The 114096-nt window shown below is 32.9% G+C and overlaps 4 protein-coding genes and 1 non-coding gene across 5 annotated transcripts in view; 3 read left to right on the forward strand and 2 right to left on the reverse strand.

Annotated features, from left to right (window-relative positions):
• Positions 1-1441: 1441 nt before the first annotated feature.
• Positions 1442-50591, forward strand: Smp_181350 (huntingtin interacting protein-related; the record flags this gene model as incomplete). The annotated part of the gene is made up of 13 exons (XM_018799216.1): positions 1442-1527; positions 12089-12149; positions 13357-13449; positions 19019-19147; positions 25785-25949; positions 31526-31886; positions 33249-33338; positions 38815-39125; positions 39744-39887; positions 42423-42523; positions 44075-44307; positions 46084-46238; positions 49882-50591. The coding sequence occupies 13 exons, from the start codon at positions 1442-1444 to the stop codon at positions 49897-49899; spliced, it is 1947 nt and encodes a 648-aa protein (XP_018651027.1). The 3' UTR covers positions 49900-50591.
• A 3514-nt stretch (positions 50592-54105) lies between these two features.
• Positions 54106-56161, reverse strand: Smp_105860 (putative nuclear protein SkiP; the record flags this gene model as incomplete). The annotated part of the gene is made up of 5 exons (XM_018799217.1): positions 54106-54666; positions 54702-55354; positions 55390-55601; positions 55633-56029; positions 56148-56161. 5 exons carry the CDS (start codon positions 56159-56161, stop codon positions 54320-54322), a joined length of 1623 nt encoding a protein of 540 aa, XP_018651028.1. The 3' UTR covers positions 54106-54319.
• An 8665-nt stretch (positions 56162-64826) lies between these two features.
• Positions 64827-101895, forward strand: Smp_181340 (family M14 non-peptidase homologue (M14 family); the record flags this gene model as incomplete). Its single annotated transcript, XM_018799218.1, has 14 exons — positions 64827-64905; positions 64996-65254; positions 68325-68536; positions 68771-68958; positions 69916-70369; positions 75513-75727; positions 77243-77441; positions 81197-81462; positions 83952-84562; positions 86659-86686; positions 87261-87779; positions 97390-97445; positions 97988-98098; positions 101562-101895. 14 exons carry the CDS (start codon positions 64827-64829, stop codon positions 101893-101895), a joined length of 3531 nt encoding a protein of 1176 aa, XP_018651029.1.
• Positions 74928-74998, forward strand: Smp_tRNA_02089_Pseudo_TTG.1.1. The gene has a single exon. It is a non-coding gene (tRNA).
• Positions 101896-109484: 7589 nt separating the features above from the next.
• Positions 109485-114096, reverse strand: part of Smp_181330 (hypothetical protein) — a gene marked incomplete at both ends in the record, with an annotated part of 68025 nt that continues 63413 nt past the window's right edge. Inside the window, 3 exons of the mRNA XM_018799219.1 lie at positions 109485-109693; positions 110863-111100; positions 113328-113452. Of these exons, the coding sequence (XP_018651030.1) occupies positions 109485-109693; positions 110863-111100; positions 113328-113452 (572 nt within the window). The remainder of the gene's footprint in view (positions 109694-110862; positions 111101-113327; positions 113453-114096) is intronic.

Raw genomic sequence — 114096 nt, forward strand, 5'->3', positions numbered from 1 at the left:
ATCCAGCGATAGAATACATCAATTTGAACCGAATTAGTGGGTAGGTCGTATTATATTGTCCTTCATTGCTACTGGTACGGGTTTGTCCTTATCACTAAAAGTGGACACTAATTTAGTCTGTAGTAAGGCGTCCAGAAGTCATTTGCTATGTAGATTCATAAGTGGGCCTACTGTTCCTTACTTTCAAGGCATGTAACAGTCGATTAGGTAATCCTTACCATTGTATTGCCTTAATTAATCGACCATTTATCTAGGTTTCATCAAACTATCTAGTCTTTCCTTATTGCTAACAGTACGTATTTTGACTTACTTGGTTCAAAATGTTATAAAAATAATCTTTAAGTCATCTTAAGTAAAATGTTCTCTGCTTTGAACTGACTGGTTACAATAGCTGGTGAATAATAAATTAGAATACGCTTAGTAGCTCTACGGTACCTTATGATTTAAGAAGTTACGAAAATGTAGAAAATGCATGACCTTTTTTTACGATTTGTACACTCTTTAGCTTCATGAACAAAACATAATTTCAGATAAACTTCCTTAATTGATTAAATGAATGAAAAATTATCATGCAGTTTATCAGTCGGTGTTAGATAACAAAATTTTCGTTGTCTGCTGTTAACAACTACAAGTGTTGGTTTTCATTTGAACCAATCTGTCCAAGATCATATGAAAAGTTATATTTATTTCTTAAAGTTGTTTATAGATGATAAGCGTCTACATTCTAGGGTAGGATGCAACCATTAAGTTCAGTTTTTGCCTTTTTTATGTTATAAGCTATAAATTTACAACAAAATATTGATTTTACGTACACAAATAATTCGTCCGTTGATTTCTTTACGAATTGGGGAATCATACAATTATACCGGAACGTGTAGTGAGTCCTTAGCATAAAAGATAGTAGTTATCAGTATTTATTGACGAATAATTAATGTTTAACTTGGTTATTTGTATATAATTTATTGGAATGAGATGTCTGATTTAAAGGTACTTTACATCATAGACTAGTTTTAACTAAATGAACATAAAAAACCAGATAACACTGAACAGCTACTTCGTTCTGATACCGACCTTACCAACAATAAGCTTCAGCTATCAAATGGGAGAGCTTGCAGTTCACGCGTTCCCTTTAGATAACTGAGGTGGAATCCACTGTCCTATAATTGCAATGCCAACCAACTTACTACAGACTACGATCTTTAGTCAGCGTCCTCAGTGAGTGAATTCTGAAGAGCCCCATACTAGAAAGAAACAGCCATCTAGTACTTCTCGGTTTTCAGTAATTTCCTAACTAAGCTCGACCTGATAGATTAACTATATACAACTTATAATTTTAATAAATCTTTACTTTTATATTAATGTTCAGGATCCAAGTGTCAATGATAAACATCGTCATATTAATATTAATAATAGTAATATTGATGATAATAATAATTCGAAAATGAATTGGAACCCATTTTTGGATAATTCGATTCAATTAAATAACCATGTGCTATCATCCTACCAGACTCATGTAGCGGATGAAAAGTAAGTGAATATTATCATTTTTTCTTGAAGTAATTATTTGGCCTCACAAGTTTCCGTTTAATTTACAGGAAATGATATTAATAAAGCCAAAACAACAATTAAGGCAGAATAGTATGAATTTGTTTTGTTTCGTAGTTTCGCCTCAGCTGCCTACACCTGCATTGGTATTAAAATGTAGCATTGAGTTGTAATATGAAATTATAGATACTGGTGACAGAAAGAACTAAAACAACGATTGTCAGTAATAAATGAATATATATATATATATATATATATATATATATATATCTGAATAAACATGTTTGATAAACATGTTTGAGGTCATTTTAACATGGAACTCAAAAAATAGAGATGAGGTAGTAAATATGTGGAATCCGGAAGCTAAAATACGAATTGTGTAGTAAATATAGAAGATTTGAAGAGTTGACATAAGTTTTGAAAATTCGACTGGTGAAAGACGCAGATATGAATGAGAAGATAAATTTAGCATAAATGAAGTAGTAATTAGTTTACCAAAGATTGAATATCGAAGTAAACACAATAATAATGATAATAATTAATGGTAGTTTTAACCAAAAATATGAATTTACCGAGGCAAGTATAAATTAATAACTATCTTTTTCTGGACAGATAAATACAGTTTGAGTTCTTTAATTGGTACTGTTTAGGCGAAACTTAAAGAAACTGGGTCATTTTAAAGGTTTGAAAAACATCAATTACATGCCTGTTGTCAATTAAGTACCTGGCTGTTGCATGTTCTAGTCTCAAACTATCTGGAACGTGCTTGGAAATGCGAACATGTGTTCTTCGCTCTGTTCTTCCAACCTATGTGCTTTAAGACATATGTTAACTAACAAATACAGTTAGGGGAGCTGAGAAAAGAGGACTTGTTGGTTTACGCATCTTTTAGGTAAGAGTTGGTTTCACATGAAGTAGTTAGCCTTTAGGGTGTATAAGTAATCTTCAATGTAGCGTTTATTCTGTGGTCAGTTATTCACAGTGGCTAGAGACGTTATCAGATATGGCTCAGAATAGAAGCCAGTAGCGAACCTGCTGTAACCTTCTTTTACTTTCTTCATAAAGAGTGGTTCTAACTTTCTTAGCTGAAAGAGTTTTCCGGTTGTACATTTTAGTCCCCCTCATCTTTCCATCCTTTCTCTTCCTATTTTCATTATTTTGTGTGGCGCATATGTATCTGGTGCCCTTTTGTATCAATATGTATGTGTTTAAATAAATAAATAAAAACAGTTATTCAAATAGTTTCCTCTTCTTTTAGGCGAAGATGAACGGAGCAAGTTTTCTTTTCTATTGTATCATGATTAGCACGTTCGTTAGTTTTAGCATACTTCTCGACGGTTATCTGTGTGTATAAATTTAAATATCGACTATTTTTAATGACCGCAAACTCTTCTTTTAGTCTTTTGTTGGCTCAAAGTTTATGAACACAGTCAAAAAGGGTCCGTACATTCTCTCCTTTATAACTTGTTGAAGTGAAGCTTCTGTGTCTAATATAAAATTCAATTCATGTGCCTTTCCGATAGGTGAGGCTATATGGATCATTCTCATTTGAACTTCGTTAAATTTCAAGATCTAAGAAATTGATGTTCCCCTTATGCTCTTGCTCCATAGTAAATTCTATTTCCTGGTGTTGTTTGTCAGGAGGATTAAAGTAGGCGTGCAGAATACTTCAGATCATTACAAACACGAAATGTATCCTCAACTAATTTTGTTAGTCAGTTAAGCAACCATGGGAAACCATGAGGCGCTATATAATCTGTTCCTGTGATTTCCTGATCAGATACGCTAATGTACTTTGTTAGAATTGAACCCAACCACTAACCTAATCAGTCACTAATCACACTAAACCTGTTTGGAATTTTTATTGTTTCAAAATCTATTTGCAGAAAGTAACGAATCATTTATGAGTTTTTGGAAGATCTTGATCAGTGGACGCGTTTCAGGTTTCACCTTTTCACTGGGTTATATTGTTTATTCGTAGAACGTTAGATGGAACTGGAAGCGTGGATTTATTTATGAAGCTGCACATATTCCTTTTTTATTTTATGGTCTCTCTAGATTACTTGGTATAGACTTGTTAACGTATCTGTGATTGATTTATATCTAGATCAAACCATGAACTACATCTGTTGCGTGAGTAGGCGACAACATTTGTCTGTTTTAGCCTAAACAGGTAAGAGAGGAAGTTCAAACCTGTGTCCCACTGATTTGCAGTCCAATACATAAACCAGTGAATTTCAGTTTCACATGTTTTTATTAAATACTTAAATACATATCTCATCACATCGCATGTTTTGCCCTGGTGCTTAGATAAACTGTCTGCAAATGTTTTGTAAATTCACATGATGTGCAAGCATTTTTGTTTAGTAGCTATTATCCCCCTGTGTATTAGCAAATCGATTTAAAAAAGTATGTTGCGTACACAAATAATATGATATTTTACTTAAGTGTCTGACACATAAGCAACATGTTAATATTTTCATAAATATACAGCAGTTATATGATTATGACAGTAAGAAAAGCAACTGACTGAACGTCAGTTAACTTGGCTACGTACAACAGTTATTTGTTTATTAAACTCTAACATGTTCTAGAGTCAGCTGATTGACAACTACTAATTTCAATTAAAAAGCGGATAAAATTATTTTAAATCAGTATCAGAGTCTTCTTTATCTTTGTATGTAGTAAATTTACAGCGATATTATGACTTAGTTAAAAAACTTAAATTAAAATAATTGTATTAGTTATCAATATATAAATAAGACATGCTCTATAAATATGTAATCACTAACTATCTGGATGTACAATATTTGAAATAATCGAACATTGTATTATTATCTTAACTCAACTTGAAGTTAAGCTGGTTGGTAAATAGTATAAATAGTATAGATGCTATTGAACTCCGAACTGTTCAGTCATCGACTAAACTCGTATTTATCTTATTAAAAATGGTCAGCACTTTTTCAGACACATTAAGCATGATATACGTACATCTATTCATTGTCTAATACAAAAATGTGGATGCCAATGATGAGTTGAATGTTATATGAAAGAGGGTTAATATATAATGAAATAGTTAAAACCGTTAACTTATAAATATTGAGTTGTTTAGGCAGTGTAGTGTTATGACTAATCTTGAGACTGAAAGTGGGACTCAAAACCGAATGCAACAATATTTAATTGATTACTGAGTGATAAAAAATCATATCGAATAATTAAATGGTTTGGAACGAAAGAAGAATTTTATTTAATATCTCATCAACTAATAACTTTGTAGACTTAGTGATATTCAAATGAATAAGATGTTTTAGTGCTTCTGATAATGAAACAGTTACAAGCTTGTTTTATTAATTAGAATCTTGTCATCGCTCAAGCCAATGACCATATGACCAATCAGTTTTTTTTACAAGACTAGTTTATTTTCCATTTCATTTCTCACCTAGTGTAATAACATTACATATTGATATGAAATTGTTTGGACCGTACGGTTATTATACTTGTTAACTTCATTATCGACCTACTGTTGGAAATAACACTTGTCGACTGAATTTTCAGGAATTGATCTCCTACCGGGAGGTCCACTTATCAACTTAGAATACGCAGATGACATAGTCCTGTTTGGTGAGGACGCTGACAAAATTCAGAGTCTTCTGTTAGAACTAAGTAACAATGCCAGGATATTTAGAATGAGTTTCTCCCCCTCTAAATGTAAATTGTTACTCCAGGACTGACCTGCGTCAACACTTGAACTAAGGATAGGAAGTGAAGTAGTCGAGCGCGTCGACATCTCCACTTATCTTGGAAATCTAATCAGCCTAATGGGTTGGTGTCTGACGAAATCTCAGCACGGATTCAAGAAGCTCGTTTGACTGTCGCCAAATTACGTGACCTATGGCGAAGACGAGATATCCGTCTAACAATTAAGGGACGAGTATACTGCTCAGCAGTTCGTTCTGTTCTACTTGACAGCTGCAAAACGTGGCCATTAAGAGGAAGAGACACTTGTAAGGTACTAGTATTTGACCACAGATGCCTTAGAAATATTGCTCGCATCTACTGAGATCACCGGGTAAGTAATAGTGAGGTTAGATGCAGAGTATTAGGGGATGATGGTAAATCAGTTGATAAGGTTGTAAATTTTCATCGACTGAGATTGTTGGGCCACGTGTTACGTATGCCTGAACACCGATTACCACGGCGTGCAATGCTGACTAGTGTTGGGGATGATTGGAAGAGAGTTAGGGGTGGTCAAACCAAAACGTGGCATCAGAGCTTGAAGTCACTAACTTCTAGTCTGAGCCATGTTGGCAGATGCAGACTACTTGTTTGGGGTCCGCTTGACTATCGTAACCAATGGTTGGAGACTCTGGGTGACATGGTTCAGAATCTATCACAATGGCTTAGGTGTATACACTCTTTATCTTCCCTTAAACCTTGAGATTGAAATTGCTTCATATCTGTCTTTCTTGCTGTACTATATCCTTATATACAACCTATCTTTTATATATTACCACCACTAAATTAACTACTTCTATGAATCCGGTGTTCATCTTGTTGTGCCGATGAGTGAGGTATGGCAACTTGGACCGATGGATATATGTGCCTGGTCCTACGTTTTAGCTGAATGACTGTCACTTAGTCATAAACAACGTACGGTCTGTCACAAATGTGCGTTGTTTCAAGTTGCCATTACTATTATAGCATGATAAGATAAAATTAACAAAATGAATAGCAGACTAATTAAAATGATGTGGTAGCAGTGATGTTAGAAAGGGTAAACGTTGGTAGTGTTGTTCAGAAAGACAGACCTTAAAAGCTTGTACGAAGTAGTATTGGAAATTAAGTTCTAGAATACGATAAAGAATAAATGCATCTGGACAATTACGACCTTCATCTACTTTTCACTATAACCTCGAAAAGAATGAGTAATGAGCATAATAGCATTATCAGTATAAGGATGATAAGTTTGTAGATTTCGTTCAGTTCACTGCTAAAGATTATTTACTGAAAAGTGTAAACTTCAACTGAGTTATTCGTAAACTATCAATTTACTTTTTATTTTTAAAGATATTTCAATCAGTGTTTGAATATTAGTGTTTTTCTCATTCTCCAACTCTCAAGTTGTTCACATTTTTTTTACTTCTGTTAGTATTGTAAATCTAAAATCTATGTACTTCATTATTTAATAAGCTTCGGAAAATCCCATTCAATCCATTTGCCACTTTCATGAGGGGCCAAATACTTTAATTGTACATGTATATTTCATAGGTCGTGAAATCGACAAAAATGCTTTCTTTGGTGATCATAACAAATACAAGCAGATATGGATTAGGCTAATATTTCATGTTGATTAATCTAAACATTGTCACCTGTGTGTTTGATGGAACCAGGTTTTGCCTACTTAGAAGCCGAAAAGTGGTAATTTCAACCTCCATATCCGTTATGCTTGAATGCTCGGCATATTGAGAGAAGTGTTGGGTTTGTATCAAATCTTTAGAAGTTGTCTGTTTGATATTTCAAAGGCCCTGATCAGATTACCGACTTACGTAAATTTGTTACCCCTAGAAAGGCATAAACCGTTGACCGGGTTTCTTCAACAAACTATGTTATGGGCTCTCCTTTCTAGTTGTTTCCAAACGCTACATTATTTTAGATTTTCATTCTTGTTTTATACTAAACTACGAAATTGTCTCAAAATATTGTGATACAGATTTGCTAATGTTTCACGAGACATGCTTCAATTATTTTCGAACTGGAAAATTTTTTCACCATTTCCTTATTTAGAAGGTATATGGGAAAATCGATGATCTTAGGTCAATAAAATAGTCTTAGCATATTCAGATGTCATGTATTGTCTGTAGATCCTTAAATGATTAGTATTTACAGTTCATTGCTCAATAGTAACGACAACGATTAGTTAGTATATGTTAACTTTTAAGACCACTATGTCACGTTAAAGATTTTGGTTATATTATTTATTTTAACTGTTGATAGCTATCAAAGTTTGTGGAATATTTTTGACTTGTATTAAGAAGTGCGTTAAGTTAAAATATACGCATCCTTGATCATTGGGATATTTTTTGTGTACCATTATCGTACATCAAAACGGATTAGGCCAGTAGCAATGAAGGAAAATTTACCCATTCAATAATAACTAATGGGAAACCATATATAGAAATAGATCTTTGTACCAATAATTTTGAGGAATGGTAAGTTACTTGGCACCTGGTACAGTAACGTGCTCTTAAAAATCATGTCATTTTATGATACTAAAAAGAAAAGAAAACTAAATTCGGTCTATCGGTTAAATGCTCTGGCGCGAGACTGGTAGGTCCTGGGTTCGAATCTCGCGAGTGCGGGATCGTGGATGCGCACTGCTGAGGAGTCCCATAATAGGACGAAACGGCCGTCTAGTGCTTCCAGGTTTTCGATGGTGGTCTAGCTTCAATTGGCTCATGATCTCAACTCTATAAAATTACTAAAATCTCCACCAAACCGCTTCTGATAAAACCGTGCAATCTTGTATGTATTAAGGACTGAAGAACATAAACTCAAATAAAATGATTCAAAAAAAGGAGTATCGATGAAAATTTGGGATTAAATCTAAGATCTGACCTTGACAAATAACCTTGAATTGCATTGATAACAATCTATTTTGAATAATTCCCATTATTATCGATATTTCTACTATTTGTTTACATTTCTTTTAACGATTTATTTATTAGCTAATAGTTTCATGAATTGTCACCAGATTTTGATTTAATTGAATTCAAATACTTTGATTTCTTTATGTAATATAGTTATTAAAGATTTTTAAGGTGTTCGTTTGATAAAAATAAACAGAATATTACCCTAAATAATAATCTGTATAAGTTTATTAATATATCAATATCCTTAGGTTACTGATATCAGATTGTGTTCCTGTTAGATATCAGTCGTATATTAATTTGTTATGTCTTTCATTCATAATGAGCATTTAATTAACTTCATAATAAAAGAGTAATCATAATCAAACTATGTGTTTTTGCTTATATGGAAAATTTTTAAGGGGTTAACAAATACCAGTCAAATTTTCATTATTTATCATATGATTTCACTATTCACTAAATTGATAAGTGTATATGCATGGAAATTAATAAACAGTTTCTGTCACTTAACTTTCTTTAATTAGATTAGAATTGAGTTAACTAATTCCAATTGCTTAACATCCTTTTCTCATATTGTATACAATATTCAATGGTTAATACTTAGTACTCTTCAAGGATTTCATTTCAATAATATTGTACTTAATAATTTCTTTATTTTTTAAGTTCAACCATTTATTCTTAGGGTTCAATGTTATTTTCTAAGTGAATAATTTTAATAAAAAAAATAAAGTTATTTTCGGTAGTATTGTATTTTCTTAGTTGAATAATCTAAATGATAAAGATTTTTTCCTATTTGGGACTCGTCAGCTGAATGTACTTGCATCTCAGAGTTGATGTCCACTCTGCTTGTGCAATGGGGCTATATCGAGGCAATACGCACAGTATGCAATATGCCAATTAGAGACTGACCAGTTGCAGTCCAAAAAACATCAGTGGGAAGATTCAAACAAACAATACTAAGTGAAAATAAAGATTTCTATTCTTAATGTAGATTGATGTTATCCAAAACGGGGATAAATGATTTACAGTTGAATTATCCAGTTCATTGAACTGAACAACTTTAAATACATTCATTCTTTACGGTTATTAATAGTAGGACTGTAGAGAATCATAATCGTTTGGTTTTCGGAAAATATTTGTTCCACAAACGCTTTTATCCTACTGTTTTGTTTGAATATGTAATCAAATCAAACTACTTGGTTTTGATCATTTTCTATATTTGACTGAATATTCGGAGATAAATGTGAAGTAGTTCTGATTTTCAACTGCCATTGAATTTCGATATTACATGACTTATTTTATGTTATCGTTAAGTTGAAAACAACCATTAACATTAATATATATATATATATATATATATATATATATATATATACTTTTAAAAAGCTAATTCAATTTAGTACATAGATTATCATTGTTTAATTAAAATAATAATTTAGATCACATGTTGCTTTCATGTACTATATTGGCAATTCATTTGATACTACAAAGAATATATCTAATCCAATGTATTTCATTACTATGATTTCGAATTAATTAATCCAAAATAAACTCTCTGTTGTCCTTTCATGCAATCAGCTCAATCCAAAAATTTCAATAAAGCAAGGATTGCGTAAATCCCAAAATACGGTGAATTGATTGTTTTTTTCGTTATTTTCTACTTCCAGCCTAGAATACATTGCCGGGACTATTTCAATTCAATTTTCACTGTATTATCTACTAATGATAACTGGTTCTTTTCGTCTTGGAATGAATAAATCACTAGATTTGACTGGATTTTCATAATGATTTACCTTTTTTGTGTTTACATCATCGCTTCTTTTTCCAGACATGTGATACTACTATCTCTGTATTCTGTGACGTTAGCCAAGGTTTGGAAGAGAAATTAAGTCAACAGTGACATTGAATGAGAATCGCAATGTGTCGAAAACTGATTGAAACTGAAAATCGGCGTCATTGGATCCTGACTCAATATCTTAAATATATTGTGATCATTGAAGGGATTTGAAGATCATAAATTGATCATAGGTGTGTACACTGTTGTATAGTTCCAAGATTGCTTAGTACTCTCTAGCTTCACTCATCATCTACCTGACATCAGTTTACGATGAAATTGACCTTTGAAATATATAAAAGCTTTCCATTAAACCCAATCTATTTGATAGTCAACTTTTATTAGTTTATAATCTTTCAGTTTTTTATTTCTTATATAAGCTAAAGTCTTGATTGTAATATTTCATTATATAAAATAATAATTAAGGTAGCATGAGTTTATTTTATTTTACTAAAGAGGATTATCATCTGAACATAAATAAAATATGTAAATTTCCATCATCATAACAGAATTATAAATTCCTTAAATAGGATTACTTGTTTGTCAGCAGTTATGTTGCCATTATTCAGTTAAGTAATCATTATATATATATATATATATATATATATATATATATATATATATATATATATATAATCTCAACTTCTAATCACATGTCTACTTTAGGGAGGTATATTTATGCATGGTCTCAGCATTGAAAGTATTCTCTTCAACTTTTCGAACAAATAGTGTGTACAGGTTTATTATTATTAATCTGGAATATTCTTGTTCAATTGTACTCCTACCTTTCTCTCTGTGGATATATCTAGTGTACTTACTTACTTGCTTACTTACTTACTTACATTTTACATTAGTTCACTAGTAATCATTAGTGGTGTAGTATATAGAGGAGAGCTTTTAGAGACATTATGTATTATCTTATCATTTACTTAATTATATCTGTGTGTATGTGTACGTCTTTTCGGTAATTCTATTGTATATTTTAACTTTTCACTATTCTTCTAAACTATTTTAAAACACCGTCTTACTGATTTACAGCACAGATTAATATTTCGTTATTTTTTAAATTAATACTGTATAGTAAATACATAGCTTCATTGATAAATATCTAAACTGTAATTGAATTCTCAAGATCAGTATTTCAATTGTTTATATTGGTTGACCGTAATTCAACTATTATCCTTTGATAAACAAATTATTTTGTAACTTTGATCTAAAATTAATTGGTACAGTCACTTTAAAATCTGACGATCTATCTACATAGATATATGTGAAATTTTCTATGCATTGAGTCAATTGAGCAATTCAGTTTGAAGTTTATTTTCATGTTGATACATTGTGTTTATCAAATTTTGAACTTAATTTACCTTGCGAAAATGAAGAATGTAATGATTATTAAGTCATATGGAATGCAATTGCGTAATTAAACGCAATAGTTTGAGTCATAAGTATTTGTGTGAAAACCAGTATATGATTGCATAACTGTCAAAACTTTGGTTGATGAGAGTATAGTGACAGATTGAATTGCTTAGCAACAACTCCATAAGTTTGTGTATTCTAATTTTATGCGCTATCACCCTCCATCTCATAGTTCATTTATCAGATAGGCTTCATGAGGAATCCAAAACCATACGCTGTACACTGAAGATCTAATATGATTAAACATGCATTATGATGTGGTTTAATTCCATATTGAATGTATTATAAAAGAATGCTAAACAGTATTACAGATTAACTGTGACATTATAAATACAAAGTTCATAGATGATTGCATAAACTACTCAAAGTTACAAAACGTTTGTGTTAAATTAATGATGGCAGTATTGTAATGAAGTGAAACACCGTTTCACTATCTAATTGCGTATTTTCTCACATTCGAATAAATAATCTTTTTTTTTCAGATCTCAAAATGCTCGATGTTTTTGTTTTTCTTTTTATAACTTAACTTATTCACGACTTTATCTGATGTGAAAATTAAATATTCAGAAATTTCTATCTTTTTTCCACAATTAATTTAATAAGGTAGTGATTCATTGTTTTCTTGATAAAAATAAATTTTTAGACATGAAGTCCTCATTGAAGTGGAGTTGTTGAAGTCTGAAATAGAAAGATTAAAAGCAGAGGTAAGCAAAATTTATACATTGATTTGTGAAAACTTCTCTGAAAACTATAGTGTTAGGATATGGAATGGTTTCATTCATAAGAGATTCTGAAAGTGAACAGGTGAAAAAAGGTAGTTGTACGTTAATCATTTGGTTTGTAGTCAGCAAGATTTTAACGACCGACAAAATTATGGACAATTTAGCTGAAGAATATACTGTAGATTATTTAAAGAGTAAGGGATGACTGAAAACATTCAGTACTCGTCAGTGTCGTTATGGTTACTTTTCTTTAAAGGTAAAAAAGATGAACTATCATTTATGTGTGTATTAATTATGAAGTAGAAAATCTATCACCAAAACAATGTTTTCTTCGTGTTACTCGACTGTAAAATAAATGATGTATGAGTATTCGATTGGTTTATTGGTTTATATGTAACAACTGCGGTTTCATTGATAGATTAGGTATAGTTGTCATGTCATATTTGAGGTATTAACAAATCGTTAAAACGGATTCTGAAGTTCCAAATAGAAAATCAAGGTTATGTAGACAATATTAAACAGTTATCTACAAATAATCCGTGTTTTCATGCTGAAAATATCGGACGAAGAGAGTTTTTAGAGTCCGGATAATTTCATATCCCATATAAAGTCTCTGTGTAGAGTTTGAAACGTTTCGTTTAGTTTTTTATAAAACAGTATATCTAAGTGCTTAACAGTGAGACATTTCAACCTGAAGTGACTACTGATTCTACGCTAAGTAAAAGAGATAGCCAGGATGGAAGTTCTCTGTTGTATGGAATTATTCGAATCGATGTACGTGAATTTGAGCTTTATTGATTCTGTCAAGCTTCGAACCCTGTCCTTATCTCTGTGGATCCGATGTTATATATATATATATAGGGCGACGATTATCTAACGCCACTGATGACGACTATTCCGCTCTCGAAATGTTTGAAGGTCCTCGGTTCTCTCCCTGATGGAGTAATGGGTATACACTGGTGTGGATTTCCGTACGAGAACAAAACACTTCTAATGCTTACTGGTTTTCAGTGGTACGTAATGTTAAAAAATTAGCGAACAAAAATTTTATACTACTTCGTAGTAACGGTCAACTCAAGAATTTTGTTCTCATGTTGAATTTTTTCGTAATATTTTTCTAGTAAGAAAATCTCTTAAGTATAAATGTTGGATCATTTACAACTTTTTATTTCTTCTTGTTTTCGTTCAGCATCATGAACAGTCTTTTTCACTTTTGAATCGTATACGAATATTAGAAGATGAAATCAAAGAACTTGTACAATATAAGTCTAATCATGAAGAGGTAAATATTTTTGAAAATATACTATATCGATTAAACGTTTGTGGAAATCTTTTTTTATTCAACGACCATTCACAGCATAGATTAACTTTGCCTAGATAACACTTATACAATGCCTTTTGGTTTTCTGTGGTTATCGATCTGATACCGATTTCTGTCGTACCGTATCTTCAAACCAAACAATCTTAAGTCTCTCAGCAAAATAATTATACTCAGTTGCTCACTAATAACTAAGTCCAAAAATAATTCCCGAAGTTCTGTTGAGAAGCCTTCAGCGGTGGACTATAGCCGTGTTGAAAGTGAGACAGTCATCACCAAAAGCAATAGATAAGTGCCTCTGAATAAACTAGAGTAGGTTATGTAGATCACTGGTTACCGATTGACTGATATAAACGTAAGTCGTTCGATAGGAGATTTGATAGTCATGTGTTCGATACCTGGCAGAATCATGGGTGTACAGTGCTAAGGAGCCCTAGTACCAATTTCCTCACGAGTAATAAAAAATGAGTAACAACGGAGAATGAAAAAAACCCGAAGATTTGGTAGAAGACTAGATAAGAATGTAACTACTCCACTTCAACTCATTCTTTCTCATATCTTCTGATTAGTTCAACCACCAATTACGATTATCTCTAATATCAACAATTGGATTCAAATTGCTTGAAATGGTTCAAACCTGAAATCAGTGTTGGTTGGTTTCGATTATTAAATTTATGTCTCTTTAATGTTAATTACTTGAATGAATTTTACTATCTGATTAATAGAATTTGATAAGCATTAAATGATGATTCCTAATCGTCCAGTTATTCATATAATCTTGTCTTGTATATAACCCATTAAAGTCTATGTATGTTACAAATTTCTATCAATGGCGATGAAATATGTTCATCTGATTATCAAAATATGTATAAGTTCGAAATTGAACGTTAGATCTATTTGTCTTATTGTTTATTTCTAACTGTCAAACTGAAGAATTAACGTGTGCGTTTTATTGTATACATAAAAAATAGCATCATCTGACTAATTTTAATGAAGAAGGTTGTAGCCATAAAAAAAAACAGTAAATTTTCTCCAAATTTGCATGTGAATCAAAATTTCGTCATAAAAAATATAAAATCAACTCTGAAGGGAATAAATGCTTCGTTTTAGGAAAAATTGAATTGATTTTTTTTCTGACATATATATTGGTCACTTGATTTAAGATAAATAAAATGTGTCCTCTTGTATAGTCGTCCATTTGTATATTCACTGATCTGCGATTGAACAAAGTATGTTAAACATAGATAACGTGTAGAAGAACATCCTGGAACATTTTTAAACAGATGCATGGTGGCCAGGATTGGAATTCAGGACTCGCGTTTCTTTTTATTTCAGACTCGTCAGCTGTATATACCTGCACCCTAGAGTTGATGTTCACTAAGGAGCTCGAATCCATTAACGTTCACTTTAAATGGCATCCCTACCGAGTCCAGATAGTTACTAGCTTGTATGATGGGTGAATTTAAATTTATATGAATTGATTGGTTGAATCCTTCTATTAATATTTAGGACTAGAACTGATCAGTCTCATTTAGCATATGTGGCTCCTGTGCGGATTACCTCGATAATGCCACTAAGTCATAAGCATTTTAAAGTTGAGATTAGTGGCGAGATCGAAACATAGAAGCACGAGATCCACATTTGCTAAAAGAGATTGACCAGTCACAGTACTAAACATTATGAGAAGATTTAAACAACTGATAGATATAAATTCTGGAACATGAATAATAGCAAAAGACAAAAAGCTTAAAAATAAATGGTCACGTAATAAAGAAACGCTAATAATAAGTAAAAATAAAATGAGTAAAGCTCAAGTTATTTGGCGATAAAATTATTAAAATAGAAGAGAGTCGAGGAAATCGTATAACGAAGTAACCAAATGAGTGGAGTAGTTGAAAACCTCCGATCAAATAACAGTTTCCAAGACAAAAAAGATTGAAAAATATTTCCTTTTTAACTCAGATCAACTTTCAGACGCTTCAGAGCTTCAGTAAAGATTCTTTGGTGCCTACTTGCTTTTCTATTCCCAAATTTTGTATACAAATTGCGATACTCAATGTTTGTATTCCTCTTAAACGAAGGTTTTAGGAAGCATTTCTGGAAAAATCAAGGGTATTCCATTCTTTTTCATTTGGCAGCTAAACCTACGTTTATACAAAAATGGCCGTAACATGAAAGTTGTATCTAGTGTCCTTTGATCGACTTAATAAACATGTTATTTTATGCAAGATTATTGGTTTGGATTCAGATTAGTTTCTCATTGGTGCAATATTAAGTCTTGTACTAATTGTTCTTAATGGGTATTTTAATTACTGTGGCTACTTTATTGTCCTTAGTTTTTCTACATTTATCAATAAATACTTGTAGATATCAATTACCTCTTAGTTTTCAACATTTATCAGTTCTCACAAAATGAATTGATAAAAGGAGGTTAAGGTCTCTATTTAACTGGATGGTTTGTAGAATCAGTCATTTTCCCTGGTGCTCTACAGTATGAAGTAGTTTATTGTGTTGAGATATTAGTGAATATTTGTGGTTTACGACAATGTTAATGTTGAAATTGAATTATTTGCTCTGGGTGGTTTAACTATAAAGTGTTGTCTAAAAAGGCAATGAAAAATTAATAATCAAACCATCTAGCTTAAGAATACAATTCTTACAAAATTTCAGTGCGTAAATTTCATTGTGTAGGGTAATTGGAAAACAAAAACTGATTAATTTTCCTCTCTTATTTTTTCTGCATTAATTCATTTAAAGATTTTTCTTCCTAGTTTTCTACAGAAGAAACTTTTTATTTATTCTCTCATTTTTAAACAAAATTTTTATTTGTTCTTTCTATTCATTTGTTTGTTTACTCGTGTCTGTGTGTACTTGCTTATTGTTTGTTTACTATTCAGCTTTCTACTGTTTTTTTTTGGTGCCTTTTTATGTTTCCGGAAGAGCTGAAATAATATACATCATTTTTTTCAAAGTTCAATGTCCATCTGTATATTATTATTCTTAGTATCATTGGTAGTATCAGTATTAGAATTACGTCGTTATTTTCTATCAGAACTTGGATTAGCCAGTTGTTAAGGTTTATTAAGAAAGGAGGTGTGTTAAGATTATTGACTAACACATCACCCTGGAAACCTAAAAGATGCCTTGTTACACCTGGTTTTCAATCAACAATATTCGCACTCCCACTTTCCCAGAAATAATTAGATTTCTACTAGTGACTAGTTTTGAGGTAAATTCACAAATTTTTATCGAAAACCCGATGACGAGTTGGGTATGTATGTATCGGGATCCGTATATTCAGAGCATTTGACGATTGTAAAATACCATTTCGGAATTCAATGAGGCTAGAAATTATAACCCATTGAATTTGATCTCCATGATATGAAGGTATTGTACTCGTCGTAATACTTAAATTTCCGAAACGCAATCATCAGTGAGCACTTTTGAGAGTTCTCAAACCAGGCTGAAACACGTATTTAGTGCTTCATAACATTCAGTAATTTTCCATCTGTTGTCAGTTTGTGATGAAAACTTACAACCATCTTGTCGTCCTTAGTTTTACAATATTAAGATTAGGTGGATATTTTCTCTTTCTTCCCGTAGTTTTGTCTGTTCAGGAAAAACTCTTATCAACCAAACTATCCATTGTCAGTTCGAACTTTTGATTTGAAAGAAGTTAAATTTAGAAATTAGTGTTCACATAAGATGAATTTTAGATTTCAAAGATTTGTTAGTATTTTTCGAATTAAATTTTCGTGCTAGTACGGTTGTCCAATACTATTTCAATATAAATTACCGATCAATACTATTAAACTAAAAATACACATTGGGATATCTCGTAAGAAGACTAATAGAACTAATATATATATATATATATATATATATATATATATATATATAATTACTTTTTAAATTCGTGAATGTATAAGCACCAAGTAATGTATATTAGTGTAAAGCAGTGATGAGAAACCGATTGATGGTAGTCACTGTCAAGACGCTGAAAGTGTTTTAAGAATATTAAACTACCACTTATTTCAACTTACTGCATTAGTTGAAGAAAGAATTATGTAGAAGACTTTCCAGGAGTTTATTTCTAAAGTATACTTCTCCGAACTCATAAGTTATTTAGATATTAAAGCTTATCATATTTTGTGACTAGTAAATAGTCCCTACGTAGAATTCAACTAAACGCAGAATTAATTGATGCCAAGTGGTGTTGGATAGCATTGTTTAAGGCTGTTCCAGTTAATTTGGATTGAATTTCACTTGTAGTCGTGTCTATAAATCTATATTAGACGCACCTATCATTTCATCTGTTAATCAATTCATAAATTATCCACATTTTTTCTTAATTTGATGAAATACTCATGGATTAGTATAATCTGGTGATAATAATGTAATCTAGTGTGGACAGTAAACGACTTTTTTACACCATTGTTGTACACGTTGAAAACTGCTGGTTGACTTGAACCATAAAAATGTAAGTATCGCATAAAAAGTTGAGTTTCTCCATTTACGTTAGTTTTTAGTGGACTACAATCATGAGCTAATATCTATCTTTAAGTATCCACTTGTCTTACCTTGAGACCTTTATTTAATAAACTAGATAAACATAAAAATATATAGAACCTCACAAAAATTCATTGATTACTGTCATTTCTCTGTACAACAGTACAGAAAGAAAATAGGAGACAACTGGAAAAATCATTACGAATAAAACAGACATGTATGTAGGAAGAGATAGATACAAAGTATTCAAAACGTAAGGAAAAGATAAATTGTGGATGCATCTCCATCATTATAATCAATTTTGCTGTATGGAATTTGAAGCTTGTAAACGATGAGTTCTATCATCCTAAATATCTCATTCAGTGGAGCTAATCCATGTCAGGTAGAGACAAGTATCTACCTCAGTACAATGGGAGTTAGTCGCTCAATTTTGTGGATCGGTTGAGGTTAGACATTAACACCTTTGGATACCGGCTCAGTGGTCTATCGTTTAAGTGCTCTGGCGCGAGACTGTTAGGTCCTGAGTTCGAATCCCACGAGGCGGGATCGTGGATGCGCACTACTGAGGAGTTGCGTAACAGGTGGTCTAGCTTCAATTGGCTCATGGTCTCAACCATATAAGGTGACTTTATCAACATGGAAAATTAACATTACTTATCAGAAGTATCTATTAGCAAAATTAAAATTGCATTTAATCTTAGTAACTAAGGTATTGAACGTTTTAGAAATTAAGTTACACATTTGAACCTCTTCTCATCTATCTTGGTCTCAAAATGAATTCAATAAGTCTGTAATTAATCATTGAGTTGTACCGTAAAATTATGATTATTATTTTAAATATTATTACTTTTTAAAAATTATTTAATTATAACCAAGTTACTCAGTCATGATTAAATGTGGATTTCATTGAAATTTTCTCGTATACATTAATATAGTTCGTGATTAAAGCGAACTAATTGTTTTCGGACAATCTTATTTCAGTATAGTTATTTTTGCTTCTTTTTCACGTGTTTTCTTCTCGTAGCAACAAGTGAACTATGAGACAAAATTAACTGAAAAAGTTTGTCAAGCTCAAATGTTTGAAGAGAAATTTTTAAAATTAAAAGAAGTTTATACTAAACTACGTGAAGAACACGTTGTTCTATTGAAAAATGTATGTTTATCACTTTTTTTGTAAACTGCATATTAAATTCCATTCACTGGATGTATAATATTCGATGAGTGATAAAACATTAATAAATCATAATTGTATTCACCTATTAGAAATGGATTGCTTGAAGTTCCAATGGAAAACTGTGGTCTACGTGATCAGATAAGTAAGAATTAAGATAGTAATTCATCACCAAAATTGAATGAGTATTATGCTTTACTACTATTATCTGGAGTCGAGAAGCTTTAAATTAAAAAATATTGACTTGAAAAAATAATGCTTTTTGCAATATTTAAAGGTCGAGTTACAGATTTCTTGTGGAATCTTGGTACACATTTTTGAAGAGTCTAAAATCAGGACGAAAAGACTGTGAAAAACATTTTTACAAAATTTGTGTGCTGAGCAAAAGAATGAAATCCTAATTGTGAAAAATCTAGTCGCTGAAATTTTCGCAAATGTAAATGCCTTTGAGATATCCACTTTTTCTGTTCAAGTCCCTATTAATCGAACAACCTTCAACTTAATTAGATTTCTTTTCTGACCATTTCTCTGTGAGTGGAGATTATGTTATCCTCTACACGACCTGTATATATATATATATATATATATATATATATATATATATATATATATATATATATATATATAGTGGATTGTGTTTGAGTAATTCCGAAGCTTTCGTGAGATTGTTGTGGAATACAACACCGACATTAGCCACTTTGCTCTAAGTAGCTATATTGTCATTTTTATGTTTATTTTCCTTTGATACATGGTTGTCACTCATTCCTACGATTGTTTTCAGTTATTTCATTCTATTCATAGTGAACGTGTATCCCGCATTATTTTTTGAGTTATGAACTTGTAATTGTGAGAACATGGTTTCCCTATCTAATAGAACTATACTTCCACTCGCTTAACTTCTCAATTATTGCTACTTTGTTAGCTTACCTTTCGTTAATGAATCTGTACAAACTGTTTAGCGATGATTTTTTTATCATTACAATATGAATAGATTTGGTTTTTCAAATAATTCGAAATGGAGATTACTGATATTACGGTCTGTTATCATTGGTTTTTATAGCTAACAATTCTAGAATTTCTACCCTTTTATACATTTTAAAAAGCATTGAACTGTGCAAGTAGATTAGATATCATGTAATGTGTCATTAACTAACGATTGAAGTTCTTTAAAAAGTACGCCAACATTGTCAAAATGAAAGTTCTGTTGATAATGGTTCCTTTATTGTTGTAAAATAATTAGTAGATACTTTTCTATTTAGTAATTACACCTGTTACTCCATACGGGGGAACATAGGCTGCCAATCTGCATTCTTCATCGAACTCTGTCATGGTCAATCCTTTGCAGTTCTTTCCAGTCTCTATCGATATTTTACTGATATCATTTTTTTGCTTGTCATTTTCTTTTTTTGCAAACGATGAATTAAAAATGTAAAATTTTATCAAAATCTTCAGAAAAAGCCTCGGATATATCATGATAATCAATTTCTTTTTCTAATTTATCAGTCAGTATCCCAATTCAACTTTCTGTTCTTGAGCTTTGATAACTTTTTTCAAAATAACTTCAACAACTGTTCTTTGAGAATCCTGTTTGGTTTGTGATTCTGATCCACATTAACTGATCATCAATTAGTTACCAATATCATACTTCATAGTCTTTATGGGTAATCCAATTCTTGATATATGAGATCACGGTATAGTCATTGGTCTAAATGATTCGATTTTTCTGGGCAGTATATTTGATGTTATTTGACTAGAGACAATAGCCCGGGAAATCTTGTTTTAAGTTCTCTGCTATCTGACATCCTGAAGCGGCCCGTATTATCAGTCTCTAGGAAAATGATACCACTCGTATGATTTGGATCCAAGCTACCGACTGTTACTGCAACTGATTTTCACACTGAACGATTCAGCCAACACTGCTTCTCTGCATGATAAATTAACATTTTATTTTAAAAGTTCGCAAAATATCTCAAGAGAACTGAATCATTTTCTGGCAATTTCTCAAGGTTATTCCTGTTCTTCATAATACTTCTGAATTATCTGAATGTTCACACTACTACCGTTGAATTAACTACTTCACTAACTTCACTATCTTACAAATATTATTGTACATAGTTCTCATATTATGTAGCTTACTTTATTATCTATTCATTTATATACTATAATTTTTAACTTTAAACAATATTTCATCTTATATATTTGTTTTTTTATTTTTTATTTATCTTATTATCCTTTTAGTATGGCAATATACAGCAAAACCTACAGCAAGAAACTCAAAAGAATCAAGATTTAGTAAAAATGATTGAAGTAAGTATGTTAGCAATATTGTTTTATTATTTCAAGATATAAATTCATTCTTTGCAATTATTATCCATGGATTAATTTGGTGTGTTTCTAAATAATCTATCTGATGTCGAATTGAGTAAGAGTTTTGAGCGAATTCTTAAACTGCTCCTTTTTTGTGACCATTATGATCTTTTAGTTAGAACTAATATTATTAATGAAATTACTTATCATCATAATGTTTTGTAAATATGGGAATAAGTCTTATTTAGACTTTGATACCTGACTAGCATAACACTCTTTACGTTCTAATCCCCCAGACACTTCAAAAATCAATTTTGCAAGTAAGATTTATTGAGATCAGAGATGATTAGTTTAAGCAGACAATTAGTGCGTATAAGCACGTTTATAATAATGATTTTTGACATATGGCAAGAAATTAGTATGCCCGATAGCCCAAGAAACAGTAATGACGTGAGATCATTTTATTGCATTAAAAACGAAGGTTGTTTACTGTAAGTAGATGGATTACACGAGGAAAAAAACAGAACTCCAAATATATTTTACAAAAATAACAGCACAATCCGTCAGCAAGTAATTTGTTGATATTGTAGCATTTTTAGCATATGGAATATTGATATTTTAACAAGCGATTAAACCTAGAATTTATATTTAGCAAATTATTGTTGATGGTAAACGGCATCATATTTAGGTAAATAAAATGATATGCCTTTAGAGACTCTCTGTGTTTGTTTAACCCTTCTTTCTATCCTCCAATCTCTCTCTCTCTCACATTTGTATACATTTGGACTAAATCGCCTCATGGCATTATTCTTCTTAATATACATCATGTCTGAAATGATTTCGTATAATCTAATTTTCAATTCAATTATGTCCTATTCTCTGTATAATAAATAAAAGTTTATTATTACAATCTCGGTCTAAATTGTTTATTTGATTTTATCGGTAAAATATATTTTCATTTTGTTTTATTATTTGGTATATATTTAGTATTTATTATACATTTTGTTCAGTTATAAACAATCTAGTTAATGATAAACACATAAAGATGCAAACTATAATAATTTTTATTTATATATGCATTCAGCTAAGATATATATGTACTGTCTGGTTAACATTACGAACTTGGACAAACATAATGTAATAAGAATAAATGTAACGTAACATAAATATTCTGTTAAATGAATATTTAGAAATACGTTGTTTATCAGTACCTAAGATCATCTGTTAAAACATCGTTTTTCATTTCATCGTGGTCCTTAACACATCTGTGATTATTGCGCTATTCAGCTCAACACTTGTTGAATTACAATTTAAAAGTACTGTCACTTACTTTCGTTTATGTCACGATTACTAAGTGATGTTCAGGGACGTCCTCATACGCGATTCCGTTTCGGAGAGAAAACGAGACTCAGACATAACACACTACTTGCAATACTTGTATTTGGTTCCCTATAGAATCTAGGGTACTTTGTACTAAAAGATTTTATGACTGGGTTTCTCTAAATTAAAAAAACTTACTTAACTACTCATCGGAGGAGAAGCATAGGCTGCCCACCAGCATTCTCCACCGAACTCTGTCACGGTCAATCCTTTCCAGTTCTTTCCAGTCACTATTCATCCTTCTGATGTATGCTTCCGATTCCCGACTAACTGTGTTTCTTAGTTTTTCTGTTTCTCTATGGCCTTCAGGATTGCAAGTTCGCGTTTGCCTCATGATTCAGTTTGATTATTTCCACAATGTATGTTCTATCTACCTCCAACGTCTTTTCCTAATTTCCTCTTCGACTGGAAGCTGGTTTGCTCTCTCCCACAAAAGGTTGTTGCTGATGGTATCTGGCTATTAGGCATTGAGTATCTTGCATAGACGATTGTTTATCAATACCTGTAAATTTGTGATGATGGTTGTAATGGTTAACGACGTTTCAGCTGCGTACAGTGGAACTGTCTTGATTTTCGTGTTGATGATTCTTACTTTGATATTGGTTAACAGTTGTTTTGAGTTGTAGATGTTCTTCAATTGTAGGAATGCAGCCATTACTTCTTTTATTCTCGCCTTTACGTCTGCAAAGGATCCTCCTTGTTCATCGATGATGCTTCTCAGGTACGTGAGAGATTCCACCTGTTCGAGAGTTTCTCCATCAAGTATGATGTTTGCGTTGTATTTGAGGATCCTACATTTTTTGTTGTGTATGTTGAGGTCTACTGCTGTAGTGGTTTCTGCTACACTGTCTGTCTTGACCTGCATCCGTTTGAGTGTATGGGATAGTAGTGCCAGGTCGTCTGCGAAGTCTTAATCGTCTAATTGCATCCCAACTATATTCTGTGCATCTCCTCAGACATGGAGGTTATGATAATCCAGTCAACCACCACAAGAAAAAGACAGCATGAGAGTGAGCAGCTTTGTCTGACACCTGTCTCTACTTGGGATGTATTTGTGAGCAGTCTTCCATACACGACTTTGCAATTTAGTCCATCGTATGAATTCCGTATGATGTTGACTATTTTCTCAGGTACATCATAGTGTCGAGGTAGGATTCCTGACATTCTCCGCTGCACACGGTCATACACTTTCTCTCGTAGTCAAGGAAGTTGATACATAGTGACAAGTTCCATTTAATTGATTGTTTAACGATGATCTGTATTGTCGCGACCATTCTTTACGGAATACAGCTTGTTTATCTCAAAGTTAGTCATCTTCTGAACCTTGATTCAGTTCAATGTCACTGTTGAAATCCTTTCTTGATCCCAATATTAGTTTGATACTTCTTTAGTTCTCACACTTGCTGAGATCTTTTTTATTCAGTATCTTGACGAGGTGTCGTTCTTTCCAGTCTGTCTGTAGCACTTGTTCTTCATTCCAAATCTTCTTGAATAGAATGTGGATCACCTTTCCAGTTATATCTACGTCTGACCGTAGTACTTCATCTGGTATATTGTCAGGTCCTACTGCTTTCCCATTTTCGATTTACCTGATGGCCATTCTGGTTTCTTCGATCGTTGTTGGAGTGATAATTATGGGGAGATGTGTGTATGTGGTGCCTGGATATCTGATGGGTTGAGTATGACTGGTCTACTTAAGAGTTCTTCAAAGCGCTCTACCCACCTGTTCCTTTGTTATTGAATGTCATTGATTGGTTTGCGTTTTTTATGCTTGACTGGTCAATCTGTTTTACCATATTTCACTGCTAGTTTCTTCGTTGTTTCATATAGTTGTATGATATTTCATTTTTTTTGTTGCGTTTTCAGCTGTGATTGTTAGGTCTTCCGAGTATTTTTGCTTGTCAGTTGTAATGCTTCTCTTCGTGTACTTGTGTGTTTCTGTGTATTTGGCGTGTGCGTCGCCTTCTATGTTGTTGTTCGACTGTTGTTAATTGTTTCCTCCATTACTCCCGTGTATTGTGATCGAGTGATACCCACATAGCTTTGTGTATGCGTTTGTGTGGGAATGTAGTGTTACCTGTAAACATTTTGCTTGAGAAACAAAATATTGCAAACCTGTTACCATTCTCGTTCCTTTTTCCCAGTCAGTCGATGTTATCCCATGATAATTTTATACTCGATGTTGTCCATTCCAACTTTAGTGTTTAGATCTCTTATTGGGTTTGTGAGGTCACTTCCTGAGCACTTCGGTTTGGTCGATTTCAGCCTTTCATAAAAGCGATCTTTATCGTGTTCATTGCTATCATTGGTGGGTGCATAACACTGGATAAAATTGATTGTGATCCCCTTCATCGTTTTGATGTATGCTTTGTTGATACCGATTCTGTGAGTGGTTTTCGTGGTTCGTTTAACAGTCTCGGTGCATCTCCGTGTATGTGAAGGATTTTCTTGTTCATGACCAGAATAAAACAGCATCTTTTCTAGACTCTAACCTTTTCTGTCCATATAGAGTATAATGTGTTCCAGTTATTTCGAACAGAGCCAAGTTGGATCTCCTCACTTCTGCATCTATTTGACTTGTCTTCTCAGTCTTCCACATTGTCCGGACATTCCATGTACCCATATATTAATTGTTGCTCTGATTGTTAGAAAGAGAATCGACCTTGTAATTACCAGAGAATCTCGACTTTCTTTATGAGGAATCATAGTTTTTCTGAATTAATATCCTTCAACTCGTAGGTCAGAGTTTAAATGATTTAAATTGTTTAATGTGGTTGTATTTTTTAATAAGTTTTTTTCTGCCAGATGGTGTTTCGGACCTCATTCTGAATCCTCTTTTTTTGCCCGGTCTTGGAACCACCAGTTACCCTGATATGGCTACAGGCGCAGTTAAAATAAATGAAATTTACTAATTTTTGCTTTTCTACTTTAGAATCTCCGTCACCACCAAACGTCCTCATCACTAGGTGAAGTTGAATCTTCGTCTACACCCGGAAATCAACTTGAGGAATCGGTTGATCAATGTTTAAAATTACAGTATCAATTGAATGCCTATGAATCGAAATTCGAATCTATAAACACTCAACTTGCTGTAGAGGTTTGTGCCGTTTTCAGTTTTAGTAATCAATTATAAAGTGAATCACTTATTTGTTCACTATAAAACTTATTTACTTTACTACTGATTACAATATAATGTTTACTAAATTGATTATTCGTTGTTCATGTTATTATTTTTGCTTGCAGTGTTATTTTAGCGAATTAACCATCTCTCAATTAGAAATAGAAAGATGACATTCTTATTTTGTTATTCGTTTACATCCTGAGGTCATCGTTTACTATTTATCCATAAAATCTCGCTAAAATTTAGTTTAAAATGAATTGATTAGTGAATGAATAATGACTGTGTTTATGCTTTATATAAGGGCAAAGGAGTATTCATAAATATGTATAAATGTTATTTCAGTACATAAAATGACAACTGTGGTTTTAAGACAAATGTTCCATTAGTTGGCCACTGATTCACTTTGATTATTTCGATCATTTGTGTAATCTAATGACGTAAGCTGTGCCGTTTTATCTCTTTAATGAAACCATCGCGACAGTCAAAAACTCATTGACTTGAAAAGATTAATCAGTCTTCATCAATGTGAGACACTGGAATCAGAGATAAAATGAATGCTTTCCGATCATTTTTTTAATTAGTAGTTAAAATAATGCTTCCAAAAAGACATGACTAGTCATAATTCAATTTGAAATAGATTGTACAATTCCATTGTAGATATTTTTGATTGAAATTTGATCAGTCTTAGTTGGCATATGTGTATCCCGTGTGAAATGCCTTGATATAGTCATTATGACAAAAATTAGTATTGAATAAATTGATGAAATTTCAATCGAAAATATTAACATTGGGTTATTCCAATCTGAAGATTAGAACGTTCAACAATCTAGCGAAAACTAGAAGACGAAGGTTCTATACAAATATAACAGAAAGATCATTAATCGAACTGTTGAATTAAAAGTCAAAGAAAGTTGAATTTTCTGTCTACAACTTGAGAGAAAATAGCTGAGATTGTCCATAGCCAGTAAGTCTATTCATTACAGCCAAGTGTATCAGAATACCCAATACGTAACTTTGCGTATATTCAGCGTTATTTCGTAATCCTATCAAATGTTTTATATGATTATTTATAACTCAATCAAGTTAGTAGCCAATGAACTCAATCTATTTTAGAAGCTTGATCAAACTTTTTTATTGTAAACTTAAGGGTACAGAATACACAACTACGTTACTTATATCTATAAATCATGAAACTCTAATCACGTAAATGAGAAGTAAATGGATAGAGGTCAAAAACTTTAGATGGAAATGTGTATATCTAGATGTTTTATTGAAGTTCTTTTTGTCTAAATAAGCTGACATTTCTTTCTTTATGATTATCCAGAAAATAGGTTTCATACACGTTTGTGATTATTAGGAATATTTATCTGAAGTCACAATACAATACATACTATAAAAACAACTCGGTATCCTAATCAGAGCCTCGTCCTACCGCTTTGTCTATGTCTTTACTTGCTTTTTGTTAATTAAGTCAACCAACCTTAATATAAATAGAATTTTATCAAGTATTGACCTCCTGAATGGTTCGTTTAAATATAACATAGTTAATTACAGCACTGGCAAAATTCTCAAAGACATTTGTTTGAGTCAACTAACTATTGATTCAAATCTTGTATTTCTTAACAATAATAATATGAACTAAATAACCAATTGTAGATTGTTTTTAACATGTTAGTGTTATGGTACATATCGTCTGAACTGACTTTTTTTTCTTTCATTGATTCAGCTAGATATCATGAAGTACTTGAATGTATTAAATTACCATCTAATATCTATCTCTAGCTCTTGTATTATTTATGTATTATTGTTTTTTATTTGTATTTTTTGCCAATGTATACATGCCAATTTATGCATTAAAATGATCAGTTTCTAAATTGTAATTTATTCATATTGCGCTTACATCCATATATCTACATATATCTGTTACATATAATGCTTATTCAATATTTTTTTCCATATTTACGAACAATTCTTTGTGTTTCTCATTGTAGCCTTATAAGCTCATTGAAGTCGTTTCATGTTTTTGTTAAACTACTAGTTTCTATTAATTTATGCCATTGAGTTGCTCTTGTCAATATAAGTTTGTATGGAAACTGTAGTTTCTTTTAAACTTAGATTAATGTTTAGCTTTAAGATAATTAGTCTGGCGTTTCACTTGTAAATACACGCTCTCTAGGTAATATCAAATATCGGAATTTCAATTTCGCTCAGATTTCCATGTGAATTGATTTGTTAATATATTTTAAAATCAGTCAAGGAACTGACCATGTTGTAATCATCTTTAAGTTTTTTTTTCTGAGACCAATTCTTCTAAGATTAAACTAAATTTAAGCAGAATAAGAGACGGTGTTTAACAAACTGACTTCAAATACTTACTGATTTAGCCAGATAATATATTCATTTTTGAAAAGAAATAATCATGAATACAGATGATAATCTAGTGGTTCAGTGCATGTGTGAAGTAGAATTTTTAATGTTCCAGTGTATACTGTTTATTTATGGCATAAGTAGCAAGATAACACTTTTTAATTTTTTTCACCGATTTGACTTCTAATCAAGGAAACAAACTAGACAAAGGAATTTTAACTTTTACCTCTTTACTACACAATAGTTCGCCTTTAAATATTGACGTGGTCTGAATCTCATTCGCTTTTTGTAAAGATTGTGTTGTGAAAATCAAATTATGAATTATATATTCCCATGACTATTCTTTATAACGGCTAGTTTTTAAAATGATTCTTTATTGCTTATATTTATTTATTTTATTTATTTAAACGCATAAATATTGGTACAAAGGGACACCAGATACATATCCGGCACACAAGTTTCATTTGATTTGTGTGAGGGCTGTGATACTGCCCGGGTTCCCAAACCGAAGCAGGTGGTTTTCTTAGGGGGGCCACACCCGTAGCTTTTATCCTAAAGGCCTAATCCACAAGGCAGTGGAGCATCATAAGGAGATGCAGTCCCATGGTAGCCGGTGACCAACAATTGATTCATACGCCATTTGTTCCTTCAGGATACTGGAGTCAGCCCATGTGCACCATTAGTTTGGAATTAGGGTTTTTCAACTCCCCTAGGTGGACTTTCCGCGTCCACCAATCTGGTTAAAGCGCCGGACATTCACTTTTCGTCCTCTCGATTTCGTAAACAACACCCCTGCCACGAGAAGGCAATGAGTAAGACTTCCCTGGCAGAGACTATATATATATATATATATATTCTTGATTAGGGATGATATGTCAATATAGTGGATTGTCAGATGAAATTTGATAGATTTTAAATATTTTTAACTACATTTGAGTGTGGAATATATTTTGAAGAAATCTCTGTACAATCAAACCAAGACATAACATTCATCAGTTTATTGTTATTTTAGTTTGAGACATTCTAGAAACTAGTAGATCTTCTGTCTGAAAAGCATAGAATGATTTAAAGGAATAGCTGGCAAACTAATATGTTGTATTTTATGTTAATCAACATGACTCATATAATTTAGTCATTTCATTTTATGTTATTAAGATCTGACTTGCCATCATCTTTTGCTTCTATTTTCTTATATTATTCCTTGCATTTGGTTTAATGTTTTTGAATTTTCGTCACATAATTCTATAAATACTATTGTTTTAATATACATCATACAAATGTCCATAAACTAATCATTACACAACAATTGTGTTTTTTGTGTTCATTAAATTTGGCTGTATGAAAATCATTTATTTTACGTGTATGCCATAACAAAATGTTACTTGTCGAAACTTGGTTGGCAGTTATTGTTCAATATCAAGGATATGATTGATGTTATTGAAATCATTTATAACTTTTCTCATAATTGAGGTTGTTTGTGGAGATTTTTAGTAATTTATATATAGTTAAAATCATGAGTCAATTGAAGCTAGACCACCATTGAAAACCTGGAAGTACTGAACGGCCGTTTCATATACTTACTAGTGACTGGCTCCATGAAGTATTTTCTGGAGTTCTAGTGCGAAGCAGTAACCAATGGAGTTCAACCAGGTCTGTTGGAAGATATCAACTCACTGAAGGCATTGGTGAAATGGTTGCTCAACTTCGTGGATTGGTTGAAGTTGAACATTAACACCGTTGAATACCTGCCCAGTGGTCTACCGGTTAAGTGCTCGGGCGCGAGACTGGTAGGCCCTGGGTTCGAATCTCGCGAGTTGGGATCGTGAATGCGCACTGCTGAGGAGTCACACAGTAGGACGAAACGGCCGTCCAGTGCTTCAAGGTTTTCTCGTAATTTTTTATCACTTTTTTCTTCTCTATCATTCTGAATAATACATAAGTGATGATACACAATAAAAGTCATATGATTCTAATTTCTAGTATGTATATGGTTACTATTGAAATTATATAAAATATTTATGATTATCATATTTGTTTAATTAATTAAACCTTTACTGTTGAAAAAAGGAACTCTTACAAACATAATGAATTTAAGAAATAATCTAATTGAATGATAACCTACTGAATTAGGTAATATGATGATAATGATGCTATACAAAAAGAGATACATGGTTTTCTCATTACAAGACCTCATTTCAAAAGTAAAACACTCTGTAGTTTGACCGAAAACTTGACATCTTGTCAATGAAATCTGTAAAATGTAGATCGATTGATTACTATTTTTATCATTTTTATTTCTATATGTTCCATTCTCTATCTTTGTAATTTTATTTGTGTTTTTCAATCGAACATTACGTAACAGAATTTAAAATTGGTAACAGATTTATTTTGTCTTTCCTCTTAAGTGTATATCTTTCTTTTTTCTTTAATATATTTACTTGAAATTTGTTTATTCCTTTTAACCATTAAATTAAAGTGATGAATGTAACAACTAATGCGAATTCACGTCAAAAGTGTATTATTTGTTCAAATCTTTTGTCAACTTCACTCATATTTATCTTGTAAACAATGTCTTGATTTATTTCCAAGAGATTTTTACCAGAAAGTAAAAGATAACCGATAGAAAAATGCTGAAGCGATCGAACCAATATGAGATATCAACGTATAAAGTCATTAAATATAGGTTAATGAAGACCTCTTGGTTGTGATTAGCGTGGTACTCTTGGTCAGTATTTGGATATCGTAATTCAAGGGTCTTGAAATTGATTGCAATACCTGACTTGCTTTCGTTCTCGTTGTTTTAGATGCTGAGCTTCAATATTATTTCATACCTTTTCGTTTATTATTTAATTCCTTCTTTTTATATCATACTTTCCCTGATTAGTGCTTTTTGACAACCATAGGAGTTGGTATTACTTTGATTCCTTCACTAATAAAATGTTTAGTTTCATCACACTGTGATGACTTGATGTAATGACTTTAGGGGGTGAACTTTTTTACCAAGCCGTGATTTGTTTATACTAATTAACGAAAAACTAAGCAGTATAACATTTGTGGTTATTTAGTTAATAGTTAATGCATTTAGAATAGCATTTTGCTCGTTACAGAAACAAAGGTCTATTATTTCATCATTTCATCGATAAAACCTAACTTAAGTAATCTGATTAATTGTTTGTTAATTTCAGCTTTCTCTAATCAAACAAAAATCTTCTTTAAATGAAGAGAAGCTTTCAGAAAGTCAACAATTAATAAAGGATTATGAAATGAAAATTTCTAAATTGACTAGTGAATTGCAAATTTTAAATGATCAAATTAACCAGGAGAAGTTATTTGCAGTCAAGGGAAATGATACATGCAACGAAAATACTTTCACACATATTATTGATGACAAAGATTGTAAGAATGGCGAATTAACAGTGCATTTAGATAAATTTAAACAAATGCTTTTAAAAAATACCATTGAGCAGATATTATCTATATTACAAAGTAATCAAACTATTGGACAATCACCTGAATTTATAGAAGTATATATACATTGTTCTCCAAGTGAGTTTTATCCTATCTTTTATTTCTCCTCTATATCTATACGATCCCATGAATTTAATCAGTAGTTTTATTCTTTACCGTTTTGCAGAAATTATATGTCAGAAAATCTTAGTTTTTATAATGCTGATAGTTTAAATTCGTTGTTGCATATTAAGAAAATTATCTATGCATGATTCTATTCATTTTATGGAGAGCGCATGGTTTACTCAGAGAATTATCCACTATGTTCTCCATCCAGAATTTATATTTATAAAGAAGGGCAATAATGGCAGATGAGGCATTAATATATTGTTTAATAAATAAACGAGGTTTATATTGTATTAGTTTTTCGAGGCACTAAAAATCGTGTGAACCACTGTTTTGAAAGTAAGGTTTTCCTCTCCTTAACGTTGAGACTTCTCACTTGCCTATTCGACTTAATAATTGTACTCACCATCTCAAGATTTTTGGAAACACTATCTCAACATGATAATACGAAGACATTTTCCACCTTCTACTGTATAAGACTTTGGAGGCTAGATTTCACTAAGCCTTCAAATAGCATACCTCTGAAGATATTAAAGTACACCTCTATGTTCCCATCAATTTTGAACAGTTAATTGCACTGTATCTATTTTCTTCGTAATATTGATGCCTCTGTTTTCATTTTATCACTAATGTTTATAGTTACTTCGATTTCTTGTTATGTTAACAAATTACTAGTTCATCAGTAAATTCAAGTGTATTTCGAAGGCTGACATATTTGCTTTTAATTTCAATGATTTTTGACTATTTAATCCATTTAAAAAGGATATAAATTATTCTTATCAAAATATCTTCACAATAGGATAGTAAATTTGTTCAACGAGTTAAAATCAAAATATTATTTAATTTTAATAATAAATAAATATTTTATAGAGTTGAGATCATGAGTCAATTGAGGCTAGACCACCATGGAAAACCTGGAAGCACTGGACGGCGGCTTCGACCAATGCTTCCAGGTTTTCCATGTTGGTTCAGCTTTAAATGACTCATGATCTTAACTCTATAAAATTACTAAAATCTGCACAAATCCCCCTTTTGAAAATAAAATATTTATTTAATGACCGAATCAGTCAGTCATGTCAGTCAGTCAGCTACAACATAGGACCAGGCACATATATGCATCGGTCCAAGTTTCCATACCTTGTTAGCACAACAAGATGAACACCGGATTCATAAAAGTAGTTAACTTGATGGTGGTAGTATATAAAAGATAGGTTGTATATAAGGATATAGTATAGGAAGGAAGCTATATACATACTTCTAATTATTATTACGATTATCATTACTATATACTACTTAACATACATTTTCTTGTTTTATTGTTTATTTTCATTCTAGCATACCTTTTAAATCATTTATCACAAGTTATTAATGATTTTAATTCATTTGAATCTGCATTAACTGACTACTTGTCCGATAGTGAAAAAGGTAATCATTGTAAAGCTATTTGTTTTTATTTTTAAAATTGAATATTGAAATTCGTTTGATGGATCACAACTGAAAACAATATTTAGCGTTGATTTTAAAGATGTACACAATTATAACAACATGTAGTTTCAAATTAAATGAAATTCCTCCCCTTACGTTAAACCTATCGTTAGATAAATCTTTGTGTTTTACTTCATTAGTCACTTAGTGTTTTTTCACTTGACGAATATTCTAGAATAAACGAAGCCTAAGATAGAAGAAATATCAGAATGTTAAAAGGAAAATGGAAAATTACTTGGTAGATATTTGGTCTGGTGACTCAGTGTTTTTGTAGTTCATCCCCTAACCACTAATTCTTGGAAACTAATCCCTCTCCACCCACTTCAGTTTGGGTACTTTTGTAGTATTAAAGGTCCTCATACTTACTGTGGCTCGAAGCTAGGCACAGAAATATGTTCTTCGTAAATAAGTTGAATCAATTAATTCATCTTTGTCTCATTCGTAGTTATAACATTGGTTTATTTATTAAGTTCTAAACAAATTTAAAAAGTTGGTTACATGAAGTTTGTTAATAAAAGAATTTGGATGTCATAAATGCAAATAACTAATGAAATGATACGCAAAAGATTCACCTATTTCTATATTTACATATTTGAGATGTACGTTTAACTCAAGCGTAATCGATACGATTTCATGATTTCATCATGTATTACGAACCATTTAACATTTATCATTCATTTGAAGTATATGCAACGAAATCTTTTAAAGTTTATGATTCCGGCAATTTAATTTAATTTAACATCTCTTGAAACGAATTCGATATTAGTTAGCGATCTAGTTCTAAAAACAAACCCTGAATCTACCACTCTCTGTAGTTATAGCCTCACATTTACTTCACATCAAATGAAATACTCTGTGATAATAAATTACTTAAACTGCTGGTGGTCACATTACAACTTGACTAGTGAAATTTCACCAAACACTAATAAATTACTAATACAACAGTTACTCTTCAATGGCATACTTTGCTGACAGGTAACGATTAGCATGGAACATATGTTTGGAGTTTCCTGATATCTGTGTACTATGAAACAAAACATGCAACTGTATCGAGTCATTTCATTTGTTTCAGTAAGAATTGATCAATATTGTTTGACCATCATTACATTCTAAACAAACGTGTTCAGTCGACCATAAGTGTAAAACATATCACCCAAACTGGATTTGGGGATGCGACATATTTCTCCTTAGTTCATGATTGTTTTGAGTTTGTATAACAGTGTACTAGACGTGTAACAAAAAAATCTTTAAGTTACTATCCATTATATATAAATTTGTACATTTTGACAGGATTGATTCAAACTTCATATTACATTGGTCAGCTAAACTCTCAGTTATCCTTATTATCTCTCTTCTCTAAATCGATACGCCAATCAAATGTTGCAAGTGATTCCTCAAACAGTAAGTGATTGCATTCATATTATTTCTGGTATTTTATCTCATCCAATTTTGTTTGTGTCTAACTTAGTATGTTTTTAGATTCTGAAAAGTGTGGATTAATCCAATTCTCCTTGCTAAAGCATAAATATACACCTTAATTAGATTTCTCCACGTCTTTGAAAATTAAGCGCATTTTAGTCGTTCAAAAAAGTCATCTGAGTTTCCTTTTTTCTGTTTTTCAAGAAATTTACGTGATTTATTATACATGTTAGAATAGTAGTAATGACTGTCTATCATCTTGGATACCTGAGCTACCTGTTCCTGCCATCTACATATTTCAACAAGTTATCTGTTTTTGGTTGTTTTAACACATCATTCTGTCCATTAATTGCATAACCTATTCAGGTGCGTTTATGAAAAGCTAACAACCTTTGGCTGTAAAATTTACAAAAAAGTACAATCAGAGACATTGTGGTGCCTGGCAATATGAATTGTAAAGAATGAACATTATTCAGATGTTGATTCCTGAACTGCTATCATCTAACTGGCGATCACTAATTGACAGGGTGGAATGTCTTCAATTCCTACTACGCCTAAATATGTATCGTAATTGTGGTGTAATTACGATTCAAGAATCCTGGTTAAACGATTTACAAGACGACTGCTCAGTATCACGACATGATTTTCATATTTGTAATCAGAATCTATCAAAAAATATGAAAAGGAAACTTGTTGAAATACCTTGTGCTGAGAATTCAATATTGTACCAAAAATATAATATTGAATAAAGCCATTAATGACATCAATAATAATAATAATAAATGGCTCTGTAGGTTACACTACATAACGAAAACTGAATTACTTTGATAGTGCTGTTTATACTGCTATTTCATAACAAAATATTTAATAGTGAAATATGAATAATATATAAGGCCCCCAAATGTCCTGGTACGGCCGAGAGTCCGCTCTCCCTCTCCAAATGCTCTCACATGGCCACGCGTACATAGCCTCTGCCAGGGAAGTCCTACTCACTGCCTTCTCGTGGCGGGGGTGTTGTTTACGAACTCGAGAGGACGAAAAGCGAATGTCCGGCGCTGTAACCGGGTTGGTGGACACTGCGAGTCCACTTAGGGAAGTTGGAAAACCCTGATTCCAAACCAATGGTGCACATTGGCTCCAGTATCCTGAGGGAACAAATGGCGTATGAATCAACCGTTGGTCACCGACTACCATGGGACTGCATCTCCTTACAATGCTTCATTGCCTTGTGGATCAGACCTTTAGGTGGAAGGCTCGGGGTTTGGCCCCAGTTTGGGCACCTAGGCAGTATCATAGCCCTCACACAAATCGAATGAGATTTGTGCGGTGCATATGTATCTGGTGCTTCCTTGTACCAATATTTATGTGTTTAAATAATAATAATAAATTTAGAAGTTTGTATTGATATTCTTTTGACAACAAAAATAAATAGTTTCATTGAACCATGAAGTGAAAGTGGTGTAATTTTAATATTTTGTAAACTTTTAAAAAAGATTTTCACAATCCTATTCAAGAATCAATAGTTATCACCAGAATGATTCGTTCAAAAAAGTCTTTGAAATAATTTAGTTTATAATGGTTTGGATCATCTCTTTGTTAATACTTTGACTGGATTTTGATTAGTTTCAGTTGTCAAATATACATTCTATGTACATTGCCTTAATATGGCTATTATAACACAAGTTTATATAAAATAGATAGCATATGATTAGCAGTGGAATCCAATTCAATTAACGTGTTTCTTCTCATGAAATAGACTTATAAAGCTAACTTTATACTAGTAGAGTTATAACCATAACTTATGACAATTCAGTTAATAATGAACTGTTGAACTTTTGGTTTATCGAACCTATTTTACTAGTGTATGGTAGCACCTTGACTGTAAGGCCATTCTATTTTAAACCATGGTGTATTTGATTCAAATTCCATTCTATCTACTTTTCTTAATTCATTTGAGTAGTACTATCGGTAGGCTTCAGATATAATGACATTATTATCCAAAATCGACTTCCTAAATCTGTATTTGGTGCATGATTTACACTATTTTATTGATTTATATCACTGTATTGGTAAAGTTACTTAAATAACTAAGCTTCTTTTTCTGATTAAAATAATATACTACTTTAGTATGATGATTGCTTAGTTGTAAATTTTTAGTATGAGGTTTTGGGGCTTGTTGAATTTCATTGAAACCATGACCTGATCTAAGATCGACCACCATTAAAAATTTGCAATCCAGCGCGAACTCTTAACATGTAGACCACTAAGCTGGATTCTAACGGTGTTATAAGATTGTTTTCATTTATTCTACCATCTGATTCTGTTGTTTTGTTTTTCCTTGTGGAACAAACTTGTTTATTGGTATAATTTTTTATTCTTACTATTCAATTTAATTATGTGATTTATTTATTTCATCTTTTTAATGTGTTCGGTGATTGGTTGCAAATTTTGTTTTATTGATTATCATAGGAAAATAATTCGGCACAGTTTACTGGTCGACATTACAAGATATTGAAAAAGTAATCTGTTGTTTTGACTTTTTGGCCATTCAAAACCTTTATTTCTTAAATATTTTCACACTCACTGTGGTCTAGTATATATGACTCCATTTTCTTTTTTGTCGTAACTTCTAATATTACTTTTTTTCAAGTCACAATTGCGTTCTTTAGTGAACTTGTACACAAGCACCCTATTTGCACTTAATAATGACTTAATGGGTGAATCTTGACAGCTTACACATTGACTGCGAGTAGATTACAGTGGGTGACAATGTGTTAGAGAAACTTAACTTCATTTTCGATGTCGTTAGCTATCTTTGGTTAAGTTTGTTTTGTTCCCACTAAAGTACTATATTCATTTGTGTTTTAGCACTCTAGCGAACGAACACCCAATTGGAAAAAACCAACTTATTGTTTAGTGCAAGGTTACTGAGTTCTTTTGTAAAATGTGAAAACCATACATTCAATACTTCATTTGAAAATCCTCCATCAGTTGTTTATGATTCTTGCAATTCTTAATTCCTTTGTGTTTCCCTTTCTTTTTTCCTTAGTTCAATCTTCTCAACTTTCTACTGCCAGACATTCCATTTATGATTTATGTTACTTAATACTTATGTCTGTTGACATAAGTAGCATACACCACAGTACTACCTATAATACATAGTTTTATTTTACCCTAGTTAAAAGGACTTGTTTTGACCATAGATATCTTCAAAGCTTATCGACCGCGCATACTCTGATCACCCAGTGAGCTATGTTCAGGCTAGGCGTAAGGTAATCAGCAATTATTTCAAATAGGTTGGTTAAGTCTTTATCTTCATCATCTGAAATGGTTGGGACATATATTATATATTCCCGACCACTGTCATCGTTAGCGCGCAATGTTGTCTAGATTAGAAATGATTTTAAATAACTACTTAGTTCAGTTGTGGCTCTAAAAATATGGTTTTTCATTTTTTGGTTAGCAAAAGATCTATATTAGAGCTATCATTTGTTACCCTTCGATAACTGGCTATTTTATTTTATTACTTAACAATGATAAATAGTGGTTTATTTCAAACAAAAGTATTGAAATTAGATGTCCTAAGTAGTTTTTCGGTAACATCTTTGATTCCAACACTACCCGACATGTATTCGCTACTGTAGAGGAACATCAGCATTACACAATCCTGATAAATTCATTGACAGCTGACTAGTAAATTATTCACATTTTCTTTTTTTCATATTAACATTTTGAAAGAGATTGAACTTCTCTAACGTGTCGGAATATATATAGAAAATTGTCCATTTATTTTTGCTTCATAAAATTCCCTTTATAGATATTTGGAGACGATTGAATGGTACTGACAATAATAATTACGCAAAAATGTATTAATCGACGCTATATATCAGTTGTCACCATACAATTTGTTTCCTTGATAATTTAGTTTTGGATGTTTTGTTTAAGTGAAAGTTTATCATAATTTATACTTCTTTCCAAACTTTTTTTTACATTATAGACTGTCTACATAATTTAGACTTAATTCAAAGTGAATTTATGGAATTGCTTAATGTTCTGCTACAAATCAACAGTATTGATCAGGATCATATAAATTGTAATCACGATAACGATAATTATTTCAATCAAATCAAAGAGTATTTATCTATGATTCATAGTCATTTAAAATCTATGTCTATTGAATTAAAAAATTTACCAAACTGTCTGTCGAATGATAACAATAATGATGACATTATGTCGTCGACTGATGTGATACAGAAAGAAATGGAAACCACTTTTGAGGCTATCACAGTTGCAGAACAGAAATTTCAGGTAATCATTTCTTTTTCATAAATTTATGAACTACGGATAGAAATGAGATCCAGATCGCTTGTTACATCTTGTTCGGGATTCTGCAACTAAGTATGTTTGGATCCCAATGTTGACATTCACACCGATATTCAAACCCAGTAACTCGCTTTCAAAGACAATACTTTATCGAAAAATATACGTTTCTTGTTTTCGTACTAATTACAATGTTGAATTCAATCATTATTTAGCCATGTACCTCATTTATTTCCATACTTTTTGATGCTCATCAATGAGACATGTCTATAATCCCTAAGATACTCGTTGTTTATTATTTGAGACTAGAATTGAAACTGTTCATTAAATGTGAATTTATTCTTCGATTCAATATGAATATAACTTTATGAAAGACATAATTTCACTAACTAAAATAAATAATATATTGATGTTGAACAATGTCACGTAGAGACTCTAGCTATTAATTTCTGACATTCCAATCAGTTGGACATTAGTCCAGTTTAATTATCCTTGATTTCGTTTACTTTGTATGTATATCATGGAATTTATTACTATTAATCATTAAAATTAGTTGAGATTTTCCAAAACTTCAATTTGATCTGTTAACATATTCTTTTATTTTAGGGATTAATTGCGGAATCTAAAAAAAATTCAATGAACAATGAAAATCTCCAAGTGAATTCACTCATATTAGACTGTTGTTCTGAATTGTTACTTTGTGTTAGTGATCTAGTGAAACAATCTAAATTGATTCAACAGGAGTTTGACGTATGTATATCTGTGTATACTTTTATGAATTGATTACTTTTACACTTTTGTTTTATATATGAGGATTGTTATAGTTTGATGTAAATGGTTTATCCTACAGATACTTTCATTTTAAATGTTTGTTTGTTAGTTGTTGATTGATATGAGTTGACATATTTTAGGCTGATTTGAATACTATTTCAAACACTGAGGTGTATTGTATTATCCTAATATTATGGTTTTCACCTTATGAGTGATTTGGAAAACACTGAGGAAAATGATATGTCTAAAGATTTCCCATTTAGAAGGTTTTAGAGAAGAAAAGCAAAAGAAACTAGGATATGTTGTAAAGTTAGTTTTTCTACTGTAGACGGGTTGATTGGAAAGCTTTCATTTTCATTCTCTAAGCATCATCTGCTTCTATTGTGATATGAAGTAACTGACAGGATACAACATCACTAAAACATCTAGCAGAGCTACAAATCCCTACCATCTGGTTCTTCTACTATTAAGTCATTTGGATAGTTAAATTATAAGTCACCGGCGATCGAAGTGTTTAGAAATTAACTTTTGATGGCGTAAGTTTTAGAGCTTACTAGTAATAATTTCCGTAGGTCCTTGGATGAATGTATACCTTTTCGAGTTACTATTGAGACAGTACGACAGAAAATTAACTAGATGTAAGACGACAATATTAACCAAATAACAGGTAAAAACAAATGTCTTACGATAGCGATCAATATTCGTCTTATTTTACTGCGGATCAAGTAAAATTGTAAATTCAGGCTATTAAAATCCAGTTCGATAGTTGAATGATTATGTATTTCTATGAGAAATAAACGACGTGTCATAAGTCTTGCGTAATGCGCTTGTGGTAAGAAGTTTAGCGTTATGATAAACTAGTTATCCTGTTACATCCGAACGATGAATAAATGAATGGTAACTTCTAGGGGTTATTCATGAACTATTATTACATATGTTTCTATTGGACAGCCATAAAGTAACCAGATTATATGTATATTCATATTCTTTTATCATAAGCTTTCATTTGACTTATTGGCTACTGTTATACAATTTACCATTCTTAAATGATTATTTACAGTCTCCTATACTCACAGCCACTTCTAGTTTGATCTTGTATAATTATTATTTTTCATTGTATAGTATGATCTGATCTGATTGTATATAAATCACGTACGTCTAAAACACAATTTATACAGTGGAGGCTAATATTTGGGTTCTGGACTGAACGGGCTGGGTTGAGCAAGAGGCTGCTATACAGAGGATCGACAAGGGCCCAGGGTTGACACAAAGCTGTTAGTCCTGGCCGACGTGTCATCGGTTTAGCACAGGGATAAGATTATATAAGTCGGTGTTCTGATTGACAGTTTGTCAGGTGATATTTGACAGGGTCAGAGGTCATAACATAACCGTTACGTTACGGGTTTTGTAATCTTTAATTTAACTGATCTTATTTTCTTACGTGTTTAAAAATACACTGATCAATTAATAAAAGACTAGCTTATTCGAACCATGATCTGTTGTAATGTTGCTAAACAGTTTAGGAGTTTATTTTTCAACCATTCTCATTTAAAGCGTTATCTGTTATCGTTTAACCCCGTAAAACTCATTGTTTTGTATATTCATGATTTTTCTGTACACAAATAAATTCCAAGTTGATCCACAAGAATATTTATCCAACAATCAGGTGAAAGAATATTTTTATGTAGCATTATCAATATTAATTGATCAAATAAAATACTTTGGGATATTATATCAGTTAATATACTCTTCAATCATGAGTAAACTTTCTCGTTCACTTTTCAGAATGTGGGTCATTTACCTTTTGTTTGGTAATGCAAATTTCCCGATAAGTCCCTTAAGAATTTTCCAAAGTAAACATTCTAATCGTCATTTTCAACTGTTAAAACCATGAGTGTCAAGTTAGATCTCTTGTTCTTTAGCTCTCATTCTCAGTAGCCTGTTTTCTAGAATATCTCAAGAGATTTTAAAAATTCTTTGGCATTTCACATTAGATCAGCGTTAGTTTGAGCTACAGCAAACTTTCCATGTTTTTCTTGTCTCCTTAGCTATTCAGGTTTCTTGGCTAGACAGTTATTAGTAATAGTTAGGACGTCTGTTGTGGACCATTTTTATTGTATTAGGATTTTGAGTTGTATCATGCGTAATACATCTTGAGATATATTTGTAAGTAATAATAGTTTATTGGACTGTTTGGTAACATTCAACAATAAATGGAGACTAGACTTTCAATGATAAACGACGCAGTTGAATTACAGCTAAACACATGTCAAATTGAGAGTCATTAACCGTGAAAATGACTTTGTAAATGTGTCATATGTTTTTCTTAGGCTATTTCTGTTATCTAAGTTAATTGAATTGTCCTGTGTAGGTATATTTCAATTAATTTAATATCTGATTATATATCTGTTCTGCAGTTGAAGCAAATACGCTTAACGATAAATTCAAGAGACTTGTACTTGCTCTTTTTAACGTAGTTTTTTTCTGCCTATTATATGAATTATTCTTTCTTAGGATTCGCCAACGTCCGTTGAGTTTTATAAACCTTATAATCGTTGGACCAAGGGTCTTTTATCGGCTGCTAAGTTTGTCGGTGCTAGTGCTAATGTCATGGTGTAAGTTGCTCTATTATACTGTATAATTCTTTTTTTCTCACTCATAATCAGACTAAACGAAATCTCGTTATTTATGCCTCTAATCTATATTCACTTTGATTATTATCTAATGAAATTGTGCGAATAAATTTTGCTGATTAGTTGACATTTTTTAAATAGATCCAAAATCTGTATATCCAGTAAGAAGTGTATTATATTTAAGACATTTGGGATAGATCTAAATAGTCTCTAGTTTTCTGACGATAGCCCGTTGGCAACCTAAAGTAGTCACTGAAATTATTGTCCAACTCCAACTCGATTAACTAAGCTTTGAAATCATAACTTTCCAATACAGCATTTGAAAATAAACCTTTTCAAAATCCGTCATAGATTAGCTGTGTATTATACGTTATATTGAAAACGTAGTGAATGGTTTTTCTCTGTAACCAGTAACATGTTATTTTTAGTTGAAATGAAAATTATGAGTAATCAAAATTAACGTAGATATAAGGGAACTTCATGAAGCTAACAACTTGAAATTTCCAAAGCAGAAAGATTTCTGAACTCCATGAATTTAATTTGGGTACGCAGACTGTTCAGTTCGTATTATTCAATGTCATATTGTCTAGTCCTTAATCCCAATTGAATTCTGTCGGTTACCCTTTAGTGCATCTGCTATGGTAATTAACTCGACAAGATGATTTACGTATTTTTTGGTTTCGGGAAATTATCAGTATGTCGTGAACCAGCGTTTCGTTCCAGAAAACGCTCATCAGCAAGGTATGTTCGGAACTTTTAGGGAGCTGGCGATCCCTATGAGATTCTAGCGTAATCACTAGTTGCCACAATTCAAAGCTTTACCATTGGATGGTTAAAGATGTTTCTGACCTCGTACAAGATTAAAAATCTTATACAATGAATGATCAATTAGTAACATTCAATATCTTATTTATTCGTTAGTGATAATCGAGTTCTACGTTATAAATTTGATTATGTTTTCAACTTACGTTCACCAAAACTAAACTAATATTGTAACTAACACTACTTTTAGTCTGTTTCAGGATCGAACTGTTAAATAATGTAGACATCTGTTTTGAAACCATTTTACGTGATCTAATCTAGACTTTTGAAACCCGTATCAAGAAAAATTCAGGAAACATGGGTTACTGTTATTTTTTCACTACTATGGGAACTTTACCAGAATCAATAAAATTATTATTGAAAATTGTGAATTCTCTAAAAAAAAATAATTTGTCGTTATTATGAGAGATTATCGAATCTCTATCTACAATTTTGTAATCAGTACTTTCGTCTACATCAGTCACACTTCAATGATGGTGATGTCAATCTCATAATACCCGACCTCCACTGAATCAAACTATTTCCTCCATGGTGTAGAATGCTCACTCATAATGATTTCCGAATTTCCTGTGGCACTTGTACTAAAATAGTAATTTCTCACTGCTCACTTTCTTAGTATTTCTCATGAAACATCTTCATCGTCATACTAGTTACTTTCTATGAAAATATTTAACTGTCGTTTTTTTACCATAAAAAAATGTTTTTAAACAGTGAAATAGCTGATTCCATAGTTTGTGGAAAAGACGTAAAATTAGAGCGCTTAATCGTAATTTCACAAGAGATAGCTGCTAGTACAACTCAATTGGTTTATGCTACTCGTGTAAAAACTACTTCACAATCTGAAATGTTCAATAAATTACAATTAACTAGTAAAGAAGTATGCAAGTGTACTGGAAATTTAATTGCATGTGTAAAAAAGGCAATTGAAGCAAAACATATAGAAGGTATATTTTTTTGAGTATTTTTTTCAATATCCCACTAATATATATCGTATTATAGTTTTTGACAATTATACGAAGAAAATTAGATTATGTGAGGATATTGCTGAAAACAGACACTAGAATTACATTCAGTGTTCAGATCATCAATGATAGATGTTTTGATTGTTTGAAAATAAGTTCACAAGCATCTTCTATTTGTGATCATCTCACAATAACGTTAGTGACTATACAACTTATCCAGTTCCACTAGTCATGAATTCTCGCTAATCATAACGCTGAATACAAATAATGACAATGCAACCCGGTAATCAGGTACCATTTCTTGTTCTCAACTTTACGTCAGTTAGCATAGCTGGCTGAACATATTGTAAAATCCCAACCTAAAATCCAGATATCGTGTCCTTTAATCATTGAGTCATAAGTCTGTTGTTCCCTTGAATCAAATGTTAGATGAGGTGAGAAAACAAAATATCTTTCAAAGTTGTAGATACGCATTTTTGTAGGATAGGATTGGTGAAAATTTTTAAATACACACAACTCACAACTAACTCATCCCAACCCTTTGAAACACTGAACTGAGAAACCACCTTTTAGGCTGAATTGTTATCAGAGCAACAAATGCTCACTAGTCCTGGATATAATATTTCTTATAGTTAGATATTTTAATGCACACAAGGGGAATATTGCATTAGACTTCATTTTATATTTGAAATAATACTGCATACATTTAAAACAGTTTCGTTGATAAATTTAGATAAGATAATGACAAGACGTTTATTAGAACTGTGTGGTATATTACCACATATATTGTCTGTTGTCAGTTTTTATTAACAGTCCGCAGTTGTAGCTTTTTAACAGTTCAACGAGACACAAGCAAGCACATTGTTAAGGAATCTCTATCTACCATTGAAATGGTATTACAATGTATATTTATAGATGATCAGAATGATACGGATAACAGATAAGTAATGTAGGGTTGATCAGTATTTTACTCATTCATTGTAGATCACCTGTGTTTGTATTTAACTTATCATAAAAGCTTGGTGCATTGTATCTGAACAATTCTTAGCTACTTATTCGACGTCCTGATATCAGATTGGCATATTTTGCATGGATTTAAGGAACGAGAAGTTAGATAAACTAATCATCTGTCTTATCAGAAACTTGGATTTCCTAGTAATATTGACTCTAAATAAATGAATGAATGATTACTCTAGGTTTTAACCTATTGAAGTAAATTCTAGTTCCTAATGTAATTCATAAAAATTAACTTATGGTATAGTTTGAATGAATACTAAATATCCTACCTGTTGTAGTGAACGAAGACTGAATGGGGATGACAAATTTATTGTTTGATGCGAAATTGCAGAGTGCATTCGCAAAATATGAAAACTATACATTAAGTACATTATTTGCAAATCTTCTTTCGATTGTCCCTTACGTGTTTCATGATTCTTTCAATTCTTTTGTTATTACAATTACTCTCTGTTTACATTTCTATTCTCTTCAATTCGATTTTCTCAGTCTTACGCTGCCAGGCATTTTATTTCTGATTGATGTTACATACTACTTGTATCTGTCAACATAAGTAGCATACATCACATTAATACTATAATTATAGCTTATACCCTAAATTCATTTGTTTTCAGATTACTCATTGAAAATTGTTTTCATGATAGATTTGAATTTTTCCTGAAATTTAAATAATCATTCTTTTCTTGATTTTATTACCATATTCTGCCCATACTGTTTTTTTTTTCTCTTTTAAAAATACTATAGAACTTGATTTTAGTAGTCTTACATTAACTCAAGCAAAACGTATGGAAGTTGAACTACAAGTGAAAATTATTGAATTAGAAACATCGTTAACAAATGAACGACAACGTTTAGCTCAATTAAGAAGAGATAATTATCAGTTATCAGCTGAAGTAGAGGTAAATTGTTGATATATTGTATTATCTTAATAAGTATTCTATAAATATGGTTAAATTTAAAAATGTACTTAAAAGTGCAAATTGAGAGTATAATTTTAAAGTACTTAGTTGTAGTAAGAGGATGGCTGCATCATTTATTATTGTTTACTTATCAAATGTTGTTTATTTCATCGCAGAGCATTTGTTTAAGTCATTCCAGATCAACTACATTGAATCGAAAATTGATTCAAATAAACATCTTATTTATGAAGAAAGTATAGTACAATCTAATCACATAATTATATTTTTCCTTATTATCTTTTTTCTTGTATTACTGTCTGTCTGATATGATTTTCCAGTACTATAAATATCTTAGCAAGATTATTCACTATGTACCGGACTAATATATATCACACCGTTATCCTAACCTCATTATTATTGGATTATCTACAAAAAGAATAATTTTACCTAGTAGGTTTTTATGTACTTAAGGTCATCTAAATTACCGATCAAACACTTTTAGACATGTTTGGATCTCAGCATTCCTAAACTTTATTTAGAAACTAACCAGTCATATGAAAAGAAATAGTTAAAGAAAGTAAAAGGTGTTAGGTCAAAATATGGTTTAGAACATCAGTGTTCTTTAATTTTTCAGTGATATTTATGATTTCAAAGCTATGCAAAAACATTTGGGTTTCATTTCTCTCCATCTACAAATGATACAATTCGTCATCTGTGATACCACCTTACAGTAAGTTGGGTATTTTTAAAAAAAATAAAGTACTTGTTAAATTAACACTCATAAGCTTTGTAACTGGTCCTTTTTCTGTTGAATAATCTCTCAGATATCTTTTCTTTCAACATTCAAATGACGCTATGGGATGTCACACAATCGCTTACATCTTGTTCGGGTTTTCGGTGAAACATGGACCTTGACTTTTCGATGATGATAAGTTGGGCTGCATAAAATGTTCTGTTGATAGCTAATTTTAGCGTTCGTTTCAACATGAGACTATTTGAGTCATCTAGAATGATAAAGCAATATAGACTCGTTTCTTGGGTGCCAAAAATGCCATAGGTTTCATCATATTGCTACCTTTCCAACGGTTTATAAACTTCAATGAATAACCGTTATTCATTTACATGTCAGTTAAGAGCTTCGTGTCTCCTTCAATAATACCACTGGTACAAATACGTTTGATCTTACTGAATAAACCCTTTTTAATCCACGTTTGTAATGGATTGGAAAATGACTATTGAAATTAAGATATTGCCCTGTCCATGTCGGCTTTCTACATACAAAACGTTTGGTAGAATCATCGTCTCTCCTACTAATTAGTATGTCTAGAAAAGGAAGCTGGTTATTCATCTCTTCTTCTCAAGTAAGATAAATATGCTTTGAATTTTTGTTGAATTCACATCTTCAAGCTTAACACCTATAATTGTGATGTCATCCACGTACCGCTTATATAGATACATCTTTTGAATTGAGTCTTCAACTAGTTTATCCACATATCCCAGAAACACATCAGCGAGTAATTGTTCTAAAGGACTACTCATAGTTACGCTGTCAATCTGTCGAAAATGTTCACCCTAAAAAGTGAATTTCACATTGTCGGTACATAATAATAATAATAATAATAATAATAAATCTTTAAAAGCTTTTACAAAAAATGGCAATGAAAGGTTATTTAATAAGATATAGTCACACAAAATACTAATAATTCTTCCTAAGAGGTACATTTTTAAACAAAGCGTTTTCATCAAAGGAGCACATTGTTTTAGTTTTAATACTAATACCCATTAAGTAATTAATTAATGTAAATGAACCTTTCAAAGAATATTCACAAAATTGATTTTGGATAATGTTTAATACTTTTTTCAGTCATTTTGCGAGATTATGTGTTGATGACCGATACGTTGATAAAATTGGACGTAAGGGGGTACTGGGTTTATGAATTTTCGGTAATCCATATAAATTAAGATACACCTAACCCATAGGCTTTAATAAATTGTATTTCTCTTTGCTAATAGCATTCATGTTAATCATTTTCATTAGGTTCAGGTTGCCTTTCCTTTCTAATTTACGTAACCCCCAAAAGTCAACATCAGCCATAAATTTGCTTTCATCACTGTTAATGAATTCCATTTTATTTTTGTAATCGGACTTATTATAATGACATCTGACCCTTTATCAGGTTTAACCATGATAATATCAGCATTATATGTGTAATCAGAATGTTCTAAATGTATCATGCAAATATATCACGTAATTCTGATTACCTTTATCTTCTCACTACATTATCGAAATATATCAAAGGGACTAATTGTTTTATACTTCACATATATTCATTGCTTTATTTCTAAACAAAGTACATAATTATATCTTGAAAGCATACAATGTTATTTATTTAGTTGTGAAAAAGCGATAACTTTGTTTTAAATGGTTCTGAAGACTGTTATAAACTCTCAGCAATGAAATTATGAAATAATTTGCTATACCACACAAATTAGATATTTATTTGTTTATTTGTTCAAAGATAAGTGCTTTAACATTAGCTGGAAAATTAATGTCAGTGAAGCTCCACGAGGAAGTGAATTTGATCTATTTCCATCAGTAGGTATAGAACCCAACTATATATATATATATATATATATATATATATATATATATACACATATTCATTCAAGATGGTTATCCTATTAACATAAAAATGCTTAGCTAGTATTGTTATTCCCTGACATAGGAGGGATTCGCATCATCATCATCAACCCAGCCGGAGTATTATTAATTTATATAAATTTCTCACTTCCTTTCTGTTTTGTAAATTTACTTCACTGCATCTCCATTCTTTTAATTATCTTCATATTTTCTGTAATTATTTTATTTCTCAATCCATCAATCTACTTACGTGGTAGGATTTCTCGTTTGAAGAAACTACATCCATGAATGTGAATGACTAACTTATTTTTCTGAAGATTTAACTGTTATTACGTACGAATGGGGGTAAATAAAAGCTTTTATTTAATGATACCAAGTGAATTACATAGACTGGTAAATTGTTTTTAGTGTGTTCACCTTGGTTATCACTTTTTTGAAAAGAGATCCATTAATTTTCTTGCCAGAAAGTATGGGCATTGTTTTCATCACCATCACTCGTGATAATGTGCTTATTTGATGTTTGTTGAAAGCATGATTTATTTGTTAGTTCACTTTGGACATTACAGTAATGCATGCCTTATATCGGCTCTCTGTTAGTATAATTAGTTGATGGACGATTTTTGTAGCCTAAAGATTACCCTAAATATATTTTTACACCTGGAAACCGATACGTCATTTGTAAAGCAACTTGAGACAAGCATGATGTAATCCACTTCTCAAAATCTCTGTTGACGTATATTCCTAATCCTATCTGAGATTAAAACCAGAATCCCTCAGAATTTTCAGAAAACACATTAGTTTTAACTATCTTCTTACAGAAATGTTGTCGCAAAGTAATTTGTTTATGCAAACGTCTTATCAATATATGTGTATGCACTAACCCATTTGTAAATAATTAACAAATCCAGTTATAGAATATATAAAATTCTTAATCATGTTTTTATTTTCATTTTATTCTGTCCAAATAAATTCTTTACATGGATACGTGTCTGCCATTATCAGTTGATCAACGAGAGATAATGAGAAACTCCCAATGAACGTTTAACAAATAAAGCAGTCTACAAATCTCAAATCTACCTTCCAAATTAAATGTAAATAGATTTATTTCAACAGCTTATCTACCTACGTTATTCTCACCAAAATTTGTTATCTTGCTACTATTACCACAATCGTTACTACCACTCCAGTAATCAGTTAGTATGCATACCTAAGTCTTTCATTATTCAAAATAACTCTCCCTATTATTGTGTGCATCAGCGGCACAAGGAAGAGTGACACAAAATCATATATTCAACTTTATACTTGATTTTCATCATTTTGTTCTTGCATGATCTCATATTGATTATTTAGTGATATGACGTTTGTTTTCTTTCTACCTAGAGAATGGAACATTGCTTTTTATTTCGACTTCGTTCCGTTATTCTCTCTTCCTTTCCTCTAGAAAAATAAAATAAAGAAATAACTCCCTCTACCTTCTTACTTGTCTGTTCATATTTGTTGTGCCCTTAATCCCCAAGCTTATTTGACAATATTGATTTTTCACCCGTTATAACACGTCTTGCGGGACTGCTGAACTTTCCCGGTTATTTTACAGCATGAGTTTCATCTCTTTAGCAATTCATAATTATTTGGATCGACAATATAGTATTGTGTGATTTCTTTCTGAATGAATACTTATTATTAATATGTTAAACAATAATATAATTGCACTGACTAAATTGTTTTAACAGCGCACCTTGTCTATACCTTCACTCATAGATATGGATAATTCAAAGATTAGGATTAGCAATTAAAGAACATATTCCCTGGAATGTTTTGGATACTAATCTCTCTAGTTATATTTGGATATTGGTTTTGAAACAAAGATGGATCTGGTTATATATTTTATAGCGCATCGGTAAATGATGTTAAGACTGATACAATAGAAACAGAATGAATTTAAATGGGTTTTGTTTGTACCGCTTGCTCTATAACCTACATGTTTCTAATATTAACTGTATATTCCCCAATGGCTTTTTACAAGTGTAATCATCAACCATATCAAACAATTTGACACAGTGCTAGTCCTTTTTTAACAAATAGTACGAATTTTTCCTGACATCACTCTTCGCTTTTTCTCCCCCTTGGAAAATGGCTTTTTATTTTGCCAGATAAAAAAGCACGCCTTGCTGACATGAAATGAGGCTGGGTTCTGCTAAACAAGAACTAAAGCTATTAAATTTGAACGTCGTCTAAACATCAATTAATTAATGGAGTCTCGACCCCCTTATTTATTGAAAGCGATGACAAACTGGTGGAGGGTTTGACTATATTTCCTTGAAAAAGCTTGGACCAGATTGCCAGGCGAAACGTTGGATTTACTTCAAATCCATTCGCTAAGATTTTACAAATATATTATTCCTATTTAATATCTTACATCAACTCAGTGTTCAAATACTGTGAAACTATTCGCTCTAACTTATACGAAAGTTCTTATATGGTGGAGGGTTCTTTCGATGCAGTTTTATTCTACTAACTAGCGACCTATCACCGTATGAAACTTAAAATTGTTCAAACTATCATCAATCAGTAACTTAAAACTGTTCAATTTCGACAAAACTAATTATAACGATCTATCGTAGGAAATGAATCTCTTGTGTAGGGGAATATGGACGTCTGGAACAATGACCCACCAAAATGTTGGTCTATAAAGAATAGTGTAAGCATGTCATCACAACTTAAGTTTATCATTTAAGTAAAAAGTACTTGTCTGACCAAGTCATTAGGAAATAGGTGTGGATAAACCAGTATTGAAGGTTGTACATCTTCGGTATTTTTTTCAATGCAACAAATATGAATGGTTCTAAAAACATCGTTCTTCACTGTCAAAGGTGAATACTACATTTTTACTACTTTCAATTCAACAAAATTTAACTATCGATGAGTATCGCATTGTTCGGAAACCAAACTTAATCGTTTTCAGTAACAAGTACTGTACAAAATACCAAATATATAGGAGACAGCATCAACTTAAGTACACTCTCAGTGAACAACAGTTACGTATTATTATTACAAGGTATTTTAAGGACTCAGTGAGCGATCTGTCAAACAAAAAGACCGATTCAATGAGTCGTAGCATCAGTCGTTAAAGCTAGATAGGGTAGGTAAACAGGTACGCTCGCAGGATACAGTAAGTATCACAGAAGTATTTTAACAACGTACGACAGTATTATAGAACATGATATGAGACAACAGTAAACAGTAGAAAGTATGTGCTTTACGTGCATTTATCGGTGGCCAAAATAGACTTAGTTGGTTGGAGATTAAACGAAAAGGTCCATTTTTTGTAAATTCACACATATCTAGTCTCAGACAGTAAGGCCACCATATTGATGTTTTTCTCCTGTGACTGTTTTCAGTCTAACAAACAATCAAAATCAGCAGCAATAAGATGAATACACGCATGATTACCATGTATCCCAGAATATTAGTTTTTTATGTGCCTCATCTTGCACTTTGGACATAACAGTGGTCGTTCAAAATATGTTGATTTGAGTCGGCTGAGTACTACACTAATCTAATATTGATACAATCTAATTTAAGGAATCTGTAATAACTTGAAGAAATGGTGATATGATTATTTGTTGACTGAAGAAACAACTGCTTTTACTTGCCCTGTATAACTTTAACATGGGCTGATACTGTTTGATATATGGCACGGCTGTAAACAAGTTTATGTACCGACCGTAAATCCAACACTGATCTAGAAACTACGTCAAAATGTACCGAATTAAATGAGATTTGTATATTTTGACAATAAGCGCATTTGACAAAATTGGACTAGACAGTAGTTGTTATAAACTATTCAACTAAATGCATGCGTACAGTTTGTAGTGTTAATAGATTTAACTGCATTAACCAATATAATAAATCGCTGAGTTATATATTTTTCCCGACACACACGGCTATTTGCAACTGTAATCGGCATCAAACAAAAAACTGGGTTACTATGGATTTCGTTTAACTTCACAATACTTTTCGGTTTATCCCAGTGTAAAACGAGGAAAATACCCATCATAAACGATTCCACAAAGCTTATAGACAAAATTTACATCTGCAATTTATCAAGCCTAAAGCTCCTTTGATTCTGATGTGTGGGCGAGAATGACAATGATTGGTTGTCTTGATGAGTCAGACATTAGATAGGATGACAGGTGTTATATGTGTTATATATATTCCCCTATCCTTATTACGTATTGACTGTTCCTTGTTGATGGACACTTATTGATTGACTGTTCTTTGTGTCGGATTTTGGTGTGGAAATATATTGACGTTATAGTCAGGCTAATCTCGTGTTCTTGATCTGAGTTGTGTTGAAGTCCTGTAGAATAGACACTGGGTGGGGATCTAGTGTAGATATTCATCTAAGGTAAATTAACGTCCCACATACGTGTAAAAAGTGAAAGGACTGTTATAACCAGAAACCGCCAGCGTTATAACAAGCATCCTCTTCTACGTTTATAACATATTCAAACTATGTAAAAAGCATAGTATCACTAAGACAGTGTGTACCGATCAATCGTCAGAAGCAAAAATCCTAAAGGAAGCTCAACTGACCAACAGCAACGAAAAATCTGATAACTTTCCCCACTGTTCGGTCTGTTAATACCTTAGTTTATTTTTATCATAATCCGCAGTTTACATTTTATTCGGGATCAGAATATATGGCAATATTTCTGTACTTCACCTGAGTATCTAGAGGAAACAGTGAAAGACCCTCAAGTGCATCATACGCAATTCTAATTATCTTTCCATCATTTGTACATCTCTTTAGTTATTTTAATACCGTTTGTATGGTGCATCCACTGATGCCCATGCTGTGTCAAGCTAATATTTTAATAAGCTGTTGATACAAATCATTTTAATGAAATCGAACAACAAGCATCACATTCGATATAACAAGTGGATTGGCGTAACAAATAATCTCAAAAACCAAGCAAAATAATAAATACCAACTTAAAAAGTTGGAGAGAGCGAGGGGGAATCCACTGAGGAACACGTTTTTTGCAAATAAGTTTCAACGGTCCAAACAGTATTCACGTTCTCTTAAGTGGACATAGTTTGAGGGAATAACACCCGGCACCCAAAATCTGACCATTAAAACAACTATGAAACATTGTTGCAAACGACGGTCGTAATAAAAAGTTAGTCGATAAACACTTTTCCATGATGACAGAGTACGACACACATTTAACAATTATATATTCACTAGTAATAGGTACTGTAACAAATCCAATTTAATTTAATTTGGCTTTACATACACAGAGAGGTATATTAACCTCAGTGAAAGCGTAACAAATTCACATAATTTGCAGCTGAAGTTCATCAATAAAGTCAAAAAAATACTTTGAGTATTTTTTCACCATAAATAATATATACAAAGTATAAAAGTTAGAGCGGTTTAATCCTTTCGATCTCTTTTACGATGAGTAGTGTCACGATTACTGATGTCTGTTCCCGAGGTACCTTCACCTGGGCGTTTTTCGGCCTTCTTGACTTTGGATAAGAATTTACTAAGATTAAAGGGATCTTCTTCGTCTCTTTCAAATTGAACTGGACCATCCAAACGACGAGAATGATCAGTTCCAGAAAATTCACGGTCAGGAACAAAGCGTTTAGTCTTCTTAAGTGCATCAAGGTCTGTCCCATATGCATCAGTATCTTTTTGGCGTGGGCGGTATATATGATTTACCAATTCAGAATCACCTCTCCATGGCTTATCATAAATGTTATATAAATCATCCGCACCTAAAAAAAACCAGATAGTTAAAATGATTACTTACCTCCCTCAAAACCTGAGTCTAGACCCTTAGATTGATTGAAAAGTCTTTGATCGAATAGGCTTTCGTTTGTTGAGTTAAACCGTGGATTCGGAAGTCCAAGTGCGATTTGTTCGCTGATGTCTCGCTCTTTGTCTTTTTCAATCTTAGCCTTGGCTTCATTATTAGAACGAGCAAGATTTCTTTCTCTAGCACGGTCTCGTGCACGATCACGTCTTAATTCTTCTCGGTCCATTAGTTCCGGATCATTGTCTCCGCCTTCAGTTGCGCCAGGACGACGAAGACCTGCTCGAGATTCGCGAGCCTGCTGAGCGATCCTCTGGAGTTGCTCCTCCTTTCGTTCCTTTTCTTTCTGAGCAACTTTTCTTTCGATTTGTGCTCTCATTTCTACGGCCTCACGAGCCTTTCTGTCAGCCGTATAAAGTGCTTCTGCTAGTTTCGCAAAGTTCTCATTAATATGAACTGTTTGGAGACCACGACCATCTGCAGCAACTCGTTTGTCTAACGGTATAGTATATCCCCTGGGGTTCTTCCAGTTTGAAATACATGGGGGGATTTTCCAGTCTTGTTGTTCTTTAACTGTAACTTTCCGTGCCGGAGAATGCATCAGAGGTGGTGGGGGAGAAGGGGGCCCGCGAGGGATCTTCTGGTTAATTCTGAAAGAATAAAAATTTAGATCAGTGAAACTTACTTGAACTTAGGGGGTTCCATGGGATCTTTCTGCATTTCCACCATTCTGACGAGGCGTTGTTTAGCTCCACTATTAAAAGCAGCACCTTGTTGTGATGGTGTATAACGGATATATTCAGCAGGATTTGTTTTCTCAGCTCGGCGTACAGGTGCAGCAGCAGCAACTTTCATTTCGACCAGTGATTCTAGAGCTTTACGTGTTTTTTCTGTTGTCTAGCAAAATCAACAAAAATAGAACATCTACCTCTTCGATAGTTTCTTGACTTGGTTTGTTGAATTCTGGATCGTCATCATCAATCGGTTTAGGTAGTAAGTCTGAAAACTTTGAATAGATGATCCTGTCTTTGCTGTGCCCTTGACGAACAAGTTCATCATATCTGATTCTCCCATCTTTATCAGTCTTTATAACCAAAGCATTCGAAATATTTTTCTCCTGCCCCATCCCGAGAGGATATTGGGGAACATGTATTTCTGGGAATGCTCCTCCATCTAAAAAATCCTCCTGATTGCGTGGTACCCAGTTTTTCCGGTGTCCGTACGGTGGGATGGTTGATTTTGCAACGAGGACTCTCGAACCCACATTCAAGTTTAAAGCAGTTCCATAATCATCTGAACCCTTTTGAATTGGAGCTGGGAGTTGTCTAAAAACACATCGAATGGAGTTCCAAAAACATGATTATCCTACGGTTAAGCTTTTCCAACTCCTTAGCAAACAGATCAGTTTACGCGAGCATTTCTTGGAAGTATTTATGTACTTACAAACTACCTGGCATTGATGACTGAATCCGTAAGATTTATAAGCAAAGCTTTTAAACATAACGGACACAATATGATTGTAATGCAAGCACCATTGGGTAGTTATTTGCTTGTTGAGGAGTGTAAAAGCACTGTGCAACTATTAATATCAAGCATTTCATACTTACACATATAAAACTTCACTGCATATACTGAAATTACACAAAATTTCCGTTCTAGATGGTAAGGGATATTCTTTGAAGAAACACTAGGTTTAACCCTGCAGGCTTAGCAATCGAATAGCACATTCGTGATATTTAAACTGGAACAAGATAACAATCCACAAAAATACATTTTATTGATGGTAACGCTCACAGGTACTTGCTTTGTTTAAGTCGATTTTCGAACTGTCCGAAGAGATATTTCTGCAGCTGAATTGGTTCAGCAATTGCTATTTATAAGGATCTTGACATACTAGACATCTGACATATTACGCCAGTATAGCCCCAGTGACTGGAACGCCAATAACGTCGATATTTTGAGAGGTGAAACAACTGACCAATAGTTATCAACGCTGACTCTAAAGTCTGCTTAGTAATTTATGATGTAAATCACTAAATTTTAAGCCAGCATGACTAGGATTTGAACGAAACAAAGATACTACTACCACAAGCATAATATATTAGCGTTGCCTTACTTTCAGGACTACAAAGATCTCGGTCTCTCACAAGCTTCTGATTTAATAATTGTATAACACTTTGTGCATGCTTTTTTAGTTGGAGAGTTAGACCAAAACCCCGACTTAATCCAAACCCTCGATACGACGAAGCTAGGTGGCACCTGAGCAAAATCAGTATATTAATTCAGGACGAAATAATCGTGACTAAAGAAATTCAGAACGACTAAAATGTTATAGTATTAAGCAAGTACATATTTGCATGATGTGAACTGCTTCTTGTAAATAAAATGAGAGAATGCTAGGCACTACAAAAAACTACAGCTCTGAATATCTTATGAGGTGAAGCATATTTGCGAAATCTGGCAAGCAAACTTCTGGGATATTACTTATGTTGTCGGACGTCGTAATAACCCCTCGTGGAATAAACTCTTTATGAGGCTGTATGGAGTAATATTTAGGCAATTATACCTCCTAAAGGGGATTTTAGTTATGTGGAGAGGTAAGAATTTATCGAAAACAGGGCATACCCAAGCAACGACATTATAATCAAACAGGGCGGTCACTAATTGCCAACGAGACTTAACAAGAGTTTTGTCATCCAATTTTCATAAGCAAGATAGTGGATAACTCGGTTTATTTTCGTTCTTTTAGTTGACAGTAACGGATGATATAACATTGTTTCAGGACTATAGGTTTCTTGATCTCACCAGTGTATTTTTTTAATGTTCTCAAATTATTCTGGATGGAATAGAAGCTTTCACTTAACAGGCTTCCGTATCTAGTAACGATGGAACACTGATACCTTCAGGCAAGAACCTAGGTATATTAACAATGAAACAGAAAAAAGAAAAATAGTTGGCAAAACATGGTAGGATACTGGCCTTAGTACTTAAGAATATATCAAGTTTTCTCTTAAAGAACTACTGAAAAGTCGCTTGAACTATCTCATTCTGGGGCGACTTTCAGCATTTGGCTACTCCTAAGGAATAGGTGTGTCTACAGTCCTTTCTGTTGTGTTGTGTCTACAGTTTTTGGATGTTATCTCTAAGGTTCGTGTTGAGATTAAGCATAAGTACGTGTTTAAGAGGATTCCCTGAAATGTTAAGGATACTGTATGTCATTAGGTCACCTCTAAGATGTCTATACTCTAATTTGTTAAGATCCAATGGTTAAAGTCACCCTTCATAAGAGTCCCTGGACTGATTTCGTGGCTCACCGTTAAATATATTGCAGAGTGCCTTTATCATTTTGGAGTGAATATCACGTTTCCGTGCTCTAAATGAGGACGAATAAAACTGTTGTAGACTATGTGGAAAATTCTTACGTTAAACTGGCCAAAAATGCGCTTCGACGTTACCAGTACAAGGTTTGCTCGAAAGTCTTTTTTTGTCGCAATTAGTGTGAAACATCAGACAACAGTTCCAACACTCCTAAATCGTTTTCAACTTGGGATACCTCTAGAGGGGAGTTACCCAAGTTGTAGCCGTAGTCTGTAACATGTCTCAGGTGGACTACTTTACACTTTGAAGTGTTAAAGATAAGCCTGTTGTCATCCGTCCAAAATTGAAGTTAATTCAGATCATGCTGAAGTGACAGCTTATTATCTTGGTTGTGAACTTCTCTTCAGGGTTTCACATCAGAGTAAAGTGATAAATCTGACGATACTTACTGTGGAAGATCGTTTATATAAATCAAGAAAAGAAGAGGTCCTAGTACCGGCCCCCAGCAGACCCCACTAGGACATATCATAGCCTGAAAAAAGTGAAGTTAACCTTAACCTTAAAATGTCGATTTTTTTAAGATATGAAGTTAGCCCATTAATTAAGGGTGATTTGGTGCTTCATCATTTGGGCTTGTTGGTAAGACATATATGGTTGACCCCATCAAAGCATTTGAGTAGTCAAGGTTTATGATATCAACCATCCCTTTGAGATCAAGAGTGTTTGTCTATCTGTCCACCGCAGTCAGCAGGTTGATATGCCTGAACTAAACAAACTGAAGGACTCGGTGTGGATTTTTTAAAGCCATCAAATTCCATTATCTTACTGTTCGGCTGTGTCTACCGTCAACCTAATGCGTCAACAGGTGAAATAGCAGTATTATCAGAGGTATTCACACTAGCATCATCCCTCTCATTCACAGGCAAGCTCATTTGTGGTGACTTCAACACGCCTGAAATTTCTTGGTTTCCAGTCAAGGCTCCGAAACGTTACGAATCATTTATTGAATGTCCAGAACTAGGAAAGTGGACTCAATATGTTAGTAGCCCTACCAGACATCAAAATATCTTGGACTTAGTCTTTACCAGTGGCCTGACCCCCGATACTGTGTATGTTGGAAAAAAGTTTCCAGGTAGTGATCATAATATTGTCGTATATAGCCTTAATATAAAAAACACAACCGGTAGACTTAAAAATGTAATCCTTCGTAGAAACTATCGCAAGGTAGATTGGATTAATTTTCACCATTACCTAAGAAGCACTGACTGGGGAACATTCTTTACTGCAAACAATACCGACACACTAACCAATATATTTTATCACAACATCGAAAGTATCATCAACAAAATCGCACCTTCAGAGTACTGGAGACCTAAGTTTTCTGAAGACCTGTATATACCGGTCGGTACACGAAGACGTCTGCAAAGACATTCTACTTACTTCCACAACTTTAATGATTTTTCGTCTTTAGTTACGATGATAGAAATACTTGCCCGGATAGACGCAATAAGTACACAAAAAGCAGTCGAACAGGAAAAACATGCTGTCGAACTTAACAATAACTCCTCTGCACCCACCGTACTCTTTCAAAATAAACTTAAACGTTCTAAGTCGAGAGGAAACATATTTATTCAAGACAAGTATACGAAGATCCTAAACTTGTTACGGAACTATTTAATGAACACTTTTGTTCCTCATTAACTGATGAAAAACCACTAAATGATTCAGAATCTGTCACAGCATCTGCATGTGAGATTACTAACGTAGACTTTGATGTACAGAATATCTCTAAGGCAATTAGTACATTGAAACACTCCTACACTGATGGACCAGATGGTATTCCAACTAGCAAGCTAAGAATTGGAGGCGATGATATGTATGTTTCATTACTCAAACTATTTGCGGTATCACTCTCTACGGCACGTTACCCTACTGCCTGGAAAACTACACGCATCATTCGCAAAATTGAAACAGGACCTGAAGCAAATGTTGAAAATTACCGACTCATAAACATAACTTCAGTGGTGTCCAGAGTGATGGGAAAAGTATTTAAGGCGGCGTTAGTCCAATATCTAGTTACTAATAATCTCATCTCGGTCTCCCAGCATGGATTTCTTAGGTCCAGATCATGTGATACATGCCTAGTGGACTACATGAATGATATAACTCTGAAACGAGACAATGAACTCCTAGTATCAGTCATATTTTTAGACTTTAGGAAAGCTTTTGATAAGGTTCCACACAAAAGTAATCAACAACCCACTCTATTCATGGTTTTTTTCATTCTTAAAGGGACGTAAACAAATGATAAAGTACAACGACTATCTCTCATTACCTAGAACAATGACTAGTGGCGTCATCCAGGGAAGTGTATTAGGCCCGATTTTGTTTCTCATGTATATAAACGATATATGTAGCATCATAAAATCTGGAAAACCATACTTATATACTGAGGATCTCAAAATAGTATACAGCTATAACCCCGAGGCTCTAAGTGAAAGTGTACACCTGATTCAAGATGATCTCAATAACTTAACTATCTAAGGCGAAAGTGACTTTACAAAAGTGACCTTTCTTGAAACCATGTAGTTGGTGTTGAAAGTTTGTGAATAGTAGGTAGTTGTGTATGCGGCCGCACATCAGGGACTCAGAATTTTCAAGGGTATAGAGAGAAGTGTTATCTGTCGGTAGCTTGAAGGTTGGCTGTATCGACCTCCTTTAAAAATTGGTGTGATATGGGCCAGCTTCCAATTTTCTGGTGATGTGCCTCGGCTTAGCGAATGTGATAACATCATGCTAAGTGGTGTTGCCAATATTAAAGCTACTTCCCTCAGTAAGTAGAATGGACCATATATAGGTCAGGAGAAATGTCTTTTTTGGGTGCTGCATTTCCCGTTACACCAAGTCAGAGCTCAGGTTTACTTCCGAAAGTCCTGTGGAGGTTCAGGTGAAGCTTTCATAATATTAGTATGGGTCGGTGTAAGTACTTGATAGTACTGTTCTGCCAGAAAGTCAGTGGCGTTACCGTCGTTGTTGGTTTGGCCATTAGAACCTAGCCGTTGGGAAACTCCTGTCTTAGCATGTTGAAGGGAGACTGCATAACGGAATAAGCTTTTCGGGTTGTAGATAAATTTGTCGATAAGCTTTGCCTGATACTGAAACCTGTCTTCTCCTATTGCCTTTATGCGTATGTTCCTTATTAGTTTGAACTGCATAGATGCGCTGTTTTTACCAGTTCGTAGGTATTCCACCTGGAAGTTCCTTTTGGGGATTAACAAACAAAGAGTACGATTGTCGATGATCGTAGGTTGTTTGTAGATTTCGGGGACCGTTTTTGGAACAGAATGCTTTGTAGCACATAAGATCGTGTGCTGTAAGAGATTCTCATGAGTATCCACATCAAGTTGAAGGTGAACTTCTCAGCCCACCTGCTGTAGATTGTCCTATAAGGCTGACACGTCCAACCATTTGAAATTTGAGCGCCTGTTGTCGGTATGATGTCTTGGTTCAGTTATGCTGATGAGACTGAATTTAAATCAATCTGCCATTCTGAACCAAATTTGGCTCAAATGGACTTACAAACACTGGACCCGGAATTCCAGTACAAGCAGATGAAAATAATGGTCTCAGTTATGCACTTGCGTCAACAGGTATGTGATTTTGTTTCCTGTCTCATCACTTGTATTTTCTAAGGATATATCATATGTTAGTTTAACAGTTCTATATAATATGACAGTAAATACTACTTAATCAATCCTAATAAAAACCCTTGTCTCAACGTCACGGATCTCAACTTGACTTATGTCTGCTTTTCTGTGGCACACTTCTGGTAGGGCATAATGACAGGCTCATCCGCCCTGTATCGAGCTACCGACAGGCTATCACAGCATGTTCTAAGCAGCTGCTCTATACTAATTTCATCCTCGAATCGTATGAACCTTTTAACCTACCAAGGATGTTCTCTGGATCACCTTTATACATATCCTACGTTCACCAAATGATTGAAGGCTGTCTGAAACTCTGTGGGAGATTAGGAACTAATTATTGGCATAAATTCCATCGTCATGTTAAATTTGCCGAACAAAAAACCTTACCACTGAATGTTTCTAATACTTGTTGGTCACTCACCAGTATTCGTATAAATTTTGCACAAAATTATTTTGAGGCATAAAATTTGCATCTAGGAGGTTGCTTTGGGAAAATGCCCTTGGTTGCTCCAGAGACGACATTTTGTCATGGCCTAGATGTTCTCCTACTTGAATTAATCCGTCCTTATTCGTTGGACTTTAGTCTTCGTATTCGTTCTAAGATTTTCAAGCAGTCCTGATTGCCGACTGAGTTCAGTTTTCCCTGGGGTCCACAACGTGACAAAGAGTTGGCAGAAAGATGTCTTTGTATTACCGGCCCCAAATCCAACCTACCGTTATATTTGCACCCATTTTCCGTGAATAGTTGACACGCACCATAGTCTCAAGCTATTTCTGAGTAAAGGTTTATGTAAAGGAAGTCGATGTAGAGACGTTATAAGTAGTAGTTCTTATCACTATTGTTGTAGTCTTATTATAAATAGTTAGATGTTTCCGTGGACCTAACACCACGTCTTCTTTTTGTTCATGTTCGCTGATGCCATGTACCTTGACTTAAATACGGAGCTTTATCTCACTGATTACGGGGAATCACTTCTGCATTAGTTGTGAACCTAACCCACAATAAATAAATCATACATCAAAGCAAACATTTCCACGGTTCTTAAAGGTGTAGAGATCCATCGCATAACAATAACCTAGTTATATGAGTCAAAAGCCTTGTGTTCCTCGAAAGTAAGCTGCATAACCAACGATACTCTCCATTCCTTCCTGAAACAACTAAGCATGCTGGTTTCTCAACCCCTTTCTAAACCCACCCACCTCGTTTTTCAAGCCATGCCAGTTTATACTACACTATTGTAGACAAGTGTAGTTCTTTTAAAGAAGACTAAAGGATGTGAGACGAAAATTGGTCTTGAACTCGAAGAACAAGCTATGAAATGACAAGACTTCATAAACCAGATTTTCGTTGTATAACTGTCAACAAAAAATTGGCAAAGCCTTGGCTGTTTTCAAAGTAATGGTAGTACAGGTCACTGTACGGTGTTTTGTGAGTAATAGGTCGAGGGTTCACACTAGTGCGGGACAATAATGTATTCATTTGGATTTTGTCCCAACTTTTTGCAGTATTGCCTGTGTTCTCCATAGCAACCCGTCGACTAGGATAGCTGGCCAATTTGGTAGACAGACTTGTTGACAGGCTTGGAAGTTACACATGAACATATTCACTATCGACCGCCAGCTTGACCGCTAAGTGAATTAGCAAAAAAAGGTGCCATGACACCCATTGGTTTCCTTTTTTACCTTTTTTCTACATTTTTTTGGGTTCTAAATTTTTGTATTTTATTCTATAATTTCATTACGCTTAATTTGCCTTCTTTTAGAAAATGAATATAGCCAATAAAGTGACTTCGATAACATAAAGACATCCAGTTCCATCACTCCCATTACTTTAGGGTATTCTAGCATGACGTCAAAGTATATTGACATCAGCTCTGGTGAAGCGACTCAAAAACTGCATAATATGTTGTCCACAGAAGCAAGAATACATCCCAAATGCTTGTCATGGAGACCAGCTCTCAATGTTGTACCACATTGCTACGTTTCAAGCTATTTACGTCTTATACTTGAAGAGAATGAACTTTTACGTACTGTTAAGTCTCCAGTACTTCTTACGCTGACAACGTTAAAATTAAAGAAAAGTGCCTGTACAAGTCCACTCCAGATTAACCGGAACCTTCTTCCAAATCGGTCTTCATCATGATTAGTGATTAACAAAGTGGACAGGCATGCATATATCCACACTGAATACACAAATCTCAATATTCACAACAACAGTGAAGCATCGATGCCTTTGTTCTTGTCCAAAATGATCTATGGATGACGGCTATTCATGCAACATAAATGTAGGCTGACTTCCATCAGTTTGTAGTCACACCGACCTTAGAACTGCACAGGCTTTAAGGTATTTGTTTGCGCAATGAGGCATGAAGATGATCACAATCTACAACACTAGTGTGGTTTAACTAGAACTTTGCAAAGGCCACAAGAGGCCTCCCAGAAAATGAACGGCATCTCCTGCTTTCACTATTCCAGAGCTATGTAACAACCATACGCATCAAGGCTTGAAAAGCTAGACCATTTTACTTTCTCCTGCTGAAAATGATGTGTTTCGATTTCGATGTGTAGGATACTAGGAAGTGACGGCGGACCTAATATACCTCTTTACTTTAAAATAGGTCATGAAAACATAAAGGATACATAAGTGAGTTCAAAAACCACGAACGAGCAAAATCCTTTGGGGAGACAGGTTTTCTAACCAAGTAACTAACTCATGGAACATACTATTAACTTTAGTGTTACTTTATTAAACCAACCCATACTAAAAAAGACTAAGTAAGCGTATGAGGTTGCTAGAAAAGGACTAACACAGACTTTGAACCAGTCAACCTCAATGAAATTTTGTAAAATCTAAAATAATTCTTAAGGTATCCAGAACAATAGTGAAAGGTTGGAAAGACCAATAGTATCGACCTTTATCAAGGTATAAAGCCTTTCTGTAACATCCAGATATAGATTTAAATCAGTGAGTCGATATGTAACAGAAATATTAAAAGAAGCCTACTGTATATATATTGAAAATTTAAGGTAGCGGTTTCCATAGCTTTCAGCAACGAGTGCATTTCTTGATTGATGTGAATGTTCCCCTTTACGAATTATGGACTGTCGCATAGGCAGCATTCTTTTTTCATCAAATTTCGACTCGGGGAATCTAGCTCGTGTCGAGAAAGTTTTGCGTGACCCAGATGAACCGCCATCATTATCACTTCAATCGAACTCAAAACAACAACAGCAGCAACAGCCAGTACAAAAAGCCACTAATAAAGTTAACAATACTATTTTTGGAAATTTAGCAATAGCGGAAGTTCGAGCTGATTACGAGTTCAGGATGTGGATTAGACCAGACTGCGCTGGCACTGCATATGCGAACGGGAATCGGACATGGTTTTATTTTTCTATGCGTGGATATAGTCCTGGAAAGATTATGCGGGCTACTATAATGAACATGAATAAACAATCTAAAATTTACAGTCAGGGATTTTCCCCTATTTATCGCGTCTGTGGTCCAACAGTAGCTCAGCCTAGGTATGCATTTTGACCGAAGTATTTACCAATTATTTATATATTAGTATTTATGCATAATTAGGTATCTCATCAAGCTCTTGACATTTTGGTTGTTTGCTACTGCGCGTTTCGCGCATCAGTCTTTGTGCAGTCACAAATTAGGCAATTGTTTTCCTCATACCGAAAAACTGGTGGTGATCGAATAGTCACTCTGTTCAGTTATGCAGTTAATTTGCAAACAGAGATGCTAGTCACATAGTTTGCCAACGAAGGTTCCTTGGACTCATTATACTCCACCACAATGAGTAAGCTTTTCCAGTTGGTGTTTCCACATAGCATGTCTAGGGCAAAAGAGGCTTCATAGACCAAAAACGATAGTTTATGCGTACTGTGTTTTCAAAATAAAGACAGATTCATGTTGGTTTACTGCTTAAAATTTTATTTAACTCCGTTTTTGAACGAATTGCAACCTTTTTCAAGTGAAAGTGATAAACTCTATCTTCAACTACCTATTATTTTAAAATACTCAAGAAGTTTACAGTACATTACAAAATACAGCTAAAGATATCATATTATTTGTTATCAAATAAAATGCTTCCTTTATCAGCCGAATACTTTTGGGAGTATAAGCACTCAATATCGCGACATTTTGATAACAGTTCAGAAGGATGCTTGGGTTATTTATTGGTCCAAATATATACAGGTTTAAACTTCCGTGATATATGCACCATGCTTTACAAATAACTCATTTTCCCTCATATTTTTTATGAATTTCGAATCTTTTTAAAACTCTTCTTACCATGAAGCTCTCAGTCCATCGTTGCTTTCAATTAACTGCGAGATGCAAAGTGAAGTAATACTTTGGGTTCTGATATAAATTCAAGTGAATAATCTAATTATCTAAGGGTTTTAGCACAAATGCTTAAAAACCTTTCCATGCGGATTTTTTACGTATGGTTTCATTTTTTTTTAACTTGTTAGCACTTTTAAATTATAAAAAGTGGTCTGCTTTTGTCTGTTGCGTGGTGGTCATTGTTTTTAGAACACTCGAAATAAGCGGTACAGTTTATATGGAACTTGAGGGGCTATTGTTGGCAGAAAAGGTCCTAATTCGGTATAAATAAGGTTGAGAAGAAATCATGAAAAGTAAATGGAATGTAATCTTAAGCATTACTGTGAATTAATAGGTAGATGAAGTAAAAGATAATTTGCTTGGGATTAAATCAGAAATTCCCAGAAAAACAGTTAACAATTAAATGAGACACGACCTTTGAAAGTAAAAATTCGGGAACTCAAAAACAGGAAAACCTTAAGTAACATCGATGCCACATGAATAGAAGGGTAACTGTAATATTTGAACCAAATAGTCATGGTAGAAGTACAAACTTCTATTCAAATCAGGTAAGTCAGTCAAAATGTACCTATTTAGTCCCCAGTTAAACAGTTAAATTGAATGACGGCATCGTTAAAGCTTCACTGGTATCTTGTTATTTCATGTTCTTTTAAGGGTTTAGTCATTTTTGTTATTGCTTATAAGTTAGATTAACTTTGTTAATCCCCATCTTCACATTTTTGGTACAGTTAAACAAACAAGTACAGTAAAACAATCACTGGTACAATTGGTTATAATAATAATTGTTTCCATTATACCAACCTTGTTCTCGTCACAAAAGTAGGTCACTACAGTTTCAAGCAGTAAGATGATTGAGAACTGAATAATCACCACCAGTAAAAAATTTTAGGGTCAATATTTTAAAAATAAATATGACATCACATCGGATCCGTTTAGATTTAAAGCTATAAGGCAAAAGCATCAAAATAGTCAAACCAAGGTACATCGTGAAACTTCGGATTGGTAGACTGACGCTTCAAGTTGTATGAAAAGCTGTAGGCACTGCATTCAGTGATGAATTAAATCCATAAGTTGAGTTCTGAGTTAGTTTATTCAAAAGGAAGTTTTTATTTAATGTATTAAGCTTTCGCTCAATAGACATGTGAATATTTCTGGAGTATTATTAACCTTGATAACCCGGAATGAAAGGATTTTCTTTTCAAAAATATGAATTGTTTTGTGTTTCCACTTCTAACTTCAAATGGTCACAAACTATAACTGTTATCACTTCTGAGTGTCAAAAGTCAACTGAAGAATGGATTATTCTAATTGAACTAGACATGAATTATCAGACTCAGAAGGTTTATTACAATAAAATAAATAACAACAGATGCATCCATTGCTTACCTGATACAATTAGTAATTATGATTAGTTATTAAAGAAAATTTCTAGTTCAATGTTTTTAAGGAGAGATAACTTAAGTGTTTGTCGCACAAGCTTATTCTTCGCTCTTTTCAAAAGCTGTTATTCAGATTAGAAGGGGTTTAAACAAGTTTTATAATGGTGAGAACAAAGTAAGACAAGAAATAATAGTTTATAGTAAAGAAAGAAGTGCAAGCCACATTCTACGAGATGAGTGGTGTGAAGTAAATTAGTGATTTAAGGAACGTATCAAGAGAACATAACGAAAGACTCATTTCATTTTCTTTCGATAGCAGTTAGCATTAATTTCATTATTCAATACCTTTTGATTGCAGTTCATGCATTAAGCTCATCACTGTCTCTTAGTTGGTTTGCTTTCATGATGTCAATAGTTAGTGCGTTGGGATGAATTGAATAATGACTAAACATAGTTTCAGATTGTACTAGTAAATGTGTTCATGTGAGGTTAACAAACCATTTGGGCCACTGACTAAACCAATAAACTGGTTTTATTATTTAGACAATATAAAGATGTAGTTATTATTATTTTAGGTGGATTCGTGGAAAGCTTCATCGACTGGAGGATCAATAGGAATACAGGAGTGGTGGAGAGCCGTTTCATCGTTTGTTGAAGCCCCTTAGAAGTGGGTAATAATGATCACATGTGGATTATAATCCGGAACCTTTACTGGACCAAAATAATATCGGTTACTGCTCAGCAATTAACCAATGTAGACCATAAAAAGCTGTATTTCAAATAAGTGCATTTTACTATCACAAATAAGTTTTTCTGTTCATTAATAATCATATGTGTATTTTTTTCATGAATTATTTAGGTGGCAACGTATACGTGATAAGCCTATTTGGGAACTAGTTAATGGACAATTTCTTTTAACATTTATACATCGATTCCAGGATCCACGTGGAAGTATTACGTATTTTGCATTTTGTTATCCATGGACATATAATGAAATGCAAACACAATTAAATAAATTAGATAGCATATTTCATTACAATAAAAATAAAAACATCAATGTAAATAATGAAAGTTTATGCAATAAATATAATACGATGAAGTTGAATCCAATAAACAATGATGATAAATTTGAAGATCCTTTCATAAATTCATCAGATTTATTGACATCGTTTAATATGAATAAAACAAAAATGATCAATGGTACCGTTAACACTATTCCAACTTCATCTGCTCTATCTTCCTCCCTTTCCTGCTCCTCCTCATCATCACTTTCTTCCTCATCATGTGATCCGGAATGTTTCCCAGAAAATGATTTATTTGATAAGATTTATTTCCACAGAGAATTACTTTGTTATAGTTTAGAAGGAAGAAGAATTGAATTACTGACAATCACTGATTGGTCTGGATGTACTTTTGTTGAAGAAGATCGCTTTGATCCATTACTATTTCCTGATTTAGACAAATCGAGACCATGGAAATTTACAAATAAAAAGGTTAGTTGATAAATGCTATCAGACAATAAAATAAATATCAAAATGTGAAATAGTTGTAGCAGATGAACGCGTTTTTGATACCGCATCAATGTAAACATAGTTCATGATTGATATTGAAGGAAAATGTAACTGAGAAGTATATCGCCATTTAAAGCCTGTTACAAAACGCTATGTTCAGAATGAGAGTACGTAACCACTTCTCTACATTGTTACTTTGTACAAGGAGACTAGGCAGGGTTTTATAATCACACCATTCATTTTAAATATTTTAGAAACAGCTCTGAACGGATTAGTATGCTTTAGTGATGGTAATTTATTCTTTGAGAAAATTATCGACACAGAGTATGGAGATGTTGTTTTTCTGTGTAGTGATAATCTTGCTGATAGAATCCTACTGAACCGGATTTCTGTCTGTAAGTACCTTGCACTTACCTATCAGACCAATGAGTTAACATTCAGTGGTCAAGCACCGGTTGAGAACCTAAAGCTTCTGGGTTAGGTTCCCAGTGAGGTCGTGAGTATTCAGTGACTAAAAGTCCTATACTGAGGCAAAGCAGTTGTCCAGTGATCCTACTATGTAGGTTGATCCATGAAAAATACCTCCTGAGAATAAAATACTGATCATTGAAAAGTTACTTAATACCAACGGGGGAGATACCTGAATAAAAAAGGACATGTTCTGACTCTGAGTTTTAGAGATTCAATAAACCTTCATTTGTAGCAGATTTTACGTTCTCACTCCTCATCGTAGGAACTACAGTGGGTTCCATTTCCAATTATAAGCAGAAGGGCTTTGGATACTACACTGTATGTACAAATGAACTTCTAATCGATTGTCTTACCTCAGTACTTTATAAAAAAATGCGTAAAGCACTTTATTATTTAACAAGTGATTTGATTTTCCTAGTCTTATTTATGATTTATAGTCATTTACATATTGTTTATCTCTTATTTTAGGTTGTTTTAGTTAGTGCTCGTGTGCATCCCGGTGAAACACCATCAAGTCATGTATTTAATGGATTATTAGAATTTTTACTACGTATAAATGATCATCGTGCATGTGAATTACGCAAACATTATGTATTCAAATTAATACCAATGTTAAATCCAGATGGTGTATTTCATGGTCACTATAGAACAGATACTCGTGGTGTCAATTTAAATCGTGTATATTTAAAACCTGATTATTTATACTATCCATCAATTTATGCAACTAAAGCTTTGATTACTTATTATCATACAAACTATGGAACATTAAAATCATATGCATCATTTTTAGATGATATTTTTAAACAAAAATTATTTACTATTACCAACTATTTTGAAACAAACGGTGAAAATATTACTATTGAATATACAAATAATGAACCTCGTAAATTATCACCAAACCAAACGATTTGTTTATGCGAAGGTACAAAGGAGACAAAAGAAAAAGTATTATCTGATTGTGAAACACAAGAAGTAAAACCAATTATATTTATGTATATATATTATCGTAAATTTATTGTTCATCAACTAAGTGTTTGTAGTTATTTCTTTGGGGTTACATTATACATTGTCTAGATAATGTGCTAAGATTGAAGGTAGTGGTTACTAGATAGGAGTTTCAGACTAAACTTCAACAATGGAATTCAAGTACATCCAGTTTACGAGTTTTATATGGAACGAAGATCACGTGCTATGTTTCAGTATTAGCCACTTTTCAAAATATAAATAATGGTAGTTCTACCAAAGTAACATTATAAGCATATATTTTGTTTCAAACACATTACAAGACATTCGTAATAAAGTAAGATAAATTCTGGAAATATTGCTAAATGACGATGAAAATGGAGTTATGTTCTTAGTTATCTTACTTCTTAATTCTTCCTAACAGTTCTAACGTTTCTTCATATAACTCAAAGTCATACCATCACATCGAATATATTTTGTAATCAGATGATTATTATTGTTTCATAGCTAGGTCAAGGAACAGAGACACGAACAACAAATAACTAGTTTTGGTTGTGAGGTTTTTCTTATGAACACAAATTTGGGGTGTTTAAAGTGTGTTTGTTAATCTTTTGGGAAACTATAACTCTTATAACAGAAGTTATGAAGAAATATTTCCTGATACGTACCAACTTTAATATCGCTAACAATAACAAAAGAAATGAACATGATCCTATTCTATTAGTATGTATTTGTATCTACTCCTTGTCGATGTTCAGGACGAATTCAGTTGATGAGTTTCGGAATGAAACTAGCGTTGTATATTCTGCCTCTAGGCATGGTTTAAATTTAATAATGTTGATATTCTATAGTTGCTTCAACATTTTTTTATTGTATATAGTCATTGAAATACATTTTAGAATAATAATGTTCTTTGTATATATTTTATTTTTTCCCACGAAGCAATTAACTTCAGAAAATTATTCTATAAAAGAACATTATACAAATATTAAACAAGATGAAGAAAAAGAAGAATCACATTTTAACTCTACAAATGATCAACTGTCGACTACGTATGAACAACAAATGGACAACCAAAATATCTTCTTGACAAAATCATTTGATACTGGATTATCATCATCAACAACATCAAACTCGCTTTCGAAAACAAATAGCCTTGCAGAGGAACATCTATCTTCTAAGCATTTATCACCTATTGAACATATGTTTAATAGTTCCGGTTCGACAAAAAATGATGAAGATACATCGATAGTTCATAGGATCAACTTTCCTATTGCTGACACTGATAAGAATTCAGTCACTAATGAATGTGATACAGAGTTAAGAAGTACTTCAAATTATTTTCATGCTATCACTGAAACGAACAATTTACCACTGAAAACTTTATCACGATTAAACGATTTAACGTCAATTTCAACACCATTTCACAAAACTGAATTAAATAAAAAAGTTTATAAAAATGTAAGGCATTTAAAACCAACCAGATTTCCAATAACATGTAATACAGAGCTTGGTTCTCAAAAGCCTCTTGAAGATTGTCATGCGGCATCCAGAACACAAACTGCAATATCAACAACAAGTAATTTATTACCATTAGTAACAAAACTTACTACATCAACACTCAATCCCAATGTTGCCAAACCTTCGAGCTTAGATGATGGAATATCTAAGAAATTTAGTAACCAACATAGATATAGAACAGTTGAACAAAAAACACCAAGTCAACCAAGTTACATTTCATATTTTGATAAAAATAAACGCCGTTCAACGTTAAAAGTTGATTGTCTTCCTTATTTTTTAATGTGAGTTGACTTGTGTAGTTTTAGGAGCAAATGCTTCTTGCATCTTTTTCGTAAGTGTTATAAGACAGTCATATATTTCTTCAGATAAATGGGCTCTTCGCATAAATCTTACGATAATGTCGTCGACTTTCTAAATGATTTATTCCTGTAAACATAGGGTAAATAAGTTTATGTTTTTCAGTATGGGGATTCGTGGAGATTGTAGTATTTTCAGTTGAATTCATAAGTAAATCTAAGCTAGACCATCATTGAAAACCTGGAATCACTGGACAGCCGTTTCATCCTAGTATAAGACTTCTCAGCAGTATTCACCTACTATCAAGCACGCGGGACCGAATATCCTGGGCTCGAGTCCCGCGTACCGGATCGTGGGTGAATACTGCTGAGAAGTCCTATACTAGGATGAAACGGCCGTCCAGTGATTCCAGGTTTTCAATGATGGTCTAGATTAGATTGACTCATGAATTCAACTGAAAAGTTAATGTTTATTTCAGACTGCATACAAATTAGAAATTTATCTCAAATATTATATTCTACATTTGTAATATTTGAGATGTTTTAGCTTCTAGCTTTAAGATAGGTCAGTTTAACATTACATCTTGGTTTTTAGTTCGTCTTCACAAATATTATCAGTTTTTACTAGGTATATTTTTGTGCGTTAGAATAATGAAAACCAATGGCAAATAACAGTAAAACTCATAAACTTTATTATATTGTGTTCTTCACTCAGCTTCAATAAAACAAATACATTATTTTGTATTGAATGTGAAAGTGAGAAAAATTTACAATGCATTTAATTTTTCAGTTCCGTTAGTTAAACTGAACAGTTTGTATGATGGATTACAATAAATGATAATTATACACTTTATCTGGTGATAGATTTTATATGCTTTGCTAACTCAAAATTTCACAAAGATATCTGACATGAAAAAAGGAAGTATATTCCCAACAAGACATTAAGTAGATAAAACTCAAACAACAATCTACAATTGTATCTTGTTATAAGGTAAGCGTTTAATCCACTATACTGTTATAGATGGAAATAAAAGTGATTATAATCAGAAGGGGTTTTGTGGAGATTTCAGTATTTTCATAGTTGAAAGCATGAGTCAATTGAAGGTAGACCACCAAGGAAAACCTGGAAGCACTGTATGGTTTTTTTCATCCTATTGTGGGACTCCTCAACAGTGCGCATCCACGACCTCACCTCGCGAGATTTGAACCCAGGACCTACTAGTCTCGCACCAGAGCACTAAACCGATAGACCACAGAGTCCAGTGCTTCCAGGTTTTCCTTGGTGGTCTAGCTTCAATTGACTCATGCTTTCAACTATGAAGATAAAACTGATTGTTCATATTACCAAAACCTGTAGGTTCGTATAGAAGTCACTTACTATTTTTCTTCAAGTCTAGACATACGTAGGAAATACTTAATAATAATGTTTTCTGTAAAACTTTATGTTACTAAAATTATATCAATACATTAATAGTACAGTAGTATACTGAATGTGTTAATGATATATTATTAAATATTCATCAAATCGTCCTTCGCTTTCAATCATTATGTTACGTTGTTACACGGTGATTTAAATAATCGTATTATTTGGTGGCAAAAAAAACACGTTTATTTTCTGAAATAATGTTGTATAAATCAATCTAATGTGATTTCCAAACATAAATGTTATTTTCATCAATCGTAATAACAACTAATCTTCTTGTCCAATTGTAAAGTATTCCAATGACTTCAACTAACTCACGCTTTAAACTATGAAAACAAGAATAATTTGAAATTAAGGAACTGTCATGAATAATTCTGCTCTTCTATTCTAGATTTAATAAGATAAGATATGTAATGGATGTCCGTTGAGTAATCTATTTCATTTTGACTAAAAAAATTCTAATTTTTTAAAACTTGTATATGAAACCTTATTAATTTTAGGGTTCTTTTTGGACTTCTATGTTTAAATAAATTATTATACTCATATTTCTGTAGGAAATGGAATGTCCCATATCAAAAAGCTATAACAACTAAACATTCTCCAAAATTAACTTCTGAAAATTTAAAAATTGTCAATACAAAAATTAATTTGAATAATGAAGAAGCAATCTATTTTAATGATGAAAGAAATGCTAAACAAAAAGGTTTTAAATCAATTGACAACATGTATTCATCTAAAAAATTCAAATCTTATTTAAAATATGAAAAAGTTAAAAAGCGAAAAATAAATTTCTCCAATGAAAAATTTTCAATATTGAATACAACACAGATTCCTTACAATGATGATACAATGACTACACTTATCCAATTACAAAATACTACAGAACATGATTACAGTTGTAGTAGTATTAACCTAAGTACAGTGATTGAAAAAGACAATATAATAATGAAGTCGACAAATCATATAGTAAATAATAATAGCCATACTATGGAGGATATTTCCAATGAAGAAGTTAACCAAATAATGAATGAAGAATTTTACAGTTTCGATACATCTCATTCTGTTGTAGGCAATGAAGGATCAGATTTAGATGCAGATCATTACAGTAAATGAAAAACAAGATTCTATTTATTTATTTTCATTATATATTTTAAAGTGTGTTGTTATATTTTGTTATCTTGATATAACCAGTGTAAATTTCAATATATTAGCATTGGAATATAACAAGCAATTTTGTTTTTAATATAATACCACTTTAGGATTTAATAAACATATATATATATATAGCTGAGTGGATAAGACGATGGCGTTTGAAGCGAGGGTACTGGGTTCGAGTCCCAGAGTGAACATCAACTCTGAGATGCAGGCACATCCATCTGACGAGTCCCAAATCGGACGAAATGCGCGTCTTGGATTCCACTGCCAGCCACTATCCATCTTTGATTACAATGCTTGTAAATTGAGGCTATATCGAGGCAATACGCACAATATGCACATATGCCAATTAGAAACTGACCAGTTGCAGTCCTAAATATCAATTGGAAGATTTAAACAAACAATAATTGAATTTAAGTAATCTAAAGTTTTTCATCCATGAATTCTGTTAGTATTTTGTGTTTCTAATATTTTTATCAAGAGAAAAATTGTTGCATATTACACATTATTGATTATTATTACCAATAATATTGTTTTCCAATTAAAACTTTACTTCATAGATGATTTAGAAAGAAACTTTATTGACGAAGATTTATCTATCAATCCATATTATGTACATATCTTAGAATCTCTTGGAACACTAGTTAGACAAGAAAAGAATAAAACAAACCATTCAAATGAAGCTGTCAGCTCAGTTAATACAACAGATGATAATTTCAATATGAATGAATTAAATAGAATTCAATTATTAAAAGAACAATTACAACAACTTAGAAAAGCTGATCATTTATCTGATGTTGATTATTTACGTTTTGATAAAAATGAAGATAGTAATGTTGCATTTTATTTTGATTTACATGGACATTGTTCAAAACGTGGTTGTTTTCTTTATGGAAATTGGTTAGAAGAAGAAAATAAAATGGTAATGATAAATAGTTTTATACATTTAAAATCTTTCAGTTTCGTTTGAAAATTACCTTTCTTAATATTGAACTGATTGATTTTATTTAGCTTAGCTTGAAACAACATGGAAATATCTGACGGTTTCAAAATTCAAGTATTCTATGATCGCATATACAATGATATCAGGAAAATAATTTTGAAATTAGATCTGGTAGAACAATGCACTCACCTATTTCTCTCTTTCTCCTTCAATAGATGGCGTCATTTTTAGAGTCCTAACTTTTGTATAAAATAACAAACTAAACTATTTTTTATGTGACTATGTTCTTGCAGTGTATAACAACTTTAGTCGAGGTACCATTACACAAGGTTCTCTGCTATTTCAGTAAGTAATTCGATAATCTGAATCGTGGATTCTGTTTTCCGTATTATTCAGGTCCCACAATAAAGACGGAAAACTTAACAAGTATATTATTCATAACAAGTATTTTGAATCTCAGAAAACGTTTTCAATAATGACATAATAGTCACTGATATTCAATTTTTATATGTAACTGATAAAAATATTTTGATATTTGACTATTACAACCTTAAACATTTAGTCTATACACCTCGAAACCTGGGTTTTCAATAAAGTATGAAATAATTTTAAATCAAACTAAACAACACTATCTTGGCTTTAAAATTATATAACAAAAGCAAACTTTGTAAGCAAAGATAGATAGTGGCTGGCAGTGGAATCTGGGACGCGCGTTTCGTCCTATTTGAGACTCGTCAGATGGATGTACCTGCATCTCAGAGTTGATGTTCACTCTGGGACTCGAACCCATGATTTGATTTATCATTTCGATAAATGTGCAACAAGAAATTATCGTTAAGCATAATCAACCATATTTAAAGATTGCCTACAAAGTCAGTACTGGGAAAATGAAGAAACTTACTCGAATATCAATAGATTTACTTTAAACTAATACGATTCAATGTTTTAGTTTAGTTCATTCTCTTAAATTATAGATAATATCGTAATTTAATAGCATTCAATTACAAATGACAGTCCAATAACACTGATGGTAATTTTATGACTTCTAAATCAATGACTGATTCAATAAGTTAACAATTATAAATAAAGTTCTTCACAAATATTTAATACATAAAGAAAGACAATGATTATAACACCTTTACAATAGCTTTTTCAAAAGTAGATGCTATGTTTAGCTTATTGAAGGGTCACAAAAATATTGGAGTGACAAAAATGGATTAAAGTGAGAAAATAGCTTCATATTTCTTTGTTACCTGATGTTTTGCTCTCTGTACACATTAGAGGTACTTATTTTAATAAGGAATTATGTCATTTTTGTATATATTCTAAACAAGGACGAAACACTTGCCTGAAGCTCTGTAGGTTCTAAAGTATCCCCGAATAACATCAAACTATGATTACTATTATTTTGTACATGTTTTCAACAAAATTTAATATAAATAGTAATGTTTATAATTTCTCTTCTTTTATTTAAATACATTTATGTTTACTTAGGTAGATAATGTTTTATATGCTTTATTGGTTGGAGTGAATTCAATCTACTTTGATTTTGATTCATGTAACTTTAGTTTACGTAATATGTATCAAAAAGATCGTAAAGGAACTTCAACTAAAGAAGGTGCAGGTCGTGTTGCATTATGGAAACATTTAGGACTAACACATTGCTATACAGTTGAATGTAACTACAATTCAGGTATGTTTCATTGGCTTACTAAAAATTTTTTACCAGAAATTACTTTACACCAGTACTGATGTCAGTTTGAGTAGTATCGTCTAAACAAAGTGAACAAAAAAACAGTCAAAAACCAAATAAGTAAACAAAACTGTGTATAGACCAATGGGCCCTTTAATCTTAAATCTGGTTGGAATGTGAAAGATGATAGTTTACCACACAATTATTTGCTGTTAATTCTGAACGCTCGCTTCTTCCAACTTACACACGTTTATAACATTCCTTGAATCCGAAATTCTTTGTCATATTTAGTGAAAATTCCAATACATCTGCAAAAGATATTGACTTATAAAATCTTAAAAGCTTTTCAAATAATCCAACTATATTCATAAGCTATGAATACAGCACTACCTATTGTGATTATGTAATAAGTGTGAAGCATACGAAGGACTCAAATGACAGGAAACACTTAACACTCTTATTTTAGCTACTCGAGTTTACTACAATCTTACTAAAATATAAAAAGAATCTGCTAAAAATTTGAATGTATAACAAATCAAGTAGTGTATAACACAAATCATAAGTGAGGCAATTTAAAGAATCTAAGATAACTTCTGTATTAGTTGTAAAGTTCTAGACTTGATGTAAATAATGGAGCATGAAATCAACAATTAAGTTCAGAAAACTCCACAGTTTAAAATACTCAGTAAGCTAACTCAGGTTAAGATTTCCTATTTTTTCAAGTGACCGAATTTACTCTTATGATATTAATAATAATAATTGAAAACCAGTAAACTGCTTACTTATTTTCTTTAGCTTCACGTATTTAGATTTTATTACGTTTGTTCATCGCCTAACTTATCTGACTTATTACGATGTCGATAATTTGTATTGTAAGCAGTAAAAATTATGTTTATAGAGCTTATAAAGACTAATAATCTCAATCATTAACATAAAAAACAGAGAAATACTAATTATTACAGTTATTAGTAAATAAATAAACTGATCGGCTATGAAGTTCAGCAGTCCAATAAGTAATACTTAGTATCTGAACACTTACATATTTGGTTTCAAGTACTAAATGAGAATGGTAGACAGTGACATTCAATCACATTTTAGCTAACAAATCTCAAATAAGATGAACACGGCGCTTGTATCTATTAGCAAAAATATAATAACTCTAAATTGTTTCTGTTTACTATCGTCATAGAAATACCAATTGTGACTATTTAAACAGTATTAAATTTAACTTGAAGTAAACGAAGTATACCTGTTGAGATAATAAAATAAATTGAAGTTTGTATTAAGAATATATTTTCCTTAACGTGTTGAATTAATATAGAGAATGAATATCCCGTACTGAATAGTTTTGAAACCACTGGGCCGGCATCCAACGGTGTTAATGTCTAACTTCAACCGCTCAACTTCAGCGCTCGCGCGCGAGACTGATAGGTCCTGGCGGGATCGTGGATGCGCACTGCTGAGGTGTCCCACAATAGAACGAAACTACCGTCCAGTGCTTCCAGGTTTTCCATGGTGGTTTAGCTTCAATTGACTCATGATTTCAACTATACAACTTAATTCAGTCAATTCAATTATAGTACATTATTAGGTATATAAAGTTTTTGTTAATTCTGATACATCTCTAAGATGTACCATATATCATATTAGTGATGACATTCAGAGTTGAGTTAAAAAGGCTTTTAATATAACATCTATTGGTCACTATAACTTATAAGAAAATGGTGTGAATAATTTATATAATCTTTCTTTTTTCTCTTGTAAGTTATAAATGGATTACTTTTACTAAACGTTACAGAATAAATTAATTAATTTACAGTCATATAGAATTAATTATCCCTGTAAGTTCATACATTGTGTCAAGTTATATGAATGCCTTTTTGTGACTTACATCAAATATGATAATTAGTTACCTTAAACATGAATTAATGATAATTATTAGTGAAAGAAAATATCCTGAAAAAAAAAATAATTTGTTATTCATTCATTTCATTTCGTAAGTTGCACTCGTTTCGGACTTGCTAAGACTGAATGCATCACTAAAATCTGAGATGACTAGACATCTTTTCCATCTTAATATACTTTTCGGCAAAGGGAACATACAATCCCGTCAGAGATCTTTTATATCTAGAGCTTTGATTCTTGCTATGCTGCGTACTTCTAGACTACTTGAATGATCGAACCCGCAACGTCGCAAGAGAGAAGATAGAAGACTAGTAAGTAGGAATTTTATTCCCCAACAGTGTCCAATATAGTACGAAAATCAAATGTATTTATAGTTTTTTGACTGAAAGTAAATCATCATTTCGGACAGCCAATAGGGGGGGGGAGGTCATTCTTATCCATCCAGTAGGCAAGCTACACGTCGACATTCTAAAATGTTCCCCTAGTGGTGATTGGATGGAATGTCTTCGGCTCTTTCTGGGCTTCTTGAGGCTTCCTTGAGTTTGCCAACGAGCCATCCTTACAAGATCAAACTCAGAGTCCGTTAATCATAATGTCTATCGTCTATCGTTTGAGATATTTATTACGATATCACTATATTTAAAAATAAATATCTACTGTAGCATATTCTAGTTATAGATTCTCTATGATATACATAATACGAAAACATGCTCCTGAATTCAGTTATCAAGATTTTGATTTCTATCTAATTTTCCAGTTTTTCTCAAGTTATTTTCCTCCAGAATCGACGTCCATTAGGGAGTGACCAAAATTACTCAACATTGAACAGTTTGTTCGTATTCATTTAGGAATGCTAGGTAGTCTGTATCTACAACTTCATATGAAGTGAAACAGGTAATAATTAGTTCTTTTGGCAAATACGATATTCGTTGATAACCGAGTTAGAAGTCATTATTATAGATTTTTGAATTAAGTCATTTCATGATGCAACGGGATTCTACCAGTGATATTTATTTTGCTTTCTTTAGCGTCAAGAAAAGTTGCAAGTCAACAGTAAGCTAACTTTCAGTTAAGTAATCTTCATACATATTTATCTTAAAAAATTCTTTTAAAAGCTTAAATATATGGTACCCTAACTTTTTCAAAAATTGATTAGGAAATTTATCATCAAAGAACATTGTAGACTTACAGCTGAAAGTGATGATAAAAATGCTTTATTAGATAGTACCTTTAACATAGCCTACTTCAATTCTTCATTTGACTACTAAACTAAGTGATTTCATGACTTCATCCACTTTATTAATTGCTGAAAATTGTGAAGCTTTCAGTGAAAATCACAGACCGAGATTTCATCATAGTTTGTAATTATTAATAAAACGGAATTAAGGTTTTGAAAAAGAACAAATTTCTCTGTTGAAGTAAGTCGTCGTTTAGTTCCTAATTGTTGATTCATATTACCACTAATTTACCTGTTTGAAGACTTCTACTGCTCATGATTTATGTAAAGTCTGACTAATATTCACATTTTACAAACACTACAATACTAACAGAATATTAAATATATGGTGGTAATCTCCAAACGAGTTTTGTCAAAGAAACCAAGAAATAATATAAATAGCAAGTATAAGTCACGTATCAGAACAATCTTGAAAGATTTTGTTTCTAATCAATGTATTCATTATTTAATAGTAAAAATAATAAACTAGTTCAATATCATTTCTTCTTCTTTTCAGGTCCATTACCAAGTCGTCTTTCAAGATTTATTGCTTCAGCACATCCTAATGACAGCAAATGTTTCACACCCATAGGTACATTTTATGGTCCTCATTGGTCTGATATGGTGAATACAGCTAGTAGTCAATCATTTAACTTCAGTTTTAATGCATGCTCAAGTACAAGTCATACTAGTCAAAGTGGGTATCAAGCACTTAACGGTATACCACGTTATACTCCAGCTCATTATGAAGATGTTGGCCGAGCATTAATGATAGCTATATTAGATTTTAATCAGATCAATCCATGGCCAAAAGTTGCAGGTCTTGGTGGTTCAACAGCTGAGTCTAACGTTGGTATTCTTACTTTGTGGTCATCGTTACCAGAATTTATGAACATTAACGTAAGTCACTTTACAATATAGATTTAAGTGAACAAGGACTTTTTTAAGTTGCATTATTTATTCACTTATATTGTAAGGTTATATTAAAGTGTAAAGTTTGAGATTTTTCTTGAGATGGAACTGTGCATTTAAAACATACAAAAGTTATTTATCCGATAACTAATAAACGGTAGGCAATAACAAAACACCATTGTTAGGGTGTTGATACATGTGCACTCAAGCTAAATGCAAACTGACAGCATAAAACATGGTTTTGCTAACAAAATATTCAATCGATTGTAGACAATAAGTTTAACAACGCATTGATGTTGTTTCAGGTAGCCTACGGATGGTTTACATTATTCCTAATAGTTATCTGAACCTCTCATCTGAACTTAATAAAGATATTTGAATTAATGATTAGCCTGTCCACTCTTTTATTAGATTTGAGCTAAAAAAGGTATGATTTATTTGTTTGTATATCCGAATTCAGCATATGAAAAGTAAACCTCAGTGGGCTATCGTAATACGGTAGGACTGTGGTGTTGGTTACTATGTTAAGTCCACATAACTTATTCTAGCTTCTGGTCAGGCCAATCTGTCCATTCTTCTTGAGTCACATTTTGATCTTGTTAATCATTCACTTATAAATTCTGACTATTTTTATATGAATGTTTGGGTGTGCACTTCTTATCCTATTCATTACGTGTCTGTACCTTATATTGTGTGACTAAAAATATCGATTAATGCTTGATTGGACTGAGTTGGCTCCCACGCCATCTCCACTGCACTTCATTTCGCTTCGCTTTCTTCTCTTCTCTTCATTCCCCTGATTGTCTATTCAAATCAATGAGTGTACAAAATATACGCACTCAAAAGTCCATTCTCGTATTTGGCTTATTTAGTTCCGTTATTCACTAACGCGGATTAAGTGGATAATTATATACGAGGATTGGCCGACATATATATTTCGACATGTATATCTCAATAACAATCAGTCGTACGATCTAACTGGAGTTAGATCCCTGACCACAAAAAGACTAGCAAATAAGGTATCGATTAAAATTGAATAAATTGATTATTATCAGAATGGGGTTTTTGGAGATTGTATGTTCAGCGCTCGCACGTGAGACTGATAGATCCTGGGTTCGGATCTCGAGAGGCGAGATCGTGGATGCGCACTTCTGAACAGTCCCATAATAAGAAGAAACGGCCGTCCAGTGCTTCCGGGTTTTCCATGGTGGTCTAGCTTCAATTGACTCATGATGCAACTATAAAATTGCTAAGATCTCCACAAAACCCCTTTCTGGTAGTAATTCCAATAGTTGAATTCATGAGTCGATTGATTATTGATAATTAAGTGTCGTAGTTCAAATACCAAACCACCACATTTTTATCCTGCAAATGATTTGCGCATCATTATTTGCTCTGAGAATACCGTTACATTCTGCACTTGACTTCCAAGTTTGAGTCTACTCAAGAAAATGAACTCACAATATTTAGGTACCATAGTGAAGAATATACCTTTAAAACACAGGGTTACAATCTAATAGTTCACATTTTCAACTCCAAATGCTTTGTTAGATTACCATCATCTAATATCATCAGCAGCTAATGATTCTCACCAAAAGTTCATTTATTTAAACTCATTTGTGGTTTGTTAGAAGATATTTAAGTTGAACAAACAGTTTTACATCAAAGACCTTTTTAATTATATTTCCTTATGGTTTTGTAAAATTTAATTACACGTTCTAATAAATCAGGTGACTGTATGATATGAATGTTCTTTAATTCATTAGTTTACTTGTAAGCTAAATGAATACTAGCCTAGCTAAGTCTGTCGTTGCACAAATAGAAATAACACTGATTATACTATCCCTTCTGTTGAAATTATTTAGTTTATAACGATTTTCTTATGTATTAAAGTCAGGTAGAAAATCACTGAAAAAAAAGGGTACAGCTTCTGCTCTAGTCAGAAGTGAGCTCCTACCAAACAACATGAGATCGAAACCCGGGACGTTCTATTTTTATAATAAACAACTTTATTTGCAAAAAAAGATTCTATTTGTTTCAATGTTTTTGGGGTTTGATGAAGATTAAGGTTTGGTCCATAATCTTATTATCAGGTTCGAACTCCGCTTTAGCTGAGTTAGTTTGGTCACCCATCATTGGCCTTTATATTTAGAGTGTTGCTCACACCCAAGTACCTAGTTAATGGATTGATTCAAAAAAATTATCGGACATGTTCCAAAGCTTTAATGAAGTACATAGTAACCATGAATCTTCGAATTTTGAAAACTAGATTACTCAAAGTCATTCATCTATAGAAAATTTGGAGAGAACATTTTTACTAATTTCAAACTGTAATTAATAAACTATGTAGACTGATTTGAAAGAATCATAAGTTGTTCATAGGTTGTGAATATTACGTCAATTATTCTAAATGATTATATACATTTAAGTGTTAAATTTCAAGACTTCATAAGTTTGTATGTTTCCTTATTACCTAGACTTTAAGAGAATGGGCACGGAAGTATATACGAGGGATTGCACCAAATAACGTAATGAATAAACCATTGATAACCCGAAACACAGAATATCTTATAACGAAAGTTGATGATATAAGCAAATCACAAATAATCCAGAGATCATTAACAACAAACGAAAGTTCAAAAGAGTTATTAAATACTTCTTCTGTATGTTCTCAGTTCAATCAAACTTCAATTGATCAAAACGCAACGAGCCTACTTACAGTACAATCAGATTATAAACATTGTTCACACCAACTAAATCCAATTACCCCTAATTTTAAATGGAATAAACATCAAAATGAGCAACCTCACTATAAATCAGTGAATTTATCCAGTTTAAATTCTGCCCCATATTCATGTAAGTCATCAATATCAAACAATAATAAAACGATAATAGATGAAAGTCATCAAGAAGATCAGATCTCATCAAATTTGCATTATGACTATTTAAGGCTGAATTGTGATACAATTAATAAAACATTAGATCACAACATTGAAAATGATGAAAATCTGTTAAAAGGTAATACTAGGAATGATATAAATGATCAATTAATTTGTCACAATATTGAAAATGATAAATTATTGAAAACGTAAGTTTACATAAATTATAGTTATACAAATTTTGTCTTCGTTCATTTGGTTACCATATTTAACTTAACTATGTGTTGTAATTGGACAATTATTGTAATAATCATTATTGTACTTAATGATCAACATGAAATGACTGTTAGTCACATTAATATGAAGCTAAGGTTTAGTATTTTCAATGAAAAGTTGAAATATTCTTCAAAGATATTTTTAATTCACATCAATCAATTTCAAATTTGATCTATTATGTTCATATGGAATTATCAGATGGAATTAGGATCCATTATTAAATGTTATTGAATTTATAATCTGTGTTAATTTCGAAATTGTTTTTATTAAAATGGAGGTTTGTGGGAATTGCAACGATTTTAATAGTTGTATTCGTGAGTCGATGTAAGCTAGATCATCAATGAAAACCTGGAAGCACCGAACGGTCATTTTGTCCTAGTAAAAGATTCCTCACCAGTGGGCATCCAAGATCCAGCATGTAGGATACGTCCTATTGTGGGACTCGTCAGCAGTGCGCTCAATTTCGTGGATTGGTTGAAGTTAGACATTAACACCGTTAGATGCCAGCACAGTGGTCTAGGGGTTAAGTGCTCGCGCGAGACTGGTAGATCCTGGGTTAGTGTCTCGTGAGGCAGGATCGTACATGCGCACTTCCGAAGAGTCCCACAACAGGACGGAACGGCCGTCCAGTGCTTCCAGGTTTTCCATGGTGGTCTAGCTTCAATTGACTCATGATTTCAACTACATAAAATTCATAATATCATTTAAACATTATAAATTTTTATCTTTAATTTTTTTCTTCTAAAGTACACTTGAAGGTGAAACAATTGATCAAAGTTATAAAATGAATCCAAAGAAAATTTATTTTTCATTACATAACAATAATAATAATAATAAATTATCAAATAAAAAATTCAATCATCAATTATATAAACCAACAAAATCGAATAATTTAAATAATAATATTAAATATAAATTATTAAATATAAAAAATAAATCAATTTTCACCACCACCACCACCACCACAACAACAACAACAAATAAATATTTTAAAAAATATTCAAATGAAAAAGTGAGTTTATTTTAAATAATTAAACAAAAAAAAACGAATTTAAATTTTCAATCATTTATGTGAGATAAGTTGTAGGGTTACCTAACCAAATGACTGATTGTATTCATCTTAATTAAATAATAAATCAAATAAAAACAAGTTTTATCAAACTGAATAAACACAATAACTATATATGCTTGTGCGTCAGTCACTAGCTGCTCCAAAAATAAAAATACAAAAGAAAAGAAACATAACACCTTGAACAGATAGATGCATATGGTTATATGACTCGGCTTAGTTGCAGATGTTTACTTCTTTTTTTTGAAGAAAAAAGCCAATCACGTAATTAATAAAAAGCTTCGTAAATGGATTAATTAAACTAGTGCAAGTCATTTGTTCATGGATATTCAAACTTAATCTTATTTTAAGCAAAGAACATTAAATATTCCTAGTTCTATGTATATTCTGCTCTGAATTTCTTTGTTGAAATTTTTTTTATTTATTTTTAAAATTTGATTCAAGTTTAATGAATTAAGTTGTTTCTCTATTGTACTAGGATTTGTTTGGTTTTAGCTGGTCAACTAAACCTGATCTACTTTACGTGAATGTTGATTTTTCACAAAAAAGATAAATGATTAAAACTCGGATCAATAACTGAAAAGATGATTAAATTATAAGTTACTGTTCATGTATTTCAAACATCTTGGTAGTAACGTTTCTGACTGTATCGTTGAATAATTCGATTTTATTAATTCAAAGGAACATGAATTTCTTCAAGTATTACGTATAACTAGTAGCTTCCAAAAATGTACTTTAGTAGGCAATACATTGAAAATTATAATAACTTAGATGACCAAAGGTAACTATTTTTATTTGATAGACATAGACCAGCATCCAAGACTAAACTTTTATATTTAAGATTACCATAGGATTGATTTCAACAAACATAACTATGGAACGTTTCATTCATCACTTCATTGAGTCATCATATGCCTACTGACTTTCACATGGTTTTTGTCGTATTATCATATCATCTAGAGAAGTATTAAAAATGATGTCACATGCAGTAGGTATTTTGCCTGATCATTTGAATTTTTGACTGGACGCATCCGCAATGACACATCTAAATTGTAAACCTTGAGTCATGGAGACACCGGACATTTATCGCCTGTTTTATAAGAGATTATGAAGTCCATAGTTTGACATCATTTGGTATAAACTCTGTACACATTTTAAAAAGTGTTGAACCAAGATAAAAAAAATAGCAGAAAACTGCACTTTGGTTTCAGTATATATTGCGTTAATATTAACTCTAAACGTAAACGCTCTTTAAACACTTAATTTATTATACATTATCAGCATCTTGTCTAAAGAATAATAATAGGGTCAGAATATTGTATACAAATATTAATTATATTCAATATTAGATTTCCATTACATATCCACAAAATCGCGAAAAGATTCTAGTGACTATAAAGCATTGACTGACTGTTTGGCACTACTTAGGTTTTGTGTCTATCGGATATTTATGATTTTCATAGGTTCTACAATAGCTGTTAGATAACCATAAGAAACTATTTATCAATTTGACTGTGTTTAAATTTACCTTAAATAGAACTTAAACCCGTGTTTATTTTTAGACTAAACACGTTAACTCAAAGAAATTTAGTCGAAATGAACCACGATATGGATTTTACCATTCTCCATCTGGATATACAAAACATTTTAGTCATTCTGCAAATATAAATAGTTCGACTGTTATCAATACCAAGAACAAATCATTTTCAGCAAAGTGTCAACTACTGCAAAAGTCAAAAAATGATAAAGTATTCAATGGGATTATCAACAACTTTGTCTATCATCAAAGATCGCGCTCATGTAGACTAAAATCAATAAAAACACCTCACTGCGAAAATAAATTACTAACTAAAGATCATACTTGGCAAAGTCAACCGTCAAACATAACCTGTAATAATAATAGTACTAGTAGTGAAGCAAGCTGTCATGTTTCACTTGGTAATAGCGATTTAAATGCTACCACCAAGAACAAAGAAAATACTCTCATTCCATTGGTGAACCGATCGAATTCATCGACAGATTTAAAGATGACCTTAAAATCTGAAGATTGTATCAAAGAAATTAAAGAAATGTTTAAATCAGTAACATTGGACTGACGGTAAGTATTTTGCTGTTGTTCTTCTAACCAGTTAGGAAATCCTTAATACACAAACCAATTTATACTTTCGTTGTACGTTCCTTGTATCTTTGAGACATATTTAAAAACAGATTTAATTGTCTTTCTACAATATAAAGAAATTAGTAGTGAAAAATGAACAATTTTCAGGTCCATTTTTCACATGTATATAGTCTTCACGATGTATTTGACAGTAATCTCTTTTTATCCTTCTTTTTCCCACTTGCCTTTCTTCCTTTCCTTCACAAATTTCTATTCTACTATGGTCAACAACAAACATAAAAATCGACCACATTTCATTAGAGCTTTTATTGAATTGATTTTATATGAATAAAAACGAATAATTTTCATAGTAAATATGTTTTACTTCTTATTAGCATATCTTTTTATCAATAATTACAAAACCATCTTCTTTGACGACTTGCATCTGAACAAAAGTGATGACAACGTAATTTCTGAAGAATAGCTTGAAAATAGTTTATTAAATATTAATAACCTTTTTATTTTCTGTCATAATTAATCGAATAAATTATAAAATAACCAATAATGGTTCATGGAAAACGTTCCACCGTAAAAAGCAATATTGAAATGTTTTTCCTTCATCCTTCATCCGTCTGCCCAATAATATACAAAAGAGAAGTTGTCTCGATCTTGTTTAAAGCCTAAGTACGATAGGCTATCTAGTTCAATCTTGAGGCTAGTGATGTGTGATTTTGATTTGTAACTAAACGACTTTGGGGTAAAGCGAAGAAAACTATCCTACCACTTGACTGGTTGACAAGCGAGAGAAAGAGAAAAAAGACGAACCGACTGAAACGTTACTCGATTTATTCCTTATTCAGATTAACACAAAAAGACATGAATAAAATGATGATTAACACGATCACGACCCACAAACAGTTAGGAAAATTTCGCTGTGCCCAGAGTAATAAAGTAGGCAGAAAAGAATATGTCTAAAATACAATAATTTTGGAACAGAATAGGGTATATTAGTGAACCATGCATATAACAATTCATAGAATAAACCGTGGACAAAAATTAGTGTTAATATTTTACAAACGTCAAATTAAGTGAAATAATTTCTACAAAAATAGCTTACGTTGTTCGTCATTTTTTTATTTACATCACTTTTACTTACGCATATACTTTTGTAAGCTTTAGCTGAGAACCAGATTGACTATTATTAATTGGTCAGTGGTTATTAGCATATTCCTTATTCAATGATGGGCAAATCTTATCAATTTGGCAATGAATTCACTAGTTGAAGTGACTACACATCTAGTCATTTTCAATTTTACACCAATCTATTAAGTACTCTGTTCTTGAAAAGTGTGGTGGAAATCATGAGAAATTACAATTCATACTGAGCCTAATTAAAGATAAATTTTAGGCTGTTCCATCGCTTTTTCTAAAATAAATTATATATTCACCTGAACGATAAGTATAATGTTATATAAATATATACTAAGCGTAGTTTCCTTTAGCAATTATAACTTGGTCATTATATTTAAATAAGAAAATATTTCTCAAGCTTGATGTTTGACTTCCTTTGAAATTATCCTGAACTTCCCAGTGTCACCTGTTTCTCTGAAATCTCAAAACTTTTGACACTGAAAGAAACGCTAGTCTGCTTCCTGCGAGTAAATGATCAGCTGATAGCATCAACCGACTAAATGTAAATACTCCTATGCAATAAATGTCATTGTGTTATTTGTACGAATTAACGATTTCTTTGTACTTGATAGCCCTCTGATTACGAGCTCCGAATATAATACGTTCATTTAGGCTTTCCTAGTTCTGCCTGCCTTAAATTGCACAATTTAGAGAATTCATAGTTAGCACATTAATTCGAATACTTATAATCATCATATTGGCGTCGCCATAGAGCCTGTGATTGAACTGTTGGATTTACATTGAAATTCTAAAGCTTTCAAAGATCAGAATGAAAGTTTTGAAGTCTCGAGTGTGATCAGGAAAAATGTCAAGTATGATGAAATTGTATCTCCTTTCCCCATATTCGTCGGAAAAGATGACTATAGCTTACTAAAAACTTTGATATTCTCAGATAAGCCTATTTCACTTCCATACTCAACTCTCAAAGAGCTACTACTAAACCATGTAAAGTGTACTAATTTCGAATGCCGTGGAAGGGTAAAATTTCATAAAATGATTCGTCAGGACAATCAAAAGGTTAGAGAATTTGTCCATGAATTGCAGAAACAAGCTGCCAAGTGTAATTTTGATGATCAACTGTATGTGCAGCTGCGGGATAGGTTTATTATTGGGATAAATATTCCGAATTTAGAAAACGAAATTATTCAGAGGCTCAAAAGTCTATTCCAAAAAATTAAAACAGCACGTATTAAATATGAGGCAGTAAACGAGCTTGGTTTTCAGTCAGTGAAAAATTCTAATTTTTTGCCTAGTCATCGTGATGATCTATACTATCAAGGTCACTCAAGCTCGCGTTCGTTTAATGATGGTCCCCATTTTCGTGGAAATATGAAAAGTGATTCAACAAAGAATTGCAAGGCAGGTTACAGAAGTGATCACAGATTCGGTAGATGTTTATCCTATGGCGAATTTCATTCTCGTAATTCATGTGCATTTCGTATTGCTAAATGTTTTAAATGTGGCAAGTTCAGTCAGTATTCAAAACTACTGTTCATTTTGCTTCAATTTTTAATCAACCTTGTAATTTGAGTCCCGTTAATTGGGGTGTTCCTAATGATCACTTATCTTTATTCACCATTCCGAAAGGCAATGTTCATGTTCAAAAGCGATTCTGTACATCCCTTGGTTCACTTCATGACTTTTTTGTGAGCACAGGCAGTATATGGGTCCTAACTTTGTGGTCAGACCCACTGGAGTCTCAATATTGTGGATTACTAAACACAGACTGCCCATACGAGGATTCTATGAACTGCTAGTAAGAGATAATAATTCTTCATACATACCTTGTGAAGTTTTAGTTAGTCAAACAGGACCGTCAATACTGGGCTTAAAGAAATTGAAAAAGCTCAACATTGAGTTGTCTTCATCAGTTTCTAAAGAAAATTCTGATGCTTTACTGAAAGATTTCATAGTTGCATATGCTAAGTTCAGTGAGTGTATGAAAATTCAGCATATAAAACTTCAAGTATATCTTATATATATATCTTATATCCAGTTTTTCTTAAAAGAAGAGTAATTTCTTATGGTCTTTGAGATGTAGTACATAAGAACGAGTGAAAATACTTCGATCATAGGACAAATTAAATATTCTAGTACGTAGGATGTAAATTAGCCGGTATTCTATAACTGCTAAGTTTGTGTTACCTTCTCTGTACTTAATCTCTTCCCTTCGACTCTTGTGTATTGTTTTATAATACGTATTCAGTAAAAAGTTGTATCCTTAGAAATTACCATGCGTATGTGGTAGCGCAAGTTTGTCGTGTAAGTGGAAGTCATATCACTGCTTACACTGACTCGTCTTGTCATGAATCCAGCAGTACGACTTCTTGCACCTCTGAAAGACAACATTTGGGATGGGTAGAAAGTAATACATTTGATACAATGAGGGAGAAGTTGTGTGAACACACCTGCATGACCAACCAATGCTACTTCCATTATTTCCTCTTGCGTACAACTGTTGACCTTACTTTCATCTGTTACCACTCGCAGAGGAGCATGCGTCACTCATCAGCATTCCCCATCCAACTCTGTCCTGAACAATCCTTTCCTGTAGCTTCCAGTTCTATTCATCCTATGCATGTCTGCATCTAATCTCCTGTGGTGTGTTTTGTGATCGCCCTCTTTTCCGTTTCCCTTCGGCATTCCAAGTTAGCGTTTGTTTCCTGAAGCAGTTTGATGATTTACACAATGTGTGTCCTATCCACTTTCAGCGTCTTCTCCTAGTCACACAGTAGGTTGCTGCTGATGGTATCTACTCAACAGATATTCACAATCTTACGTAGACAACTGTTTATGAATACTTGCGCCTTTTTGACGACGGTTGTAATAGTTCTCCAAGTTTCAGCTCCGTACAGTAGAACTATTTTGACGTTCGTATTGAAGATTTTAACTTTGATATTGATTTTTGAGTTGCATATGTTCTTCAACTGTAGGGATGCTCTCCTTGCTTTTTTCAATCCTCGACTTTGCGTCTGCATCAGATCCTCCACGTTCATCGATCATGCTGCTAACCAAGCACGTGGAAATTTCCACCTGTTCCAGAGCTTTTCAATCAAGTGTGATTGGGTTGGTGTTCTCCGAGTTCTGTTTTAGGATCTTGGTTTTTCATTTGTGTATGTCGAGGTCTACTACTTCAGAGGATGCTGATACACTGACTGTCTTCAACTTCGTTTGTTTGTTGTGTGTGGGATATAAGAGCCAGATCATCTGTGAAATCGGAGTCGTCTAGCTGTGTGCAGGCTGTCCATTGTGTTGCGTGCTTCTCATCAGACGTGGTCTTCATAATTCCGTCAACCACCAGAAGAAAGAGGAAGGGGCAGAGTAAGCAGCCTTGTCTGACTCCGGTCCTCACATGGAATACAGCCGTCGGCTGTCGTCTATGCATGATTTTGCAGCGTAGTCCGTCGTACGAATTTTGGCTGATGTTGACAATCTTCTCAGGTACACCATACTGACGAAGAAGGATCCATAGTCAAGCAAGTTGATGTATAGTAACGTACTCCATTCAATTGATTCTTCAACGATGATTCATGGTGTCGCGGTTTGGTCTGTTCGCGACCGAGCCCTATGGAATACGACTTCATGATCTCGAAGTTGGGAATCTACTGAGTTTCTCATCCGGTTTAACAACATTCTGTCGAAAACGTTTCCCGATATCGATATTAATGCGGTGCCTCTGTTCTTCCCACAATTAATGAGATCTCCGTTCTTTTCGTATCTTGATGAGATATCCTTCCTTTCAGTCCGTTGGCACTTGTTCTTTCTACCGAACCATCCTGAATAAGACCTGGAGCCTGTTTGCATTTACCTCTATGTCTGACTTCAATGCTTCAGCTGGTATACTCCTAAGTCCCAATGCTTTTCAACTCCTGAGTTGTCTGATGGCCATCCTGATAAAGATACGACTAGTATCCTGATTTTACAACCTGCTACCAGTAGCACCTCCTATATACGAAGCTTTCCCCCAACCAATGGAAATCAGAAGTCAGACGAGAAGAGGTAGGAAAGATATATTTGATACGTTATCAATATATCGCGAAGCGTTTATTCTAAACTGGCTAGTGAACATAGGAGCTGTGTCCCACGCTGGGTCGAAACGTGATCTGGTACGGATGCATGACCGAAAGCCTTCAGTTAGACAAGTCCACTTAAACAATGTAGTCAGCATCCAATGTCGAGCACCTAAAGGTCTATTGATTTTGTGGAACTATTTACAGCTACAGATCCCTTCCTCCCTAGTGAGGTAGTGATGACCATAAGACGTGACCAGCCGGAAGTTTAAACCCCACGAGTTTGTCGTTGGTAAACACTCTTCTGATAGCTTGCTATATTTAGCAGCGTCTGGTCGTCTTTCCTTACACTAAGGGACCATGAGGTACAACATAGCAATAAAGAAATAAAGTACAATGAAAATTTCGGTTCCTTGTGAAACTTCGTCGTTCTTTTCCAGCCGTCCTGGAAAAGAAAAAAAACATGTGAGTGCATGTCGAAAATACACTCGTACTTGCGTAAGGACACAAGGTGAGCGGAAATATATATATATATATATATATAAACTAATACGCTTGCGACAGCGTAAAAGCGATTAACAAAAAAGATAGTTTTTTTTATATATAAATATATATACGCTCATAAGTAAAAAATGTTTTGTTTTGTTTTTTTTTGAGATAAATATATATAAAAAAATGAGGATATTAAAAAAAACATTTTTTCATAGTAAATTATGAGAAGAGGATTCGAGATTAAGTTTGTATCCTACGTGCAATAGTCCTTTAGATGTTCTGGAAGTCTTACTCTTCTTCCAGAACGCGTTGTCTTGAGTTTATCTTTCGACGTTGACGAAGTATCAAGGTGTGTGTCGGCTGTCGTATGGGGTACTACAAGTGTAGGAGCCGTATCTTTCGATTGTACCGAAGGAAATTCGACGTAGCTAGGGTTTCCTTCTAAGTACGCTGCTTTTAGGCGATCGATACTGATGCTATCGTTCGTGCTGTTCTTATCGACTACATAGTACTTAGGTTCACGTTGAAGAACTTTGAAGGGTCCCTCGTATGCTGATTCGAGAGGTCGTCGATGTGAGTCTCGACGAACGAAGACGTGTGTACTATGTCGTAATTCAGGTTGAACGAAAACATCAGTTGATTGAGGTCAAGTGTGAGCAGGTTCAACTGAACGCATAGCGTTTGTAAGCCTACTCATGTAAGAGATTAGATCCATGTTCAATGAAGAAGACGAAGGATCCACGAATTCTCCTGGGAGTCGGAGTGTCGTTCCGTAAACGAGTTGAGATGCAGTGTGTCCAATGTCAGCCTTTACTGCATTGCGGATACCTATTAAGACGAGTGAAAGAGCGCCTGTCCACTGTAATAGTGTTATTAGGCTGCCACCGAAAAGAAAAACCGGGATATGACTCATCCCTTGGACACACTCATGATGAAGTTCTGGGATAGGAAAAATGTTGTTCCTAGATAATAGTATCTGCCTCCTATGAATTACGAAAACCATACAACTGAGTTGCAACTTGTTGCAAAGTATTTATCTTTGCAAATACTTTTAATATCTGGGCTTGAAAACGTACATTCCAACACATCTTTTCCTTGAAACCCGTTTTCATCACACATCTGAGATACGTTTTATCACTGCGTGAAGAAATCGTTTCTCATTGGTCATATTGTAATTTCGATCTGACGAACTGAAATTATGTCGTTAAAGGAAGCGCTTCGTTGAATGTCATTTCACAGTGCAGCCTGATGGTTGGTGTGATAGTTTCTAGGTTAAGGTCGGAACCATCAAATTAGTGCGCAGTACAATTGGTTTACTGGCATAACGTAGACGGAAAGTAGGTGCTTGGATGTTTTGTTGATGGAACTAAATCATCACTTGGTACTCATGAGGGCGTTCGTACCTTTTGTAAGATCCAAACCTAACTTTCAATAGGTCTGGCTGCTGAATAACTGTCAGGTAAAAGTGAAGAAACTCGCACTTTTCAATCGAAATCAGAACGAAATGATTGGGGTAATAACGGTTCTAAAGTTCATCATATATACAAATGTACAAATTTACATAAACAAATATTACCACACAGTTATTCAACCAACAATTGATCCCAAAATAATCCATCTAGATTACAATAAATAGCAAAGTGATAAGAAATACATGAAAATTACCGAACGCTCCAAAAAATAAGTGTTATTCTATCCTTTCTAGATAGATCAAGTAAAAAATGCGTTCCAAATGTTGCTTTATAGCATAAAGTGTTTTAAATTCTGGGAAAGTGCTTCAATTAACAACCAAAATACACGATCTTAGTCAAATCAAGCAACACGGTCAAAGATGGAACAATCAATATGGCAGCCGCCAGAACAATGTCAATTAAAACAAGTTAGATACTGTTCAAGAAGAAACATAGAAACTCAGTGAAAGCGATAGAAAAACTGAGAAAACTATCATAAAAATTAAACATCACAGTCTCAATTGGCATCAAAAGGATTGACAATATGTACAAATAAGGAAACTGTTAAGAATTTGCAAAGGTATTGAAGATACGACCAGTATTCTAGTTTTGCAGCTATAAACCAGTAACACCTATATTCGAATCTTCCCCCAATCGGTCAAAATCAGAAATCAGATGTGAAGAGATTGGAAAGATATATTCGATGCGTTATCAATATATCGCGAAGCGTTTTCTCTAATTTGGCTAGTGAACGTAGGAGCTGTGTCCCACGCTGGGTCGTAACGTGATCTGGTATGGATACATGACTGGAAGCTTTCAGTTAAACAAGTCCACTTAAACAATGTGGTCAGCATCCGATGTCGAACACTTAATGAGCTATTGATTTTGGGGAATTATTTATAGCTATAGTATACATGGAGGGATTTTCACCTTCAAAATGGAGCTTACACCTTAAGTGTTTAGAAGACGAAGATATCCAATTGAACAGACGGTATCCAGGTGTTTGCAAAAGTCCGAGTTTATTGGTACGCCTGATGAAAGTAAATGAAGTGTAGCGTGCTTTAAAGTAACGAATTTGGTGGTCTTGGAGTGTCACTAGTTTCACCAGTGTCACTAGAACAATAGACCCATTCCATTATTATAATGAAACTATCACGATATAACTACCTAATCTATAAGGTCTTACTTCGATTTCACATCATTTCCTATAATTGCTCGTCCTGTAGTAGCAGTCAGTCGTGTGCTTTTTGAGAACCGTAACAGAATACATTGAAGGTGATGATAGAATTACATACTTGACATAAAAAAGAAAATGATACATGAAATGACCGAACCATGCTGTCCGAATTAAGTGTTCGCAAGCCCACTTTTCTTGACCTTCTTCAAGTGTTCAGCAGGTGATTCATCGGTAACTGTGAGATAAAACGTATTTGAGTTTTTATTACGACCCATAAGCTTATTAAAATCCATTGCAATTCAAGGGAAAACCTTGGTTAGAAAAGTAGTCACACGAAAGCCATTAAAATCATAGTTTGAGTAGGTTAGAGTACGAAAACATGGTAAAACTGCCACTGATATAACACAGCCATTTCGAAACATTATACTGCTAAGAAACCTGATCTAGTTCCACTAATTTATGCGATAATCTTGGTCAAGGTTAAGCACATAATACTTGGCTTCGGAACTTTCGAATGCATTTCACAATGAATCATTCTGTTCGACGTGTGTATTGTATAGAATCAGACCTGGTTAGCGTATTTTAGCAAGGTTCTTTTCCACGAGATGGGGTTGTCGACAACACTTTCTTCCCCTTTTATCCATCTTGAGACCAACAATAACTCTAGAGGTGCCTTGAGCAAAGTAATCGTTTGAATGAATTTTATATATAGTCAGCTGAACAAAATGATAAAGGATACTAGATCGCTTGAGCGTGTCCAGCGTGTAGGGACAAAATTAGTAAAGGGTCTTTCTAAACTCCCTTATGATGAGCGTTTAAAATGTCTAAATCTTTTCCCCTTATCTAATCGTAGGACGCGAGGTGACCTTATACTGGCATTTCGTATCTTTAATTATGATCTGGGTGTTAATATGTCTTATCTTTTTGCTCCCTCCAGCACTAATAATCTCCGGGGTCATAGCAAGAAGGTTCTGAAACCGCGATCTAATAAACTAAAGGTGGGGTCCCGTTTTTCTCATCGAGTGGTCAATGACTGGAACGCTTTACCAGAACAAGTGGTTTCAGCACCATCAGTGAACATTTTCAAAAAGAAGCTGGACCTTCACTGGAAGGAAATCTGTCAGGATTAACACAGGTTCATCAACCTACTATCCTTATTACTGAAGACTGAAACATTTTTTCAAATCCTGTGCTTACACTTCAGGTTGCGCGCCAACATCAGTTTCGTTAGCTAGTTGGCTCATCTTTGATCCTTTCATTTCTCTGTTCTAGATTGTTCCCTTTGGGTTGCAGTATTTCTTTCTTCGCCGGATCGCTGAAAACAAAACGTCCGTCTTATAGAGCTTCTTCTGGGTTATGTTTGGACCACACCCACCAAAATGTATTTTTCCTATTTAAGTTAATCATATGTTTAGCTTTGGGATACTGTATGAAACTCGCGCTACATGAGACCCTTCATAATATAAACCAAAATATATTTCTTACGACTAGACTGTCAAGAACCAGTTATGAGAATTTGGTTGAAATGGTTTCTCAGTTAAATCAACTGTAAAAACAGTATGTGTTTTCTACTTACATTTAGGTGTATCACTACGTTTGGAGAACAGTGTTCTATTGTAAAGTTCGCTCTAAAAAAATGCCAGGAAAACTTTTTCTGGAGATTATCAGCTAAAGTCTTCTGTAGAATTGTAAGCTATTTGAATGAACTTTGAGAATACTAGTCAAAGAAAAACCGTTCAGTATACAGAATTTTTGAGCTTATCGAATTTTTGCGGTTATATGATGAGATCATCCGCTTCAAGTCACTGATAGACTCTCAACCTGAGATGCCGTAGCTTGTTATTTGGTCAATATATCTAATATTCTTTAGTGATTTTGCTAAAGAAATTTCTGATGATCCTTGTTGTATCTGTTTGGATAGAGAACCTGACACTGTTCTTGCTTGTATGCACTCATTCTGTCAACCATGTATTCACAAATGGTGAGTTAACTCTTTCATTCAGTTGCCGTCTTACTGCTTGTTTGTAGCTAAATTTAGTGTAAGTCCATTCATCTAAACCATAGATTCTACTCTCGGATCTTTGCATATCGAAATTTTTAGATCCAGAGTCCTGTTGTTAAAGTTCCAATAAATAATAAGCACTTGTATTTGGGATGTTCATGTAGCTTTAAAGGAGACTATTGTTTCAGTATATTCGGATTCTAGATAGCAGTGGAGTACGAAATACACAAATAAGTTTTTTTGGGGACTAGTCAGTGGGATATACTTGCATCCCAGTGTTGATATATTCACGGGATATGGAAGGGTCAACGATTAGAAATTACAAAATGTGACTAAAGATTAGTTGGTTGTCTTGTTTGATACTTGTTAACTTGAACGCATCCATCCTTTAATGAAGCTGCTAAGTAATTAACTTTTTTGTGGAAGTGCTTTCAACTCGAACAACTTACAATTTCTATGTGTAAAAATATGCTGTTGTACTTCGTGATTCGCTATTAAGTCCATGATCAGGCAAGCATTCACCAGTAGGCTATGCCGACTGATTAAGTGTTTGAAATGTAGCTTTTGTAGTGGGAGCCTGCTACTTTATTACAGGATGTTTCTCATCAAGCGGTCTCTCTGTTTTATTATCGGTTGCTTACAGCTCATCTAAATGCCACCGTTTTTCGTATTGCATTCCTGAAGCTGCGCAAATGTTAGACGTTTGGTTTATATTCTGAGTAAAATATACGAAGTTCATGGTTTCTGTTATCTGTTTTGTCTGTGGTTGGTGAGTTTCGTAAATACTGACAGTACCTTGCTCCATTCCCTACAAGTCGAGGAACAGAAAAATACCTAATCACTTTCAGAAGGGTTTCAAACACGGGAATTTCACAGCACTGTGAGATCCGTCATACTTAGTGTTTAAGATCCTTTGATTTCTATGTTCACTCGTCAAGTCGACAAAAACCGTGACAGAACAATTATATATCTAAGTTATTACACTTTAAATAACTACATAGGGGAGTCACAAACATGTTAAACCATAAAAGTAGAAGTGAATTCAGAAAACAGTAAGGTTATGTAATTGCACGGTATTTAATATACAATAGAAGATGACGTGTAAATAGACCTAGTCCACGTTAGTCTTATATGCCACACATGTTTTAAGTGGAAATTCTAAATACACCTTGATATTTCATATCTGCAGTTTATGTACTGACATCATGGTTTAGACGGGCCATTCATCTGTATATAAGAGTAAAATTTTAGCGCTGTGATAGAGTTTAATGGTCCGATGTATTGTTCATTTGATATTACACAGCAGTGCAGTAGGCCTTACTGGATCGCCTTTGAGGTACCTGAATACCAATAACTATACCAAGGTATTCACACAACTTTATAACGGACCGTGGCTTCTGTTCAACTCGATAGTGAAGGGCTGTCGCCGTGATGATCCTATAAAGTTGTGTGAGCTAGAAGACGGAAAACGGGAAGTTTAAATTCCAAAAGTAGTTGTACGATCTACTATATCGGGATTTACTGACTTGGTTTTTTAATAAATAGCTAGCAGTTGTAGCGGTGCTTCTCCATAATTAGTGGGAGACATCTGAAAATATTGGCTTTGTTAGGTTTTAGAAACCTGCGGTACTAATACAATTGAAATAACCAATCACAAAATGGTTTCGTGTAGCTGGAGTTAAAATAATAACACCAAATACAGTGAAGAGCTAAACATTAGAATGTCTTAAAGAAACAAACTAGATAAAAGAACGGAAATTATGAAACAATGGATAACTTTTAATTTAGTAGGAAATAAGAAGTACAGCTACGCTACTACTACTGTGACGGTTTGCTAGGTGTGTTATATAAGATCCTCGGTCACAACTCACGGTTTTCGTGTGGGTCCTGACAGTAGTGCACTTCTTACACAGCCTAAACCCTCAGTAAACATTCTCACTGACTGATGATTCGTTTGAGTACCCCAGGATTTTTTCACCCTACTCTCATCCTGCCCACTAAGGCTCGTCATGATGGGGCTTCACTGGAAATGTAAACTCCTTCTCAACCACTATTTGCATCAAAGCCAAGGCTTTTATCAGTGGATCTGCCAACTTCGTCACACTGCGTTTAAAATAAATATCGGTAGTCCTGCTATGTGGGAGTAATGCTCTAAAGTTTTCTGTGATCAAATACTCCCATACCTTCCACCTTCAACTATATTAAACAGCCAAGTACTGTGTGCTATCAGTGACGTGAATCCCCAAATATCAGGTCAGTTTGTAACCGTGGTGCAATACCGATCGCCAACCAACTAGAGTTTATAGGCTCTCGTAAAATATTAAGTAGTTAACATGCTCGTTTAGGTCATTGTTTACCCTTAAGCTAGTAATCAAGACATCACTTCATAAGCCTTATCTTGCATTTGGAAGAATATACCTTAATCTCACACTTTCTTACATTGTTGCTCAGTCTGTTCAGATAACTCCGCATTTTGTAACAAATGGACGGTTTTCTGACCCACTAAACTTAGTGACACTTTTATACTAGGGATAGTGAATCCATCCTTCAGTTAATCCACTACTGCTCTAAAGTTTAGTAATTCTCTAAGTATTTCAATCTAGATTAAGTCTGTTGTCGAGAAATGAATCGCCTGTCTTATTATTGTGTTACTATTTGACAACATAGCAACGATAGTTTTTTTAGATAGCGTAACTTTATAATTCAAGTACTTTTTGATATAACAGAAGCATCCGTTATGTTTTTTAGTAGTTTCGATTGGAAATTCTTAATCAGCTCGTTAAATTTACTTAGTTGTTCAATCCCACTGTACATAAAATTTACTTACTTGAAAAGCTCTTGGAGACCGATTTCTTTCATAAGTATTACTGCTGCTCTAGATGTCGCCAGTAAAGCTAAAGTACATGTGAAAAGATATTTTAGAGTGATTTGTTTTTTTTAGACGGTGAGTATTGAATACTCATATGACTTGGTTACTTTCACTATTTCACACGCATACTGAAACACAGACCACAATGCTGCTTAATAAACTTGCTACTTGATAAGTTAGTCAACATCTTGTTTTTACTGCCAAACTTAGTTGTAATAATGTGATGAATGCATCCAACTACTTTACTCTCTTTTTATCAAACATGTTATCCACTGAAGCCAGTTTTGGTGCGTGCTGGAACGCATTCCCGAAATTCTCGGATTTCTGATCATGCATAGTTGCCTTCGATGAGCGTTGGATAGTTATATACAATCTACTGGTTACATAGTGTTTCATGTATTAAGATGTTGAAACATCTACACAGTGAAGGTCAGTAAAACTAGTTATCCTAAGTGTACCTTATATTAGGCTTCAGTAAGTCTCATAAATAATTCATTCACTTACATGTAATATCTAAAGGTATTTCTATGTTCAATCTTATTTATCTATACTTTAACATTATGTTTTATTTAGGGCCGGAATTAGTTACCAGTTGCCGTCAGCAAGTTCAGAATCGTCTGTTTCTGGTCAAGGATCCAGCAGCTGTAGACCTTCAGATACTAATCGCACACAATGCCCCATCTGTAGGTCTACGTACACAAATACCTCTACATCTTGGGAGTTGATTGGCACTCAGTCACCAAAAAATCATAGATATCAAATCTCAGGTATTGTTTTACGCCTAATCTCACGTACTGGTCGACCATCAGATACATTTCCTGAAGTTGATGATAATCGTACTGATTCCAAAGAAGAAACATCTTTCACAGTTATTGGTCATAAACATAATCCAACAAAGAATGTTTAACGTGTCTGTTGGTTTCATCGTAACACACTGTACAGTAACTTCAGATTACTACTCACTTTTCTCCAATCTTCAATAACACATTTCATTTGATATTTTATGAGTACAAATATCTAAAAAATTTAATTAAAGTTTTCAACTGAACGAAGAAATTATATAATATTATCTTAGTTTTTTCTAAGTTAACCATTAACTTTTTACCAAAGCCTTGAGCAAAGTATAAAAGTAAACTAACAGTTTTCATAATTCCCTAATCCTTATATATATAATATTTGATCTGTATAATTAAACTCTCTGCCCGTATTTGGGTATATGTTTGTCCAATTTTGAATTCTAAGCACATAAAATTGAGTCACTTATTTTCTCTGGTTAAATCTAAAAAATTCTTTTCTATAAATTACCGACTCTAATATTAACCAAAGTAAAATTGGCATCACGTGTTACATTCATTATCAATAAATAAATGAAGTCATTCAGTCAAAATAACAGAAGTACCAACCGCAATTATACTTTGGTTTCTAATTATATAACACTATCGCTATTGTTAACTACCTTTTAAATACCAGGTTCTCGCATTAAAATTTCGCTACCGTCAGTTCTTCAAATGAATCTTACAGTTTGCGTCGTAAATTTGATCAAATATGTAGGATTATTTCCCCAGTCACTGATTAAATGAGAGAGATCTTAAGACTAGAAATGGAGATTTACACAACCTATCTTATGATAGACGCTTAGATGACGTTATGACTTCCTAAGAAGAATATGAAGAATTATTGATGAAAGTTGCATTACATATCACATGATACATGTAGTTCAAATCAAGTACGTAGAGCGGAACGACTAACAAGTATTTCACTGTCTTCTGTCTGGATGAATTAGTTTTCTGTTGATTGACAAAAACTATTTTCGAAGAGTGATTTTAAGTCATAAGACTGATAGTCTGTCGTATGATGACAAATCTGAACTATTATAATTTGCTTCTCGCGGAGTCTTTTTTTCTTAATATTTACATGTAATTTGAGAAAATTATGGGACATCATATGAACATATTAGTACTAGTCCCTTTTGAATGATGCATAATACGTTCAGTTTGAATCTCTCTTGTTTACTCAGTGTTATTATTGAGTTTAGTGGTGAATTGTTCAGCTCGAAGATTAATTTTCAACTATTTAAACGGTTGTAAAAATTAAGAGTATAAAATGGTGCCTTCGTTTGAAACTTGAATCTGGCTTACTTGTGACGAGATCCAAATATCCTGAGCTCGGTATTGTGTAAATGCCCCTATAAGGGTTTTCTACTTTTGATATCAGTCTGTGATAAAAAATGACTTTCTCTTCGATCTTAGTCATTTGTTCCTATGTTTATTTGTTGAGTCCAACTTTCATTGTGAAATTAGCCTCCTCAATATCTCATATTAATTATTATTTGTATTGGTTATTTCAAAAGTTCTATTTTCATTTTCTCAACACGATTGAACACACTTGATTGATTTATCAAAGACTTTCATCTAACTAATTTAATTTCTTGAATCATATGTTAATGTACCTTTTTTTGCATGAATGGTAGATAAGTGATACCATGTGGTATTATTAACCTTCAAATTAGTTTAAAGAATAAACACTTTACATGTTAAACTTCAATTATTTTTTCTAATTAAAATAAATCTGTTCAAACGAATTAAGTTAAAATTCACAGATTTCGTAAAGCATGTAAGTTTAAAAAACGGAAAAGGCTTGCAAAAATGACATTTAAACCTGTTTAACAATAGTACATTTTAGGAACAGTTATTTAGGTCACTTATTTGATACAGTTTGTCCTAATTATAAATAATCTAAATGAAGAAAGGACAGTGATCGTAGCAGAATGATGTGAATCCAATTATTTCATGGATTCTCCTCAGCTACATACCACCTAAAATAGTATTAATTATTATATAATAATTAAAGTTACTTTTCTATCCTTGAACATTCAGTCAACTGATCATTTAGGCTAACCCACATGTTGAGTTCAAGGTTGGTTATCGAGTCTGTACAAGCTTAATAAGATTTCTTCGTCTTCAGCTCTTTAAAACACATCACAAGCTTCAGCTTTCCATGAAAAGAAGCCTTATTACTGCATACAAAATAAGTATGTCAGTATCGTGGTATTGAACTATTATCATTGTTTTATTTTTATTTCATATATTTTGTATTTGAAGATGTCACCTCTTCATTATTTCTTTTTTTATATTCCCATAACTCAATTGTTTTTGGTATCATTTCGCTCCATCCTTCTAATACCCTCCATTGTTACGACAAAAATATTTTACCTATCTTTCTTCATTCAAATTATCATTCAATGTTAAATTATTAGTTTTACACCCATTGACTTGCGCACGTAGAGGTTGCACAACGTTTTTACTATCCATTACTTTATATAAACCAATATTAACTTGGCATAGAGAGGATTATGGAGACTATATAATTTATCATAGTTTAAATTACGAACTGATGTTAGCTAGTGCTACTTTTGAAAAGATTACGATATCACCTAAAACCGGTGAAAGAAATGAAAGTTAGCAACAACGACAGGACTAGCTAAACTATTCACTGCACCCCAACCCTGCCAAATGGAGGGTGAAGACTTGATTCAGCCGAGGGTAAGGTATATTTTACAAGAAATCGGAAACAAGAACGAGCAAGCACATAACTCATGTCTATATGCACAGCATAAAGATGTCCTTGGGAAACGTCGAAAAATAGCATAATAAAAGAGGAGACGAACCGATGACATTTATTGTACTTCCAAGTGAGAAGTACAATCTGGATGTAAAAATGGGCGCTATTGGCGCGAGAACAAGAAATTTAGATTTCCAAAATAAAATTACAAAAATGAGACGTTTACCGATTGATTTCTGGGGGTCTAGTATCCTCAACACCATTGAGAACCAGGAAGCACTAGACATCTGTTTCATTCTAGTATGAGATTAATTAGTCCATATTCTAAACCCCTTTGCGAAAGATGAAACCCGGGGTATTCCGTCTCGTATGCGGACGCTTAATCTCTTGACCACAGGCAGAATCTAGTACTTTACATGCCTAACTTTCATCAATTCGCGATACTGTAGTACCATTTGGGGTAGAATGTAGCAAGCCCATTCAACTATTTTATTATTTGTGTGCTCTCTGTAATTTAGACATTTGATCCACTATGTAAATTTATGTGTGAGTCTGATTGAGCACATATATGCTCATCAATCTTGATCTATTCTCTCGTTGGTTGTAAACATAGACAATCAATAATTTATCTTCAACCGATTATTACTCATAAATATATATGGATTTTTAACACTCACTGATGCACACATACTCACTTGTCTTCACTGTGTGCTTACTATCTGTACGCTTGCGGATTTTACCGATCTTTAACAATAAACGATCTGTATAACTGGTGTTCGTGAATTTTGAATAATCTCGAGTAAATTCATAACATTACTAGGAGATTTAACCTGCAATAAATATTGAGTTCACGGGATATCATTTATTTATTGGGTTTCAGTATAGAAGAATCAACCATCTACAAGGCAACCGTCTCACACACAACCTGAGTGGTCTCCTAGTCACACCATGCTATTAAAGATGAACTTGCAGTATTGCGAAGTGATTGAAGTTGCAAATGTTTCCCACTAAATACTGCACTTGTGGACTGAAAATTAGACGTTCGCACGCGAGACAGCATCTGGGTTCCATCTCTTGTAGTGGGTTCGTGGATATGCATTACCTAGGAGTCTCATACTAGGATGAAGGAATTAACTTATGTTTCCTAGTTTTCTGTAGTGGTCTAGCTAACATAGCTTGGTTATTTAAACTACAATATTGGGTTGTTTTAATGACGTAATTATCTACATTAATTGTTCGAATATTACGAAATTATGGTATATATATATATATATATATATATATATATATATATATATATATTAGTAGATTCGTCGAAAAGTGATACTTCGCTGAATATAGTATCTGGGCACTTGATTTATCACCAACACACTATGATTTAAGGAATGAACTGATTCTCACAGCAGATTATAGCATAGAATATGGTGTTCAAATGGAAACATATAAGAATTTCGGATTTACGTTAGTCAGTTTTTAAAAACCAAGTCCTAAAACTTCCCTAGAAATAAATGGCTCAACTTCGTGAATTGGTTGAAGTTAGATATTAACACCATCGGGCGCCGACTCAGTGGTCTAGTGGTTAAGCGCTCGGGCGCGAGAATGGTAGGTCCTGGGTTCGGGTCTCGCGGGGCGGGATCGTGAATACACACTGCTGAGAAGTCCCACAATAGGACGAGACGGCCGTCCAGTGCTTTCAGGTTTTCCATGGTGGTATAGCTTCAATGGACTGATGATTTCAACTGTGAAAATAAATGGTTGTTTATTTCCTTTTTTTGTATTGATAAGGACTTTCCAAAATCATTCGAATTTTCACTACAAAGCAACTCATGATTTTGTTATAATCATTTAGTTCACGCTAGCTTCTTAAAAACGAGGACTTTTATGTTGCGGATGGAATCTTGTCCTAAAAATAATTTCCTGTTTACTGAATTGTTGTAAAGTCATTCAGATGCCTTTTTAAGCGAAGCAAACAATTAATTAATTCGTAAGGAGAGTCCTTTCAACATATTGTAAGAAACATAATAATAGATTACTTGGGTTTTCATCTAAAACAAGAAAACTGAGACTGAGTCTTCTTCAGTATAAAGGTCATCAAAGACTTACTGAGCTTGTGGATATATATCAATAATACTTATTATTCAAAGGTACGTAAATGAAATCTTGACATGTTTATGGTAAAGACATTGTGTTTGAAAGTTTATTCAGTTAATCATTTTTACCATGTTACATCAAATAGACAAATTAACATAGTAGGATATCGATTCATAGGAATTGTTTTATTCAGTCTTATAACTAGTAGATATAACAAATATACTAAACCTTGTTTTAAAAACAATGAGAGATTTTTATTGTATAAGTAAAACTATGAAAAAATGATAATAAAAGGGTATATACTTTTTTTTACAAATACAAAGATTTCTACATACAGAATTGAAGTAAATTTAAGAGCATGTTTTTCACTATTAGATAACAAATCAGAAGCCAAATTATGATTCTACAAATTAAAATCTGAACATTGAAGGAAATTAAGATCTATAAGGAAATTGGCATTAAAAATATTGATAAACAGAACCGACAAAAAGAAATGGGATTGTTTATATCACACATATTTTAAATACACCAATGAATTGAAGATAAAGAAGGTTTGTTCAGTAAAAAATTTTACAGAAAATGCTTCCAACCTAGAAATGTGTAGCGAAGACCCTTTTTTTCAATCAAATAATACAAATATAATTATTGTGAATATTCAATGTACATACTGATTAGATTTTCTTTTCAGATCTCTGTACAATTAGTATTGTCAAATTATATTTATTTGTTAAGCAAATGAATGTATAAAGCGTTGACCGTTTTGGCCTGTACGAAGAGCAAAGTATAGTCCTATGGCAAATATTATTATGATTAGAATTGTTCCAATGACAATTAGCGCTATTACAGCTGGACTTACTGAAAAAAAAGGATTATTGAAATAACACAATGATGTCATAACAAGTCTTGGGGAATAAATCAACTAGCAAATATGCCAAAAATGTTCCTAGATCATTAGATTCCTTCTAAAAATAGGGTTATCAGGGTTTTACTTTTATTATTTTTATTACAAATATTGCACAAAAGGACTTTTCAAGTTGTGTTTTGTTTCTACTCAATGCAGTTCTAATGAGCTGATAAGTATAAAGATATTTGCTAACGATTATAAGTAGAGTTGAATGGTGGCTATCAGTAGGAAACAGGATGCATATTTCGTCCTATTTGGGACTTAGCTGAATACATCTCCTGATTATTACAGTCCTAAACGTCAATGCGAAGATTCAAGCAACCAATAAAAATGAATTAGTTGGTAAATAATTCATAAATTATCTTGGATTTAATTACGAGATTTTGGTGAGTAATTTTTTACAGGCATTATCGGTATTGTGGGTGATTATTATAAACTTATGATACGATTAAACGAATATCCAGTTATTCCCTAAATAGATGTTTAAGGTGAGTTGTAATTTGAATCCAGGTTTTGTAGATCAATAACCTGTTTCGTATATAACGGTAATTTTGTTCATAACTTATAAATATACAGAAACATTCCTGTAACCAACTACAGATTAGAAATATAGTTATCTGAATTCAGTATATCAATGTTACCAGGAAACTCAGCTAGTAAGAAATGAAAAGTGAAGTGATGTCCAAAACAAATGTACTTATATAACAGTTTTTCATGTTGGTAACTTCTTTATCAATTTAGGATACAAAAGATACCCAGCTAAAAGAATTTCGAAAGGAAATGTATAATTAGTCTGATATTATAGTAAAAGAGAATACTAATTTTGAAGTGAACTTAAACAAAAGTTGAGAAGAGTCTTTAGATTGTATCAATAGGAAATCTTGTGTCTACGTATTACGCTTGTTGAGACCTAGGGGAAGTGGATTTCTTAAAACTTGATAAAACTAATACTTGCCCAGATATTTAAATGGATTCCTCATGTAGCGGTGAATGAATACCTAAAATGAATAACTCTGTAATATGGTTAGCTAATCAGAATCAGCCAATGTGAAGGTTACTTGACAATTTTAAGTGACCTAATTGATAGACTCATATTATTGGCTAATAAATGGATCGGCTTTCTAAGGAGTAGAGATGTATATATAGAAATAAATATTTGTTCACATCATTCCCATCCACCCTCGTGTTCTCGTTCAAGTTGTTAGCTGTGGGATAGTGTGTAGCACACCGTGCATTAATATCAGATTTCGGACACTCTATTATAAGATGCTGGAAGTCTTCGACATTGATTCTGATCTCCTTAGCTTAACTGGACACACCCTAGCTGGAGGCACTCGGTCACGCGTCCGCACTAGATCACCATTGGGTACGTCATGTTGCACATCTCTCGCAACAACTTACCAGCTTAGATCAAATACTTCTCGACATATTTTCTATCTTCCAAATATATCTTGGAACTCCTTCATTCCCGACCTCTGGTTTGACTAGGTTTGGGATTCTTGATGCTAAAATCGAAGCGTTGACAAACCCTGAATATCCGTGACATCTTTGCACATATTACTCTAGTCATATATTTTAGGAAAAAGCTATTCCTATCGTGATCGACCTCTTGCAAAGCCAGTATGTTTACGTTGATCGGTCATCGATTATTTACTAATGTGTGATTAATAAACCATAAGTGTCGGCCGAATTCTGATGAACGACTTGCTGTGTTGCTACAAAAATAAACATTTTGATTTACTGTTATTTTACATTAAATAATTAGAATCAAGTTGAAGTAAACTTAATTTACATAATTTTCTTCACACTAAAGACTGAAAAATGTATTGTCAATGACTACTTAGAAATCATTTAGCGTAATTTCTTACTATCATTAATAAGTAGTATTATCTTCAGATATTTACTTTGTAGTTTTGGATTTTAAGTGGTGCTAATTGTCATCATAGTTTTTGTGGATGAAGAAGGGAAGGTGAAACGCTAGGTATTACGTAACTAAACGTACTGATACACTGTTCTCCGGGCTGTTGCACGTTTAAATCTATCCACATTGGATTACATATACAAATAGCACCGTCAGATCTCTCGATACATTGAGCATGTGGTGAACATTTTGCTGCGATCGTACTACAAGTTTCTTTCTGCATAATTACTAAATAGGTTAATTAAGAAAAATGGATTGACATTAGTTAATAAAGATAGTTAACTAATTACACAATATAAACTGTCTATAAGAATTGTATATTTCATACACACATATAATGCATAAATTTCGAAGGTAGTGTAAATCATATGTTGTGTCAATTGGTGTATTGATCAGTCGTGCGGTTGAGTGTATCGACTTGACAGTCCAATAATTTAGTGAGTTGTCGATTCAATTTAAATGATCATACATTTAGTACAACAAATAGGTAAGTAGTCAGACACATTACGAAAAATATATATGAATAAATGTTAGTAACCAATCGGTGAGACCATAATTTATGTACGACCTTTGAGCGACGCTAAAGTGACCTTCAGAATGTTCACCTACTAACTAGGACCAAATGATGGTTATAAACCTGTGTGAGGAATTAGAATTATCATTTACAGTTGATGGTTAGGGTTAGAAATTAGATTCACGGTTTTCATGATGAACTGACATCAGCTATAATGCCAATGCGCTATTTAGGTAAATGGATGAATGAATTTTGCGCCAAACTAAAAAACCCATTATCCTAAATCTGATTGGTTCGTCCATAAATTATAGTTACACTAATTAATTATAACAAAATAATTAATGATACCAAAAAAGACACACTTAAATGTATTATGGGTGTACTTATCATACGGCTGATAAATTAAGTATATTAGAGCACCACTGAATGGCTGCTTCATCATAGTATGAGACTTAGCAGTGTGCATCCACGATCTCGCACGCGGGAGTAGAACCCAGGACCTTCAGTCTCTCAAATGAACGCCTAACCTTTATACCACTGAGCCGTCATCCAACGGTGTTAATGTCTAACCTCAACCAATTGAATCCCGCGTGCAGGATCATGGATGCGTACTGCCGAGAAGTCCCATATTAGAACGAAACGGTCATTCAGTGTCTCCAGGTTTGCAATGGTGCTATAACATTGATCTATTCATGTTCTTAATCAAAAATCAACAATCTCCACAACCCTATACTAATAATCAAGTATATATTCAACAAATTAACCACAGGTTTTATATTGAAATTTTTATGCTACATACGACATTTAATGCCATGATAATTAGTGTTCCTGAATATATATATTATTATCTATACTTAATGAATTTTTAACGATATGAACATACACTTAAATGATAATATACGGCTGGAATCGATTGACTGATTTTTCAACTGATCCATTACATATAATTGTGAACCCAGCTGAATTGCTTGAAGAATTTGTGTTTGAGTCACATTGAGGTTATTTATATATTCCACAATTATCTGTACATCAGATTTCACAGAACCCGGGTAAAAACGAAGAACAGTACAAGTAGGTACGGTGAATAGTACCGATGTAATATATCTAGGGCTGGCTTTTATCTGCAGAGAAATATTAGATGAAAGCATGATAAATAAAATTTATGGTGACTTATGTGAAATATTGCGTTGAAATAAATTCTTTTATCAATGTATGTCAAAGACGAATTTACCAGCAGAAGGATACAGTAAATATTTAATGTCTGTTGCCTAATATAATAAAAAGTGCTAATAAAATCTATGTATCCTATTTTACTTAGCATACATTTTGTCGACAAATCATGTTTATAACAGGTTACATATAAAAATTCGAATATAAAAGTATATGAAGAATGTATGTTTTAGATAGTCTGATATTGAAAGTCTTTTTAATAAGTAGAAAATTAAAAGGTTATATTGTGGTGTGGTCTACTTATATCCATATAAGTAGTATATGGTGATGGTCAGACATAGAATGTATTTTGGCAGAAGACCGATGAGGAAAGAACTGAAACGAAGCGCAATAGGTAGGAAAATGCATGAAGAATGGAATTAGAGAAGATGAACTGATATTTACAGAAGGAACAGTTAAGATTGAGACAATTGCTTGTTATTGTGCAAATTAACTGTTCATTGTATGGTTATCAGAATTTAGTGAGATAATCTGTAATTTTTGCTTAAGTGCATTCGAATGTCCCAACTAGTGTTCTGTTCACTACAATATGTCTCGATCATGATGTTTGATTGGGAAATCAATTATTATTAAAATGATATTTGCCAACTGAATCTTCTAGAGAGATCGTGGTCTCCAGATCCATGTACTTGTGAGACGATGATGAAGAAGAAGAAGAAAGCTATTAAGATGAATCTGATTCTTATTGAATTTGTCATCTATGGATTTTGCATAAATCTATCCACCATTATTGTTTGAAAATTATTACAAATAAAATACAATCAATTAGCCATTGAAGAGATGAAGAGAATTTATTTATTATTTAGGCATTTTCGGGTCGTTTAACATCATGTTGTTAATTTAGCTCCACAGTTATTGTTACCAATTTCAACAAATTCGTAACAGCTTATGTTATATAAAACCCCTGTTATATATATAATGGTAATTTTGGGCGTAAAGGAAACTATTTATGTTCCTGAAATTTTTGAAATCAACTTATAATTTGGTTGTTAATGTTAGTTTTATATTTTGTGTAAAGTTACTTTGACCCTGTAATAATTTTATGTTACAAATTCAAATGTATAGCACTAAAACAATTGAATTCATTCGTTTTCAAAACTCTTGTGTATATGAAATGAAAAATAAATTGGTTATTGTAAGAAAGAAAAGCATCATCCCTTGCTTTTGAAAGAAACTGCGTAGACCTTTCAACAATCATTTTTAAAGTCGCCAATGCATTGACCTTCTTAGTGGAAGATTGTCAAGCAATATTGGAAACAAGTTCAATAACAATGTTGAATCTTTAAACCAATTCAATTAGCAGGCTTATTACATTCCTTATAAACCATATTTATATTTTCATTGTTTGTAGTGATTGTAAATTTGTATTGTAGACTACTTGGATCTTCCTTAATAGCAATGTTAACAAGTGAAACTAGGGAAAGTATTAATATCCCTTAAAATTCAACGAATACATTCGTAATTTTATAGGTTTTTTTGTAAGTCATGAGAGCAAGTTACTTAAATCTTGCGAATAATTGTGTAATTTTCTAGGATATATGAATGGTCTCTTGGCTACAGAAAAGACCAGTCACGCATACAGTTCTAAAATAAACGAGCGTAAAGCTAATTTCAATATTTTCTAGTAAGCTGCCTCTGTTTTATTCATACACAGGATTAAAATGCCTATGAAGAAAAGTAGTTGAGATGGTTCGGTCTCCTAACTTGTTTAAAAATGTCTACGTATTTGCGATTAACCTTTCTGAATACATATGTCTAACAGTCAGGTAGACAATCATATTACTGAGATAAATAATAAACACGTTATCCTTCATATTATACAGATATATAATTATAAACTTCTCTCGGTTTATGAAAGATCAAATAAAAATCAACCATACATAGGACCTCTCAGCTTATAAAGTCAGAAATTCGCTACTTATTAAAACTCAGTACTAGTTATGGAATTCGTTAAATGCTGCGCTGTATAATCACATTAGTCGCTTTGAAAATAAGCTTAATTACTGAGGATACAACTGAAAATTGGTTTGTTAATAATGTGTAATACAAAGCAATGATCATATTCAATAAATAAATTTAATAAATGAACCATTCATTCTAAATGACATGAATGCATACCAAAGTGCAGATTTTTTCACCAGTACTGTTGTAAAGTCCAGAAAATTTGTTAGACAGTTCGGAATTCCAATTCGTTTGTTGATTTCCTGTTAGAATCTCCACTGTCATTGATAGTTCTAGTATACCTAAAATGATATTGACCGCACTTTAAGATGTATCATTGAATTTAATGCAGTAAAACTGAGAATGTATTACTTATTTTAAAGTTTATCTTCACTTTGGTTAATCAGTGTTTGCAGGCATTAAAACGAATGTATTCTTGAGAAACTCATTGAACATTCTTAACACTTTTCTAAAAAACTGGATGTTATATTATGATTTAAGGTTAATTGTAGCAATTAAACGACCTAAATGTTTATATTAATACTGGTTTAAGTTGATAAGATTGTTCTATGAAAGTTAAAGCGCAAGTTGTAATAATTGTTTGTTTAAAACAAACGTTGACATTATTTTTATAAATCCTAGCTTAAACCTTTACCTCAGATGAAAATTCAAATGTTAAATTTATCTTAATTTTTTCTCACATAAATAATAAATTTTGAAGAAACATTTATTGAAAATGTTAGCTCATGAAGTAGATAATATTGTAGTGTGGTCTACTTATATCCATATAAGTAGTATATGGTGATGGTCGGACATAGAATGTATTTTGGCAGAAGACCGATGAGGAACGAACAGGAATGAAGCGCAATTGGTAGGAAAATGCATGAACAATGAAATTAGAGAAGATGAGCTGATATTTACAGAAGGAACAGTTAAGATTGAGACA

This window comes from Schistosoma mansoni, chromosome 3 (assembly GCF_000237925.1).
Source record: "Schistosoma mansoni strain Puerto Rico chromosome 3, complete genome".
NCBI classification, from domain to species: Eukaryota; Metazoa; Platyhelminthes; class Trematoda; order Strigeidida; family Schistosomatidae; genus Schistosoma; species Schistosoma mansoni.